This window comes from Papio anubis, chromosome 9 (genome assembly GCF_008728515.1).
Source record: "Papio anubis isolate 15944 chromosome 9, Panubis1.0, whole genome shotgun sequence".
NCBI lineage: Eukaryota > Metazoa > Chordata > Mammalia > Primates > Cercopithecidae > Papio > Papio anubis.
The window spans coordinates 92,531,782-92,675,960 of record NC_044984.1 but is presented as its reverse complement, the minus strand read 5'-3'; the positions used below and the strand labels follow the sequence as shown (position 1 = coordinate 92,675,960).

Below are 144,179 nucleotides of genomic sequence, written 5' to 3'. Positions count from 1 at the left end.
CCTGAGACTTTGCTGAAGTTGTTTATCAGCTTAAGGAGATTTTGGGCTGAGATGATGGAGTTTTCTAAATATACAATCATGTCATCTGCAAACAGGGACAATTTGACTTCCTCTTTTCCTAATTGAATACCCTTTATTTTTTTCTCTTGCCTGATTGCCCTGGCCAGAACTTCCAACACTATGTTGACTAGGACTGGTGAGAGAGGGCATCTCTGTCTTGTGCCAGTTTTCAAAGGGAATGCTTCCACTTTTTGCCCATTCAGTATGATATTGGCTGTGGGTTTGTCATAAATAGCTCTTATTATTTTGAGATACGTTCCATCAATACCTAGTTTATTGAGAGTTTTTAGCGTGAAGGGCTGTTGAAGTTTGTCGAAGGCCTTTTCTGCATCTATGGAGATAATCATGTGGTTTTTGTCATTGATTCTGTTTATGTGATAGATTACGTTTATTGATTTGCATATGTTGAAACATCCTTGCATCCCAGGGATGAAGCCAACTTGATCGTGGTGGATAAGCATTTTGATGTGCTGCTGGATTCAGTTTGCCAGTATTTTATTGAGGATTTTAGCACTGATGTTCATCAGGGATATTGGTCTAAAATTCTCTTTTTTTGTTGTGTCTCTGCCAGGCTTTGGTATCAGGATGATGTGGGCCTCATAAAATGCATTAAGGAGGATTCCCCCTTTTCTATTTATTGGAATAGTTTCAGAAGGAATGGTACTAGCTCCTCTTTGTACCTCTGATAGGATTTGGCTGTGAATCCATCTGGTCCTGGACTTTCTTTGGTGCATAGGCTATTAATTATTGCCTCAATTTCAGAGCCTGTTATTGGTCTATTCAGATTTAGTCCCAAGACTAAACCAGGAAGAAGTGGAATCTCTGAACAGACCAATAACAGGCTCTGAAATTGAATCCTGTGTCCAGGAATTTATCCATTTTTTCTAGATTGTCTAGTTTATTTGCTTAGAGGTATTTATAGGATTCTCTGATGGTAGTTTGTATTTCTGTGGGATTGGTGGTGATATCCCCTTTATCATTTTTTATTGTGTCTATTTGATTCTTCTTTCTTTTCTTCTTTATTAGTTTTGCTAGTAGTCTATCAATTTTGTCGATCTTTCAAAAAACCAGCTCCTAGATTCATTGATTTTTTGAAGGGTTTTTTGTGTCTCTATGTCTTTCAGTTCTGCTCTGATCTTAGTTATTTCTTGCCTTCTGCTAGCTTTTGAATTTGTTTGCTCTTGCTTCTCTAGTTCTTTTAATTGTGATGTTAGGGTGTCGATTTTAGATCTTTCCTGTTTTCTCTTGTGGGCATTTAGTGCTATAAATTTCCCTCCACACACTGCTTTAAATGTGTCCCAGAGATTCTGGTATGTTGTATGTTTGTTCTCATTGGTTTCAAAGAACATCTTTATTTCTGCCTTCATTTCATTATTTACCCAGTAGTCATTCAGGAGCAAGTTGTTCAGTTTCCAAGTAGTTGTGCAGTTTTGAATGAGTTTCTTAATCCTGAGTTCTAATTTGATTGCACTGTGGTCTGAGAGGAAGTTTGTTGTGATTTCTGTTCTTTTACTTTCGTTGAGGAGTGTTTTACTTCCAATTATGTGGTCAATTTTAGAATAAGTGCAATGTGGTGCTGAGAAGAATGTATATTCTGTTGATATAGGGTGGAGAGTTCTGTAGATGTCTATTAGGTCTGCTTGTTGCAGAGCTGAGTTCAAGTCGTGGATATCCTTGTTAACTTTCTGTCTCGTTGATATATCTAATATTGACAGTAGGGGTGTTAAAGTCTCCCATTATTATTGTGTGGGAGTCTAAGTCTCTTTGTAGGTCTCTAAGGACTTGCTTTATGAATCTGGGTGCTCCTGTATTGGGTGCATATATATTGAGGATAGTTAGCTCTTCTTCTTGCATTGATCCCTTTACCAGCATGTAATGGCCTTCTTTGTCTCTTTTGATCTTTATTGGTTTAAAGTTTGTTTTATCAGAGACTAGAATTGCAACCCCTGCTTTTTTTTGCTTCCCATTTGCTTGGTAAATCTTCCTCCATCCCTTTATTTTGAGTCTATGTGCATGTTCGCATGTGAGATGGGTCTCCTGAATACAGCACACTGATGGGTCTTGACTCTTTATCCAATTTTCCAGTTTGTGTCTTTTAATTGGGGCATTTAGTCCATTTACATTTAAGGTTAATATTGTTATGTGTGAATTTGATCCTGTGATTATGATGTTAGCTGGTTATTTTGCTTGTTAATTGATGCAGTTTCTTAATAGCATCGATGGTCTTTACAATTTGGCCTGTTTTTGCAGTGGCTGGTACCAGTTGTTTCTTTCCATGTTTAGTGCTTTCTTTGGGAGCTCTTGTAAGGCAGGCCTGGTGGTGACAAAATCTCTCAGCATTTGCTTGTCTGTAAAGGATTTTATTTCTTCTTCACTTATGAAGCTTAGTTTGGCTGGATATGAAATTCTGTGTTGAAAATTCTTCTCTTTAAGAATATTGAATATTGGCCCCCACTCTCTTCTGGCTTGTAGGGTTTCTGCTGAGAGATCTGCTGTTAGTCTGATGGGCTTCCCTTTGTGGGTAATTCGACCTTGCTCTCTGGCTGCACTTAACACTTTTTCCTTCATTTCAACCTTGGTGAATCTGACAATTGTGTGTCTTGGGGTTGCTCTTCTTGAGGAGTATCTTTGTGGTGTTCTCTGTATTTCCTGAATTTGAATGTTGGCCTGCCTTGCTGTGTTGGGGAAGTTCTCCTGGTTAATATCCTGAAGAGTGTTTTCCAACTTGGTTCCATTCTCCTCATCACTTTCAGGTACACCAATGAAACATAGATTTGGTCTTTTCACATAGTCCCATATTTCTTGGAGGCTTTGTTTGTTTCTTTTTACTCTTTTTTCTCTAACCTTGTTTTCTTACTTTATTTCATTAATTTGAGCTTCAATCACTGATACCCTTTCTTCCACTTGATCGAATAGGCTATTGAAGCTTGTGCATGTGTCACGAAGTTCTTGTGCCATGGTTTTCAGCTCCATCAGGTCATTTAAGGTCTTCTCTACACTGTTTATTCTAGTTAGCCATTTGTCTAATCTTTTTTCAAGGTTTTTAACTTCCTTGCGATGGGTTCGAACATCCTCCTTTAGCTTGGAGATGTTTGTTATTACCAACCTTCTGAAGCCTACTTCTGTCAACTTGTCAAAGTCATTCTCTGTCCAGCTTTGTTCTGTTGCTGGTGAGGAGCTGCGATCCTTTGGAGGAGAAGAGGCGCTCAGATTTTTAGAATTTTCAGCTTTTCTGCTCTGGTTTCTCCACACTTTTGTGGTTTTATCTACCTTTGGTCTTTGATGTTGGTGACCTACAGATGGGATTTTGGTGTAGATGACCTTTTTGTTGATGTTGATGCTATTCCTTTCTGTTTGTTAGTTCTCCTTCTAACAGTCAGGTCCCTCAGCTGCAGGTCTGTTGGAGTTTGCTGGAGGTCCACTCCAGACCCTGTTTGCTTGGGTATCACCAGTGGAGGCTGCAGAACAACAAATGTCACAAAACAGCAAATATTGCTGCCTGATCCTTCCTCTGGAAGCTTTGTCCCAGAGGGGCAGCTGCCTATATGAGGTGTCTGTCGGCCCCTACTGGGAGATGTCTCCCAGTTAGGCTACATGGGGGTCAGGGACCCACTTGAGGAGGCAGGCTGTCCGTTCTCAGAGCTCATACACTGTGCTGGGAGAACCACTGCTCTCTTCAGAGCTGTCAGACAGGGACGTTTAAGTCTGCAGAAGTTTTCTGCTGCCTTTGTTCAGCTATGCCCTGCCCACAGAGATGGAGTCTAGAGGCAGTAGGCCTTGTTGAGCTGTGGTGAGCTCCACCCAGTTTGAGCTTCCTGGCTGCTTTGTTTACCTACTCAAGCCTCAGCAATGGTGGACGCTCCTCCCCCAGCCAGGCTGCCATCTTGCAGTTTGAACTTGGACTGCTGCGCTAGCAGTAAGCAAGGCTCCGTGGGTGTGGTAGCCACCCAGCCAGGCATGGGAGAGAATCTTCTTGTCTGCTGGTTGCTAAGACCTTGGGAAAAGCACAGTATTTGGGTGGGAGTGTCCCATTTTTCCAGGTAGTCTGTCATGGCTTCCCTTGGCTAGGAAAGGCAAATCCCCCAACCCCTTGTGCTTCCCAGGTAAGGTGATGCCCTGCCCTGCTTCAGCTTGCCTTCTGTGGGATGCACCCACTGTCCAACCAGTCCCAATGAGATGAACCAGGTACCTCAGATGGAAATGCAGAAATCACCCATCTTCTGCGTGGATCACGCTGGGAGCTGCAGATTGGAGCTGTTCCTATTTGGCCGTCTTGGCTCTGACTGTGTTTATTTTATTTTGGTAAGTATTACTGCATTATGTAATTTTTCACCTCTTTACTTTCAACATTTTTGGAATTAAATTTTAGGTGTGTCTCTTATGAATAGCATATAATTGGAACGTGTATGTGCCAAAACACCAGTGTAAGACTGGTGAGTTTAGTATGTGCATATTTATTGTGATTGCTGATGTCTCTATTTCTACCATTTCATTTTATAGTTTATAACTACCGCATAGCCCTTGGATTCTTCTCTCACTTTCTCATGTGTGTGTGTATGGGGGAGATGGGGTCTATTAGATTGATTAAGTTTTCTTTATTCCTGTGCAGCTACCCATATAACCTTCTCCTCCAGACACTGCATACTATTCTATCTTTTTAGGTGCTACCTTCCTTTTTTGCATGCATAGTTGACCTAAAAAATCTAAATGTAATCAATATCTCTATTCTTTACATAGAAAAGCAGTAGCTCTTTCCTTTCATGTTATTATTGTATATTATTTAATTCCATCTTTAAAAGCACACATGCACAAGATCAGTCAATACCTTTGGCATTGTTTTATACAGTCAATGCTTCAACTATTTCTTCGCTTTCTTTACTTTCATTTCTTCGTTGTAGGTTTAATTTCTTTCTTCCTAAGAAACATCCTTTAGTATTTTTTTCAAGAAGATCCTGTGTATGGTAACTTTTTCTCAGTATCAGTCATTGTTAATCTGAAATATCTTAGCTTGCTCTCACTATTTTAGAAAATTAAGTTATAATTAAGATATAATAAAATACATAGAGTTCAGTTCAATATGTTCTGACAAACTACTACTGAAGCAAGATATTAAGATGATATTTCTATCATCCTAAGAAATTCCCTTGGGCCTCCTTCCAGTCAGTTTCCTGCCCTGCTCCATTCCAGAGACAACCATGGTTCTCTTTTCTTTTCTTTTTTTCTTTTGAGATGGAGTCTCACTCTGTCACCTAGGTTGGAGTACAGTGGCACAATCTAGGCTTACTGCAACCTCTGCCTCCCAAGTTCAAGTGATTCTCCTGCCTCAGCCTGCTGAGTAGATGGGACTACAGGCACCCACCACCACACCTGGCTAATTTTTGTATTTTTAGTAGAGATGAGGTTTCACTATGTTGGCCAGGCTGGTCTCGGACTCCTGACCCTGTGATCCTTGGCCTCCCAAAGTTCTGGGATTACAGGTGTGAGTCACCGTGCTCAGCCCACTGTTCTGTTTTCTATCACTATTAGATTAGTTTTGTCTCTTACAGAACTTCTTCATATATGTGTACGTTTGAGCATATATGTATATATGCTCTTGTATTTGACTTCTTTTACTCACAATGTTTTTGCAATTCATCCACTTGTTGTGTGTTTAGTACTTAATTAAAGAAAATTATGAGTAGTATTTCATTATGTGACTATAACATTTGTTTATTCTTTCTCCTGTTGACAGACAGTGGGTTCTTCTATAGATCAACCATTTCCTGAGCTAGGTGGGTCTGTTGTTTTGAGAATTTGAACAATCATTCAGGATGCCAAACTGCATTCTCTGTCCCCATCTAATAATACTTGCTATTCATTTCCTGCTATTCATTCCTCTTTTATCTTTCAAATTTCTTACCTTTCCCTGGGATTAAATATAAGAATGCTATCCCCAGTTCCTTCAGTTTTTTTTTTGTCCAGTATCTCAAAATCCAAGACTTTTTCTGGTGTCACAGTTGCTTCCAAATTATTCAGCAACTGTTAGGAGTGGTTGGAGCATGAGATAATGGGATTCTTCGTATATAATAATCAGTTATAATATTTATGAAGAATTTACTATGTGGTAGATGTTTAGTTAAGTACTTAATTTAGATGAGCGCATTTAATCCTCAACACAATTCTAGGATGACTCCCACTTAACGGATAAAGACACTGAAGCTTAGTTACGCTTAGGAAGATGACCCATCAGGTGAATGACGAGTTAGAATTTGAACTCAGCCTATCTCTGTACCTTGCATTCTTAAAAATTATTCAACTTGCTGGGCAGAAACTATACTTTTAGTTTATTGGGGCACCTCCATACATATCACCAGGGTAATTTTTTAGGCTATCTTTTCTTTCTGGAGCCAAGGTACTTGCTTGTTATCTGCAGATCTTTCTTTCTGCTTCATGGTCATGGGATGTTGCACTTTCTCCAGGAAGTGTGGCTCACATTCTAGAGAGTGCCTCCTTTCTATGTGAATTTATTTTGTTCAGAGATCTTGAACCTTTCCTTTCTCCTTAGTGGTAACCAGCTTTCCAGTGAACCAGAAGGAGACCAGAGGGATGAATTAAATCTCTGCCTCTACAGGCAGGCCAAAGTGCTGTTCTCCTGGCTTCTGGAAGACCTTTGGGTTATTTAGTGATTATTTTCACAACCCAGCTGGGCATTCAGTGAGAGAGCCTCTTGGATTAATTAAGCAGTGATAATTAACTGAGTTTCAGGCCTCAGTGGAGTGGTTTTAGGTGGTAATTTCGCAGTTACTAAGACGACAGCTTTAAATCTCTCAGACAATCTTACACATTTTTTTTGTACCTTAAAAGTAGCACAGCTGATTTCCCAGAGAAATTTGGTGCCCTGTGTATGTGAATAGAGATAATAAATATAAATGAGGTAGATAGGCCAATTGGCTACTTGTAATTCAAACTTCCTCAGATTGTCCATGAACTCATGATATAAGAGAAGAAATCCCTAAAATATAGTGAATGGAGATGAAATATGTTGAGGTTTGGTTTCTAGAGCAAATGTGAAATTGAAGGAAAATGCAGTTTTTGAAATAATTCAGGTCAATTGCATATTGGAGAGACTAAACAACAATAACAAAATATCCAAGAGAGAATGGGAAAGGTAAGAAATATGAGACACTGGTTTTGACCCATACAAGATGAAGGGCAATAAAGCACATTAAATTCACATGGAAAGGGGATAGGCCAGGAAGATTCATCTTTGTTTGGAGAGCCATGCCTCTGAATTACTAATGAACAATTTGAAAGATAACACTAGAGTTTGATTTATGCTCACAAAGAAAGACTTGGCTTTCAGACTAAGGAGCCAGCAACAATGGAAAGGCTCAAGGTAGAATTTGAGACTGTTCTCCTGTCCAAACTCCAGATCAGTGGCAAACAGAGAAATGGAATGGTGCACATTTTGGTCTTATAATGTCCACAGAAGATCTCTATCCTCTTTGTAATCTTGAAGAAAACCCCTGTCTGTGTCAAGGCTCAATCACCATGAAGTGTAGGGTGGATACAGACATATGTCTGCTGACTTCCAAATTCTCGCTAACCAGAAAGTTATTTCTCCTCAGCAGCCGTGACCGAGGGGAGAGAGAGAAGGAAAGTATCCTCTTGGGTTGGGAGACCAGGCAAACTCCCCTGGTCCCTTTTGGCTCTGAGGCAGAATGTGGGAGGAAGAGAATGTTCTTTAGCTACTTATTTTCTTTCAAACCTGATTTTCTTTCAAACTTTAGCGTGTGGGCCAGTGTAAAAAGCCCTGAAGGTTACTCAGAGTCCAGCCACAAGATTGGGCTTCACAACCTATACCCGTGAAGGGTTGGATGATGCCTTCATTGAAGGGGTTGGGATCTTGAGCATACAACTCCACCTTTTAGGCCCTATGGGCTGTCCCATGAGGAGAGGAAAGTTTTGACTGCTGGAGAATTGTATTAGTAAGGGTTTTCTAGAGAGTCAGAACCAGTGGTGTACACACACACACACACACACACACACACACGTTCTGTAGAACGATGTTTCAGTCAACAATACGCTGCATATTGATGGTGGTCCTATTATTGGCTTATCATGGAGCTGAAAAATTCCTATCACTTAGTGATGCTGTAGCCATTGTAATGTCAGAGCACAATGCGTTACCCGTATGTTTGTGGTGTTGCTTGTGTAAAGAAACTACTGAGCTGTCAGTCATATAAAAGCATAGCGCTTATGGTTATATACAGTACATAATACTTGATAATGATAATAAAATGACTATGTTACTGATTTATGTACTATTATACTATCTTTCTTTTGTTATTTTAGAGTACTCCTTCTACTTATATAACATAAAAGTTAACTGTAAAACAGCCTCAGGCAAGCCCTTTAGGAGGTATTTCAGGAGAAGGCATTTTTGTCATAGGCGATGACAGCTCCATGAGTGTTACTGCCCCTGAAGACCTTCTGGTGGAATGAGATTTGGAGGTGGAAGAGAAGACTATTGATGACCCTGACCTTGTGTAGGCCTAGGCAAATGTATGTGTTTGTGTCTTAGTTTTTTTTTAAAAATTAAAAAATAAAGAAAAAAATTGAAAATAAGAAAGCATATAGAATAAGGATACAAAAAATGTTGTATAGCTGTACAATGTGTTTGTGTTTCAAGTGTTATTATGAAAGATCAAAAAGTTAAAAAAGTTTATAAAGTAAAAAAGTTACAGTAAACTAATATTAATTTACTATTGAAGAAAGAAAAATTAAAAACATAAATTTAGTGTTGCCTAAGTATACAATGTTTATAAATTCTACAGTGCAGTAGTATACAGTTGTGTCCTAGGCCTTCACATTCACTCACTACTCACTGACTCAACCAGAGCAATTTCTAGGCCTGCAAGCTCCATGCATGGTAAGTGCCCTATACAGGTATACCATTTAAAACAATCTCTATACCATCTTTTTACTGTATCCTTTTCTATGTTTAGATATACAAACACCAATCACTGTGTTACAATGGCTACAGTATTCAGTACAGTCACATGCTGTACAGGTTTGTAGCCTAGGAGTAATAGGTTATACATGTAGCCTCAGAATGTAGTAGGCTGGACCAATCTAGGTTTGTGTAAATATAATACTGTATGATGTTCACACAATGATGAAATTGCCTAACAAAAACACTTCTCATAACGTATTCCTGTCATTAAATGACACATGACTATCTATCTATCTATCTATCTATCTATCTATCTATCTATCTATCTTTGAGTGAGACTGAGAGAGAGAGAGAGAAATAGAGGAGAGAGAGATTTATGTTAAGGAATTGGCTTATCCAACTGTAGGACTGTTCACGGTGAAATTTGTAGGGCAAGCCGGCAGGCTGGACATTCCAGCAAGAGTCCATGTTGCCTATTGCAATCTTAAGGCCATGTGGATGCAGAATTCCTTCCTCTTTGGGGGAACCTCAGTCTTTTTTCTTAATGCCTTGAACTGATTGGATAAAGACTACCCACATTGTGATGGGTAACCTGCTTTACTCAAAAAGGACTGATTTATATGTTAATCACCTTTGAATAATACTGTGTTAGTCCATTCTTGTGTTACTATAAAGAAATACCTGAGGCTGGGTAATTTATAAGAAAAGAAGGTTTATTTTGGCTCATAGTTCTGCAGGCTGTAAGGAAGAATGGTGCTGGCATCTGCTTCTGATAGGGGCCTCAGGAAGCTTCCAATCATGGTGGAAGGTGAAAAGGAGCCAGTGTATCATAAGGCAAGAGAGGGAGCAAAGGCTGGGGGAGGTGACACACTCTTTTAAACAACCAGATCTCTTGTGAACTACCAGAGTGAGAACTCACTCATCACCAAGGGGATGGTTCTGAGCCATTCATGAGGAATCTGCCCCTGTGATCAAAATGCCTCCCACCAGTGCGTTACATTTCAACACGTGATTTGGAGGGGACAAACAACTAAGTGCCATGACCTAGACAACTTGACACATACAATTAACCATAGCAGGAAGGGAGGGAGAAAGGTTGCTTCCTCTCACATGCCCCCTCTTTTCCCTCCTCCTCCTCAGCCACTGGGCAGCATCTGACACCTCAGTGGAGGCAGTGGTGGGTCACAGGTGTTAATGTTCAAAGCTGGGCACTTGTGGTTGCATCAAAGGAATGAGACCAGAAACTGTAGCAGCACAACAGGCAGCCATCCACACCCCATGAGGACGGGAAAAGGATCTGTACACACACTCTCACCATAAAGGGGGCTTGAAATTAGAATAGGGGTGGGTGGGTGGAAGTGGAGTGAGATGAAGTTCCGGAAATACAACTTGGTGGGACCCTCAGAGATCTGGGATTTTATTTTCTCTTTGGTGGGCCTGGCCCCAGGAGACCCAGGTCTTGTGGAAGGCTGGAGGATTTTTGTAAGACTTCTTTAAGGTGCTATAATTAAGAGCTTTTGGATATATCCATGGGCGATGCATTAATACCACTCCAGCACCTTAGCTTCCTTACTTAGCTGCGATATACTGAAACAGAATTCTGAGCTGCAACAATAGGATCAACTGATTTTGTTGTTAAGTAGCTTCTAAGAGCGTTTTGAAGTCTCAAAAATGCCACTGAGGAAAAGCTCTTCTAATCCTCTTCTCCTCTTTGCAGCTGCCCCTCTCTGTTGGCTGCAGAAATAGATTAACATTTGTTAGACCTCCATTGTAAGCAGTCAAGCAAGCAATCGGGCATTTTATCTTTGGTATTTGATTGAAGGTAGAAGGTATTTTTCATTTATATTTTTGCCTGAAGGGAAAGGGGAAGCAGATAAAAAGAAGAAAAGGCATTGCTCTTATGTACTTCTCTTGGATATAAAAGTTGTAATCTAATGTTGTATCCAGCTCTTTTCAATTCAATGAATATTCCTTCATTATCTGACAAAACACCCAGTGCTGGGATATGGGTACCTGACATGTAGGGGAACGTTGCAGAGGTAATAAAATTGTGTCAAACATCTTCTAAAGTGTTTATAAATTTTTTTTGGCCATGCTTTATTTTTACCTTCAATAAAAAAATGAATTTATGTATTTATTTTAGCATCCACTTTGATAATAAACTTGTTACAAGTCAACAATTAAGAGAGATGACAATTAACTTATTCCAGATTAAAGATAAAGGTGCAAATCTTTATTCTTCCAATTATTCCAATACTGCAGACAATAAATAGCAAAGGCACTATGTGGAAGGATGATATTAAAATAAATAGATGTGTGTGTGTGTGCACAAGTAACACTTCTTTCTAGAAAACTCATGTATACTGTGTACAAACTGCAGCATTGGATGTATTGAAATGTAGTAATAATACCTCCTATTTATTCGTAACTTTAGATTTTATAAGTACACTTCTACACTTTGCTCATTTAGGGTAAATTTTTCCAGTTCAGCAATCCTCTCAGCACTTGGGTTTTCAGAGATGGAGAAAACCTCCCTTGTGTACCCTGAGGATTAAATTTTAGACCATGGAAATGAGATAGAAAATGAAAATTAAAGAATTGGCTGTCAAATTTTTTTTTCATTACAGTATTTTTTTTTCTTCAGACAATTTAATGGAAGAAGTCAGAAAAATTTTTCCTTGAATAATTTTCATATTTCCATTTTTTGACATTAACCGGTGGGTATGGGAGGAGTTTAGAGGACACTGGTCAGGTTTGCCTGAAGCACAGTGATTGAGAGGAGACTGTAGTATTTGACTGGAGTAAAGGGAAATATATAATATTATCTAGATTTGAACTAACTGTGTCATTCAATGCCAAACGAGGTTTTTAAGACAAAATGGGAGAGAAACCATAAAGGTAGATTGCCCCGGGTTCTGGGAATGACCAGAAAACTGATAACCAAATGTTTCTGTATTCTGCCTTCTGGTTCTTCTTAGAGTTAAAATAAGAAGAATTTGCAGGAACTATGCAAGGAGAACATATTTATATAGGTTTGTTTATCATGTATACATAATATGTGTATATAAATATACATACAAATTAAACATTAAAAAGTTGTTATTATAAAAGCAATCCATATTTATTATGGTTAAATTAGGAAATACAGCCTAATAAAAAGAAAATAAAATTTCTAAACCCATCCATCCAGAAATAATTTAATTTTTTTCTTCATATGTGTGTATCATCATATACATAACAGGTAAAAATGAATCATTATTTTGAAGCTAGTTGTAGAATTTATTTTAGGGAGAGGGTAATTTTTGTTTAAAAGAATTCTATGATGGACTTGTCAGGCATGAAAGAGGAAGCCCAAGGATTGGGCTTTGTGGAGAACGTTGCCGTGCCCACCAATATTCAGTTTCTTCCTTCTGGATCCCATTGTAATTTGGCAAAGCCACGCCAGTAATTCTGGCCAATGAGCTGTGAATGAAGTGGTGTGTGTGTGTGTGTGTGTGTGTGTGTTGTTTCTAAAACAGAAATCAGGGAGCGAGAGCTCTGTGTGTTTCCTTTTCGCTGGTGTGCTGGATCCAATATGTGTATCTCTTCTCAACTCAGCGTTCAGTGACTTTATGTTGGTAGACTGAAGCTGGTCGTGATGGGAATATTTTTTGATGATGTTTAGTCATCACCGTGATGATCATCAAAACATGATAATGTTTAGTCAAATCTTTGTGCATGTCTTTTGTTTATTTCTTAAGGTAGCTTCCTAGAAGTAAGATTTTGGGATACAAGGTATACAAAGTTTTAAAGTTTTGCTATATTTTGTTCAGTTGCTCACTAGAAAGGTGATTTCATTTTATTTAGTTCACAGCAAAGGCCTATTCTGAATATATTCAGTTTGATAAAAAAGCAATACTGTTAAAATGTTTCATGATTTGTCAGAAGCTTACTGAAAGGTTACTTCTGTGTCGATTCAACATATAGAACAGAAAGGTTTAATTATTTTTAATAACTTGGGGGCTCATCAGGGAAGACTCCTGTGCACAACTGTCTTCAAAATTGATATCCTCTTATACCTATTCCTGCTCAACTGCCACATCCCTCCCCTCACTACTCACTTTCATAGGATGACTTCATAGGCTTGGGATCAGAATCTAGCAAAGATTAAGGGAGGGGAAAGAAGAAAGAGTGGAAGTAGGAAAAGAAGTATATAATGCACTTGTGTCTATATGCGAAAACCATTAAACTAAAAGCATTATTTTGAATTATTTTACCTTATTTAAAAGCATATTCTCTTTTTTCTTTGTCCCTAGTAATAGCTCCATCATGAGAGCTTGGATAAGTCCAAACATTTGGCAATGAACAAGCACACAGAGGTACCACCATTATTAGTATTCCAAAGTTGCCTACAAAGACTGAGTTAGCATGGTACCCGAAGCCCTCCAAAATCCCATCCCTGCCTACAGAGCACTGTAGACTCCCCTCTCACTGAACTGTTTGCAGTTTCCCAATACGTGGTTTTCCTCTTATGTCTTTTTTTTTTTTTTTTTTTTTTTTTTTTTTTTTACATAAGAAAGTGGCAGTCTTTTATTGCAAATATGCATACACTCTCGGACGAGGTTCTCTGGTCCTCAGGTGTGGGGGGCCAGGGAAGTCGCGCCGGCGCTCTCGGGTGATGTTCTCCGGTCCACAAATGCGGGGGCCGAAGAAGTCACACTGGCTCCTGCCAGTGGCAGACTTTTATGCATTGGTACTGGAAGGGGGAGGGCAGTGGGCAGGATAAGGGCGTGATAGGGGCGTCTCCATAGGCGTGGCCGGGTAAGTTTTGATCTCTTCGGATTGACATCACCTGGAGCATGCTCGGTTGATCTGCATCTTCCCGCGCGCGGGAAAGTTGGTGAGGAAGAACCCGGAAGCAACATGGATTATGCCTTCTTGTTCACCTTCCTCCATCTTGTCCTTTCTCCTTCACCCAAACAGTCCAACCTCTTATTGATTATAAGAATTTAGGGCGCCGTGGTCTGTCTGGCTGCTTCCTGCTGTTAAGGGGCGTAGTTAGGGTCTGAGGTTGGCAGTTGCGTGTAGGGATGCAGGAGCATTTGGTTGAAGGTGACTCGGGTGATCTCTTGAACCTTGGCTCGGAGAAATTTTATTAGAATGGGAGCAAGACATAACATAAGGCAGAGGATTAGTATGGGAATCAGGAATGGAAGCATCTGCTGTACTACAGGCGGTAGCCATACCGGTGGTCCGGGGGTTAAGGGGGCGTTAAATTGTTGAAGCTAGGGAAACCCCGATAATTAAGGGAAGAAAAACAGCCCGCTTTTGGATGTTATTGCTGGAGCTGAGCTGGGAAGCTAGTTCAGACAATTCTCCTTTGCTATATAGGGTTAAGCTAGGCACTAAAGATACCGGAACGCAAAGGGACTGGGTGATGGAGGTATGGTTAAGAGTTTTAGATAGAGTTTGGTTACACCAAAAGTAGCCTCCAACAGGGGCCGTCTGGGTCCTGCTGGGAGCTTATGTGCAATTACACCATGAAGAGTTTGGCGTAGAGTAGCAAAAAGGAATCTCTGTCTCACTCTGTCTCTCTTCATCTCTGTCTCTCCTGATCTCTGTCATCTCTGTCTCTCCCCACCTCTGTCTCTCTCTCTGTCTCTCCACCTCCTGCTCACCAAGGCTGCTCCCCTCACCAACTCCCCTACCTCCTGGCTTCTCCCTATCTCTGACTCAACAGGGACTGAGTGCAGCAGAGGCCCTTGGGGAGGTCTGGGCTCTCTACTGCCTTCTGGTTACAGCCTCTCCTTCCCTGTATCTGTCCTTCATCCTGGCCTAATGAGTCCACATTTTATTTAGGGAGAGGGCAGAGTGACAACCCTGGGTGGGGGTTGGGGGGGGACAATCTGCAGTGCCCTGCATGACTGAGTGTATCTGATTGTCTGTAGACCAGGTTTAGAATCTCCATACAAAGTTAGGATTAGTAGGAGTAACTAGGGGAATTAGAGTGAACCATAATAATGCTGACAAAGGTGTAGAGGGTAAGTTCAACATTGCCGAAATCACAAAGGGCACCCTGCCAAGCTAGGTCTTCTATGAGAGTAAAAAGTTGGGAAACCTACTGGTTGGGAGATGGGTCGGGAAGGAGGGTATCTATGGGGTTTATGAAGGAAAAGTCAGTTAAGTTAAGATGAAGAATGGTGAGGAAGCGAGAAAATTTGAGGAGGGTGTTGATCCTTGAGTAGAACCTGGCCACCTGGAGAAAGGGAAGGGGAATAGATGTTTTGAGTTAGGTTAAGATGTTTTATCCCAAGAGGGGGGTGGGACAAGAGGGCATGATGAGGAAAGAGTGGGCAAAGCATGCATAGTCCAGGCAGTAATTTAACACTGGGGTCTGGCGAGGGTTAGACGGTTTACCGTCTACCCCAACTACTGAGATAGTGGATGGCTGGCTAGGACCTCCATAGGTTGGCAAAACAGAATAGGTAGCCTCCGTATTGATGAGAAAAGAAATTGGCTTACCCGCTATCTGTAGAGTTACCCTAGGCTCGGCGAGGGTGACCAGGGTCTCCGAGTGTGGGCACCATCAGTCATCGTCCAGGTGTAGGAGCTGGAAGGAGCCTTCCGGCCTTTGAGGAGAGGCACCACGTTGAGGCGCAATGCCTGCCCTGCTGGCGGGGCAATCAGACTTCCAGTGTCCTTCCTGTTGGCAGGTTGGGCATGGCGTGGTAGGCAGGCGAGGATTTGGACACCTTTTTTCCCAATGCCCAGTTGTGCCACACTTAAAGCATGGACGAGACAGAGTGGCCGGCTTGGCCTGGGGACACTGGTTTGCCCAGTGTCCTGGGTCTCCGCATTTATAGCAGGAGCCCCTGGGAGACTTGCCCTGTGTCTTCCCTGCCGGCAGAGTGGGCAACGCTGGTTGGAGGGCAGCCACTAGAGCTTGCGCCTGAAGCACAGCCCTTCTTTTTTCCTTGTCTAGCTCTGTGGCCTCAGCTGCTGCTTCTCTGGAGTTAAAAACTTTAAAGGCCAATTTTCCTGTATGGGAGTGTGAGGCCCATCTTCAACCTTTTTTTTTTTTTTTTTTTTTTTGCTTTTTTGGAATATGTGAGGCTGACTGGGAGATAAAATAGGAGGCTAGGACAGCTGCTCCGGCTGGGGAGGTGGGGTCTAGCCGAGTAAATTGGGCTAGTGCCTCTGTAAGGCGATTTAGGAAGGAAGCCGGGTTCTCATCTGGGTGCTGGATGATTTCCTTTAGTTTATCAAAATTGACCACTTTGTTAGAGGCTGCCTGCATACCGGCCAAGAGACATTGAACCATAATGTCCTTCCTACGGCGGCCAGGCTGCTGTGGTTGGTAATCTCAATCTGGTTCTATGGACGGGACAGCCATCTCTCCTAACAGGACGGTGGCGTCGATTAAATGCCATTGATTTGCATGTTGCCTGGCGGCTGCGAGAATGCACTCTCTTTCCTCTGGGTTAAGAGTGGAAGTAAGAATGACATGTAAGTCATGCCAGGTAAGGTTATATGTTCTGGCCTAGGTATTGAAACTCTTTGGAATATTAGGTGGGGTTGGCTGAGAAGTCGCCAAGTCGTTCTTCAGTTTTGGAAAGGTCAGCCAAGGAAAAGGGGACGTGGACTCTAACCACGCCTTTGGCTCCAGCAACTTCTTGGGGTGGGGGAGGGGGCAACAAACTAGCAGGGGAGGTTGGAACAGACTGACCAGTAGGGTAGGTTAAGACAGGCTGACTGGTAGAGGGGGTTGAGGCAGGCTGACTGATAGAGGGCTGACTAATGGGGGCCGCTACCGCGGTCTTGGAGCAAGTGTGGATGGAAATGGGAGAGGTAAGAGGAGTGGCTGAGGGAGGAGTGTCGGGCGGGGCAGTTGGAGCTCCATAGGGAGGGGTGAGAGGAGTGGCTGAAGGAGGAGCGTCGGGAGGGGTGGTAGGAAGTCCATAGGGAGGGGGGTTGGAAAGTCGGGAGGGAGGTCGCCTGCCGTCGGCCCCATCTGAAATGGAGGTGGAGTCCTCCACAGTTGCTGAGGTGGGGGCCAAGGGCCGGGTTTAGGGGTTTAGGCTAACAAGACCTGGGCCATTTAACACTGGGCGCACAGGTCTGGGCGAGAGCGCAAGTCCTAAAAGCCTTGGACATAGATAATTTCTGACCACTTTCCGAGCCTCTGGCAGAAATTAGAGAGATCTAATTAAAATGTTACGGTCTAAAGTGCCTTCAGGCGGCCATTGAGACTGGTTGTCAGTCTCAATGTTGAGACTGGCCACGCCACAGTGGAGAGTAAAATCAGTCGCTTTCATTTAAGATCTTGCTGTAATTGTAAAGTTTTGAGATTAGTTAGAAGACACCCTAAAGGGGTGTCTCTAGGTATTTTGGATTGGGGATTTCCCATTGCCTTCTCTCACCTATAGGCGGAAACCGAACTCTACCTGGCTACAAAGCGTCCTTTGGAGCCACTAGAGACCGGGAGGCTCCTGGAGCCGGAATGGAGATTACCTCCAGGCGGACGTCTCCGTCCTGGACGGGTCTCACATGGACTGGAATGGAGTTCCTTTGGGCAGACGTCTCTACCTTTGGGAACTCTCCTGTGGGTCACCTGGTGACCAAAAAACCTTGGGCCTGCGCAGGACTTCTGGCCAAGGAGTATGAGAGGGAGGCAAGAGATACTCACCCCTAGGAGACTTGGAGGTGTGGAAAGCGATGTCTAGGTCCTGGTCTGTCCGCGGCGTGAAGGAGGAGGCTCCTCGGACCTTAGGGGGCCCTGAGGAGGGGTCTCCTCCCGGGTTTTTGGCATGCCACAGTGGAGAGGAAAATTAGCCGCTTTCGTTTTAAATCTTGAGCTAGATGTAAGGCTTCCAAGTTTTGGAGGAGACACCCTAAAGAAGTGTTCGTAGAGATTTTCAATTGTGAGGTTCCCATTGTTTAACCACCAGAAATGGAAACCGACCTCATGCAGTGGCAAAGCGTCCTTTGCCGCTGCTGGGGACCGGGGGCTCCTGGAGCCACTAACGGAGAATTGAGGAACTTCAAGACGGACGTCTCCGGGTTGAAGGCCTCACTGCGCCACAGGGTGGCTACGTCCTTGGGCGTACGTACGACTCTAGGCCAAGGACATGGAAACGGACGGAGATGGTTAACAAAGGGGAGTACTCACCGAAGAAGAAATTCTCAGAGCGGCACCAGTGGAAAGCTGGAACACTTGTTCGGTGTTCGTGGCTGGTTGGGTTGGGAGCTGGTTCGCTGGGGAGGAGGCTCGTTAGACCCTTAGGGGATGTTGAGGAAGGGTCTCCTCCTGGGTCGGGTTTCTGCACCAACTGTTTTAATTTAAATTAATTTGGCACTAACTGTTTTGATTTAATTTAATGTAACTTAATTTGGGAGAGCTAAGTAATTAAACATGAGGCCAAAGTACATAAGAAAGTGGCAGTCTTTTATTGCAAATATGCATACACTCTCGGACGAGGTTCTCTGGTCCTCAGGTGTGGGGGGCCAGGGAAGTCGCGCCGGCGCTCTCGGGTGATGTTCTCCGGTCCACAAATGCGGGGGCCGAAGAAGTCACCTCCTCTTATGTCTTGACCTTGGCAGTATGCTTTTCCCTTTGCCTAGAACCTCCTTCCTCCTCTTTGTTCCACGATGTGCTTACAGTTTCAGTTTAGATATCACCTTTTACTAGAAGCTCTGGCTCCTCCTTTGAATAAGTAGATGCTTCTGTCATGTTCTTTCAACATGTTTGATGTGCATCACACAGTATTGTTCTGTCTGGTTCACTTATTGCCTCTCTTACATTAGACTGAGAGCTACTACAGCATGAAGACTGTGTCTGGTTCACTCTATTCATTTAGCAGAGTAGCCGATATCTGGTGAGCTATCAGCAAATCTAAATGAATGCACAACTAAAAAATGACAAACACAAACATTCTTGTGAGTTTTTGAATCTGTTGTATAAATTCAAATCAGTTAAAAAACACTTTCTAAGACCCTGCTTTGCGCCTGTAACTTTACTAAGTGCTCTGTAAAGATGAATACATTTTAAGACACAAGTCTTAAGAAGCTTACCATCTGGTGAGGGATTTACAATCTGATTCTGATGATAATCCAGTCTCCTGAACAATTGAACAATTGAAGGAGAGGAATTGGCAAAGATTTGAAGGGTTTATTATTTTCTATAAATCTGGCAGCCTAATAAAGGACAGAGACGTATCAAAAGTTTTTAATCTGAAGTTGCAGGTAAAGAAAGATCGAACACTTAAAAATATAATTTCACACAGCTCCGAGTTTACTAACATAAAGGTTATTGTGGGATCTGTCCTTGTGAAGATATCTTGGCTTCTACACTATCATAAAATTAGAATTTTACTTTCCCTACAAAATCTGTTATCAGTTCTGGTTTCGTTAGTTTTCTGTGTGTGCCAAATTCAATAGAAGCTGTCTTAAGTGTTTTCCTCCTTATTAAACAGTTTTCTAAAATCCATAATTCAGTGAGACAGTAAGTAGTCGCCTTTATTTCTATGTAATTCAGCTCTGCAAAGCCAACTGTGAATTCGGTGGGGGCATTCTTGTGCTAGCCACTTTTTGTTATCAGCTACTCCACACGAAAGAAGATTGTACTTCCCCGCTAAAGGAAGAAACTGAAGGGGAGAATAAAGACCCTGAGTATTTTAAAATACTGGTTTAAATTGCAGCTTGAGCTCTAAAGGTAAAGAGCAGTGTAAGTTCTGGAACAGATACATCGTTTACTTATGTGAGACAAAGGGATTTCATTTTTCTTTTGCTTTAAATGAAATTACCCTTTCTATTTATGTACCTAGCCCAAACATTCACATCTTAAAGAAATTTTCATTCCTTAGCACTCTATTCTTTTATCTTCTCGTCTCTCATATCTTAAGTACATAAGGACATAAGCCTGAACTTTAGTTTCAGCATTTCCAAAATATGTTGCTAGGAAGCTCTTTTGTTTCAAGAGAGACCTTAGGATAAAAAGAGATTTTCTATTTCAGAGGGGTCTTCCAATCGCAATATCTCCAATGCGGCTTCTCCAAAGACATTTAGTCCAAAATGTACGATTGTGATCTGAAGCAGCGATAAAACAAATCACAGAGACAATACGATTTTCCGTGAAGTTTTTATGTTTTTGACATTCTTTGACTGTTAGTCTGTAAATGCATTTTGCTAATGGGGCGGTGAAAAACATCTCACAGGTGATTTTATTTCAAGAGACTTTTATTCCCCACTTGTGTTTGATCAGAATACCTTTTTTTTTTTTTGACAAATAGATTATATGTACATATAGGCTATACTTATTGGAAAAACCAAAACAAAGATAGTAAAACCATCCCAGCAAAATCTACTTTACTCCACTTTCATGCTTTGAAAGAATTGATGCAGGCCAAATCCCATTAAAGTGAATAGAGATTTGAGTTCTGTTGGTATTTGTCAAAACAGATTTGACATATCTCTTTAATTAACCAATCTGGTATCAATAGAATTACTCTCTTTTGGTTCAATTGATAGGAAATTAGTTGCAAATGCTTTTTAGCATTTTGGGTGTTTTCCCCTGGGCTAACCATACTCTTTGGAATTTTTCTTTTAATAGCCTTCAAAAATCTCATTTTCAAGTTACATGGCAAATTCAGATACCACCTACATAAGGATCATGAGAAATGCTCCAAGAAGCAGCATCCAGTTATGCTCATTTTCTACATTTCTGCTTTGGGTAAGCTGAGAAGCTGGTAATATGAAAGAAATGACCACTCTAACTTGACTTCTTATGACAAACTCATAACTAATTACATTTTTGCCAGGGGAAACTAGAGGTTATAATGGTTCAGTGTCTTAAGACTTCAAATTTAACTTTTGAAAGGTGGCTTGATATAGGGGGGTTAGCTAGAGCTGGAATCCAATTTTAGTCTTGATGTTAGATGTGCTATCTTGGTTAAGTAAACTCTCTGAGTCTTCGTTTCTTCATCAGCAGAATGGGTATATAACAATATCTACAATACAGAGTTGTCATGAGATTAATTTTGATGACTTATGGAGAGCACCCAACCCCGCAGCTGGCTCATGGTATGTGATCAATCAATGTGTGCTCCCCCTCTTACCAACTCTTCCCTTACCTTGTCCTTCTTTGTTGAGGTAGGACCATGGAGGTTTTCCAAAGTGTAGAATGAGGATCTTGAGATTTAAAGGACTTCCTGTCCCCAAATGCTTGCCTGGCATATTCTCAGAATTTCCTTACTTTAGAAATTAATTTGTGAGAGGAGAGTTAAGGCTCTATATCTGCTAGTCCTCTGCTCAAAATGTTAAAATGTTAGCTGGCATACTTAAATGGGAACATTCATTAGCTACCCAGGTTTACTCAGCATAGTCCTAGTTTTGTCTCGGTCTGATTATTAATAGCAATGCTTTCACTCTCAAAAGTGTCCTGACTTGGCTGACAAATTATGTGATCACCTGTGTTCCATGACAAGAGACCCTTTATTGTTAACTGCTGTATTTATGACATCTAGCATGATACATGGTTGATGCACACCATACATTTGTTGTATAAATGATGCTATATCTATTTTCTTAATAGTGAATGTAATATTTCTGAATATATTTGTAAAATTGGAACATATTACTTATGGAAAATTTGGAAACTTCCAGAAAGTAAAAGAAGAAGATAAAAAATTACAACATAATTACCAATATTACAAGATAGATTGCCTTATTACATAATTTTTTTGAAAACAGAGGACAATATCTTAACAATACTTGTGATAAGGAGAGGTTGGAATATCAAACGTGTTGGTCAAATTGTCTGTCACGCTCATAGCCTCTTCTGAATGAATAGTCTTAAATTGCTATGTTTTGTACTATGTGACCCTGCCCTACTGGCTGGAGCTGGTTGTATAAGGGGTGAGCAATGATCTAAGAATAGTCAGATCAGAGACTGGCCAGCAGCCCATGATCTGGTGCAAAAGGATGAGCAGGGCTGATCATATTCCCTTTTTTGAAGCTGAACTTGAAAATACAGTTAGCAGTGGGATCTGAAACAGAAGGAATCTATAACGAGAAGCTATGAGGTAAGGTAGGACCATGAGGGGTCACAACAGGCTGAAGTAATGAAAAAGTAAAAGCTATGAGAGAGCAGAATCTTTGAAGTTGAGGAAAGCTACACAGAATGGGGGGAAAGAATAAACCAATTGGTATAGAGGGGCAGCACAGCGAGGAGCAGAGACATTGTCAGAGAGAGACTGTGAAGGCTCTGAGCAAGACAGGGAGATAAAGAGCAGCTTGTTCTTAACCTGTCTTGGTTCCTAGACATTTCTCTGGCCTTGAACCCAGTTCATGAGTATCTTTATGATAACTCACTCATTATTAGGATAGATGTTTTCCCTCTCTATTCTTGGAGCTATCCATAGTCCTAGTGCTGACAGTTGGTCTTCTTCCCAGTGTTTCCCCTGAAGTGAGTCTCCTGACCTTTGCAATCCAAAGAATCTGGAACAACTGGCCAAATACAACAATGAGATGTATGCTGACTGTGGGGGACCTTGCAGGATTAGGATTTCCTGGTTAGATTATAAAGACGTAGGAGATCTCAGAGATCCCGAGTGAAGGAATAACCACAAGATCTCTTGAGAACCTGAAAGCTGTCAGACAGCTAATCTGCCCATTTTCCCTTCCTTCTTGGATCACATGGTGTCTCATCTTTGCCACTCTCTGCATATCTTCTTTGTTCTTTCCCATACCAGCTTCTTTCGAAGGCTCTCAGTTTCTGCTCCTTCATGACCCTGGATTGCATGTGACTTTGAGTTGTTGTGGTGTCGACTGGTGCTTAATCTCTGTGGCTTTTGAGATCTAGTGTCCAGCACTACTTGACTAGCTACAATTGGTATATCTTTTATATTAACTTCTCGAGAGAGTGGATCAGATGCATCTCCAGTCAGCTAATGAATTGATTGCATTTGAGTCAGATGTTCTTCTGATCCAATGATCTGTGGCAAAGGTATGTAACTCACATGATCACCCTGCTCCCTCAGTTGGGGCTATGGATATTGATTCTCTGATTACCAGAGAAGGGGAAGGGCAAATTGAGTAACATTGATGTTACACCTTGGTGTCGCCCTGCTATTTAATCCTGATCTTTATTCCTAGTGCAAACTCAGCAGTTGAACTGCTCAGCAAGTTTCAGACCCTAGCTGTGTCATGACTCCTAATATTTAGGGAGAGTTCCTTACTTCTACCATTGCCCTGGCTCACCTTGCAGGTTTTTTCCCCTTCTCTGTTCTTGGAGCTGTCCACAGGCCTAGTGCTGACAGTTTGCCTTCTTCCCAGTTTTGCCCCTGGGGTCAGTTCGTGAACCCACACTTCTGGTAGCCAATCTTCATTCTTCCTCAGAACTGGCAGTGCTATAAATGCTCACTCTGAAGGTGCAGAGAAAAGGCTGTGCTCCACATAGACTGGAATAAAGAAATAGCTGAAAAAATTACACAGTCTTGAATACTGACAGATTCAGCACTACTTGCCTGAGGGCGCCAATTGTGTAAATTCTTCCCATAGCAATGTGACAATCTCTTAGCAACTCTGAGCTTCTCTAGTTTCAGTTTAACAGCAACAGGGCAGCAGACCACAGGGGAACTCATTTCATCCCATAGAGTGTGTTCACCAAAGCCACTTTGGCTTAGCTGTCTGTCTGAATCAGCATATCCTGATGAAGGGCAATTTGGCCTTCTTTTCAAAATGTCTCAGTGGGAGTGACAGAGAGATGTGAGGACTTGCAGCCTTTGGGAATTGTCCACTTGGCCAGCTGAGGCTCTGGGCTACACTCTGTCCACAGAGGCCCCTGTCATTTGTTGCAACTGCTCTTCCAGGTCTGGATCTTGTTCATTCCTTCTCAGGGAGGGAGAACCTCATATTCCTCACCTCTGCGATGCTTTGCACTTGAATTCTATGCCATTTTCATCTGACACCACAGATTCTGTGGCTGTCGTCCTCTCAAGACTGTGTGGCCAGAATAGATTATATCTGACAAGTTGAAAGCCCCATAGAGCCATCTCCATGAAGGAGGAAAAAAAGTCAGACCAAAAATCGAAGGCTTATCGTGTGGGTGTGGGGTCTATTTTGCTTAGAGAACAAAAGGAAAGCAATGAACTTGGAAGAGAGGAAAAATGTGGGGGTGTGTGTACATGAATGTGTTTTTCATTGCTTTGTCTCAAGTGGCTATGCACTTGGTCTTTTGAACAAGTTGTTGACTTGCATACTTTCCCATTCCTCGAGTAGTATTAGAAAATAACTAGCAACCACAGGAATTCTATAATGAGTTTTTGAAGCCAGATCTTCTTAGTACATGGGCTACTGCAAGGGAGTAAGTGAGACACTTTGTGAAACTTTGTAACTCTTTCAAGCAACAGAGGGACCATTTAGTAAATTAGTCCTTGAAATGGTACTCAGAGAAGTTGTTAGCTAGGGTGAAATTACCAAAATCGTTCCCTGGTGACCTGAAAGAACCAGTGAGTTCTTAAAGTATTCTTAGAGTTTCCTACGTGCAAAAACAAATATGACTCCTCTAATATGAATTCTACAGCATGTATTGTGTAGGGGTAAGAGGCAGGCAAGCTTCTTGATCACACGAAGGGCTTTTGATTGTGGAGCATTGCAGCAGCAATGATGATTCTAATGAAGTTCTGAGAGCTATTTCTTTCTACAGAGCTCAGTGAGAATTTTTTTTTAAAGTTTTAAAAAATATTTTTAGACTGAGTCTTGGTCTGTCACCCAGGCTGGAGTGCAGTGGCACAATCTCTGCTCACTGCAACCTCTGCCTCCTGGGTTCAAGTGATTCTTATGCCTCAGCCTCCCGAGTAGCTGGGATTACAGGCATGTGCCACCACGCCCAACTAATTTTTGTAGTTTTATTAGAGACAGATTTCACCATGTTGGCCAGGCTGGTCTCAAACTCCTGACCTCAAGTGATTCACCCACCTCGGCCTCCCAAAGTGCTAGGATTACGGGAATGAGCCACCACACCCAGCCTAGTGAGGAACAATTGAGATTACCTATGCAGTTAGCCAAATAGAGTCATGTTCAGCAAAAGCTGAACTGGGGTACTAGCAGTGTAGACACCAAATCTTTTCCTAAAAAAGAAGATTTCTTTAATAGAAAATAATTTCTTTAAGTCACCACTTGGAGAATTAATAGAAAGATTTTAATTTCTAGGTTCGCGCAAAGGTAACTAGAAAGTCATTAGTGAGCTATGACCATAGCTCATAATTTTTTGATTCCTCTATTGCAGAAATTAAGTATTTATCTGGAGAAGAGACTGCTAGATACCTACTCAATACTGACTATCACCTTTTTTCTTGTATACAATGTTGATTTTATTGGAGAAGTAGTTTGCTTACCTGAAATATACTAGATTTCCCAGGATTCCTAGAAGATGAGAGGTACATTAGACTAAATCCTAGCCAATGAGATGCAAACAGAAGTTATTGGATGTGTCTTCTGGTAATGCTCCTTAAAAATAGGCAATGACTCAGCCAGCATGCTCCTTTTGTTCCTTGTGTTTTCCCTTCTTCCTACCAGGAATGAGAAAATGCTGTTTGGAGTTCTAGTAGCCACTTTGTATGTATGAGGCAGCCTTGAGGAAAGAAGTCACAACTCAAAGATGGCAGAGAAGAGGGATGGAAAGTCTACGATGAGGTTGCGGAGCCCCCGTACCACACCTAGTGTGTTTAAGCCCTATTTTCAGGTCTCTGCTCTTCACAATTGAGCACATTTTCTAACTGATACAATATGCAGGGCTGGAATCCCACATGTTTTACTCTTAAATAGAAGTTATTCTGTTCACACAACAGGAACATCAGTAGGGAATAAGATTCTAAAATCCAGCCAGCCTATCCATATGGATGGGCACCATATGGCCTTTCTTTGCTGCCAAGGCCAGTCTAACAGACACAGGGAAGAATGTCAAGTGCAAAGTCAATAATGACATTCTAGAATGCATGAAATGGAGACATCCTGAATAACCTTGAGATACTATAGAAGTATTGATTCTGAAGTGTTTAAAAGAAAAATACCTTATAGTGTGTACTGACCATATTTTATGAAGTCCATAAAGCAACTATTTTATCTTTAAACCATCATATTGGTCAGCTGCTTTAATTACTGTTGCCTGCATTATTCATCAGATCAACTATGTAGAAGATCACTTTGGTTACATTATGTCCATTTTTATCCTTAATCCATGTTGATTTTACAGGTACATACTTAGAGCTGCATGGGAACTTCAGTACATTCTCTCTCCATTTTCTATCTCCCAACATAACAAAAATCCATCCCAACATGTATTTGCTCTCATATTCTGCTTCCAGCAGGTCCGCGTTGCATAATAGTGGCCCCCACTTATTTGATATAGAAGGCACTGCACTCTATGAGTTGGGTATTGTTATCCTTGTCTCACAGATGAGGAAATTGGGGTTGCGAGAATTTTCAAAATTTACCAAAGATCATGGTAGAGCTGGGATCAAAATCCAGAACTGTGTAACCAAAATCCATTGTTTTAACCACTCTTTATTCATTCAACAGGTATTGAGCTTTCACTGTGTGCTAGATAGTATTTCAGGCCTTAGGGATGAAAAAGTGAACAAAAATTACAAACATTCCCTGCTGTCCTGAAGATGATGTTTCTTTCTCTCTCTCTTTTTAAATGTTAGGCTTGTGACTGTAGTCTTAGCTACTTGGGAACCAAAGGCAGTAGGATGGCTTAAACCCAGGAGATCAAGGCTGTAGTGAGCTATGATTGCACCACTGCACTCCAGCCTGGTTGACAGAGTAAGACCCCATCTCTAAAAAATAATGATAGTAATAATAATAATAATTTAATGGGGAAGATAGGCAATAAACATACTAAGTTATGTGCTGTAAGTAAATTATGTGTGATAGGTAAGAAGACGATGGAGCAGGGTAAGATACAGTGAGCACATGGTGAGGACAGCCAGGGACAAGGTTGTGTATTCAGTAGGGAGGTTAGGGAAGGCCTCTCTGATGAGGTGGCACCTGAGCAAAACTTTGAAGGATGTGATGGTATGAGCCAGGTGGATATTTGCTGAGAGGAGAACATTTGAGGCCAAAGAAACAGCTGGTGCAAAGGCCCTAGGCTGAGAGCACACTAGCATGTTTGAGAGACAGTGAGGAGATTGGAGTGGAGTGAAGGGGTGGGAATGGATAGTAACTGGAAAAGAGATTTGAGAGGAAACAGAAGGCCAGATTATATAGGGTCTTGTAGACAACTGTGAAGACTTCGGTTTTTGGTTTGAGAGAAATAGGGGCCATTTGAGCTGAGAAGTGATGTGATCTGACTTAACGTTTCAGAGGACCACTCCGGCTGATGTGTGGAGAACAGACTGAAGGGAGGTATAGATGCGGGGCGTCCAGTGAGGACTGAACACAGTTAGGCTGCAACTGTGTTCTGCTTCACAGTTGGTTAGAGAACACTGTCAGAAAAGGGACTTCTGTCCTTCTCGTCCTTTTAATGTGTTTTGATTAAGGGGGTAAATAACAAAACGGTAAAGGTAATAGCAGACAATGGCTTCAGCACATGGAAGTGGGTCAGGGCCTGGGGAAGCTGGTGGTGGTGGAGGAGCAGAAATCTCAGCTGCCTCCTCCATTCTTCTTTTCTCTCTTAGGGAAATGTACAGGCAGAGGCAGGCACTGTCAGGATGGACGTCTCCAGAAAGCCTATAAGAGAAACTTTCCCGGGACCAAAGTTTTGAGCATTTATTTTTCTTCATTAATTCAATGAATATTTATGCAGCCATTGTGTAGCTTACATTAGTGGGGGAAACTGACAATAAACATTAGGCGTGATAAATATGCAAATTATACAATGTGTTAGGATGAAACCCGAGTTGTAGAAAAATGTAAGACAAGGTAGGTGGGAGTTCCCTGGGCGGGGAAGGGGTAGGTTGCTGTATAAATGGGGTGGTCAGGGTAGGCTTCATTGAGAAGGTATTCTGGTTTGGTGGCCAACAGGACTTGATAATGTCACACCGTCATTGACTAGAGACACTGTGCCATCACCTTTTCTTTTATATTGTGCCCCCTGCTGGTAAGGAAGGTAAGTCGGCTGACATCTCTTCCTTCTCTCCCGCTGAGTGGAGAGGGCTGCTGCTGCTGAGCTCAGTTTATGTTCTTCCCTGTCAGAGTCTGAATCCTGTTGACTCCTTAGAGCCTTGGAGGACGATAAAGATTAGCTCCTTCTCACAAAATGTGAGCAGCTCCTGCTCTAGCTGAACTGGTTTTCTGGGGAAGCTGTGACTTCTTGTCATTTATAGATATTGTTACAGGATCATTGTGGGGACCCCTGAGATTGGGTTAGCATTGCCTGCGTCTATATGATACAATATGGGTAACGAAAACATTCATCAATTAATTTTTTCTTCTTGCTTTCCCCTCTGTTTATAAATTCCTGATAATGGAGCATTTGAGCACATTGTCAAATAGTTCTTTAAATTTGGTCTCAAGGCGATGAGGGTTGAATCAGCTCTGTGATGGTCTTTACTGCCTAACTAGTCATTTTCTGTTTAAATGAAGCGATTTCATAATTTTGAACAAATTGACAGTGTCAACTCTAGATAATATTTCCAAGAATCACCTGATGTAAGCATTATCTAGAAAAGTCTAATTCAGCACTTTTCAAAGTGTATTCCATGGAACATGTTGGTGTTTGGTGTTCTCAAAAAAAAAAAAAAAAAAAAAAAGATTCAGTGGTCAAATAAGTTTTGGAAGTACTGCATGCAGCAGCTCTGTCCTGGAGATTCTTGATTCACATTGGTTTTTTAATAGCTTTGAGAACTTTTCAATAAATGAACTTACTTTGTTTAATTTGGTGTTTCCCAAACTTATTTGATTATCTATTTGCCATATAACCATCAATTAAATCCTATGGGACTACCAGTTTACAAAATGTGCTCTGAGAAAAGCTAATGTGGCTGAAGTTAAATTTCTTAGAAAAATAAAACAGAATTGCTTATTAATGGGATTCAACCAATGTTTATTGAATGAATGAACACTGAAGTTCATTTAATGCTGACTTGAATGTTAAATGTTGAAATGTGTAACCTGAGGGTGAGTTACACTTTTGAACTTATTTTTGTTCCTGATGTTTATTGTGATTACAGTGCTAAAAGTTTCTATATCGTTTTCTGAATCTGAACATTAGGAATCTCACATTGATTTTATTTTGAATTTGTTATATAGTCATAAAATAGACAGGGTCTCAATAGTCATCAACTTCCTAAAGCTACGTAAGGCAAGGGACTATTGGCATTTAAACAAACCAAAGATATAGCTTCTAATTTGTGACCCTGCTCTAATTGTCCCAAGTAACTGCTGTGATAAAATTTATTTCCTCAAATAAAAACAAAAGAGATCAGGCTTAAATATTGATAATTTGTTCTAGAATTAGAGGGTTTCTTACCGTGGCCCACAACACGACAATATTTTTGAGACTTAAGATGAATATTCTTAGTTTTCTAAACACTTCCAAGATTTTGAGGTACAAATCATAAGGATGCCTGAGATGGCAATTGATTTTCGCAGTGCTCAATTGTCAAAATTAGTTTAAACTTCACTTTTTTAACCTCTGCCTCTTAAGCCAATTCTCCATTGCTTATGCAAAATGAAATTAAAATATATGCTTCTTTTGCTGAAATGCCCTTAGAAGATTTCTCTGGAAAATTTCTTTTTCATAAATGATCATATCTTTAAAGTCTTCTGCTACAGTGGACATTCTATTTCCTCTCATTCCATATTGAGTAGGAAGTCAGGGGACAATTGAGTCTTTGTAATCTTGAACCAAAAATTTTACTTTTTAGTAAAGGATAACATTTTTCATTCTTTGTTACATTGTCTAATGTCTCAACTCAATAAGTTTGACTTATTTGAACAATTTTTTTTGTTAAATGATAATCACTTTTTCCCTTCAACAAAGAAACAGGACCAATTTTGCCCTGGAAAAGAAGTGGTGTATTGCAGTGATTCCTTCATAATTTTTGTGAAAGATGTTGGAGTGCTCACTATGGTGTGTTCTGTGCACCATATATTTTGATGCTTCTCCTTGTGATTCCGTCCCTGTGGGAGGATGATATATTTCTTTCCTGTTGAGCTTAGGCTTGGCCCATGTGACTTGCTTTGACCAATAAAATAAGAACAGAGGTGATATGTGGCACTTCCAACATAAGCTTATAGAGCCATCTCATGGTTTGCCGTATGCTTTTTTCCCTCCCTGCTATGGAAACCTGTTTTGTTCGAGTTAAAGGTTGTTTCATCATTCTAGATCTTACAGTGAAGCTGATGGGCAGCAGATCCACAGCCAAGGAACAATTGATACTTCTACAAGGAAGAGAAAAACCCTTGTTGTTGAGAGATTCAGATTATTTGTTCTTGTTCATAACCCATTCTATCTTGATGAATACAATCACCCTCCTCATCGGAATATTTCTAACTTTCCTTTTTAAAAAACTTGATATAAAAGCAAACAATTCAAACTATCATCTATCAGTTAATCAATATTAAATGAATAGAATAAATTTTCAACAAATTGATACAAAGCTAACTTTCAACATCAACAAACAATAAAATCTTTAACCACTGTAACATAGCTAATAACTGCTATCTCGTTTTAAGTAATGAAGCAAATAAAAATATAGGCAATGCTGCTGTTTAATGGACTGATTACAATGATTCTTGAATGTGAACATGGTATTTTTAATCTAAACCTTTTTTATTCAGACCTTAATAACTGTCTTTGTGAGTTGCAATTTAGTCTCTCAAAAGCACCAAAAGAAAAAGCAAAATTAAATTTTTAGTAACTTGTGTTTACATACAAATGATTATTTGAGGCAGTGGTAGTTAGTGCAATAAGCCCCTAGAATATCATTTTACAGATGCACCTATTTTTCTCAGGTGAGAGTAGACTTCCTTGGTGTTAGGGCAGTGCTGATTCTGACTAATTATTTAATTCATAAATAACTGTCAATAATTATTATTTCTGTAGATTTTCCCCCATGAAAAGTGAAAGGAGCACTTGAGGAAGTTTTTAGATGAATATGAGAGATGCCATTCTTGAGAGCTTTTAGGACTTGCAATTCTTAGGAGAAATATATATATACATGTTTTGAATTTGTAAAGTACATGAAAATACTGAGATTATTTTATTTTGATAAAGAATTTTAGAGTTTGGGTCACTGATAAATATTAATCTTGGAAACTGAATAGCACAATTAATTCTGTTGGAACTGGCTCACAAACAGGTAAGGAGGAAACAGGTTAACTTTCTTCATTTCTGGACATAAGCAATTCTCTTTCAATTTCTTGAAAAATGCTAATCTGTTCCAATGGGAAGAATATGATTTGAAAAATGCCCTTCAAGCAATTGATATTAATCTTGTTTGAGAAGAGTATGATTTTATTGTCAGAAGCTTTAGAAAAAAATAAATCTTAAGTACATTTCCCCATCTATAACCCAACTTGGCTTATTTCCCCTCGATAGTTTTCCTGAAAAAAGGCAAGAAACTTAGAATGCTATAATTTTTCTCGGAAGAAAATGCCATCTTCTATATATTGTTCTCATGTTTTAGCTCTACTGTGTTATTAGATTACCTTTCAAAATTAGTCACTGTGGTTATTATTTTATGGAGCCTCTATTTATTCAGATTTGCAAATAAAAATAGATTTTTTCCCCCACAGTTGCTTCTTGTATCCCACTCCATTGTTGCTTTTCTGCTTTTTGCTCAAATTCAGTTTTTTGTGATTCTTTCATAGTGTGGTAGGGCAGGGGACTTGTCTATAAATCACAAATTTCCTTATTCTTTATATGCCTAAAAATGTCTTTTTTTTTTTTTACTCTCACCTTTTGAATATTAGTTTCACAGGGTAGAGAATTCTAGGTTGACAGTTATTTTACTGAGCACATTTAAAATAATTTTGCTTTGTCTTCTGACAGGTGTTTCTGCTGATTACAAGTCTGCTGTTGGTCTGATTGTAGTTTATTTGTAGGTAAACAGTCATTTCTCCCAGGTAGTTTTAAAAATTGTCTTTACTTTTGTTTCTCTACAGTTTCACTATGATGCATATTTTTAAAAAAAGTTCTGCTAAGAACTCACTATGCCCTTTAAAATCTAACGATTTATGCCTTTATTAATTTCAGGAAACATTTCATTGTCATCTCTTTGAATATTGTCTCTTTCTAAAGACATTATCTCTCTTTACAAAACCCTATTATATGTATGCTAAAGCTTCTTATTCTATCCTTTCTGTTTCTTAACTATTTTCTTCCCCAAATTTTTGGTGATTGCCTTATCTCTTTACCTTCTGGATCACTAATTTCCTTTTCTGTTATGTCTAGTGTATAGTTTAAGTCATCAATAGATTATTTGAATGACCATGGTTTTTGTCGTAATCTGATTGAGCTGCTGTAAGACAATATCATAAACTGGGTGGTTTCTAAACAACAGAAATTTGTTTCTTACACTTCTGGAGACTGAGATGTTTAAGATCAAGCAGGAGGCAGATTTAGTGACTGGTGAGGACTCAATGCCTAGTTCAAAGACTGCTACCTTTTTGCTGTGTCCCCACATGGCCGAAGGGGCAAGGGAGCTTTCTCAGATCTGTTTTATAAGGAACTAATCCCATTCATGGGGGCAGAGCCTCATGACCTAATCACTTCCCAAATGCTCTACCCCTAATACTATCACCTTGGAGGTTGGGATTTCAACGTTGGATTTTGCGGAGACATAGCAGTCTTCATTTCTAAAAATTTTGTTTTGTTTAGCTTTTTCTTTCTCGAATCTGCCTCTTCTTTTTCCAAAGCACCTTGGTCTCGTCTTATTAATACTTTTTCTTTATTTATCTTGTGGGACATTATTAATGTACTTATTTTCAAGATTTCATTTTAGATTGTTCAATTATCTTAATTTTTCCCAGCTATAAATTCCCCCTTTATCATGCTTGCTTTCTCAGGGCTTTGAGTTTCCCTGTGTGTTTTACAATTTTGGATTATGAGCTCATCGTCAGTTGGCTTTGTCTACTTGGGAAGCCTTGTTTGTGCCTTGAATTGAAGAGGCACCTCTATTAGGGACTGTTGCCTAAGTCCTTGCTAGGGCTCTGTGTTTTTCCATGGCTCTGAATCTGTTGTAATGTTAGTTTCTTGGCTACAAATATTCTCATGCCACTTAAGTAATGTTAATTCAGGTCACACATTCAATACTTTTAGTTAAGAAAAATGTGAAAGTAAGCCATAAAGTTGCTCTTGAGAGTGTTTGGCACTAATGAGAACTTTAAAATTTCTATCTGGAAGGAGGGTAGAGCCTGTTAAAGAATCTGTCTTAAAGTTGTACCTGCAATTTGTATAGTAAACATAGTACTTTTACTATATTTGCATGTTTATTTGGAATAGCTTGGAGATAGGCTGATGGAAATATGATATGGTCTTTAAATTGTGGTTAACAGTAATAACAGTGTTTTTACTTAGAATATGTGTTTATTTGGAGTATATTGAGAAGTGCTGACAGAAATAATGGTGGGTGAAAATCATCTCAAGCCTCCTCTTGTGGTTGGAGCTAAATATGCAGTCTGGAATAATATATAAAGGTACTGATCAGCCACAGTGCCTCTCTGAAGAGGCGGGGGAGGGGAACTCTTGATTAATATATCTTTTAACACCTATGCATCTGGATTAAATTTAAAATGTGTTAAATAATGTTTAGGTTTATTTTGAATTACATGACAGTTGACCTAATCAAGTGTGGGATATTGGATTGCTTAAGATTTCAGAAAATAAACTAAAATCAATCAAAACATTTACGTTTCTCAATTTAATTTGATATGACCCTGAGCTTTTGCCTCATATAATACCAAGAAGAGGAAATTTAAATTAAAAACAAAAGAAGATCTTTATTAACTTGGACAGAAAGAGCTTTGATTATAGTCTTTCTTTCTCCAATCAGTGAGATGTCTAACAGCGAACCTTAGGGACTCCAGAGTTGCAACAAATTAAGAGAAGAATGCTGCTGTTCCTGTGACAGTGTTTGGAGAGTGTAAAACAATACTAGGTCCAGGAGGGCTTTGTCTTGAATGTAAGACCTGAAGTTCAAGGAGGTTAAAAATGAAGAAACAATGGGATATCCAGATTGTTGGTTTAATAATTAAATAGCACAAGAATAAAAATAAGTAGCCTGGATTGAGTTTGGGAGAGAGGAGGCACAGTATTTGATCCCACTCTGAAGTTTTTGGAAGTAAGATAGAATAGGTTCTTTTCCTTTTCCTTTTCCTTTTTTCTTTTTTGGTAGAAAGGATATATTACTAGAAGAGGGATGGGAGTGGGGGCAGCATCTCACTTTGGTTATATGTATTTCCAAGGTCTTTGGACATAGACAGCATGACTTCCAGGTTTACTCTGTCAGTTCGAGGTGGGTGATGGTAAGAAGTTGCTTAAATTCTCTATGCATTATTTTCCTTAATTGCAAAATTGGGAAATTTGAGTTGTTATAGGAAGCAAATAGTCTTTGTAGAGTGTTGTGCTGCCTCATAGGAGTCTATGGTGTTCCTAAGGGAAATTGGTGCTGAAAAATAGGGATTTTAAGTTATAAGAGGTTCTCAGGAATGCTTCCCTTACATATAATTGAAATACCTTTTATATGCGTATGTGAATTTATCTAGGGGATTAAAGGAGTGACAGGAGCCATAGCTTTCTTTGGATTTTCAAAATTATTCAAAATCACCAAAAGGGATTTATCCTAAAATTTCTACAAGGGGACAGGACAGTCCTAATTTGTATACAAAATATATTGGAGTTGATGTAGTTCTCATTTCAATAAGGTGAGTATTTGAGCACATTGGAACATCAGTACAGGTGAGAGAGAGATATGTTCCCATGGCAACAAGAGTCCTTATAAGTAGGTTCAGAAATACACACCTATAAGGGCTTTCCTTGCGACCACATTTGAATTAATCTTTAGGAACTTCTGAATTTGTTGGGTGGATTAGATTGTAGCTGTGGTCCTCCTAATTCTTTAGGTATTTAGAGGTTGAACCAAGGAAAGAACTATTGCATCTTATTTCTACTTTGATTTTGCTGTAACTCCATGTCCCTGGTCAAGACATTTAATTATCTACTCCTATGTATATCTTTCACTGAAGCATGTGGTTCTCCATGATTTATTAGCTTTGTTGTATCACAAAGACTTGTAGTTTGATTCACAAGTGTAATGGTTATTTAGGTTATACCAGTTTCTTCTAATCTGCCAATTACTTTTCATTTGTTCTTTGAAAAATTCAAAATTAGTGAGGGACATTCTCTGGGTAATGCTTACATTTTCCAGTCAGACATGAAATGTCAGCTGAGATTTAGAGATTACTTATAAAAAGGTGGTAAAGTACCTTTGAGTGGACCAGCAGAATTCTAGTGCAAGGCAAACACAGGTTCGAGGTGGAGGAGTCAGTGGTCTTAGTTGGGGTGGTTTCATCCTATTCTCCTTAGCCAGATATGTTGCTCTCTGCTTCCTGGCATTGACTCTGTGCACCTGTCAAAATGACTGCTTCACATTCCTCTGCCGATGTGTGCCTATTTCTACCTCTAATTTTGCTCATACTGCATTGTTTTACTTCATGGGATGACTCTTTATGTTTATCTCCTTATTCTACCCATTTTAAAAGTCTTTCCTTAGAAACTTTTCACTGACTAATTCTGCCTCTAGTGATCCCTCACATATTATATGTATAATCCTTCATCTTGTCTTCCTCTTTGAATTATAAGCAACTCAAGGGTGGGATAGTGGCAGAGACTGACTAACTGTTCAAATCCATTCCTCTTTTTGGGCATATAGTCAGACCATGTCCTCAGATTGCTTTGCCTTGCAGTTAGATGTGACCATGAGGCTGAGTTCTAACTGAAGCAATATAAGCAGAGGTGATGAACACTACTTTCAGGTCTGACATAAAATATCCTACACATGGTCCTCTATGTTCTTTTCCTATATACTGGCTGAATGTAGAGGATTGAGGGATTTAGGGGAGGGCAAATCTGGGATGGAAGGGGCTTAGGTCTCTGAAGTATTATAGGAAAATATTCCACCAACAAGGAATAACTACATTATGCTGTTAGAGGATAAGCAACCAACTTACCAACTTACCACGTATTAAGCCTCCAGGGTCTTAGGGCTTCTCAGGGTAGTAGCTAGTGTTACTTTAACAAATATAGAGGTGAATTATATTATATTTGTTTCCTTCACAGTACCTAGAATAATGTAGACAGAGGTTCCATCAATGCTGGCTGCCTCCTCCAAAATGTCAATGTACTGACTGTCACCTTCCAGAGCAAAGAGAAGTAGGATGATGTTCTGCTCAGGTCTGGAGAGTGGGAAGCAGGACAAAGAAGAAATGTTAGCAGTGGATGGCCCAGTGTGAAGGTACATAGGGTAGATAAGGCACATACATTTGGTCTTCTACCCTGGTCAATGGCATCAAATAAACAAACAGTATTGTTATTGATTATTATATTAAGTAAATATCAGGAAAGGTATTGATATTGATTATTACATTAGATAAATGTGCAGAGTAGTGGTGTTATTGATTTTTATATTCAACAAATATAAGGATGGACAAAACTCACACCCCAGCCGACACATCTTAAAATGACTTAAGGTTTTGAGCACAATTCTGGGACAGGGACTTATTTTATGATTAATGTTTTAGAATATCTAAGAACTTTTCTCATCGAATTCCCATTAAGAAGAAAAGCAACTAGGGACACATATGCATCTGTCTATAAAAAGCCTTGGAGCTGGCAGCATCATTGTCGGCAACAAAGACCCATGGGATCTATCAAATACCAAATGTTGAACAGAGCCCCTTTAAGATATGGGGCCAATGAAATAAATCAAACTGAGAGATGGAACACATTTGCAAAAAGCAGGAAAATTTTAATTATGTGTAAAATGTAAACAAGGTGATATAGTTTGACTGTGTCACCACCCAAAATCTCATCTTGAATTGTAGTCCCCATACGTAATACCCATAATCCCCACATATGAAGGGAGAGACCAGGTGAAAGTAATTGAATCATGGGGGCAGTTTCTCCCATGCCGTTCTCATGATAGTGAGTGAATTCTCATGAGATCTGATGGTTTTATGTGCTTGGTAGTTCCTCGAGTTCATTCTCCTTCCTGCGGCCTTGTGAAGAAGATGCCTTGCTTCCCCTTTGCCTTCTGCCATGATTGTAAGTTTCCTGAGGCCTCCCCAGCCATGCAAAACTATAAGTCAATTGAACCTCTTTCCTTTCTAAATTACCCAGTCTCAGGCAGTTCTTTATAGCAGTGTGAGAAGAGACTGATTCACAAGATTTTCTATGATTAGAGGCCCACAGTTTTGTATCTTTGAGGTGGAGAAATGGTAGCTACATAGGGTAGGTGAAGCAATCCCTCATTTACACATGCTGTGGGTAAAGGGCAAAAAAATCAAGTTATCCAGTTCGGGACTGTGGGACAGGAATACGTAGTTGTTACTGAAGCTTGCTTTTTTTTTAAAAAAAAATTCAAGTAATAATAAAATTCTTGATTTTAACCAATATATTCTTCAAAGTTAGATTAAAACAACCTAGAGAAGGATTGATAATAGGATAAGAAAAGGGTTCAAAATAGTCTTTGTGGAAAGGCATTTCCTCCTGGTGGGAAGGATGAAGGAAGAGTTAGAGATGAAGAGTCCATGGAGAGGTGGAATCCCAATGTACACATTCAGAAAAATCTGAGAAATGTGTTATGCAGGGAAGGAGGCGCAAAAGAAAGTTCATATACACAACATATGCAAGCAGTGAAGACACCATTGAGGCTGTTGCTGTTGTCTTGCCTAGACAACTTCCCCTTTTTGATTGACTTGTTTCATTCAGATCTCAGCTTAGATTTTTTGCTGACTACCCCATGTAATGTTGCTCCGTCAGTCATTGTCTTCACCTTGTGATGGTGAATTTTCTTCATAGAATTTACTGTGTTAAAGTTTTCTAAGTCATTCATGTGTTTGCAGTCCATCTTCCATGGCAACAGGGATCTCATCTGGCTTGCTCATCACCGTACTCTGAGCACCCAGACTAGGACCTGGCACAGAGGAGGCATTCAATAAATGTCTTCATCAGTTCAGGCTGCTGTAACAAGTCATCATAGACTGGGTGGCTTAAACAACAGACCTTTATTTCTCACAGTTCTTGGAGTTGGGAAGTTCAAGGTCTAGGTGCTGGAAGATTTGGTGTCTGCTGAGAGCTACTTCCTGGTTCAGAGAGGGCTTCTCATTATATTCTCACATGATGGAAAGATGACAAGCTGGCTCTCTGGAATCACTTTTGTAGGTGCACTCCTCCTATTTATGAGGGCTCCACCCTCATGACCAAGTGACCTCCACAGGCCCCATCTCTGATGCCTTCACATTGGGGGTCAGGATTACAACATATGAATTTTTGGGAATCACAAACATTAAGTTCATTTAAACACATATCTATAGAATGGATGAGCCAGATACCTGTCCTTTGTAGTAGAGAAGTTGCCTCTGAATCAAAATCAGGTGAAGGAGAAGCTTAAGAAATACCTAAAAACTTTCTTTGACTAAGGGAAGGGCTATCAGCACATATTATTTAGTTATCCTGCTTCAAGTGCAAAAACATTGAAGAGAAGTTAAGCTGACAACCTGTTATAAACAACAGCCACGGTCTTCTGACTCTGAAATTCTTGCTTATTTTGCTGCCCATTTTATACATTTCTCTCTTCAGTGTTTGGGAGGAGTAATATTTAGGAGGAAAACAAGTTGTTTGGCCACTTGGATAAAGCCATTGGCCACCTCAGCAAATCCTCTGCTTTGGCTGTGGGCACTCTGACCTGAATGAGTAGCAGGTGGTGAATTAACGGTGTGATTTGCATTTTTGAGGGCATGTGTGTGCAGAGTCTTGCTTATACTTGTCTGGAGCTCTTTATATTAAAATGTGTTTATATTTAAGGAAATAGAAAAGGAATTATTGGCCTGCTTTTGTCATGGTTGTACTATAATCCACCATGAGAAATCATAATATAATTTCATTTTTCCCTTGGTTTAATGCTGTTAAAGAAGCCAGCTCTCAGTCTGAGGAAACAAATCTACTTTTAAGCATACCTGCATGCAAATGGGCTGTGGAGGTGGTTTATCCTTTTACATAATAAGTTAGAGAGTTCTCTTTTTCAGTGGAATAGATGTATAGATTAATAAACCCCGACTAGGCACACGGATACGTGGAATCAATGTAAGCCTGGTTAGAGATGACAAAGAGCTTCACGCTCGAGTGCTTTGCAGCCTAATTCAATAAAACAAAATGAAAGGCAAATGCTTGAGGAGTTGAAGAGAGGATCTTTATGAAAATATTAAAACCTCTGTACAAAGAAAGTCATATTCTTTTTTGAGCTTGCTCCCAATATTGCAATGTAATATATGGGCCTCTTTAGGGGGAAAAATTTAAAGGCGCTTTGTGATTTTCTTTAACAAAGCAACAAAAAGGAACCATTTTGAATGTAGAAGCCTACACTTTGGTCTTTAACTGGAAAGTAAAATGCTGAGATAAAACTAGATTTTTTTCCCCCATCAATTTGCAAAACTTAAGTCTGAATCTAAACTGAAACAGCGACAGCGTGAAAAGCTATTCACGGGTCTGCAGCCATCTCTGATTCTATCAATTTGTTTTCCAGTCTTTGTTGTGATTCCGTGTTTCTCATGGATCTCTAGAGACAGCTTCCGGCTTGAGGAGAGAATATCAATAGCCCGCATGTTCCTCTAGGAGGCTTCCCTGCGACAATCACGATGCTTCCACAGATCAGATCTTCTCTTTCTTTAATGATGGGGTGTTAAAACAACAAAAATTATTCATTTTGGGAAACATGAAAATCAACAAAGCAATAATGTCTGAGTGAGAATATAATTTTGCTTCCTCTTTGTACAATAAGCTCAAAGGCAAAAAGTAAGAATCAATTGGTCTCTTTTCTGGGATTTCATAAATCCATAATTATATCACATGCATTTAAAAATGAAGCAAAGAGCTTAATAAATTTGGACAGAACTTTCACACTGCAATGAAATAAGTACTGGACTTTCTGAGTCTGGAAGGCCTGGTTTTTGGCTGAGTCCCATCAGGTGACAAGTGGGTCATCTCCGATAAAACCCCTAATTCCTCTGAACTCTATATTTCACATCCATAAAATGGAAATAACAATATCTGCTGTTTTAATCTCACAGGACTGATGAAATATAACATGTCATGTATGCAAGTATCTAGAAAACGTTCGAAGCATGTGTGAATACAATATGCTGTCAAATTATTAGAGAAGTTACACTTTTCTTTAATATTCATACCATTCTCTAGGAACTTGTCCTGTCCAGAAAATCCTACAACGTTTAAGAGAAGAATTGCTGCTTTCAGTTGTATATTTTGTATTTTAAAATATATGTGTTTATATATATGTAAATATTTATATTTTTCTGCCTTTTTCCCTCTTCTCCCTCTTCCCAAACCCCTTAGTTCTTCCCGATTATCCTTGAACATTCAATTCAGTGTTATCTCCTTTAAGAAACTTGCCCCGTGCCCGAGGCCGGATTGGTCCATACTACTGTGCTTTAAAAAAAAATTTGAGTTTATCTTCAGGTACCTTTTCAACATATCTTATGTTTATTTTTCTGTCTCCTTTGCTAGATTGTGAGTATCTTGAGAGGGGACTTTCTTTCTTAATCATGTTTGAATTCCCACGGCCTAGACAGTGTTGGCCACATTGTAGGCACTCAGAAAATTTTGTTACATTACTAATCACTGTTCTTATCAAAAAATATAAAAGTGTAAATGTTTCCATTCCAACGTGAGGGGCAGGGACTGGCTAGATTTATGTGTTGCTATAAGAAATTGGGTTTTCCTTTAGAAATTGTGGTAGACAGAATGGTTTCTCCAAGATGTCTTATACTGGAATCTGTGACTGTATTATGTAACATGACAAAAGGAACTCTACAGATGTATTTAAGGTTACAGATCTTAAAATAGAGAGATCATCCTGGATTATCTGGTTGGGCACAACCTAATCACATAAGCCCTCAGAAACAGATCGCTTTCTCTGGCTGGAAGCAGAAGAGATGCGGCAGCAGAAGCACTGAGGTTCAAAGTGTGAGAAGGACTTGATGTGTTGTTGCCAGCCATGAGAAGTAGGGGGCTATGTATGCAGGATGGAGAGGGACCTCAAGGAGCTGAGAGGGGTTCCTGGCTGACAGTTAGTAAGGAAGCAGGAACATCAACCCTACATCTGCCAGGAACCAAATTCTACTAACAATGTGAACAGGCTTGAAAGCAGATTCTTCTCCCGAGGCTCTAAGTAAGCGCTCCAGTTGGCTGACAACTTGACTTCAGCCTTAGGAGACGCATAGCCAAAAAAACAGTCTAGTCAACCTGGACTTCTATCTACAGAACAGTGAGATAATACACTTGGGTTGTTACATACCATTACGTTTATGGTAATTGGTTGCCGCAGCAATAGAATACAGATACATAAATTAATTTACTAGTTCCAAAAGACTAGTTTTTAGAAACTTATAAAAGGTGGAATAGGCTGGGTGCAGTGGCTCACGTCTGTAATTCCAGCACTTTGGGAGGCCAAGGGGCAGATCACTTGAGCCCAGGAGTTCGAAACCAACCTGGCTAGCATGGTGAAACCCCGTTTCTACTAAAAATACAACTAGCCAGGTATGGTGGTGCGCACCTGTAATCCCAGCTACTCTGGGAGGCTGAGACATGAGAATCGCTTGAATCTGGGAGGCGGAGGTTGCAGTGAGCTAAGATCACACCACTGCACTCCAGCTTGGGCAACAGAACAAGACCCTGTCACAAAACAAAACAAAACAAAACAAACAAAACAAAACAAAACAAAAGAACGTGGAATAGCCTGGGTCTGCTACAGACTATGAAAATCCCCAGAAAGGATGCCACCGAAAAGTTACACGGGTTGGATTCCCTGGGATGGTGACAGTGGAGTAGTGGAATTAGGGGATTGGTTGGAGCTGCCATCCTAACGAAGTCAGGGTGGGCAGTTCATTGACGCCCCAGGAATAGGCTTAATTTCATCCTGATTTGAAGCTGAGTACAAGTTAGATTTGGCAGGGCAGGGTCAGGCAGAACAGAGGTTGCAGAAATAAACAGCAAGAGTTAGTCTAGAAATAGTTTTTCTCCAGAATTTTGAAGATATTTCTCTCTGGTCTGCCAACTTCTAGAGTTCCTCTTGAGAAGTCCAGTGTCATTTTGATTTTAAATCCTTTGTACGTTTTTTCTTTTTCTCTCTGAAGTGTTTGGGATCTTCTCTTTAATCCCTGATATTCTGAAAATTTGTAAAAATATACACTGGAGTTGTTTTTGTCATTCTATGCTGGGCACTCAATAGGCCCTTTCTTTTTTTCAGTTCTGTGCAATTTAAAGTATTATTATTATTTTATTTATTTGTTAATTTTTTTTGAGACAGAGTCTCTTTTTGTCACCCAGGCTGGAGGGTAGTGGCAGAATCACGACTCACTGCAACCTGGACCTCCCAGGCTTGTGCAATCCTCCCTCCTTAGCCTCTGGAATAGCTGGGACTACAGGTACATACCACCATACCTGGCTAATTTATTTATTTATTTTTTATTTATTTACTTTTTTTTAGAGACCGAGTCTTACTATGTTGCCTAGGCTGGTCTTAAACTCCTGGGATCCTCCCAAAGTGCTGGGATTATAGGCATGAGCCACAGCACCCACCATCGTGTGTTATTTCTTTGATAATTTCTTTCCTTCCCTTTTCTGTATGGGACTTTTATTAATAAGATATTGGGGTCCTAGATAGATCATATAATTTTCTTATCTTTTCTATCATCTGTTTTTTTATTTTCTAATTTCTTCAACTTTAACTGCTAATTCTCTCATTAGAGTTTTAAATTTGTTTTTTTAAAATTAAAATATTTTTCTCATTACATGTATACTTATTAATTTTAAAATAGCACTCTGCACTTGTTTCTTGGATACGATATCTTATTTCACTGAGGATATACTAGTTTCATTTTAGTTTTTCTTCTCTACAATCATTGTTTCTGTTTTCTCTGAACTTCCTTTTTCCCATTTGCTTAGGTTCTTCTTTTTCACATTAGAGACTTTCTTCAAGCCTATTGTTTCCTTGGCTGTCTGTTCATATTTAATGTTAAGCTTCTACAGAGTTGAGTAAAAGCTCTGGGTGCTTGGTGGGTCTGGCTGACTGGTGGCTTTGGTCAGGCAGGGGCCTATAGATCTTTCCTCAGTGGTTTCCTGACTTCTCTAAAAATGGATAATCTAATTGATTACTTTGGATTGGTGCAACTGAAAGATGGCTTTCTGGAAACCATAAGGCATAAGGGTCCGTTGTTAACAATCAGACTAAAATCAGGCTGGCTGGTTCCAGCGTTGTGCTGCGTCACTTGTGACTCGCTGTGGAACTTGTTTCCTGCCTCGTTAGGATACTAATGGTACCCACGTTATAGGACTATTGTTAAGGTTAAATGAGTTTATACATATAAACTACTTACAATGTGAAATGTCATGAGAGCTCAATAAAGTACATGTTTTACTGTAATCATCGTCGTAATTACTGTTTCAGTCCAGTTCGCCTGCCGTGCCTCATGCCTCCCTCCATTGCCTTAGTGTGGAAGCTTCTCTGGTTCACCGTTTCCAACCTTCTGCCAAAGTGGAGAATGAACAATCTCCTTGTAAGTTGAATTGCGAAGGGGACCTAGGGGACTTCCCAGCTCCTCAGTCTGACTTTTAATCAGTCTTCTAGGTCTTCATCCCCACCTCTCACCCCTTCAGACGTACCTGGTATCGCCAATTCCTATGTCTTTCTGAAGTTCAGAGGTACAAGCAGACTTTCTTGCCAGTGGCCTTTCCTTCTGGAGGCAGTTCCCAGATTTCTGTCTGCTAAGTCTGTGACAGCCACTTGTCCCTCTCTGGTCTGGCATCTATTGTCTCCTCTCCTGTTCTTATACGCTTCAGGATTTATACCTTTCATATCCCTTTACTGATAGTCTAGTTTCATCTGAGGAGGAAATGAAATCACCCTCTGTCTCCAATTAGCCCTGTTAACCACAAGGCCACTGGTCTCATTTCTTTGTCTGTGAAATGAGGGGTTACAGTGGGTAAACTTAAAGGCATTTTCCTCCACTGAAAGTCTTCGCTCCTGTATCTGGTTTAGCTTTAATGTAATTCCCAGCTGATCACAGCTAGATTCTCTATCACTTATCTCATTCTCAGAAGAGCAGTGATTATTTTTACTTTTGTTGTTTTGAACCTCTTTGAGCGAGAGACCTGCGGTGTAGCAAATTATATCTGGTGTACAAATTAGAGTAAACTGAAAAACACAGGTGACTTTTGTTCCCTTCTGCATCACAAAGACCTTTTCAATACACCTGATTGATTGTAAAGGGAACTCCGCAAGCAGATGTGAGCTACTGGGACTCTGCTAATGGTAATTTGGGTGCTGTCATATTTATCATGTTGTGCTATTTGGCAAGCAAGTAGGAAGCCTTTAAACTTTTTGCTGTTTCTGAAAAAATAAAAATTCAGAAAGAAGATGATACCAAAATTTCAATCAGAAAGAAGTTTCCTGTTTATGGGGAATCACAAAGAATGTTCTGATTAGTCAATAAAAGTCCTGCTTTGATCCAATTAGATTGGAGTCTTTGATTCATGAAGTCTGGTGGAAATGGATTGTCTTCCCTGTTGGAACTCCACTATGTGGCTTGGCACTTTATACTTGTAGCCTCAGTGCCTGTCCATGTTTGTTGTAGTCACTGCTGTTAATGACTAGCTCTTAGGAGTTCTCTTTTAATATCCAGAAGAAAAACTTCCAAAAGATAATGACTTCTTCTAAGGTACGACGTTATATAATATTTGAAATGAAAAACAACTTAAAGGCCAGGTGGGGTGGCTTATACCTGTAATATCAGCACTTTGGGAGGCTGAGGCAGGTGGATCACGAGGTCAAGAGATCAAGACCATCCTAGCCAATGTGGTGAAACCCCACCTCTACTAAAAATACAAAAATTAGCCAGGCGTGGTGGCGCCTGCCTGTAGTCCCAGCTACTCTGGAGGCTGAGGCAGGAGAATCGCTTGAACCCAGGAAGCGGAGGTTGCAGTGAGCCGAGATAGTGCCACTGTACTCCAGTCTGGCAACAGAGTGAGACTCCATCTCAAAAAACAAACAAACAAACAAAAACAAAAACAAAAAAGCTTAGAATTTGGTATAATCCATTGTATGTGGTTTTTGTTTGTCTCAGTGCCATTGGTATAAGGCATGGGAATAGATTCCTCTGAAAAGTTTTCAATTAAAACAGAAGTCCTAAATAAAGTAAAGGAGACAGACATTGACAATCTTTAACTCTCTTAAAACTCAATTATTTTGCATGCAGAACATTATTAAAGGCTCATAGTAAAAGAGATGAATGCGTCAATATTTGACATATTTAGGTTATTCGGTGGTTCACTCTGTTTATTTATTTATATTGCTACCTAATAGATATACATATTTTTTGGGATACATGTGATAATTTGATACATTCACGTGAGCAAATAAGGGTAAATGGGATATTCATTATCTTAAATATTTATCTTTTCTTTATGCTAGGAACATTCAAATTATTCTCTTCAGCTATTTTGAAATGTACAATCAAGTAATATTAACTATAGTCACCCTACTGATCTGTTGAACACTAGGTCCCATTTCTTCTATATAACTGTGTATCTGTAACCATCAATCAAACTCTTTTTATATCTTCCTCCCCACTGCCCTTCCTGGCCTGTGGTAACCACCAATCTCTTCTCTATCTTCATGAGATCCACTTTTTCAGTTCCCATATATGAGTGAAGAATGTGGGATATTTATCTTTCTGTGCTTTGCCTGTTTCACTTAACATAATGACCTCTAGTTCCACCCATGTTGCTACAAATGACAGAATTTCATTCTTTTTTATGGCTGAATAATATTCCATTGTGTATATATATCACACTTCCTTTTTTTCTTTTTTGTTTTTTTGAGATGGAGTCTCACTCTGTCACCCAGGCTGGAGTGCAGTGGCACGATCTCAGCTCACTGCAACCTTTGCCTCCTGGGTTCAAGTGATTCTCCTGCCTCAGCCTCCTCAGTAGCTGGGATTACAGGGGCCCGCCACAACACCCGGCTAATTTTTGTATTTTCAGTAGAGACAGGGTTTTGCCATGTTATTCAGGGTGGTCTTGAACTCCTGACCTTAGGTGATCCACCCACCTTGGCCTCCCAAAGTGCTGGGAGAAGAGGCATGAGCCACCACACCTGGCTGTATCACATTTTCTTTATCCTTCACTCGTTGATGGACACAAGTTGATTTCATATTTTGGCCATTGTGAATAGTGCTGCAATAAACATGAGAGTGCAGACACTCTTCAATATACTGATTTCCTTTCTTTGAGGAAGCTCCATATTATTTTCCATAGTGGCTATATTAGTTTACATTCCCACCAACATTGTACTAGGGTTCCCCTTTCTCCATATCCTTGCCAGCATCTGTTTTTCCCTGTCTTTTTGATAAAAGACTTTCTAACTGGGGTAAGATGATATCTGATTGTGGTTTTGACTTGCATTTCTCTAATGATTAGTGATGCTGAACATTTTTTTCATATATCTGTTGGCTGTTGATTTTCTTCTTTTGAGAAGTGTGTATTCAGATCTTTTGCCCATTTAAAAATCAGATTATTATTATTATTATTATTATTTTTCCTATTGAGTTTGAGTTTCTTATATACTTTGGTTATTGATACCTTGTCACATGGATAGTTTGCAAATATTTTCTTCCTTTCTGTATGTTGTCTCTTCACTTTTTTGATTGTTCTCTTTTCTGTGCAGAACCTTTTAACTTGATGTAATCTCGTTAGTCTATTTTTGCTTTTGTTGCCTGTGCTTTTGAAGTCTTACATAAAAACTCTTTGCCCAGACCAATGACTTGGAGCATTTCCCCAGTGTTTTCTTTTAGTATTTTCACAGTTTTAGGTCTTAAAGTCTTTAATCCATTTTGATTTGATTTTTGCATATGGTGAGAGATAGGGGGATGAAGGTACAGTTTCATTCTTCTGAATATGGTTATCCCATTTTCTTAGCACCATTTATTGAAGAAACTCTCCTTTCCCCATTGTATGTTCTTAGCATCTTTATAAAAAATGAGTTTGTTGTGAATGCATGGATATATATCTAGGCCCTCTATTCTGTCTCATTAGTCTGTGTGTCTGTTTTATTCCAAGACCATGCTGATTTGGTACTTTAGGTTTGTAGTATATTTTGAAGTCAGGTAGTCCAGCTTTGTTCTTTTTGCTCAGGATTCCTTTGGCTTTTTGGAGTCTTCTGTGGTTTCATATCAATTTTGGATTTTTTCTATTTCTGTGAAGAATGTTATTGGTATTTTGATAGGGATTGCATTGACTTTGTAAATTGTTTTGGATGATATTGTCATTTTTGACAATATTAATTCCTCTAATCCATAAGCATGGAATATTCTTCAATTTTTTTGTGTCCTCTTCAATTTGTTTCAGTGTTTTCATCATTATTTTATAGTTTTCCTTGAATAGATTTTTCACATCTTTGGTTACATTGATTCCTAGGTATTTAATATTCTTTGTAGCTATCATAAATGTGATTGCTTTCTTGGTTTCTTTTTAGATTGTTCACTACTGATGTATATAAATGTTACCGATTTTTGTATGTTGATTTTATAAGTCAAAACTCTATCATATTTATCAGACCTAATTTTTTTTAAGTGGGGTCTTTAGGTTTGTCTAAATATAAGATCATATTGTCTGTGTACAAGACTTAATTTGACTTCCTCCTTTCCAATTTGGATGGCTTTTATTCTTTCTCTTGCCTAATTGCTCTGGTCAGGACTTCCAGTATTATGTTGAATAAAAGTGGTGGAAATGAGCATACTTGTCTTGTTCCAGATCTTAGAGAAAAGGCTCTGAAGTTTTCCCTATTCATTATGATGTTGACTGTGGCTTTGTCATGTATGGCCCTTATTATTTTGAAGTATGTTCCTTTTACACCCAGTTTGTTGATTTTTTTTTATCATAAAGGGATGTTGAATTTTATCAAGTGCTTTATCAGCTCCTATTAAAATGATCATATGGTTTTTGTTCTTGATTCTGTTAATGTGATATATTATGCTTATTGATTTGTGTATCAATAATCAATATAATTATGTGGGATGAATCCCACATAATCATGGTGAATGATGTTTTAAATATGTTGTTGAATTTGGTTTGCTAACATCTTGTTGAGGATTTTTACATGTATGTTCATCAATGATATTGGTTAGTAGTTTATTTTTTGTGTATGTGTGTGTCCTTGTCTGGTTTTGGTATCAGAGCTTCATAGAATGAGTTTGGAAGTACTTCCTCTTCTTCAATTTTTGAAGAGTTTTGCTAGAATTGGTATTCATTTTTTTTCAGGTGAAATTAATTTTAATAGATATTCATTTAACCCAATATATGCAAAATATTATCATTTAATTTATTTTATTTTTTCCTCAATTTTTAAGTTCAGGGGTACATGTGCAGGATTGCAGATTTGCTACATAGGTAAATGTGTGCTATGGTGGTTTGATATTCATTTTTCTTTAAATGTTTGGTGGAATTCACCAGTAAAGCCATCAGAGCCTGGCTTTTGTTTGATGGGAGACCTTTATTATGGCTTCAATCTTGTTACTCATTATTGGTTTGTTGAGATTTTTTATTTCTTCATAATTCAATTTTGGTAGCTTGTATCTGTCTGGAAATTTATCCATTTCTTGTAGGTTTTCAAATTGGTTGTCATGTAATTGTAATTATCTCTGATTATTTTTTAGATTTCTATGGTCTCAGTTATTACATCTTCTCTTTTCGTTTCATATTTTCTTTGTGTCTTTTCCCCTTTTTTCTTAGTCTAGCTAATGATTTGCCAATTTTATCTTTTCAAAAAACCAACTTTTTGTGTTTTTGATCTGCATTTTTTAGTCTCAATTTTATTTATTTCTGCTCCGATCTTTATTATTTATTTCCTTCTGGTAATTTTGAGTTTGGTCTGTTTTTGTTTTTATAGTTCCTTGAGGTATATTATTAGGTTTTTAAATTTGAAGTCTTTCAACTTTTTTTATATAGGTGTTCATTGCTATAAACTTCTCCCTTAGTACTTCTTTTTCTGTATCCCATAGATTTTGGTATGGCATATTTACATTTTCATTTGTTTCAAGAAATTTTAACGTTTTCTTCTTAATTTCTTAATTGACCAATTGGTCATTCAGGAACATGTTGTTTAATTTCCATTTGTTTGTGTAGTTTCTGAGGTTCCTCTTGTTATCATTGCTAGTTTTATTCCATTGTGGTCAGAAAAGGTACTTTGTATGGTTTTCACTCTTTTGAAATTGTTGAAGCTTGTTTTGTGGCCTAAAGTATGGTCTATTCTGGAGAATGTTCCCTGTACTGATGAAAATAATGTGTATTTTGTAGCAATTGGGTAAAATGTTCTATAAATGTTAGGCCTATTTGATCTGGTGTATAGTTTAACTTTAATGTTTGTTGATTTTCTGTCTAGATGATCTGTCCATTATTGAGAGTGAGGTGTCGAAGTCCTCTACTATTATTTTATTGCAGGCTGTACCTCCCTTTAGATCCATTAATGTTTGCTTTATATATTTGGGAGATCTAGTGTTTGGTGCATATTTATAACTGTTATATCCTTTTGCTGTACTGACCCCTTCATTATTATATAGTGACTTTCTTTGTCTCTTTTTACAGCCTTTGACTTGTAGTCCTTTTCATCGGATAGAACTGTAGCTACTCTGACCCTTTTTTTTTTTTAGTTTCCACTTGAATGGAATAGTTTTTCTATCCTTTCATTTTCACTCTGTGTGTGTCTTTATGGGTGAGGTGGCTTTCCTGTAGGCAGCATATAGTTGGATCTTGTTTCTTTATCCATTCAGCCACTCCATATCTTTAAATTGGAGAATTTAGTACGTTTAAATTCAGTGTTATTATTAACAAGTAAGGACTTACTACTGCCATTTTATTGCTTGTTTTCTGTTTGTTTTATAGGTCTTCTCTCTTCCTTTCTTACTGTCATACTTTGTGGTTAAGTGATTTTCTCTGGTAATATGTTTTACTTTGTTATTCTTATTTTTAGTGTATTTATTATAGGTTTTTTCATTGTGGTTACTGTGAGGCTTACAAAAAGATCTTATAGATACAAGAAGTTACTTTAAAGAGATAATAATTTATTTTAGATCATAAAAAGAGAATAAAAACAAAGAAAAAGTAAAAAAAAGAAACCCAAAAACCACTGAACTCTAACACCTTTTCACATTTTGAGTTTTGGTTGTGTCAATTTACATATTATTATATTGCTTAGCCCTTGACAGGTTGTTACAGCTATTATTGTTTCTGATGAATTTGTCTTTTCAGTTTTATACTAGAGTTATAAGTGGATCGCACACCACTATTATAGTATTGGAGTATTCTGGGGTTTTCTCTGTTCTGAATTTTACCTGTGGGTTTTATAACTTCAAATTGTTTTGTACATTAGTGGATTTTTCTTTCAGATTGAAGAATTGCTCTTAGCATTTCTTGTAAGACAGGTCTGGTGGTGAATTTCTTAGCTTTTGTTTGTCTGGGAAGGACTATCCTTCATACTTGAAGGATAGCTTCATTGAATAAAGTATTCTTTGTTGGTGGTTTTTTCTTTCAGTATTTTGAAAATGTTGTTCCACTCCCTCCTGGTGTGTATGGTTTCCATTGAGAAGTCAGTTGCCAGACAAATTGGAGTGCCTTTATGTGTTATTTGCTCCCTTTTCTTGCTGCTTTTAGTATCCTCTCTTTGTTCTCAACATTTGAGAGTTTGATTATTACATGCTTTGGAGTAGTCTTATTTGGGTTGAATCTGGAGATCTCTGAACTTCTTGAACCTGGATACTTACATCTTTCTCAAAGTTTAGAAAGTTTTCTGTTATTGGCTGGGTGCAGTGGCTCATGCCTGTAATCCCAGCACTTTGGGAGGCCAAGGTGGGCGGATCATGAGGTCAGGAGATCAAGACTATTCTGGATAACATGGTGAAACCCCATCTCTACTAAAAATACAAAAAAGTAGCTGGGCGTGGTGGCAGGTGCCTGTAGTCTCAGTTACTTGGGAGATTGAGGCAGGAGAATGGCGTGAACCCAGGAGGCGGAGCTTGCAGTGAGCAAAGATCACACCACTGTACTCCAGCCTGTGTGACAGAATGAGACTCTGTCTTTAAAAAAAAGTTTTATGTTATTACATCTTCAAATAATCTTTCTAACCATTTGTCTTGTTCTATTCCCTCTTGAACACCAATAATTCTTAGATTTGATCTTTCGAGGTTATTTTCTATATCTTGTAGGCAATCTTTTTTCCTTTTCATTCTTTTTTCTCTTCTGAAAGTATAGTTTCAAATTGCCTGTCTTCAAGTTCACTGATTCTTCCCTCTGCTTCATTCATTCTGTTGTTGAGAGCCTCCAGTGAATTTTCCAAGTCAGTGAATGTATTTCTCAGTTCCAAAATTTCTGTTTGATTTAAAAAATTATTTAAATCTCTTAGTTAAATTTCTCTGATACATTTCTGAATTGATTTTCTGTATTATTTTGGAGATCACTGAGTTTCCTTAAAACTGCTATTTTGAATTCTTTTTTTTTTTTTTAGACAGAGTCTCGCTCTGTCGCCCAGACTGGAGTGCAGTGGCCGTATCTCAGCTCACTGCAAGCTGCACCTCCCGGGTTTACGCCATTCTCCTGCCTCAGCCTCCCGAGTAGCTGGGACTACAGGCGCCCACCACCTCGCCTGGCTAAGTTTTCTTATTTTTTAGTAGAGACGGGGTTTCACCATGTCAGCCAGGATGGTCTCGATCTCCTGACCTCGTGATCCGCCCGTCTCGGCCTCCCAAAGTGCTGGGATTACAGGCTTGAGCCACCGCGCCCGGCCTATTTTGAATTCTTGATCAGAGAGCTCACATATCACCATCTTGTTAGGATCTGTCATTGGTTCCTTGCTTTGCCCATTTGGTGAGGTCATGGTTTCCTGTTGTTTTTTGTGGATGTCTATATCTTTGTATTGAAGAATTAGTTATTTATTATAGTTTTCTCTGTCTGGCTTGTTTTGTTTTTTATTGGTTATGTTGCTTAGAGATTCCTTGTAATTTACCTGTTGAATTTCTTATATATGTTTTTTCTGTTAGGCCACTGTCTTCTTTTTGGTACTAGATGGTGCCTAAAGCTCAGGTTTGTCTTGGCTCTAGCAAATAATTAGAGTGCTGCCTGTTCAGAATGTGGAATGTCCCCAAAAAAGCCTATCCTGACAGTATGGAAAGGCTGGCTAAGGGTTCATTTTCAGGGGACCTATGAAACATACTTCCTACAGCATAGTGCTGCTGAACAGCCACTCTCCTCTGGTGTCTCCTTTGGCTGAGTTATAGAGCAGAGTTTTCAAGGCTAGAGATGGTGGTCCAACTTTGCCCCCTTTTTTTGTTGCCTGTCCTCAGGGATATGTCTCCCTTCAGGTAGTTAGACTGCTTCCTGTGGGTTAAGGCATAGACAGGTCTCCTGCCAAAGAGCCTGAGATGGTGGAGAAACTGGTTGTCTACCTCTATCTTACTTTTTCTAGTGTAGCAACCATAAGTCAAAGGACATTTGCCATGTGTTTGGGGTAGAGCAAATTTGGGGAGGGGAGTGAAGGATATGAGAATCTGATTTTCTATCTGCTCAGAGTTTTGTTTTAAACTTCTCTGTGTCCTCAGGAATGGACTCATCCTTATGTTTGAGTTCTGGGATATCACTGGTGATAATCTCAGTGCTGCATATTGGGTTTTATTTTTCTGTAGGGTGTGAGGATAGGGGTGGAAGCCAGCTTGTGTGTATAGCACCATTTTGGAATCAGAAGTCTCTATACTGCATCTCAGCGGCTCACTCATTTACTTGGAATCAGTACTGTATTCAGAACAATTCTTATCACATTTGGAATGGCTTTTCTTGATGAGATCATAATTATGACATATGCTGTTTGTTGACTACCTAGCAGATACTCATTCCTTTATCTTTGCTAACAGAACCCAGGTTTTGTTCACGAAAAGAGTGGCTAAATTCTTCAGGGGCATTGTGCTCCTCAAGGACTTTGGAGTTTTAGCTCCAAGAACTGAATCCTGATAAGTCTTAGGTTTTGTCTCTTGCCATTGATTGATTTAGGACTGAGCATGTAATGTAATTTTGGCCAGTGAAATGTAAGATGAGGTAAAGTCTACAAAGTGGCTTCTGAGAAAGTTATCTTTGCTCATGATGAAGGACTGGAAACTGGCATTGTTGTATGTGGGTATGACATTTGAAAGAGCTAAAACTATTTGCAGTCAGGAGGGAATATTCTTGAGGACCTCACTGAGGATGGTAGATTAGAAAGACAGGCTGGGCGCACGCCTGTAATCCCAGCACTTTGGGAGGCCGAGGTGGGTGGATAATGAGGTCAGGAGACTCAGGCCATCCTGGCTAACATGGTGAAACCCCGTCTCTACTAAAAATACAAAAAATTACCTGGGTGTGATGGCACATGCCTATAATCCCAGATACTCAGGAGGCTGAGGCAGGAGAATTGCTTGAACCCAGGAGGCAGAGGTTGCAGTGAGCCGAGATTGTGCCACTACACTCCAGCCTGGGTGACAGAGGGAGACTGTATCTCAAAAAAAAAAAAAAAAAAAAAGAAGAAAGACAAAAAGAACCTGGGTATTGAAAATATTACCAACTGCTGATTTGATTAACACTAAAACAACTTAATGTTTAGACTTTGCGTTTTGTGTGATAATAATTCCCTTATCATTTAACCCAATTCAAGTTGTTGCATCAGTTACTCATAGCTGACATAATCCTAACCAATATAAAAGAACTGCAAATATTAAAGAACTCACAGAACGTAAGCACTGAAAACGATGTTAATATACTATTCAAAAAGCACTTGTTTGTTGAGAAAGATAGCACTGTGCTAGATAGTGGGTATAAGAGATAACAAGACAGACACTGTCCCTGATCTTTTAGAACATATCATCTAGTGGGCCTTAGAAAGTATTTGGTCTAATCTTCTTATTTGGACAGGTAGGGATAGCTTTTATCTCTCTCAGTGTTAGTATAATTATTTTAATCACTTAATATAGGAGGGTGGATCCTATTAAAGGAAAGACTATAAGTTTGCCATTCTTTTTGCTTTTGAACACACAGCTAGCTCTTTTGCTCATCTGGTTACTTGAAAGTGTTGGCTATTCAAGGTTAGGCTTGGAACTGAGTTTAGACATAAGGGTTGTAAAGTGCTAAATTTTTGTGCAAAATAGGGTGAGAGGAATGTGCAATGACTTGGACAATCTCTCTCTCTCTCTCTCTCTCTCTCTCTCTCTCTCTCTGTGTGTGTGTGTGAAAGACAGAAGACAGAGAAACGGCAAGTCAAAGACTGAGTGCTAGACTAGAAAGACCAGTGAGAAATCCCCTACGTGATGATGAGTTCCAAGATGAGACATGACTGATATGTAGTTTTAAGTATTTGCTGTATCATGCAGAAATGTAACTTTCTGGCAGTGACCTAGAAAAGTTTTGTAGAAATGTGCAAGTTTTGCTACACATCACAAGCTTTGTTCCCTGGTTGCTTGAGTGAGAAGACAGGAAGATAAAAGATTGACCTCAAGGCATGGAACACAAAACAAGCATTCAGCAGAGGCAGGAAATGGGAGAGAATTCAGCAGAGGCAGGAAAGCATGTCCCATTCCCCTATCTGCCTCTCTGCAGAAATTTTGCAGAGATCTTGAAGAGGGCTCTGGACTTTCCACTAGATACACAATGGTGTTTGACCATTTTAACTGACATCTTAAGGGGACATCTGGATTAGAGTCATACTCTGCTGGTGGCCGCAGCACTCATCATAATAGTAATTATTCAATTATTGGGTCATTGCCTTCCCACTTAGAGAGTAAGCTCTTTGATGACAGGGCCCATGTCCATTTTCATGATAAAGTTCATATTGGGTAGGATTTAAAAATAAGTATTCAATTAATTTTTATTAAATAGTTCCCTTCTGGCAGAGAAAGACTGTAATTCAAATAGTCACAGTATTTCCCTTCCTCTGCTCACAGAGGAGAAGCAGTCTGCCTCCCTCTGACCTCTCCTAGGGAGAGGGCCTTGCCAGGTGGGTTCCAGGGTCAATTGTATATGATTGTGGCTGTTGAAGAGACTTGGAGAAGTTGAGAGAGACCACCCAGGTTTACATGGAAAATATCGGAGAGCTACGGACAGGAGAAAAGTAACAGATACAGACACAGGGAAGACAGGCAGAGAAAAAAGTCTTGTGTGAGTTAAATTTGAGAGATTTGGGGAGCATAGGAGGGAGAGGAGAGGCTTTAGGGGCAGGTGCAGTGGCAAATGAATGCACACACACATGCACAAATAAGATATTAATGTAGAGAGAAAGTGGCAGAGGAATGGTTTCAATACATTTTGCTGTGTGTTATGAGTGCGATCTCTTTGGGTAAATTTCAATAGATTTCAATAAAGATTTAAATTGCTTCTTGGCTATTTTTGACTGTATTTCTTTGAGGCTGACTTCTAGGTGAGAAAAGACCAGACTGGCTTTATGTGGGTTACAACCATATGTAGCAGACTGAGTTTCACACTTTGGTGTCCTACATGATGCCTCCAAGCACTTAGTGGAAACAGCAAATATTTCTTGCACATAACTGAAATAATAATCATCTAAGATCGTGTTCCATCCAATCTTATAGCTTCTAACTATGGAATGAATTAAGACTAAAATGAAGTACATTCTTAGGTTTTGTTCTTTAGTAGGTTTAAAGAATGTGTTAAAACATGCATTGTGGAAAAGGACATTCCATTTTGAACTATTCCAGAAATATGCATAGGAACCATTTGGACTGATCTTATTGTCCATTTGAGTTAATCTGTGGGAAGCAAGGCACTCCCTATTGCTAGCCAGATCCTTCCAAGAATTTTAAGATATTCAAATTGGAATTTCTTTCTTCAAGCCCCCGAGGCTCACAGAAAAATCGCCCACAAGGCCAGAGTCGAAGTTATGCCTCCCAGCTGGGGCTCAGTCAAACAAAGGCATTCCTTCTTGTTGGTAACACATCTCTGTATCAGCTGAATTAACGGGATTTAAATTAAATGGAATCTCAGGTGAAAGGTTTTATTTCAGAGAGGCAACTTTCATTTTGGTGGCAGGTAGAGAAGGCGCTTCTATCATCTGGTGATAGGATGGGGGCTTCAGAAAGAAGCAGGAAGAGCTCTGCGAATATTAGATGGCTCAGTGCTGAGTTCAGGAAGTCACTGTTGTGTTCTTAAAGAGGCTATGCCAGAGGACTTTGGAGACCCAGATGCTTCATTCAATGAACTACAAATGGTGAGTACCTCTGTGTGACATTGAGTTGTCTAGTCCTACTCCTTACCTATTCCATTTTCACCTCCCTTATTCCTGCCCTTCTAGGAGGCTAATGTGGAACTGTGTTTGTGGCCATGTTGAGGTAGAAGAGTGTATCTCTTTATTTTTGTTTTTGGAGGCATTAAAAATCTTAGGCCTGTACGGGAGTACACACTCTGACAGCACTTATAGGTGTCGCTAGGAGGAGGTGTGAATACTTAGTGACCCAACAGGAGATGTGACCCCTTGGGAGGCTTCCAGACCTTGCTTTCCTCACTGGGCTGGCCAAGGTGCTGGGTGTCCAGAAGAGGAGCTGTGGCCTCCAGGGACTGTGTTATGTTACTCATGGCGAAAACCACAGTGAACTGATTGGACTCCTTCCTGTCTGGGAGAAGTTCACTGTTTGAACCAGTCAGTCCCTGCCCTGCGATGTCCTCATGTGCCTAAAAGAAAAGAAATAAAGAGGTTGTAATTCCAAGATAATCACCTAATAAGGGAGGCTGCTTGGGATGATGAGAGAGAGAGAAAAAAGAAACTAAAATGCATGAGAATGCCTTCGGAGAAGTGCTTAGAACACCTGAGTGGGGAAATTGTTGGCAGAAAGGCTAAAGATGTGGCTTGGGTTTGTGTTTTAGGGTGAAGCTGAGGCAAAGCTCAAGGGACCAGTTTGTTACTGTCTCCAGTCTTTGTGCCCGTGGGAATATGGGCTCCTGGGGGCAGCCAGGGCTTGAGGTGTGGGGAAGAGGAGTACCTAAATAAGTGCCTGTCTTCTGAGAGTCAGAAGAAATCCCGTGAAGAATCTGGAGTTGTTTCAGAAGTTACTTCAACCTAGAAGCCTTCCCTGAAACTCAGAATTATTGCGCACGTGTGCACACACACACACACACTTCTCCGGGGGCAATGCCTCTTTATTTTCTTTTATTCTAGAAGGGGAGAGAATAGCATTGAGGTGGGATAACCAAAATGGGATTATTTTAAAATGCACTTTCCCTCCCCATTCTACAGAGGATTGAGAAGGATTATGTGCAGCTTTCATGAAATGCCTTGTGTTCCTCTCTGGGAAAGAAACTGTAAATGTCAAGTTATCAGTCTCTGTGATAACAGCTCACACAGGTACAGGCAGACCCGGGAGGAAGGAAAGAGCATGGCTGGTCCATGCACAAGTGTCACCTGCAGTTACCAAGACCAAGGCCCTCGTAGTCTGGTGTAGCCAACAGATGGAGAAGTGACAACAACTAGAGTCAGGGAAGGGGCTGGGGAGCATGGTGACACCTAAGAGGTACCAACCACCCTGCAGAGGGTTCACAAAGCAGAAGCAGCAGGCTTAGCAGGTGCAGCCCCTCACTTCTCAAACCCAATCTTCAGGTGCCACTTTTATGCTTGGTGTTAACCGAGCTTCTCAGACCCTGATGTGCAAGCAAGCCACCTGGAGATCTTGTTAAAATAAAGTTTCTGATTCAGTAAGCCTGAGGCTAGGGCTCCCCAGGTGATGTTGCTGCTGCTGGCCTGGGTACTATGCTCTGATTAGCAAGGTGTTAAGAGAATCTCAGGTCACAGCTGTATTCTTAGGTTGCACAGCTTCAATAGAAAGGAGAATCAAATTGTGTACAAAGATATACAAACACATTCTGCTGTCACTTAAGCTTATTAGTGTCAGGGAGAAATTGTCCAGATAGCTCCCAATCTTTTGAATTTGGATTTGGAATGCCTTATATGAGTAAACACTTGCTTTCTATGGCTGACAGCTGATGCTGGGGTGTTCAGGCCTATATTAAGATGGTTTAGTAACTTTTTTTTTTGAGAAGGATTCTCACTCTGTCACCCAGGCTGGAGTGCAGTGGTGTGATCTCGGCTCACTGCAACCTCTGCCTCCCGGGTTCAAGCGATTCTTGTGTCTCAGCATCCTGAGTGGCTGGAATTACAGGCATGTGCTACCATGTCTGGCTAATTTTTGTATTTTTAGTAGAGATAGGGTTTTTCCATGTTGGCCAGGCTGGTCTTGAACTCCTGGCCTGAAGTGATCTGCCCACCTCGGCCTCCCAGACTGCTGGGATTACAGGCATAAGCCACTGCGCCTGGCCCTAAGATGGCTTAGTACTTATTGAGTACACACCAGCTCAGGGGAGGGGCATGCTGAGTGGCACGGGAGGTGAGCTTGCCGTGTTCCTTGGCCAAGGACCACCTATGAAGTGTACAGCTTACCTGTGCATAGTTGGGAGCTGGCTTTGCCCTGGATATGTCTCCTCTGGTTGGGCTAGAGAGGGGAAGATAACGCTGTGCTCTTAAGGTCTCCCTTTTCTCCCAAGGAAGAAAATTGAGTAGGTAGAAAGAAACAGAACACAACGGCAAGAGAATGAATGTCAAGATATTGTTTGGGATTCTATTTTTTATCTTTGGGAGGAGAGAAAAATGAATTCCACAGGAAGAAGAACAAATCAAGGGGAACAACATTAGAAAAAGAAGAAACAAAAGAGATGAGTGATGAAGAGAGGAAGGAAATCTCCTCAGTAGATAAAACAGATTTGCCAAATATATTACATTCATTAAGATTTTTCTCTGCTTATAATGTGTGCTTTTCGGAGGCTTTTCTTAGCATTAACGGACGCTCTGGGAGAGGAGAAAGTTGGCAGAGAGAAGCCTAGCAAATATATAAATAAGCTTTGGAGGTTTCAGAAGTTTCATTTCCCACAATAGAATGTTCTCCAGGCTGGGCAAACTTTTTCTTACTTAAACAAATGCTTTGAAAGACAAAGATTTCATATCGTCAGTGGAACATTCAGACTAATAATTGCCTCTGTTCCTCCTGCCTTGAAGTCTCAACAGCCAGCAGATTTATGATTCACTTTCAGCAATAAGCTCCTTCAAATAAATATCACTTTACCTGGCTGCAAATTGAGTTTTCGCAAACACACAGAGATAGACTTCACTAACAGGAACTAAGTTTTCTTCGTGTGTGTATGTATACATGATGGTGAAACAATGTGTTTGCTTTCTTCTCCCCATCTTCTTGGGGGAAGATTGATTTGAAAACTTTATTAAAAATAGCTACTTTTAAACAGCTGATTTGCTACCAGAAAGACTTTTTAGAAACTTCATGTTTTGGGAGCAAGGGGTGGAGGTGAGAAAGTAACAGAAGGAAATTTGACTTTTCCCTTAGGTTTGTGAACCTCAGAAATCTTATGCAGTCTAAGGTCGAGGAGTTGAAACCTATTTGCTTGGTAACTGTGGGGGAGATAATTTCAAAATTCTTAAAGCAAAATAAATGACACAAGCTCATGTAGACATCAGCATTAAATTGATGGCTGAAGAACCTGTGTTGGGATTGAGACTCTTTTATGTCAACACGTCTTCTATCCGTGCTGTTCAAGTGTCCAGGCCAAGTCCATGAACATTATTGAGTTCCTTAAATACGCCTGGCAGTGTGGAAGCCAAGGATGTGAGGCATGACACTGACGCCCAGATAGATACATTTAAGTTGAGAACAACATGGAGGAAACACAGCTGTGGGAGTGCAGAGGATGCCCAATCTGGGGTAGGGGGCAGGATATCAGGTCGTCGAAGCATTCTGCCTTGCTCTGGGAGGTGGCAGTCCCTACACGTACTTGTCCACAAGCATTAAGTGGAGTAGAAGACAATCAGGCCACTTTCAATAGACCCAGGACACTATTTCTTTGGCTGGATCTCATGACACTGGTCTACGTTCTATCTGGATTCCATTCTCGGTCCCTGCCTCAGTTTGCCCTTTTTGTAGTGACTGCCTTGATGATAATGACTCTTCGTGGAGCACTTGGTGGGTGTCAGGCGTCAGGCTGCTAACCATTTTTTAAAGTGTATTCTTTTCTTGATACAGGTATTATTGTCACATTATAGATGAGGAAGCTGATGTTTACAAAATGTAATGTAACAAACTTTCCCAAGGTCACACAAACTAGTAAGTGGTAGAACTTGGATTTAAATTCAAGTCTGTCTGATTCCATAGCCTGCAATTTACATCATTAGTAACAACAACAGTCGTTAACGTTTATTGAACACTTACCTGTGTGTACATAATTCCTATTATTTATTTTGTTTGACCCTCACATACATCCCTCACATAAGCCTCATGTGAGGGTAGCAGTGGTTTTTATCCCATTTTACAAATGAGGAAATTGAGGCTCAGAGATGTGACTAAGTGTCCAAGGTCACCCAGCTGGTAAGGGGGAGGGTCTAGATCCAAGCTCAGGTAGGCTGGCTCTGGAGCCCTGCTCTTAACCAGCCTCATCACCTGGATGCTGAGACCCTGCGTTGGTTTATGCTCTACTTTAGGTTCTGGACACAGACTTTGGCATTTCTAGAGCCATCGTCACATCCAATCTTTTAGTCTATTTCCTTTTCTATTCCTTCACTGTTCCCCAAACATTTTCTAAGGACCTGTGGGTCCCAGGTGCTGTACTGGGCGACTGGGAGGTACAAGTAGATAACCAGAAGCATTTATTTAGAGAAATAATGAACTCTACTCTGAGCCAGTCACAATCAAGTGGCAAGACAAGTCTGCAAAGTGTTCTAGCGCCACGCAACAGGCCCTAAAAAGGAGGTATGTGTGAGTCCGCAGGTCACCTTTGAGAGGGTAGGAGCTGGCCCTGTGGAAGGTGAGGACACTCCTTGGAAGAGGCATTGTTTGGAAAAGAATCTTGAAAAGACAAGATCCACAAGGAGTTCACAAGATAAAGGAGGGAGGAAAGGCATTTAATCTACCAAGAAAAACAGACCTCAATTGAAGTCAAGGTTTTCACCTTCTCACGTGAAGGGTTGGAAGAAGTTAGTGGCTTGTTTGTGCCTCAGGAATCAACCATTCATAAAAGGTTGCATAAAAATAATAGCCGACGTTTATTGAATGCCTTCAATGGGCCAGGCAAATTTCTGAGTTGTTGCGTGTGTTATCTAGTCTAATCCTCACGCTCGTACTAGGACATACATGTCGTTATTATTTCCGGGTTCCACGTAAGTATCATGGGGAGCCTCACGGAGGGGATGTTTCCTTTTGCATCTAGTTTGTTTTGCTTCAAAGACAGGGATAGAGATGTTTCTAAAGTGTCCACAGATCACCTCCATCTGAACTACCAGGGGGCTTGTTTAAAATATAGATGTCAGGTCTAATGCAATAGAATCTGAATGATTTCTAAAACTCATTCTGAGATGCCACAGGTGACTCTGCAGCACCCCAAATGTGGAAGTACCCCTCTCCCTGTTGGTGAGCACTGAGCATGTGGGGCAAATTTGTTCCCGGTTCATGAAGTTTTCTATGATCTCAATGGCCACTTGCTAGCAGAGCCAGACCAGGCATTTCTAGAGGGGCCTACATTTCTCCAGGAGGTGGAGTGTTTCTTTCCTCTTTAGCCCCACATGCATATTCTAAGAAGTTATTTATTTTTTTGGTAAGATTCTAAGCCTTGAAACAATAATTTTCAGGAATTAGGCCTCCTCTTTCAACAAGTGCTAAGGATGTGTTGATCTCTTAAGAAGAGAGCCGGCTGATGGAATAATCTGGTCATGATTTTTCTCTTCAGCACACATTTGGTCCTGGTGGCTGTATCCAGAGGATTTTATTCTTCATGGTTGATTGGAATGTTCTAGCACAAAGGCTATTTTTTGTTCACTCCCCTCTCCTGTGTTGGGCAGACTGTAGAGCAGAGATTATGGAAGAAGAGAAAGTGTGGCTGTCCACCAGGGAGACAGGCACTGTTCCTCTCAAACATAATCTCTTACCTTAAATGGCATAGAGGTGAAGGTAAGAAAATCTCTTACCTTAAATGGCATAGAGGTGAAGGTAAGAAAATCTCTTACCTTAAATGGCATAGAGGTGAAGGATTTGGTGATTCTACAGCAGCAAGGTGGGTCAAATGAATGTACAGTCCAGTGGCTTTATGTACACTCACATTGTTGCCACAATAATAAAAAGTAAAAAAAAAAAAAAAAGGAGTAAATGAATCGAATCTCCATTTTCTCTTAGTTCATGGTAGCTGAGTCCTTGACAATGCTAAACTCTTAGAATTATGAATGTTCAGTGCAAGTGAAGAGTTGGAATGTGATATAAAGGCACAAGGGATTGTTAAATTCCCTGTATCTCCCCCTTTTCCAAAGCACCATGAAGAAACAGGTGCATGACATGGGCTCTTTGATGACTATGTAAGTGCAATTTTCACTCCTGTATTCAGGTTTCCAATAATCATTTACAGCAGAACGGGATCTTAATTCCTAACAGGTTTGCATGTATTCCAAGACTGACTTTGAATGTAATTTATACAGGTTGGAGAGATTTGGAGGAACAGAGAATCTGATGCCAAATGTAAGAATAAGCTTTATTTGTAAATGTTCATCCATCTGTTTAGTACTGACTATAAAACCACAATGAGATTAAACAATAAGAAATGAAAAAAAGCACCTTGTATTCACAAGCATTTTGTCTAGCATGTGATCAAATAAGCATAATCTAGTTTGCGGATTGTTGTCAGGTTAAAATGCAGTACCGAGTGTGGGAGGGCTTTGAAAAGTGTAGGTGGGCAGTTTGCTATCAGGGCTAGAGAGAGACTCTAAAGAAAATGTTCCACAAAGATAAGGTATTCATTCAACAACCACTTATTTAATGGGTTTCCACTGTGTACCAATAGACTGTGCTAAAACATGAAATAATATGGGGAGCCAGGTAGGCACAGTTTTAATTGTATTGGAATATGCAATCCTCAAGAGAAAGGAAATTAATCCAAGGATTTTAATAAGGTGTAATGACTTCTATGATGGGAAAAAGTATTCTTGCTGTGTAATAAGTCAGCCCCAGATTTAAAGGCTTGAAACAGCGATTATTTGTAATTTCTCAGGTATCTGCAGGTTGGGTGGCCGAGGCCAAGGAACTTTGCAGATCTTCTCTGGACTCACTTATGTGTCCATGGTCATCTGTGGAATAGCTGATCTGGTCTAGGCTTGGCTGATGAGGCTTGCCTGGATGGTTCTACTCCAGATGATTTTATATTCCTTCTGGGATCAGCAGGTTAGCCCAGGTATGTTCTCACGGCTATGGCAGAATCAAAGAAGGCAAGCGGAAATACATGAGACCTCTGAAGACTTAGGCTCAGAACTGGGACATTACTTCTGCCTCAGTCTATTGGCTAAAGAAAGTCATGGGGCTGAACTGAAATGTAAAGTCTGGGGAAATATTCTCTAACCCACTACTGGAAGAAATTTCAAAGTCATCCAAAAAAAGTATGTGAATACAGTGAAGTATGACGAATTGGGGTGAGCAATGTGACCTCACTACATAGAGGGTGTGCATTTGGGGAGACCTAAAGGATGAATAGGATTCATCCATCTGAAAGGGAGTGGCTGGGATAGTCAGGGGAGAAGTATTCTAAGCAGGAGAAACAGTAAGTGGGTAGCTCTAGAGGAGTGGCAGGTTTGAGGGACTGAAAGTAGGTCAGGGTGGATGGATAGAAAGAAAACAATGGTAGAAATTGATGAGGAGGGAGAGCTTTACTGCATTAATAACCGACTTTGGAGTTTCTCTTAAGGGCCTTAGGAGCCACTGAAATATGGTTATTTGCTAGTCATCATTGGTTCCATGGTCTAGATTTAAGAGAGAATGTCCTTGCTCCAGTTTGCAATTGCATAAGCAACACAGTGCACTTTTCTCAATATTTTGATTAGAGCTTTACACTATTTGTCCAATGTATTCCTATTCTTTTGGGCCCCCTGATTAATGTTTCTGCACAATCCCATTTTGACCTTTAGTAATTAGTGCAAATATTTTAAGTTCAGCATATTAATTCCTCTTGCAGGAAAAGCATTTTCTTTGAGAATCATCATAAATCATTTAAAAAATTAATTGGCCAGTTAGAGAAGAGGCCATGTTAGAGCAAATCCTGGCAGTCTTGCCTTGTTATGGGCTAAAGCTCTAGATGTTGACAACAGTTTCTGACCTGCTCAGACCTTTGACCCATTCAAAGCAAAGACATGTCTTTTTTCTCTCATTCCTCAGGGTCTTTCATCCTCTAGTATGTTTTAAGGAGTTATGGCAGAGCTGGAAGAACCAGATTTTACTCCCAACACTGCCACTGATTGCTTGGGTGACCTTGGGCAACTGACTTTTTCCTACCGGGCTTCAAAGTTGTTGTCAAAAAGTGGTGTAAATGCGCCCCCATATTCTTCCCAGTTCTAAATTTCTTTGATTTTTGAATTCCTCTCTGAATATAATGGTAGGTCCACAGTAGAGACTTGTAGTTTGCAGTTCTGGACACTGCCTGGAGTTTCCTTCACTATCATAGGAAGTTGAAAGTTGGGAAGGTTCATTAAAGATGAAGCAAAAGTCAGGGAAAGGACACTGCATGCATGCAGGCAATAAATGAACTTATTATGAGTTAAGACATCTGCCAAGAGGCATTAGTGAGAACGCCAGTGGCTGCTTGATCACCTGTGTGCTGGAGTAAGGGCAGTGTTATATAATGTGCTGTGAGCTCGAATTACACTAAGGATCCTGTGGTTCTTATTTATTTAGTTGTTTTACTTTTTTTGTAAGTATCTTGTACCTTAACTCTTGAGATTTATTGCTATACGAGTATATCAGAATATTTTCTAGGTCCAACGATTCTTTGCACAGCAAGGGAAGCACCCCACCTTCAGCTTGTTGATGGCCAAGAGCTGTGAATGTAGGAAACTGTCATGAATCAAATTCAATTTCAGAATTTAAATTTACTTTGAGGTTGAACTTATTTGGCCTTCTGGATAGCAGCTGAATCAGGGAGTCTCAGCCCAGTATTTGATGTATCTGTAGTTGCTGTTTACTTACCATCTCTTCGGCATAGGAATTTTCTCAGAACTGAGTGTGAAAGGGAAGTGAAGCCCTACTTCTCTGTTGTCTTTCCAAAACTCCCCAGTCCACTGATGGAGGCATCTACAACTCAGTTAGAATTTCCCAGAACAACACAAGCACTCAATCCCAAAGATAAATCTCGAGCATTCTAAAGGTATCCCAGCACTTTAAAAGCCAAGTTAGTGATTTCCCAGGAAGGGTTTGACTGGTGGTGATTATAGAAATAAATCTGCACTTCATTTTTAGCCCAGTGGCCCATTACAGCTCGCTTCAGAGTCAAAGCTCCCAAGAATAACGAGAGTTATTTTATGGGAATGAGAGATTATAAATCACTGACTTTGTCAGTTCAGTGTTTTCCTCCAGCGTTCTTTTCTCGGAGAGTTGTGCATTCAGCAACCCTGGAGACCACCCCTTTGAGAAGCCTCACCTGTTCTTTGTTTGGTTTTGATGGAAGCCTCTATTTGGTCCTGGCTGCTTCCCAGGGCCACCTGTTAGTCCCACATAGAGAGGTGATTGAGAGAAAGCATTCGTTTTTTAATGCGAATGTAGTTTAAGAAGGTTTGACTTATGTTTCCTAAGTGTTGCTTCTATGCTCACCAAAAACAGAATATTGCTTTGAAATACAAACCCCCTGGTAAACAAAGGATTACAAAAAGATGCGTTGCAGGGTCTGTAGCACTCTGACTGAGGAGGAGTGTGTCCAAAGGTCTCCTTCACAAGACACCGTCACAAGGATGTCGCCTGAAGTGGCAAACTGAACCACCCCGGATCTGGGAGACACTCATGAAAGTGAGTGGCTCATAAGAGTCTGTGTTCTCCAAGCTGGGTGCTTGTGAAAAAAAAAAAAAAATTTCTATTTCTACTTTTTTTTTTTTTTTTTTTTTTTGAGATGGAATCTCTCTTTGTCGCCCAGGCTGGAGTGCAGTGGTGCGATCTCCGTTCACTGGAACTTCCGCTTCCTGGGTTCAAACGATTTTCCTGCCTTAGCCTCCCGAGTAGCTGGGGACTACAGGCACGTGCCACCACGCCTGGCTAAGTTTTTGTATTTTTAGTACAGATGGGGTTTCACCGTGTTAGCCAGGATGGTCTCAATCTCCTGACCTTGTGGTCCACCCACCTTGGCTTCCCAAAGTGCTGGGATTACAGGCTCTATTCCCACTTTTATCTCCTTTTGGTATCTGTTTAAATGTACACCATGTTTTAGGACAGTCCTATATATATGAAATGTATTTATATATATAGTGTGTGCTTTAATTTTTATTTATTTATTTATTTTTTGCCCATAGGATGCATAATCAGAAAATTTTGGAAACAACTAATTAGTGCTGGGTCGTCTTTCTTCATGAGAATTAGTTTACAAGATTCACTCTTAATGCAACTCCTCATTTTAGCCATTTGTTTTTTATCTTTAGTCCTAAATATTATTTTACCAGCTAAACAGACTGAAAGCTTTGAGGGATAGAAGGGAGGGTGAGGCTGGGACATGAGGGAGGGAGGTAGAGAGAGTGGAAAGAGAAGTGGAGGAGACTGTGGGCAGGCAGCACGGAGCCCATGATGCCTACGTTCCCTTTCAGCCTTGTGGTTCAGTGACCCCAGGTTTTATCTCCTTTGCCAGCCATCACTGGGTGCAGGTGCCAAAAGTGTGAAGTGGCTGAAAGGGCCGGGCATGGCATGGCTCACGCCTGCAATCCCAGCACTTTGGGAGGTGGAGGCCAGCAGATCACTTGAGGTCAGGAGTTTGAGACCAGCCTGGCCTACATGGCGAAGCCCTGTCTCTACTAAAAATACAAAATTAACAGGGCATGGTGGCGCATGCCTGTAATCCCAGCTACTTGGGGGGGTGCTGAGGCAGGAGAATGGCTTGAACCCGGGAGGCGGAGGTTGCAGTGAGCTGAGATTGCGCCATTGCACTCCAGCCTGGGCAACAAGAGCGAAACTCCATCTCAAAAAATAAAGGCCGAAAGGTATTACACACTCTTCAAAGGCTCTGGACAGGGTTAAGCTCCAAACCACCATTAGCTCCCCCAAAATAGAGAGTTGGCTGTAAAAAATAAGGTAAGGATGACAATTATTAGTGAGTAACCACTTAGTACGAGGCAGATGCTAAAGTTATAAACACACCAATTAGGCTGTTTTAAAAACAGTTCACTGGGAGGCTGAGTCGGGGGTGGATCACCTGAGGTCAGGAGTTCAAGAACAGCCTGGCCAACATGGCAAAACCCCATCTCTACTAAAAATACAAAAATTAGCTGAGCGTGGTGGTGGGTACCTGTAATCCCAGCTACTTGAGAGGCTGGGGCAGGAGAATCGCTTGAACCCAGGAGGCAGAGGTTGCAGTGAGCCGAGATCATGTCATTGCACTCCAGCCTGGGCAACAGGAACGAAACTCTGTCTCAAAATAAAAACAAAAACAATAGCAACAACAACAACAACAACAACAACAACAAGAAAACAATTCACAGGCACATTCATCAGCCTGAACAGTTCCGCCTGCCTCGATTCCCTTCGCTGTTGTGTTGGTGCCTGTGTTAGAACAGGGTAGATGCTGATGCCTACCTTTTCTTGGACTTACTGAAATATAAACCATGTAAGTATTTTTCATCTAGATTTGTCTGGGCATATCCAAAAGGCATAATTAGTTGAAATTATTATTACTTTTTGGTTCCTCTATTCTTCTGACAATTTGCATACCAAACAAATTATACTGGGTGTTGAGAGGTGAAATTAGCATTCTTCTGTGGTTACCAATAGGAGGCAAATGTTAGATCCCTCATTTTAAAGATTTGACTGGTGCCGAAATGAACATGTATTAATATGGAAAGAATAGAGGATAAGTGTATTATGCCATTGGGACGGCATGACAATTCATTTATCACCATTTATGAGCTATGGGTGCATACACTGTCACAAATGAAGATGGATGTATTATCTCTTGAGGTCCCCTGATGCACAGAAGTAATGTGTGTGGGCATATGTGATTTTAATATATATTAACTTGCAAATAACTCTGTGATGCATGCAAGCCATTGCATGTGACAGGAGAGGGTGCTTATTAGTCAATACATGGCTTAGATGTAAGAGACCCAGCTGGAATTATATGCTGGCTGATCAAGGCTGTGCTCATCAACCTGTTACCTTCATTATTTTAAAAACATTATTTTATCAGGGATTTCTATTTAGATAAGGAAACTAAAATAAAGAAACACTGTGTAAGTAAGACAAAACCTTGTGGCTCAAGAAACCTGAGTAGTGATCCTAGCCCTAGAAATGCCACAATTCCATGTATTGTGATTGTGTTTGAAGAGCAAGATGATCTTTGCTGAGAAGAATTACCAGAGAGAGGCCTTTTGCTAAAGCTCATAGTTGAATAAATTCCAACTATGCTGTCCCTGATCTATTTGAGGGCTTGGTTGTTTGGACCAGTACTTATTATTTGGAATTCCCAATCAGAGCTGACTTGTTGAGATAGCATTCTGTAAGGAGGTTACTTCCATGTTTCTACCCACTGTGGGTCCCCAGTGATGACTCTACCATTTAGACAGTGTCAACTTATTTTAATTTCTTTATCAATTCCTGGAAAGGTCCTGGAACTAGGAGCTTTATGGAGGATATGAATGCATTTATTAAGAATGACCAAGCTACCTTCAGTAGTGAGAATGATTGCATGGCTGAATGTGTCTTATGTTTTAAGACACTAGAATTATTTATTTATCAAAATAACACTTTGCTATGGTAAAAATATTGAGCATCCATTGTGTTCTAGGCCTTCTGGTAAATGCTTGTGCTTTTATCTCATGTATACCACAATAATCCTGTGAGGAAGCTAAAATCATTATTCCCATGTAATAGATGAAAGTCGCTTGGCCCAAGTATCACAGCAGAGGTAGGGTTCTAACTCAGTGAGACTCTGACTACAGAAAAGAGAATGTTCTGATGTCCACCACTGTTCTTCTCACTAAGTGACCAGTGATAACCCTCAACATGTGTAGCTAAGCAAATAACCCTAGTGCTGGCCTGATATGGAGTATCTTCTAGGAAGCTCCTCCTGTCATAATCCCGTGAAACTGGTACTGCTCAGGTGCTTTCTTGCTTCAGTACATTGCTGACTCTGTCCTGGTCTCTTCTTTGTTTTTATGCTTTCCTCACATGCAGTGTTAGGGTGTCACCAGGCTTGTTAGCTGAGACATACCTGGACAGTGCTTGTATTTGTGGTATTTCGGAGGGACCTGTATCAAGCTCTCATGGGCACCTTCTCTTTCTGAGTGTTGTTTATGTGGAAGGAACCTTCCAGCTTCTTTGCCAGGCTGTGGCTCTTCTTGCATAAAATCTTAACAGAAATCAGATCTTCCCATCATTGTAAACACCCTTGTCTTCCAAAATAAGCTAATTGTAGCTCAAGGACATTAATGTTTAATCACTTATACTCAATGTTATGTGAATTTCACTTATATCATGATTGTGTTTCAGGTTCCTTTATTTATTAGGTAGATAGTTATCTTTTTTATGTCTGTAAAACGTAAATAGTCTCTCTACCTACAACTCTTTTCCAAATGAAAAACTGGAATGTTACCTGGCCTGATTTAAATGTAGAACAGAATATCCGAAATTATGACTAGCTAGGAAATGTGAGGGTTGTATAGTCATACAAATAGAAGAGGAGTACTGGACCTGGGAGGGGATCCTGTTTCCAATCTTCATTGTATCACTAGCTCATTCTAAGATCTCAGCTGGGTCACTTAATGTCCCTGACCTTCATTCTTTATTCTGTGAAATGAGGATAATCCATGTTTGAACTATTCCCCCAGGTTGTGGTGGTGCAAATGACAATATGCACTCAGTTGTGAATTTGTCAGCCTTTTATTGAGCATCTTTTATGTGTTGAACACTGTGCTGGACTCTGGAGATACAAGATGAATAAGATACATTCCCATTCCCTGACCTGAAAAGTAGTTCCAGTTCTTCCTCATAAGATGTTCGCAGTCTTGGGCACATAAAATTGCATATCATAGAAAAGCACTTTGTAAAATCTAAAGTTCTTGATCAAGATGATCTGTGAAGAAAGCTTTCTGTGGTCAAATAAGTTTGGGAAATGCTGTGCACACTATCTTCAGAAACATCCTTGGAAATTCACAATGAACATTAGATATAAAAAGCTCTGTTAAGTCTTACAGCACAGAAGCACGTTTAACTCTTTAGCCTAATCTGTTCAGGGCTTAAAGAAACATTTTGTTTTTTTTTAATTGCGCATCACCTGCTAATACCTGAAGTAAAACCTCACTTGAGAAACTCTCTGTTAGTGAATATTAAGTGAATATTTAGTTGTCCCCATAACACCTTGTACACACTTCCATTATTGTACTCATCCATTGGATTATGTTGCTTGCTTACATGTCAGTATGTTCCTGACTAATCCGTGGGCACCTCGGATAGTATCTGTGCCTATTCACATTTGTACCTGCAGGACTTGGGTGGAAGGGGTGTTCCTGGCCATTAGTAGGCATTCAACAAATGCTTGTTGAATGAACGTATAGAATTATACAGTCATACTGTACAAATGGGAGTGATTTGCCTGAAATGTGAAGATCCCAGAAGGCATTGATTAAACATCCTTAAACTACTTTGTACAATGTCCAACTTAACTTATTTTTATGACCTTAATTTTTTTTTAATTTTAAGGATAGGGGCTTAAAAACTATGTCTTAATTTGGAAATAGAGTAACTTTCAATGAGAAAACAATTATTTCCTGTGTTTAAAAACTGTTTATTGAGTTCCAACATTTTGAACAAATTTACCAGAGAAGAAAAAAGACATTATCTGTTTAAGAGCCCCAAATGGATACAGCTAAGAGGTAATATAGGTTTGCCCTGGAAATAGGAGCCCAAGGTTATGGAAAAATTGTAACCAGTAGATTAAGCATTTATTGGAATGGAAATCAGGCTAGATGGATGAATGTTTCCATGGCAGGATATTTCTGATAGGGAACCATTGACAGGGAAGAAAAGGACATGGGGGCTCCATTTTGGTTGAATTTTAGCCTCAGCCAGGGAGTTAATATAGAGGGGTTGATACTGCTGCAACAGTTGGGAGGCAAAATGAAATGCTAAGTATAGCAACTTGGATGATAAAGGCTTTTCACACTTAGTGGCCAGCTACCAGTAAGTCTCTTCCCTAGGGCTCTTGGTGGGGCCAGCAGGTAAAATGGCAGGCTGTGGCTTCCCTCCTATGTTCCATCAGTGAGGAAGTAGGGTACAATAAACCCAGATTGAGTAACGGAACAATTGAGCACAGTTGCAGCAGTGAAGCTAGTGCTTGGAAAGTTCTGTCTTTCCAGTCTTAAAAACACGGCTCTCATCCTTACGTGTTCACTGTAAACACTCTAGGTAAAATAATTACAATCACATTAAAGAGAGTTCCCATTTGGAAGTAAATATTTTTTGATAGCTATTTTGCATATATTTGCATATGTACACATAATACTATTTTTAATAATCCTATTTTTCAGTTTAACAGTATAGACATGTTTCTGAATCATTCGATATTTGGATAGTTTTAATGCAGCCTAGTGTTCTATTTCATGTATGCATCATAATTTATTTAACCAGTTCCTGTTATTGAATATCTATGTTATTTTTAATTTTTACTATTATAAACAATACTGGAATGGACTTTCTTCTACTTAACTCCTCTTGCATTTTCATGATTATTTACTTTGGATTAATTTCAGAAAATGGAAGTTTTGGTTCAAAGGTAATGATTTTGATACATTTGGTCAAATTGACCTTTAGAAATGTTGAACCAATTTTTATAACTGCTTCCTAGAAAAAAGTCAATATTATTTATCATTGAAAACATTTGCCAGCTTGATAGACAAAATGGTATTTCCTTGTCTTAATTTGCATTCATTGATTTTCATTGAGGTTGATTTTTTAAATGTTGAAAAAAATCATTTATAACATGTTTATTATTGGCCACTTATATTTCTATTGATTTTGTGTCCTTTGCCCACTTTTCTTTTGGGGTGTTCATCTTTTTTATTGACTTGTAAGAGCTCTTTATATAGTATCACTGTCACATTCTAAATAATTCTTTGGAAGATCTTAAATAATATCGCATCAATACTTATTTTGTAATTTCAGTTTATCTTAATAGGAAGAGTGGCAATGTGGTTTTGGTTTTTAACCTTTAGCTTTTTTGTGTTGAGGTCAGCAACCTGAATATCTGGCATGGTGAGGAAGCTGCTTCATTTGCTTTGCAGCAGCCTGAACTAGCAGAAAGCTTAGGTTCCTCAGAGGTAACTGACAGTGATTAGATGGTATGCTCTTCTGGTTGCCAAATCATTTAACCTTATCCTGGGACAGTGCTTTTCCAATGTATCAAATTCTTCCTTTGTTCATATTTTCTGATAAGGACAAGTTTTAGAGTTCAGACTATCCTTAGGAACTGACATGTTGTCTTCTTTCAGAATAAAAGCCAGGACAAATATAAACTTTTCAACTCTGCAGGTTGGCTGATTCTATTCAGCACAGATTCTTGCTAGAAGTAAAAATATTTTATATAAGCAATAGACAGGCCCTACTGGTTCTCCCAATATTAAAGGTTTTAAACATGCTAGTCAGGCAGTTCCAACAGTGTAATTGAGGCACCCAGTTTTCCACAGTTGTTTCTTTTCCCAGAATTTTGATGATTATAAACATTTTGCCAACTTTGTTTTATCCAACTTCTTTACCTTATACAAAGTAAATGGCTGACACCATTTTATCTCACCTGTAGATACTTTAGTGTGCATCTTTAACTGATAGGAACCTTTCAAAATGTAACCAGCAAATATTATACCTAACACACATAATAACTTTATATCATTTAAATCTGTTATATCCATTTTTTTTTCAGTTTTCTCAAAGATGTTGTTTTACATTTGATTTATTCAACTCAGATTTCATAAAAGACCCACTCATTGTATTGCCTGTTGTGTCTCTTACAGCTTTTTTTATTCTAAAGCAGCTCCCCTCCCTGGTTTCTTTTCATGCTATTGATTTTTTTGGGAAACTGGGTCATTTGTCTTTGGAATGTCCCAATTTTTAGATTGTGATATTTAACTTCCTCCTCTATTCCTTGTAGCTAGAACTAGAGGGTTGATTAGATTTAGGTTCAATATTTTTAGGCAAGACTATTTCTTAGGTGATGTGTGCACTTCTCTTTGCATTACATAATGAGACGCCTCATGTCTGATTGTCCCATCTTTAATGTTATTGTGATTGATTAGTGAGTTCAGGAGTTGTCAACATAATCCCTCCATCATTAAGTTCCCCACAGTCTTTTCATCTAATTGTTTTGGCACTCCTTGATATATGTTGTCGAAATTCATTACTTCATTAAGTGTTGCAAAACAGTGATTTTTTAATCCTATTATTTCGTATGCAATTATTAGATGAAATTATTTTTAAAGAACTTATCAGCTATTTGGTTATGTAGGAATACAGTTCATGCAGGAAAGGCAAAATATATGCTTCTTTCTTTCTCATTATTTGTCAATTTTCAGTAATGAGTTGATGGCTTTAGCAACCTCTAGTAGTGGCCAGTGAGTCTTTCTTTTTTAGTACCAGTATGAACTCACGGATTTTTATGTATTTGATATGTTTAAGTTCATTGCTATCATTATTCTTTTTGATGTTCACATTGTCCCACCTCAGGCCAGAAGGGGCGGTTCAAGTCGGTTCTCATATCCTTCTCACATGACCCCATTAGTTTTTGATGTCCTGTATATTTTTAATATAACAACCTCAAGTTAACATCACCATTACTCCCTAATGTAAGAACTGAAGCTATTCTATGTCACTGAATCTGGACACTTTGGAAGGGTGCTAAGCTTCACTTTCCTTAGAATTTAATTCTTCTCAGACTCAAATGTAACACTGAAAAATGAATTCAGGTACCAAGCAGGCACTCAATCAATGTGTATAGTTGAATTAAATTGTGCTTTGTAGAGCCATGTGTTTCACATGCTAATGTAAACAATATATGAACCCAGGGTAATTTAGCTCATTTCCATGAACTTCTCCAAACCCACACATATTGTATCTTTAGAAAGGAGCTTAAACACACACCTAGCAAGTTTAAAAAATATCTTTGTGCAATTGTTTCTGTCATTTGGTATATTAGCATTCTTCTCACAGTGCTTTGCTTATATAAATTTAACAAGATGAAAGGCTGATGCTGAGAGAAGTCTTTGGACAGATTCGTTACCTTAGCAACCTTGCCCCAGACTTCAACGGCCCTGACCCAGCTACAAAGTCCTTCACTGGTTAACGAGACACTCTTAATGACAGCTGGCTGAAGCTCAGGCCTGCTGATAAAATGACTTGTTATCTGGACAGTAACCTTTGGGAGAATATTATCTCTATCAAATTTCTAAAAGAATCCAAACACTGAGTGAGGTTCCACTAATAACTATATTCATAAGGCCATCATGCTTAAGTGCTTCTGGGAAAGCATTAGTAACAGGAAATTAAGTGTTACAGAATAATTGCTAACCTCACTGCATAAAATAGAAGCTGGCCACCCAGTGATTTTGTGTTGGTAGCAGTCATTAGATGCTACTGTCCTGTATAATTGAAAAATTGTTTGTATAAGAAAATATTGTCTCTGCCTCATTAGCCCCAACATTTAGTTGTATTGGGAAAATCTGAATGCCCTTTTGAGGTTCAAATTACATCTATAACTTTGTTGTCTATGTGGTTCAATGGTTAAAAAAAGAAATCAATTTCTACCTGAGCAAAGACTTTAAATTCTGATAGGAATGCTCTTATAGCTGTTACTTCTAGAAAGCTCTGTATGAATAAAATCACAATTATTTATTTATTTATTCCCTGTCTACTATTTATCAGGGGCAGTACTAGGCAGTAGAAGTGATACCTAATGACTAAAAGTCAGTTTTTGCCTTTAACCCAGTTTCTGCCTTATAGCATGGCAGGGAGTGTTCAGTTCAATGTCATCCAACAAATAGCTATTGAGCGCTTTGGGTTTTAAACCCATTGGTAACCCACAGGTATTTCCTGACGCATACCCAGATGATCATAGCACTTGTTTATAGCTGGTATCCATTCTGATTAGCTGGTGTCCATGTTGTGTAATTAACAAAGGTATGGAAATAGATTATTTTATACTGGTTTAGTGATTGGGCTATATTTCTAAGACATTTAGATGCTTTTACGTTGACTCAGCAAATCTTACTTTGTAAATGAACCAAAGATCCACCATTAAAAATAAAAATCTGTGAATGTGGGAAGACTGCTGTTGCCTTAGTGCAGAATAAGAAAACATTTCTACATATCTAGAAATGAAATTGTAGATATAATAAGCTCCGTTTGATGTGTATTAGCAAAGATATCTACTTAAAAGACTTTTGGTGTTTTAGGTTTTATTGATAGTTCAAGTTAGATCCTATTGTGAATTGCATGTTTGTGTTCTCCAAATTCATATGGTGAAGCCCTAAAACACCCGATGTGTTAGGGGTGAGGCCTTTGAAAGGTAGTTAGGTGTAGAGGAGGTCATGATGGTGGAGCCCCCGTGATGGGATTAGTGCCCTTTATAAAAAGAAGAAGAGACACCAGACCCTCCTCTCCCCACCATGTGAGGATACACCAAGTGGGCAGCCATCTACCAGTCAGAAAGTGTGCCCTCACCAAGAATGGAATCTGCTGACACCTTGATCTTGCACCTTCCTGGTCCCCAGAACTGTGAGAACTAAGCTACCCAATCTATGGTATTTTGTTATAACAGCCTGAACTAAGACAGATCCCTACAGTTTATATAGCTGGAGTTTATTAGTATAGGTTAGCAACCCCTCTTCATCAAAGTAATTCCACTGTATCACTTACTGTTGATAAAACTTAACACATTTGGGAAGCGCTTATATGTGCCACTGTGCTGGGAACTTGGTTTCTGTCATAAGTTACAGACCCTATTCTAGCAGAAAACAAGAGAAAAGATGGTTTTATAAACATAGCAAAGATGGATGACACTATTAAGATTTAAGATTTTATTAAAAGTTGAAGCAAGAAAAAAGTTATAAAACTTTTACCTTTATTTTTTGAATAAAAGGAAGCATTTCCATTATAGGAAACATGGTGTTTTATAATGAGCGGTATCCATGGAATAAGGGCAAAAATAATGTATTTCTTTGATTTTTTAAATTGGCGTCTGGAAGAACTGGCATATATTGCTTTTTTTTTCCAAAAAAGCTGTGAGTCACATAATTTATTTATATTAATATTTCTCATTTCTTTTGAGTGCCAAACAGCCCAGAGATAAAAATCAAAGCTCAATGTCTGATTTACAGTTAGGAACCTAAGTAAGTCTTGCACTAATTGCAAACCTCATATGTCCCCCTGGAACAGCCCTTTGTCTTTATCAATTTGGGCTGCTGTAACAGATTACCATAGGCTTGGTAGTTTAAACAACAAACATTTATTTCTCACAGTTCTGGAGGCTAGAAGCCTCCAGAGATCAGGGTGCCAGCATGGTTAGGTTATTGGTGAGGACCCTCTTCCTGGTTTACAGACGGTTGTTTTCTTGCTGTCTCTTCACATGGCAGATGACACTAAACTCATTATGGGTCTTCACCTTCATGACCTCATATTAACCTAATTATCTCCCAAAGGCCCACCCTCCTGATACCATCCCAATGGAGTGGGAGGTTAGAGTTTCAACATATTAAATTTTGGGAGGACATACCCATGCATCTCATAATTACACTTCCCTGTCCAGAAAGAGGTTCAGAAATGCAGAACCACAAACGGGGTCCTTAAAAATTACCAGCAATAGGCCTTTCTGGGTACCTTCTTGGATTCCAATAAATTTTCCTGATTTCTTACTAGACTGCATTTACCTTCTTTTCTTTCTACCAAGCTCACCACATCTGCTTAGGAGATTTAAAGCACTATGTTATATTCTTTTAAACTCTGTCTCATCAGAGTCTCTCATTTGTTCTAAAATTAATAGTGGCTTCTAAGAGCCCACCTTATCCTGCATATCTGGCCAAGCATCTCAAAATAATTAGGCCCTAAATTCTTGGTGTAAATATTTTGCACAAAAATTCCTGCATGCAGCAGGTATAAATCCCAGTCCACCGTTCAGGTGGGCAAGAAAGAGAACTGTTTTTATTTCCCTAGAACAACTTAATTATAGTGCAAGTTCCCACGGACAAGGTGGTAGAAACACGGTGTCAGTGAATACATCATCACTGCCTGGATTCTGGGGTGTTTCACATAACAGCACCATATCTAGTGAGTCTTTGGTCTTTTAATTTTATCTGTAGACAAAAGAGCCCACTTGGATGTCTGTTGTTGGTTGAAGACATGGTCCATTCCTTTGCTGCTGAGATGTCCCTTGTTTCTGTCCATCTGACTCTTTCAGGCTGCTTGCTCTGTTAGCTAGAACCTTGTCTGGACACAACAGTCATTTTTCTGCTGCTGGGCCATATTAGATTTGGGAATTCCTGGAAGCTGCTCATGGCCCTGTCTGCCTATATTTGCTCTGCAGCCATTAACTTCCATTAAAAAGATCAGCAAAGGAGCCTGCTGGTAACATCTCCTAAGGTCTCACAACTTCCTTCAGGAAGCCTTTCTTTCTTCAGGAAGTTGGTTTTTTCTAACTTAACCAACCCCACCTCCTCTCTTTAATTCAGGTTTGTTTATTTAGTTTTCATTTTCTAAGAAAACAGTGCCAGCCTACACCACTTATTTGTGGCTGCGTTTTCAGAGGTTTTTCCTTTATATTATGCCTGCAAAAGTTATTTTCCTTTTAAAAGTTTGCTAACATTGCTAAATAGTCAATTAAATGAATTCATGAATAACATGAATCATGATTTGAACACTTTTGCCCATGCTTAAACAAATTCCTAATTCCAGAACTCTTTATAAGATTTGGAAATATTAATATGAGTTTTGTGAGAATTAAAGAAATAAAAATGGTTTGCTTCTACTTTTCTGGAGTTTTAGTGTAATTTTGTTTACTGGAACTGCTTAATCTTATTTGTTTTATTAGATCATTTGTTACTGCTCTATGAGATTCCAATAAACTCTTTAATAAACATCAAAACTTGAGAGCTCATCATTCCCAGTTATCTCTCCATAAACACTTGTTAACCCCATCCTGCTATCACTTTTGTGCAAAGCAGATTACCTAGACATTAGTTCTTGATTTCTTTTTTTTTAAAAATGTAGTAATAGGCTTTATTTGAAGAAACCAATTATAATGCAATTCAATACAATACCACTAATCAAATTACCTCTTCCAAGGATAGCAGTTGGGAATATTTACTATGGAAATATCTGTGTTTAGAATGATTTCTAAAATCAAAGTGCCATAAACATAACTGAGAATTATAAAGACTGTCTCTGTCAGGAACACCTCTTGAGGTAGGAAAAGACAAGGTTCCAAGTAAGAGAATTCTCACCTTTTCTTAGGGTTAAATCATACCTTAATTGTGTGAGTGCAGTATTTTTTCTGGTCAAAAATTATGCTTGATGAATGCATGACTGGTTAAGTTAGGCAGAATTTTGCCAGTCCCAAATAATTATAAATTTAGCTTGGGAATCTGCTCTAAGGCATCTAAGTTTATTACAATAGTTTCCCTTGAGTTAGAAAAAGGATGTGGAACTTGGGAATACACAAAATAAAAATGTACATCTTTGATTTCTTTCTCTGCTCTGCTCCTTATAAATCCAAGTGACTACCAAGTCCTACCTATGTTGCCTCCTCAATGCTGTTTCCCTTTCTCTTCATTACCTCATTGGAGCCCATTGTCAATTCTTGCCTGGCTAACAGCAATGTAGCTCCCCAGCTGGCCACACTACTTTAGGTTCGTCCCTCTCAAAGCCTGTATCTTACAGGCTTTATAGCTTATAGAATGACCAGCTCCCCCATGTCTTTTGTGTAAAGTCTGAGATCCATTTCATGTGCTACAAAGACTTCAAGAAAGTGTCCTAGCAGAGCACTTCGTGGGTCATATCTCTGATCCAGACTTTACGCTCCAGCAGCCATTCCCTACTCACCTCAATATTTTACTCACTTCCATTCATTTATCTTGACGTATAAAATTGTGCTCACTTCATGTGTGTTGGGTGCTTGGAAACTCCAAACAGAGGAAAGTTAACATTCTACAGTCCTGAACCCAAGGAGCAGAATGGTGAAGCAGACAGAACACTGTGCTTTGCTGCTGGGTTCTACCCAAGTCCAAATCCCGTCTCTTCTTCTTACAGCCATATGATTTTTTGGGGGGGGCTATGGTGCTGGGTACTCAGGTCCAAATCTCATCTCTTTTTCTTATAGCCATATGATTTTTTGGGGGTCTCTGCTGCCGGGTTATACCCAGGTCCAAATCTCTTCTCTTTTTCTTATAACCATATGAGTTTTGGAGGGTGGTCTCTGCTGATGGGTTTTACCCAGGTCCAAATCTCTTCTCTTTTTCTTATAACCATATGAGTTTTGGAGGGTGGTCTCTGCTGATGGGTTTTACCCAGGTCCAAATCTCATCTCTTTTTCTTATAGCCATATGATTTTTTTCCAGCATGGGCAAGTATACTACCTTTTCATTGGTTAAAATGAGGGTAAAATCTAATTTTCTCCTGGCATGTAGCAAAAACTTGAGAAATGTTAGTTTCCTTTCTTTTTAAAAAATGCCATCAAATTCCTTCAAATTCTAGCATTTAAGAGAGCAGCCAACTCTACTTACAAGTGCCTCAACTCACAGTTTCAGCTGATGACTTTGCTGGGGCTGTCCCACGTGCCTATATTAGCAACAGAACACAGAAACATAAATCTTGAAACTCATTCCATAGAGGATGAAATACTAAATGTTTATTGTCTATGAGTAACATTTTGCTAGAATTTTTCTACCAGATTTCTCCTAGAAATGACGCAATGGAAAAAAGGACACTGGACATGGACTTCCTGAAGGATGGGAGTAAAGGGAGAAAATTGCAAAGTCCAATGTGTGGGGGGTACCCCTGCAGAAGGGTGACAAAAGCGAATGAGAAAGCACTGAAAGTGTGTATGGCAGCACTCATATATATCTGACCTACTTTACAAATTTGCCTAGGGCCAGCTTTTTCAGAGACATTCAGGAAGGATGACTAACTTGGTGTCAGCAGCTCAGAAATGAAAAATCGGTGAAGTCCGGCCTGATGAAGTAACTGCTTGAGTTAGTGCTTGGCCACTGTCCCTAACTAGAGCCAGTCCTCGTGATGAGAAAGTAAAGAGGAAAAGAAGCAGATGGGAGAATCAGGAGCAGATGTAAGTTATTTAAAAGTAATACAATAATTCAGCCGAATGGAGTGGAGATTCAGGAACTTATTGGGTATGACATTTGGATAAATTAAACTGAACAGAACATCTAGGAAATACCAGATAGGAAAAGGAAAATGAGGGTGAAAGTTGGCAGGCGAGGGAAGGAAAAGTAAATGAAAAAAATAGTTTAGGGCAAAGGGAAAGCCGTTCAATTTACTATGTATGCTTAACATCCAGATTTTCATTTTTTAAATAAAAAATTCAATCCTACATATATGTAAATAACTAGAAATTTAGGACCGGGTAGTTAAAACACTGTCTGATTTACTGGTTTTCTTCCTTTTTACCTTTTTGTGGCACATGTACAAATATAGACACAAAGGCATACATTCACACAGAGACACGCACGCTTATGAACACACACACATGCATACATGGACACACATACACACAACTGCCTTGCTTTTCCTCATCATGATTTTGTGAGATAAATTTTCAGATTTAGTTTGGTTCACTGCAAAGGCAACAAAAACTTTATAAAATGTAGGTGTTCCCATTCAAGAGAGATCGTTTCTTCTTTTAATTGTTCATTCTTGATCTGTGGCTGCTCTAGAAGTTCTGAGGTAGTCGGGGTAGCATTATAGATGAATGCAAGAGGCAGGCACTGCCTGTGGGAAGACAGGCAGGTGAAAGATAAATTAAATGAGTATGAGCTCCAGGGAAAGAGTGTGAGTAAGCGGCTGGATCTGAAACACAAAAATGCCTATTAAATAGAGATGCGAACAACTATTTGTCAAAATTTCTAATATTGATTGTTGATCTTCCTGCCTGAGAATCATACTGTGACCACTTTTACTGATTTATCGAAGAGGTATCTTGCTTTAGAGATCTTTAAGGAGTTTGGGCTTGCTTCATCTAAATCAACATTAACAAACTTCAGGTGCAATTCTGGAGTTCACTTACTAGTGAGCTGGTTTCGAGATAGAGACAGAGTTAATTTGTCAAGTTTGGCTTCCTACAGGGTGATGCTCTCACTCATGCCTTCAGAGTAAATTTGACTCGGTCTATTGGACATTGAACCTAGATTCTAATTAAAGGAACCTATTTTCTTGGCATTTCTATGTTCACCAAGACACATTTTTATATATGTTCCTGTGTAAATGTCATTATTTTTCATCTTCAAAGGTATTACACTTTGGAGACCAGAAAGAAAAAAAAAAAATCAGGACCTGATCCAGCCTTTTTTTTTTTTTTCCAGATGTACTCTTCTTTGGCACCTGTCTGCCACTTCCATGGAAGTGTGGCTGCAGTACGTTCCCTTTTCATTTCCTTGCTGCTAGGTCAGGCTGAAAAATAAAGACTAAGATGACAATAAAAGCTCCAGTGGAAATAAAACAAAAGGGAGACAACATGAAAAGGACTTAAAAATAAAAGGATACAAAAACACAGTGCATAAAGGATGAACGAGTTGAAAGGATTATGGAATTAAGGAAAATGTGATAATGTAACCCTAGAAAAAGAAATGTTTTCAATAAAAAGTCAGAGGGAAGTAGATTACAAAGGAAAAAAATTGTTGGCGAGGAAAGGAGGATTTTTGTAAAAGCAAGTTTCATCACCTGAGAAGAATTTTCAGGCAAACCTATTACATTTTACTATAATTATGAGACAAAGTTTATAACTAAACCAGGACACTATAAAATAAACAATAGAGAAGGCAAAACACATTTTCTCTTTTCTCTTCATAAACTGTGAATTTGGAACTAGCTCCCAACTAAGCTTTAGCGGATGCTGTAACATTAATGGACGCTGACCATTTAGTGAAGAAGTGAATCTACTGTCTATTCCACAGAACAAAGCTGTCTTCCCAGAGCAATGTAAATGATCGACCATGAATGTGTTTTATAACAACCATGTGGGTTATGGAAAGTGAACAGAACTTAGCACTGAAGTCGTATAAACTTTAGCAGGTTTTTAATCTGTGATCAGAGATATTGACATTTTCTCGAAATCTCCATGTATGAACCATACTGTGCTTATAATAGAAAGTGATTAGCTATAAAGAACCAGACATATGTAAGGTGGTATGCATAAGTCCACTGGTAATTCCAATTTCCGGACACTGAATAGTAGAATTTATGGTTAGGAAAGTCTGATGGAATTTGCTTGTGAGATGATAATATCAGAACTGCTTGGAATGTTGAAATTTATCAGTCATTGGAATTTTCCTCCCTTGAATTAGGGAAACACGTATATGGTTCAAAATTCAACATATGCAAAAGGATAATTAGTAAAATGTTCATGAGCTGATTTCCCCACCACCCTTTTTCTTTTTTTTTAAGATGGAGTTTCACTCCATCACCCAGGCTGGAGTGCAGTGGCGTGATCTCGGCTCACTGCAACCTCCGCCTCCTGGGCTCAAGCAATTCTCCTGCCTTAGCCTTCCAAGTAGGTGGGATTACAGGTGCCTGCCACAATGCTTGGCTAAGATTTTTGTGTTTTTAGTAGAGATGGGGTTTCATCATGTTGGCCAGGCTGGTGTCAAACTTCTGACCTCAAGTGATCCACCTGCCTTGGCCTCCCAAAGGACTGGGATTACTAGTGTGAGCCACCATGCCTTGCCAATTTTCCCCTTTTTGATTGATTGATTGAGTCATTTGACACATTTATTTATTGCATCTACCATGTGTATGGCAACTCATCTGGTGTTAGGGGCACTGCAGTCCTTACTCTGGAAGGTTTCATTTCCCAGAAGCAACTGTTGATACCTGTTTCTTGTGTATCATTCTAGATATTGCATATATCTGCCCATACACAAACACATACATCCTCTAAAAAATGTTATGCACTGAATGCTTGTGTCTCTCCCAAATTTATATGTTGAAATCCTAACCTCCAATGTGATGATATTAGGAGGCAGGGCCTTTAGAAGGCAATTAGGTCATGCAGGTGGGGCCCTCAAGAATGGAATTAGTGCCCTTATAACGAGACACATGAGAGCTTGCACTCTGTCTCTCTGCTTTGCCATGGAAGCATGTAACCAGAAGACGGCCATCTGTAAACCAGGAAGTGGGCCCTGGTTAACAAGATACTGGATCTGCCTGCACCTTGCCCTTGAACTTCTTAGCCTCTAGACTGCGAGAAATAAATGTTTGTTGTTGAAGCCACCCAGTCTGTGGTAATTTGTTATAGTAGCCAGAACTAAACAAAACATTTTACATATAGTATATTTAGCAAGTGCTATGATAGTCGACATTTAGTATCCAGTGGGATTTTTTCTACTCAGAAAAAAATCAGTGTTGCACTCAGAGCCTCCCCTAACAGTTGTGGTGCTTAGGGCAAGAGTAGAAATGGAGCCCCCACACAAGGTGTCTGAGCTATGAATCAAGCTCAAAGTTAGGAATCAAGCTCACAAACTGGAAACTAAAATATGTCCTATCCCTTTACATTGACAAATATATTTGTCAAAATGGAAATGAAAAAATGTGCATAGAGCTATAATTTTACACAACTGAACATTGTCAAAATATAGACGACTAAGCTTAATTGTTACTGTAGATGTCTGGGTATTCTGGCAATGAACTACCAATATTTGGATTAACAATAAAGCGTGTAATTAACAATTTATTATATATTCTATAAAACTTCTCAACTTAATTTTAAGAAAATTATTACATTATTATAGTCGAGATTTTAATATACTTGTGTTCTATTGACAATAATGATTTTTGGATAAAAAATGTAATTGAGGCCCACACAGTGGCTCAGTTCTGTAATCTCAGCACTTTGGGAGGCTGAGGCAGGAAAACTGCTTGGGCCCAGGAGTTCAAGACCAGCCTGGACAGCATAGGGGGACCTCATCTCTACCAAAAAAAAAAAAAAAAAAAAAAAGTTAGCTGAGTGTGCTGATGTGCACCTGTGGTCCCAGTTGCTCAGGAGGCTGAGGTGGGAGAATTGCTTGAGCCTGAGAGGTTGAGGCTGTGGTGAACCATGGTAGTGCCACTGTACTCCAGCTTGGGTGACAGAGCAAGATCCTGTTTCCAGAAAAAAAAAATAGTGTACAAAATTTGTATACATTGTCATCAAAATGTAAATATTAAATAATGTAAACATTGATTAAAATTAATCTTTGTATGTCTTCAAAGAGTTATTTTTCTTTTACAATAACCATCTAAATAAAAACTTTTAATTTTAAAAAGGAAAATTTTAGGCTGGGCTCGGTGGCTCACATCTGTAATCCCAGCACTTTGAAAGGCCAAGACAGGTGGACCACTTGAGGTCAGGAGTTCAAGACCAGCCTGGCCAGTATGGTGAAACCCCGTCTCTACCAAAAATACAAAAATTAGCCGGGCGTGGTGGCAGGTGCCTGTAATCCCAGCTACTCAGGAGGCTGAGGCAGGAGAATGGCTTGAACCTGGGAGGCAGAGGTTGCAGTGAGCCGAGACTATGCCACTGCACTCCAGCGTGGGTGACAGAGTGAGAGTCCATCTCAAAAAAAAAAAAAAGAAAAAAGAAAATTTTAATGATGAAGTATAAAAAATAAAAATTTAAATTAGTTGAATGCCTTAGATATTTATTTTTAAAATGTAATTAAATCTAATTTAATATTTTAGTTAAAATATTAATATTACATTACTAAAATGTTTTAATTTAAATAAAATCTCATTTAGTGTAAAAATAAAACTGTTTAGTTCTGGTGTTCAATGTTCATTCAGTGGCCCAGTTGTAAAGAATCCACATCATGTTACAATTAGAAGTAATAAGTAACATTCACTGTTTACGTTGGAAAATGTTCCTCAACCAATTGTTACTCAGCAGCTGCTGTGGATACTATCGTAATTTGAAGAAAACCTCAAGAACAGAAAGCAAGAAAATGTGTGATCAGCTGTAAAGAAAGAATGCAAGACTCTATTGCAGGCCGGGTGCGGTGGCTCACACCTGTAATCCCAGCACTTTGGGAGACTGAGGTGGGTGGATCAGCTGAGGTCAGGAGTTTGAGACCAGCCTGGCCAGTATGGTGAAACCCCGTCTCTACTGAAAATACAAAAATTAGCCAGGCGTGGCAGTGCGTGCCTATAATTCCAGCTACTTGGGAGGCTGAGGCAGGAGAATCACTTGAACCCTGGAGGCGGAAGTTGCAGTGAGCCAAGATTGCACCACTGCGCTCCAGGCTAGGCGACAGAGTGAGACTCCATCTCAAGTTGGGGCGCAGAAAAATCTATTGCGTTCCTGCTGAGAAGGTTGGACAAGTTAATTAATTTGTCTTTGCTCTTGCCTGAATGTTTCCATAGCTTACATTTTTCCTGCTCTTCAAAGCAGTGGTTATTTCTTCCCTGTAGTGGCGAAACCCACAAATTTCCATAGTATTTGTACACAGTTACCTTTTATTTTGAGGATATAGTGCAAAAAATGTGGAGAAGTTTTTCCTTGGGACCTGAATGGTGTTTAGCGTGTGAATAGATGTTTAGGATTACAATTTGTGCCATGTTGTGCTAAGTGCCAGATCTTGTGTTGATAAAGGTGCCTTGTGCTCTTTAATTGACTTACTGTGTGTGTGATAAATAGGGCCTTCTCAAACAGTCCAAAAGGACACTTTTTGCCCCTGTCAAAGGGATGGTACTGTGGTGAATATCTCTGAACATACAGCATTTAATGTATGGTGGTTGCAGGATCGATTTCTTAAAAATCCAATTGTGTTAAACTGTATAGATATTTTAAGTGCTGATAGATATTACCAGATTGTTCGCCTTAGTGGTTGTGGCAATTTACAATTTCATTAGAAATGTTAGAGAATGGCTATTTCCCCACATCCTTGTTAAGAGTGCTTTGTCAAACATTACAGATCTTTGCCCATCTGTTAGGTGAAAAATAATATAGAGCTGCAGTTTGAATTTACATTTCTCTTATCATGGATAAGGTGAGCAGTTTTTCATGTATTTACGTTGCTATTTATATTTTGTCTAGTAAATTGTTCATATTTTTTGCTAATTGTTTTCTATTGGATTATTCATCATTTACTTATTTATTTGTAGATGCTCTTCATATATTAGAAAAATCCTTTTGTTATGAGTTGCAAAAATTTTTCTCAGGTTGGTTTCATAACTTGTTTTTTGTTCTGTATGGAGACTTTAAATCTTCTTATGTAGTCAAATGTATTAATAACTTTTGGGTTTTTAAAATAATCCTTAGAAATGCCTTTCTGCACTTGAAGATAATAAAAAATAAAAATAAAATGCCTCTTCATTGTTTCTTATAATTCTTTTAAGGTTTCATTTTCACCTTCAAATCTTTTATCAGTTTGGGAGGTACTTTTGTGGAAATTGTGAAGTAGGTATCCAATGTAATGTTTTTCTCTGATGGATATTTTGTTGTCCCATTAGTATTGGGAAGTGAAACCATCCCCAGGTTTCACTTATCCTTAATCTTTACCACTGATTCAAAAATATCTTTAGTATATATACATTTCAATCTGCTTTTGAGTGTTTCTCAGGTCTTTTCTAGTCTTTTATTTATCTGCGTATTTGTTTTATGTTTTTGTGCCATATTACTTATTGTAGCTTTATTTTACATTTTAAAATTTGTTAGGGCTAATCTTACATCATAAGTCTCCTTTTCCCCCCCAGAATCTTCTACTATTCTTCCTTCTTTCTCCCTTATAAACTTTTTATCAGTTATTTTATTTCCAAAAAATCCCCTTGGTAGATGTTTGGGTTTGTGTAAACTACTAAGCGGAATGAGAATTAACATCTTTATGATGGTAAGAGTTTCTTTTAAGAATGTGGTATGCCTTTCCATTAGTTTAAATCATTTTTGTTTGGGCCTTTTTAAAGACTTTTTTTTTTTTAAAGGAGTCTCGCTCTGTTGCCCATGCTGGAGTACAGTGGTGCTATCTTGGCTCATTGCAACCTCTGCCTCCTGGGTTCAAGCAATTCTCCCTGCCTAATCCTCCTGAGTAGTTGGGATTACAGGTGCCCGCCACTACACCCGGCTAATTTTTGTATATTTAGTAGAGATGGAGTTTTGCCATGTTGGCCAGGCTGGTCTCGAACTCCTGACTTCGGGTGATCTACCCGCCTCGGCCTCCCAAAGTGCTGGGATTACAGGCGTGAGCCACCATGCCCACCCTTAAAGACATTTTAACACTATTTTATATAGCTCCTGCACATTTGTTATAAAGTTTACTCATAAGTATATTACATATATTTTTGCTTTTGTAAAATAAGGGTCTTTCCCATTATTTCTTCTAATGGTTATGTGTATACATGAAGGCTATTGATTTTTATATATTAATTTTTTTAGCAGTACCATACTGAATTCTCTTAGTGTTTATAATAATTCCTCAGTTTATTTTCTTGGGTTTCTAGGCAATCATTTTCTTTGCAAATCATTTTTTTTCTGTCATTTATTTCATTTACCTAATTTCATTGCCTAGGTAGATGCTCCAGGGTAATATGAAATACTATGGCACAAGTGAACTTGTTCCAGATTTAGTGGGAATCTTCTAGTATTTCTCTATTAATTGTGATATTAACTTTTGTGTTAATATATATGTTTACATATTTATCATATTAATGGGGTGTCTATTAATATTTTATCAGTTTTTTTAAAGAATAGAGATTATATTTTATCACATGAGCTTTTAGTACCCATGGCGATGGTAATATGTTTCTCCTCTCATCTGTTTAAGCAATTTTTAATTTTTAAATTTGAATTTTATAAATAGATTTCCTAATATTTAACCCTAGCCTTCCTTCAATTCTGGAGTAAACTCCCTTTGGTTATGATATTTTATCCTTTTATAATGCTTTCTGAATTCTGTTTCTCCATGTGTTATAGTATTTTTACATTAATATTTATAAGAAGGATTGGTCTTTTGTTTGAATTTTTAAAAATCGGGACATAAATGTTATGTTAGATCTTGAAGCTCTTTTTTTCTATGTTCTGGAAGAATTGTCATTCTTTGTCTTGTCTGGTGTTCTTTGCCCTGGCCATGATTGGATTTTTGATTATTTAGGGTATGATATTTTGGGGTCAATACATGTTTAATTACTGATTTGCCTAGAGTGAATCACTCAGCCAAATATTTGGCCATACAGCATTTTTAGCCGCTTGAAACTACAATGTCATATCTCGGCACAGCCATGCTTGCTCTATCCTCCTAAGCCAAAATGGACCACGTATTGACAAATCCCTACCAGTCCTCCAAGGTCCTGTTCAAATGACACCTTCAGGAAGCCTTCCCTGTTCTTCCAACTCTAAGGTGGTCTCTTTCTTTGAGGATAATTGTCTGATTTTCTTTATAATTTTTTTATGACACATCCCATTTTTGACATATTTTTCAACAGATTCATTAGACATCTGTAGACATTAGACAAAATGCTCCCATAATGCTATACTACTTAATCCTTCCCGCAGTCCTAAGATTTGAACGCCTTCCAGATAAAGGAATGTCAACCTAGAGAGAGTCAATAATTTTTTTTTTTTTTTTAGGTTACAAAACTGATAGGCTTCAAAGCAGGAATGTAGCCCAATTCTGTCTGATTCCAAACCATATACTGTTTTCACTAGATCATGTTGTTAAAATAGAAGATCATCTTTATGATCATTTTGGGCATGCTTCTTTCTCCTCTATGAGATTCCAAGCCCCTGGGTCTGGACTGTGTCTCATTTCTTTTGGAATTCCCTATGTCTTCTTGCACATGGGAGGAAGAAAACAAAAGCTGATCAAATTGCTAGAAGTGAACAGAGTGAGTATCTCAAATTTTGTTCCAATAAAACTTCAGAATGAATTATGGAATTTTGCTCGTGCATTTAATCCCTATTTATAGTCCATTAATCCACACATTTATAAGTTCTTGGTGAAAGCCTTTTCAGAAGGATTTTTGAAGCTATGGAATATGGGGTTTGCTTTCATTGCCATCCAACTGTGGAGCATTCTGGTGGATATTCTCTGGGGCTACGTCGGGGGGCAGAATTTCCAGTGTTAATTGTCTGCGTCCTATCTTGATGCTGGAAAACTGCAAGGTGTTGCTTGTCCATCACCTCTGGGGTGCCTGATTGCTTTCCAGGCAAGTCAGAGCCTCATCATATTTTCATCTATAAGCGACAGCTTCCTCTTTTCAGTCCTCATAGAACTCTATCTGCACCTCCCCTTTCACCATCTCTCACTTCCTACCTGGCATTACAATCATGTATGTGCCTCTCTTATTTTCCTGATATGTGGTAAGCATCTTAAGGTCATGGACCATGTCTGATTCATCTTCATGTTTCCCACTGTGCTCACTGGGTGCTTGGCACATAGTAGGAGCTCAATACAGTTTAAAAAAGTGATTAAAGTAGGTTCTAAATTCAGCAAATATTGCTCCTCCTATTTTACTAGCACCATTTCAGCACTTTTGCTGCTGCCCACTATTCATGTGGGTGGTATGAGCTGAAATTGCTGAAGAGAGATGTAATTTCCCTTGTTAATATAATTACTACCATATATTATCACAGCACTAAAGTCATAACATTCTCATTTTCAGTGGCCTATACACATCACCAGAATTATCTCTGGAGGAGAAATTTATCATGTTTGTTTTCAGTCTCAGAGTGAAATGCTGCCAAGTTTGGTGAATATGTACTCAGCCCCGTTTGAGTGACAAGTGAGTGAATAAATGGGGACATTTTACCTCTCATGAAAAAAAAAACCTGTAAGGCTCTTATATGCATGCAGATAATTTATTAACTGCTTGGATTCCTAATTCAGGGCAGGGGGAGGGTAGTGAGCATGCTTTTCTCTGCGGGTCTTTCATAGTTTGGGAAAATAATAAACGAGGAGCTGAAGAATCTGGAGAGGAAGGGGGAGGGGAAAGAATATTTACATTTTGCTCATTATGAGGGCAGCAGGCCCATCTGGGGTAGGCTAATGGCCTTGTCAGCTGAACTGAGGGTGGACAAGGACAAGATTTTCAACTGTGAGTGTGTGATCAGCCTGTAGTAGTCAATAACTCTGTCTAATACATGTTTATTTTTCATTTTGGGGAAAGAGATTGTGCTTCTAGCAGTCTTATCTCAACCTGGGACTTAAAGGGGTCTTTACCTGAAACAAGACCAATCTGGTCCTTGTCATGTTTTTGGGTGGATAGAAGTGGGCCATCTAGGCTGGGTGTGGTAGCTCATGCCTGTAATCCTAGCATGCTGGAAGGTCGAGGTGGGAGGGTCACTTGAGCCCAGAAGTTTGAGACCAGCCTGGGCAGCATAGTGAGACCCCATTTCTACAGAAAATTGAAAAATTGGTTGAGCATAGTGACATGCACCTATATTCCTATCTACTCAGAAAGCTGAGATAGGAGGATTACTTGAGTCTAAGTTAATGTTACAGTGAGCCATGGTCACACCACTCTACTGCAGCCTGGGTGACAGAGCAAGACCCTGTCTAAAAAAAAGAAAAAAAGGCAGGACATCTATTCTGTACTTTGGTATTGCTACTGGAAGGTCAGCCATGAGGTGCAGGCCTGGCTTCTGTGGCCATCCACAGCCTCTACCCAGGACTAGCTAAAGACAGCACCAGTGACAAGTTGGGTCCCTGCAGGGAGTCAGGGCCTCTCATCAGGGAATCCAGGCAGCAAGAAAGTGGCAGAGGCAAGCTCAGAGTCCAGGAGCTGGGGTATGGCTAGGATTTTAATAAGCCAAGAGAGGGCTCCTACAAAGAGACAGAATCTAAAATGAAGGATTCCTGAGGAACAGACTCCAAACTTGGGCACTAGAACTTTTAACTACTTCACGTCTCCTTCAGAAACATCCATTTCCTAGTTGTATCATCTCCAAAGTCCTTGGCCTTGACCCTTCCTAGCCATTCTTCAACTGCAGCTTCTTTCAACCCTGCTGTGAGTTAGGGTTGCACTGCTGTGCATTACGCTAGGGAACCTATAAAAGACAGATGTCCTGTCTTCTTCCCTGGACATGTATGTGTTCATATATATATGTATGTAGACACAGATACATATTTTATAAATATAATGCAGACGCACACAGGTATGTATTTACCCCTAGGAGATTTGAATGCATAGTCAGGTCAAGAACTGCTGACTATTGGATGTTGCAAGAGGAGGAATTAGAAGTTTGAGCATCCCCTGGAGGCCAACAGGAACATTACCAGAACAGAAGCGCTCATGGCAAGTTCATAGCTTACAGCTACTATTTATGAAATACTGACTCTGTGCCAAACACTTTCTTTATGAACTCATCTGATTTCATATGACCCTACAAAGTAGATTTTACTAATGCTATTTTAGAGATGAGAACGCTAAAGACCAAGGTCCCACAGTCGAACTGGACCTTGAACCCAAGTTAGGATGGGACCATTGCTTCCTTGATCTGCCTGATTAATACGGTTATTGTAATGATTTCAACCTGAGTTATAGGTTATTATAGTTTTAAGTTTAAGAGTTTGGGCTCTAGAATCAGACTTAAATATATTCAAATTCTGGCTTTGCAATTTAAAGCTAGGTGATCGGGACAAATTACTTCTCTGACTGCATTAGTCTGTTTTCATGCTGCTGATAGACACATACCTGAGACTGGCTAATTTATAAAGAAAAAGAGGTTTAATGGGCTCACAGTTCCACATGTCTGGGGAGGCCTCACAATCACAGTGGAAGGTGGAAGGTGAAAGGCACATTTTCCATGGCAGCAGACAAGAAAGAAGTGAGAACCAAGTAAAAGGGTTTCCCCTTATAAAACCAACAGTTCTCATGAGACTTATTGACTACCATGAGAACAGTATGGGGGAAACCTACCCCATGATTCAATTATCTCCTACTGGGTCCCTCCCACAACACCTGGGAATTATGGGAGCTACAATTCAAGATGAGATTTGGGTGGGGTCAGAGCCAAACCATATCACTGACCCTCAGTTTTCTCACCTGTACAATGAGAAAAGAATGGCTGGGACGCTTAAATGAGATCATTCTTGTGAAGCTCGTAGGATACTGGCTGGTTCAAACTAAGTAACTAGTAAGCATTTCCTGTTAGCATTAGTACTGTCTCAGGAACCAGAAGCAGGATAGGAAATGCAGGTGTCGAGCTTAGAAACCCAGCTGTGACGAACTGGAAAAGATATTTCAGAAAGATGTATGGGGGATGCTGGTGCAGGCTTGTATGAAGTTTCTATGCCAGTCTCAATAGGTTAGGACATGGGAAAAATGAGGAAACCTGCAAATAAAGTTAATCAATGAGGCTCTTATGTGCCTCCTTTCCCAAATTCCTCCTTCTTGAAACCCCTCCCTCCATTGCTCCCCGATCCTTTCTGTCTAGTATGCTGTCTGCCAGCTATGATTGAATGCTTGGGTCCGATCTCAGGTGATAATGGCTTAAGAAGGTACCTGTCCTAGGAGTATTTGACCTTTTTTAAGAGATTCAATTAACCTTCAAGACCTGAAAGAATTAATCTGTAATGATATAATTTAAGGCCCTGTGAGGGATAATGGAAAAATAGCATTGGGCGGAGGCGTTTTCCTTTGGTCATTTGAAATGGAATTGCTGCCTTACCTGCTCAAGGGACTGCCACCAGATGGTCATCTGCATGGCAGGGACCACCTCCAATTTATCATAGAATCCTCCCAAGTCTTGTGTTTGGCCATGGGGACACAGTAAATTCTCAAAAGTGTTTTATTGAGCAAAATTTACAGAACATATTTAGTTGTCATCTTAATGTTGCTTCTGTTTAGATATTCCTGAATGCTTAATAAACTTCACTGCAAGGTTTTGAAATGTTAAAACAATTAGTGAAGTAAGTGATTAAATTTTATACCCTTAATCATTTTAACTTTTTTACTCTGTGTTCATTTTTTTTACATGTGTTCATTCAGCAAATGTATATGGAGTATCAATTCTGTGCCAGTTGCTGGAGGAAACATTTTGGGTTGAGGATCTTCTTTCCAGAATCTTTGGGCTGGTTTTCTTCCTAGTCTTCTTGAAGTTGGGCCATCTCTTTTTTAGCCCTTTCTTCACCATGTAAATGCCTAGTTTTTTGGATCTAGCTGTTCAGGCATCCCCTTTCTTAAGCTCCTGACTCTTTCCTAGTCTCACTGTAAGTGTACCTTGGAAGGGTGTTTATATTCTATGTATTCAAAAAAGGAAGTCATTAAAAAATAAAATAATCCACCAACCGTCAGGTAACAGTTAAATCTGATGGAGATTTCACCAAATGAATTATGGAGTCCATCTCTTTTATTATTTAGAACCTAGTATTGCCGTGACTCCTGGTGAACTTGCAGCTCTGATGTTAATAAATAACTCATCCTCGGTCACTTAGGTGGCTTCCAAAGGAGATTGTGTGCAGAATGTCCGCCCCCCGCCAACAACTGTGTTAGTGCGTGTTGAGGCCAGCACTACATTTGGAGTAAAGAATGAAGAAAATGTTAGTCACTGAATTTTCAGTGATAGTAGACCAGAGAACAATAACTTTGCATTTTGACCATTTTCACACATGTAGTTTTCACTTTCAGTTGCATTCATTTTAGTTTATTGTTTCAATTTTTCATGTTGGACAATTTTGACAGTTTGAGAAGGCATTGACTCTGGGGACCAGCTGTGTGAGCTTTAAAATATGAAAAGGGGGAAGGGATGAATGCATGATAACAGAGAGCAGAATGAGAGTAGTGGGGCCAATGTGGGAGGATGCAGGAGGAGACAGAAAGGCAGAGGAGAGGACAGCATGGGGAAAAATGCCAAGTATGAAAATAGATGTCACTTCTTCCAGGGCCTGGCCGAAGCTCCTATGATACTTGTTATAGCCTTTCTGCAGCAACAGTGCTCATTCAACATTTATTTATGGTGTTTGGGTTTACATAGCCCTGGTCACATACTCCAGAAAAGCAGATCACATGGAGCGTGGGTAGGGGAGAAAAATGTTTTAAGGAGCAATTCCTCTCTTGGCTATTTCCTGATTCTGTCTTGGGACTGCTTTGTGAAGTGAGGTGGCAGAGGTAGCCTTTTTGTGCTGAGTGGTAGTAGGTGGAATGGGAGATGCATAGACTTTGGAGCCAAGCAGACCCAGGTTGGAGTTCCATTTCTGCCACTCACTGGCTGTGCCACTTAGGCCAAGTGGCTTCACTTCCCTGACTCTTCAGTTCAAAATCTGTAAAATGGAGGTAATAATAAACATCTTGTAGGACTGTCAGTGAATATTAGCATTGACTTATTGCTGTGGCGGTTAATTTTATGTGTCGACTTCACTGAACCACAGGGTGCCCAGATATTTGATTAAACCTTACTCTGGGTGTTTCCAGAAGAGATTAGCATTGGACTTGGTAGACTGAGTAAAGTGGGTGGTCTTCCCCAATGTGGGTGGGCATCGTTGAATCTGTTGAGGGCCTCAAGAGAACAAAAAGGCAGAGGAAGGGAGAATTTGCTTTTTTCTGCCTGACTGCTAGAGATGGGGCATCAGTCATCTCCCTGCCTGGGACCAGGATTTATGCCATTAGTGCTCCTGGTTCTCAGGCCTTCAGACTCATACTGGAACTACATCACTGGCTTTTCTGGGTCTCTAGTTTGCAGATGGCTGATTGTGGGGCTTTTCATCCTCCGTAATGGAGGATGAACTCTTCATAAAGGAATTGAGCATGAACCAATTCCTTACAATAAATCCCTTTAAACACACACGTGCGCACACACATTCTGATGGTTCTGTTTCTCTGGAGGACCTTGATTAAAACACTTACTAATCTATGTAAATGGCAAATAATCAGTAAACAGCAGCCATTTTTAAGATAAGGAGACCTATAAAATAGAAGCAAAGGTAATTTAGTTTTACCTGAGGTGACTCTAATTATGGGTGTATGTGAGTTGACAAAATTTATGATCACCTATTTTTACGTATCCTTGTGTTGGTGTATTTTGATGGCAAATTCCTTTCAACAAGGATCTATAGAGTACCTACATTGTTACAAGCACAGTGCATATAAACATGGGTAAAACACAGGCTCTTGCATTCTAACAGCCACAAATAAGCAAAGGAAGCAGATTTGCATCTAACCAACTGACCCAACCAACTGACTATCCAACCAACCAACCAACCAACCAACCAAGTAGCCAACAATAAGACAAATGTTAAATTGGTTGGTTTGAATAAAAGACTAGGCAAGCTTGAAAATGGAGGTGATTAACTTTGTCTGTGGAAGTCGGGAGGACATGAAGAGTAAAAATTTACTAGGGTTGAAGGAGGGTGGGTTATCTATTCAGAGATTCCAGGTTCAGTTAAGACTTGGAGGACTAACTTGATGTAATTTACATGGAGGAGTGGCCAGTAGACTGGTGTGGTGGGATTGCTGGACACTTGGGAAGGAGTAGCGGGAGGTAAGGTTAGAGAGACAAATTGGGCCAGAGTCTGAAGAGAAAGATAATGGATTACAAATGTGGTGAATGGATGCAGAGTTGGAAAATATCCCCCAAAGGACAGGACTGCTGGAGAGAATTAGAGGAAGATTTAATAGTATTCAAATTCATGAGACTAGTTGTTCTTCATCTTAGTACAGCATAGAAGGAGAGGAAAAGTTCAGCCTGAGAAAGTATATAACACTAGGAATTATATCCTGACTGTGAGGCTGGCATCCCAGTGTTTTCTGGAGAAGAGTGGGTAGAGGATACCCTGAGAGCAAGCTTCTGAAATACAAGGGGCCCAAAGTTTCCCAGGTATGTTGCCATCCCTGAAGCACCTTAGACAGGTTTAACTACACTTGTTTTGCTGGGACTTCAGTGGCATGGATCAGGAAGAAAGGGGAAGTAGCTGAACCCAGTATGACAGGGGCTGCAGAAATGCTCTGATCATTGGCGGTCCGGAGCACATGAACTGGGCCACCATGAAGGCATTTAGAGGAAGGGGACTGCCCAGTGAATGAGCCCCCAGCTTATACCAGGTGCGTCATCCCCAGAGGCTAAGGCAGTTTGTTCAATTTCAGACAGTCCCCTGACTGGGAAGTCAGTGTCCCTAATGATTTCCTTCTTTCGGTCTGGAATGATTCAGAACTGGGTTAGATTGAGCCTTTCTTTTTGGCAGACAGTCAGCAGTCATCTTCTTTCCCCTTTTTAAAATGCCTGTAGAATAGGAACACTGTTATGGAAATTAGTTAGCAGCTGCTGTACATGAATGTTTAGAAAATTAATATTACTCACATTATACAGTACGGAAGCAGAATTTTAATGAAGCACAGAAACTACAGGCACATTGACCCTTTCCCCTTATCAGAGAAATCTCAGAATGCCTCACTTTCCTTGAGAAAACTTCTCATTTCCACTAGGCTTCTATAGGCTTATTAGTGACAAAAATAGCACATTCACAACCCAAAGGAGCAAATATTTCAGAACATATTGTACTAAAATATGACAGTGTCAGCTAAACCATTATCTATACTTATTTCTCATTATTAATTCTTAACAATTAGCTGTTCTTTGTTGCATGGTAACCAGATTTGCCGTACTATAAAAAATGCTTTAAAGTCATAAGTGTCAGACTTTGTTCGCGCTGATTCTGTTAGAGATGATTGTTATTTGCACTACAGACTGCTGGGGATGTGCCCTGCATTGAGTAAGAATATGGGATAGGAGGGAACTGGGGTGAAGATGGGATGTCATAGGGAAGGAGAAAATAACCCAAGAGTCAACTCAGAAAAGCCTGTCTTTGCAAAGTCGAACCTAGAATCACCTAGCAAGGTCAATACACATGGCTTTAGTCAATACTGAAAGACTGAAAGTCAATACTGAAAGGGATTTAGGTAATGGTGTCAGGAATGTGATCTGAGGTGTGTGAGACCCCTGAAGAAAGGCTGCAGAGGGAAATCTGAGTGAAGAATGCAGAGAACATTTAGGGTTGAGGGATAAAAGGAATCAGGCTTTCAGGGGGTCCTCAGCTGGCATGATGAAAAGGAACAGGCAGCATGAGTCAGGGGCAGCCCTGGGACATGTTCCAAAGGTGAAAGAACATCTCAATCAAAGGAAGCTCAAAAAAGAAAAAGAACGGCTAACTTCTCCAACAGGTTGTCTGCTTTCTAAGTGATTTATGACTTCAACCCATGCAAAAATATGATGTTCTCTGGTGCCAGGGAACAACAAGGCTGTTCTTGCCAAAGAAAAACATTGTTAATGTGCAAGGAAGTGTAGAAGTGGTGAGCGGAAAAAAAAAAAAAGAAAAAAAAAGAACCAGAGCAGTGGATCAAGAACTGGGATTTACACGGAGAAAGAGGTTTATTTGCTTTTTTGTGGAGAAGTTTGCTTTACACAAATGTGCCATACATAGTGTCCTGTATTCATTATTCAAATATACTACTATCCACCTTGGGAAGAAAGGGTGAGTGTGTGTGTGTGTGTGTGTGTGCGTGTATGCATGTGCCCAGATATCTGATGCTGGGTGTGGGTAGGAGGCGGCCAATCTTTGTCCTCACCACCACTGAAATTTACTGAGCATTCACTGGGTATAGACACCGGATGTTGATCCTGAATCTGGTGCTTGTTACTTGTTACAAGTGATACTTGTTAACTACAGTATGACACTAAAAAATCCACAGTGGTGTGCTGGAGCCAGCTCATACCAGCTTGCAACCTGACATCAGGCTGGTAGGTTGAAATCTGCCATGGTAGGAATGTTAATGCCACAGAAATTGGCAAATGTTGCAAACAAGGCTTTCCTCATCTCTGCACCTCTATCCAAAGAGCTGTGTGGTAAACATTTACCAGCACATCACTGGATTTTTGCCTTTCAGATGCAGAGGAAATAGTGAGAGGAATTACCTTCCTTTAGAGACAAGTATAGCTACTCCCAACTCCTTGTCTGTTCTTCCACATTAATCCACTGGTCGAGGGTGGCAGTTGGTTCACCGTGGAAAGAATATGAGCACTGCCATCAAATAGACCTGCACTGGAATCCCCACGCAGCCATGTGTTTGTGTTACTGCCTTAGCAGAGTTATTCAGTCTGTCTGCATCTCCGTTTCCTCCTCTGTAAAATGGGGAGATAGTATCCACCTTGCAATGCTGTCAGGTTTAGAAACTGTATCTCCATAATGGCTGCATTTGCTAAATGTCTGCAATTTACTTTGAAATGCGTTAAAAACGATGGCTTGGTAAATGGATAGTGAGATGGATAGAGGGATAGATGCATGAAAAGGAAGTATTGCAAAATGGTAGAATCCAGGTGGTGAGTAGATGGGTGTTCACTGTAAAAAATTGTTAACTTTTCTGTAATGTTCATAAGAAAATGCTAAAACAAACGAAGGCTATTAAATAGTAATATTGACAAAAATAACAACAGTAAATCCTAACAATAGTAGATATGACTCATCCTGTCACTTTCCCTCTCCTTCACTCTGCTCCAGCCCCAGTGACCTTACTGGTTTGGAATATTCCAGTCCCTTCTGCACTTGTTTCCTCCCACCTAGACTAATGCTCTTCCTTCCCAGATCGCTCCTCAACCCCTTCAAGTCTTTGTTCACATTTTACCCTCTTGTTTGGGCCTTCACTGGCTACCTATTTACAATTGCACACTTCACCCACTGGCATTCCCTATCTAGCCTGGCTTTATTTTCCTCTACTTATCAAAATCTGCCTTACAATATATTTTACATAGTTTATTGTCTCCTTGCATGAGAATGTAAACTCCATGAAGTCAAAGATTTTTGTTTAGTTGGTCACTGCTGGATTTCTAATGACAAGAACAATGCTTGGAATGTCATGAGTGCTTGAAAAATATTCCCTGAAAAAGGAATGAATAACAGCCGTGGCTGACTTACGGCTAAGCCCCAAATGAAGGCAGGTGTCTTAGTTTGGGTTCTCTTTGAAGCAGATTCTGATAAAAGGGTTCAAATGTGTAGGGAAGAAAAATGATTTTTTTCCTCAACCTTCATAATTTCTTGGTTGGAACAGACCCCTGTAACAGATAAGAGAAAAACAAACGGTTTATTAACATACGTATTTTATGTAGATGGGAGGCACTCAGGAAATGGGTAGTTCTCAAAGAGGTGGCTTTGAATTCCAGCTTAGGTAACATCTTCAACAAAGCACGGTACCTTTTTAGAGAAGGAACAACACAAAGGAAAGGATTTTGAGTTTCTGGGAGGCAGCAACTTGGGGAAGGCAAATAACTGGCAGATAAAGTCTTGTTAATAAAGCTGGTTAATGTAGATTCCTCTGGTACTATCTCTAGGCTGATAAGGGTCTAAAGTTCTTCAGTGGCCAACCTTTGTTCTCCCTGGTAGAAACAGGGGCCAGGACATCTTTTGTCTTTGTAAATCTGTGTCCTGCTTTTATGCAAATAGAGGAGAATAGAGAGCTTTCCTGTATTTGTTTCTTCTAATGGTCTCAGATCGTAATCCTTACACCAGAAGAGGCATATTTTGGAGTGGCATATTTCTGGGCTCCTGGAAATACAAGTAGATTACTTGGAAGGTGATCCCAGGGTACACTGGTTAGAGAGTAGAGAATTGAGACACAGCTAATAAAGAATATATTGTCAGGCAAGTTACCACTGTGAGAACCTAGAACATCCCTGGGCCACGGTAGAAGCCAGTATAAGACACGCACCTCAGAGTCATCCTGTGGGGTTTTGGAGCTGGGGTATTTATGTACTAATTCCTATCAATCCTTAGTTGAGGGCTGCTCCCAGAGGTGTAAATTTCCTGACACTTCTGTGTGCTTGGGGAGAAAAGGTTTAGAAAGCCAAAGAAAATTCTCAGGCAGGGGATGCAGATGCCAGCCTTTAGAAATTGAGCTGGTATTTAAGGGAAAGATATGGCGTGGAAGGATATGGGTGGAGCATCCACAGAATCTGCCTTGTCACCCAACATTTTAATGCAGTGAGGTCTCCAAATCAGCATTATGAGTTCGCACTTAATGTTAGCATGACTGATCCTAGAAAAATTCTACAGAAATCTGTGCATTTCCTCCTTAAAACATTCCAACTTAATTTTGCCACTTAGATCCTAGATGTTTTACCAGTTAATTAAAAAAATCAGAGCTTATTCAGTGTATGGAGGAGAAATTATTGTTTTTTTTTGTTTTTTTTTTTTTACCTATTAAGATAGTGTGTTCTTTTTTGGCAGTGCCCTAATATTAATCTCACACATTAAATAGGAGCTTCCAGAACAAAATAATATTCATAGACCCAAAAGCAAATGTGCTGGCATTTAAAAAATTTCCCAAAATGCCAACAAGTTCCAAACTGGAATTAACTATCTCATTAAAAAACCTCATGTTTCACTGATTGCTGCTTATGACTAAAACTAATAAGGTGGGCCAAAGGGAGAGATACAGATTCTCACAGCACAAACAAACAAACCAAATTACCACTCCTAGAGGCAAAAGGTTATTTGGAACTTAATAAAAGGTCACAAAGCTTGAAAGAAACATAAAGACTTATGACCTTATCTGTCGTTTTACCTAGGACCACACTTAATTTTTATGTATATAAAGTTAAAGCACTATTCAATTGAGTGACCTTCATCTGAATAGTTTGCATTGTGGAAATCTAAAAGAGGATAGAGTGACTGGGCTCGGTGGCTGACACCTGTAATCCCAGCACCTCGGAGTCCGGGGTGGGTGGATCATGAGGTCAGGAATTCAAGTCCAGCCTGACCAACTTGGTGAAAACCCGTCTTTACTTAAAAAATACAAAAATTAGATGGGCGTGGTGGTGCGCACCTGTAATCCCAGCTACTCAGGAGGCTGAGGCAGGAGAATCTCTTGAACCCAGGAGGGGAGGTTGCAGTGAGCTGAGATCATGCCACTGCACTCCAGCCTGGGCGACAGAGCAAGACTCCGTCTAAAGATTAAAAAAAAAAAAAAAAAAAAAAAAAAAAAAAAAGGGATACAGCAAGATGTTGAGCGGATATGTAGCTTTTGACTGGTTGGGTTCTGTTAAGAGGAGCAGTAGGGAAAAGATCTCCTTTTTAGCAGGTTGGCAGACTTGCATTCAACTTCCTTTCCTTCCCTTCATTCAGTCTGCTGCATGCTAGAATGTGACCTTGGTGAGTTATTAATCTTCTGGTTTTTCAGTTTTCTTCAGCATGAGAATGGGAACTATAGTACCTCGCTCCCCACCCTATCACCTGCCTTTCCTACTCTTCCTACCATGGATGAAATGAGATCATATATGCAAAGTACTTAGTTGAGTGCTTATAAGAATATCTATGCTTAATAAATCCTTGCTAATTTTATCATGTCTTTTTTTTTTTTTTTTTTTTTTTTTTTTTTTTTTAGACAGAGTCTTACTCTATTGCCCAGGCTGGAGTGCAGTGGCATAATCATGGCTCACTGCAACCTCCTCTTCCTGGGCTCAAGAAATTCTCCCATCTCAGCCTGTTGAGTAGGTGGGACTACAGGCATGTATCACCACATCTGGCTAAATTTTTGTATTTTTTTTTATTTGTTTTTTGTAGAGATGGGGTTTTACCACATTGCCCAGGTTGGTCTTGAACTACTGGGCTCAAGGGATCCGCCTCCCTCAGCCTCCCAAAGTGCTGAGATTACAGGCAGGAGCCACTGCATCTGGCCCTTAGCAAATATTTATTGAGTGCCTACTATGTGCCATGTATTGTTCAATGTTCTTGGGATACATCAGTGAGCAAAAGGTCACAAAGATCCCTGCTCTTATGTGTTTATTTTTTAGTGGAGAGAGGGGATATAGCCAATAGGCAACTGATATAGAAGATAAGTAAATGATGCAGTGGATTAAAGAGAGCAAGTGCTATGGGAGAAGGAAAAAAGGAAGGCAAATGGGATCAGGAGCGTCAGGAGGATGACATGTTGTAATTTTGCATATGGTGATCAAGGTGGGCCTTACTGAGAAGGTGGTACTTGAAAAAGATTTGAAGGAGGTGAGGAAATGGGCTGTGGGTATCTGGGGAAGAGTGTTCCAGGCAGAGGGAATGGCCTCTGAGGACTCTGCATGACTGAGGAATAACAGGAAAGCCAGCTGGGTGAAAGCAGAGTGAGCATGGGGTGGGATGGGGGAGCAGGTAGAGGAATATGAAGTCATAGAGGTAATTGTTGACTCAGGAAGAGTGAGTTGATCATATAAGGCCTTGTACACCATTGTGAAGACTTTGGTTTTTAAAGCTAAGTAAAATTGGAAGTCACAAGATCACTTTTGTTGCTGTATTGAGAATAGTCCTTTTGGAGAAAAGGTAGACTGTTGAAGGCAATTGCAGTCATTTAGGTGAGAGATGGTGGTGGCTTGAATCACAGTGGTAGCATAGACGGTAGTGATAAGTAGTTGGATTCTGGTCCTAGTATTTTAGAAGTAGCCCAATAATATTTCCTAATAGGTTGGATGTGGGGTACTAAAGAAATGAGGGCATCATGGACAACTAACCAAAGGTTTTGCTTGAGTAACTGGAAGTATGGAATCAGCATCAGCTGAGAAGAGACGAGCTGAAGTGGAGAGCATCTGGATGGGGATTGCATCTGTACATGTTTTTGAACATGCTGAGATTAAGATGTCAATTGAACATCCAAGGCAAGTTGAGAGTTTGAGTCAGAAGTTCAGGAGAGAGACCTGGGCTGGTGGTACGCACTTGGGAGCTGAGGGCATATATGTGGCATGTCAAGACTTTAAGATGGACTGGGATCGCCAGGGAAGTGAGTGCAGTGAGAGAAGAGGTCTGAGAACTGCATTTCAGGGCACTCCAATCTCAAACAGTTAGAAGAAGAGGAACCAGCAAGGGAAACAGAAGGAGCAAGCAGTGAGGTAAGAGAGGAGCTCAGAAGGTGTGGGGTCCTAGTTGCCAAGTGAACACAGTGAGTAGAGCAGGAAGGGTGATGGCTGGGTCAGACCTTGACAGGTCAAATGAGAGGAGGACCGAGAACTGCCCAGCAGGCCAACAGAGGTGTTGAGAGAGCAGACATGGAAGAGTATGAACTGAAATCTGGGTCAGAGTGGGCTTTAGGGAGGAATCAAAGATAGTAGTGAATAGAAACAGAAGGTTCAAGTAGTTTGCTTCTGAGGAAAATAAAGAGAGTAAGAGAACAGGCAGTGGGGAAAGTGGGGTTAGGAGAATGTTTGTTTGCTTATTACATGGAAGGAAAAGCAGCATTTTCATCTGTTGAAAGTAATCCAGTAGAGAGAGAATCTTTGATGATGTGACAGAATTGCTGGAGCAAGCCTGGTTCTGAATACTCGGCATCAGGAGCCCATTCCCTCCTTCTAACACCTCTGTGTGGAGGGTGATGTTATGACCCCCTCAATTTCCAGACAGAAATCTAAGTGCCACTCTGCAGCATGCTTTCTTCCGCTTACAATATAGCATGAAGAATTTACCATGTCAGTGCATTGAGAAGCTCATTCTTTGTTAGAGGCTGCATAAAACACAATTTTACAGATATATCAATGTTTTTAATAATTCTTCTTTTAATGGAAATTAAGGTTATTTAGAATTTTAAAATATGTTTGATGTTACAAGTAATGCTGCTGCAATGGACAGTCTTTTGTGCCCATGTATAAATAAATATACCCATAGGAGAAGGGTTCTAGAAGTAGAATCACGGAGTTGAAAGGGGTATGCATTTGAAATCTTGATGGATTTGGCCAATCGGCCTCTCAGTGCTGGTACCAATATACCTGCCCAGCAAAAGGGCATGACAGTGAGCAGATGTCTCTGTGGACACCAAGTACATTATGGTTCTAGGTGGTTTTGACTCTAGCTAATCTTCTCTCTTGTGTGGTAAGTTATGATAGAATTATTTAAAAAATTGCTGCTGGCAAAGTCGCCTGGTATGTCTGCGTCTTTTACACTCGTCTAGATTTGTTATTAGATACTGAACATTAGCAAACTTTGGAGACAGTTCTAAAATGAAATATTTAGGTAGCATTTCTTTTAGAGAGAAGGCTGATGACATTCTAGTGACAAAGCTGAGGAGTGTTAACAGCGTTATTTAAAGGTCACCAGATGTAGGATTAAATTGTCACTAATCTATTTTTTATGCCAATGTGAAATTGATGATTCAAGGAAAGCAGGTATCTTTATCAGTTAATGTCATAGTATTCAATAATTATTGTATTTATTATTTCCCCATCCAAAATTAAAATCCTGATTGGCGAGGAAGCACTTTATGAGTCTGGGGAGATCTTCTGACATTTAGTACAATTTCCCAGTCAGTCACATGGGCAGTTGTTTTGATGAAAGTTGTGGACAAAGTGCTATTAAACCAAATGCAAGGAAGACATTATCTTGTAAAAAAACTATGGTGATTAAAGCTTTGTTTCACATTAAAAATGTGTTACTCGATCCAGCATTGCTTCTTACTAACACTGTTCAGCAGAGATGCCTCAGTTCAAAGAAGCAAAGAGAAAGAAAAGACATACATGTAGAGGAGGACCTAAATAGAACCAGAAATCTCATAGATACCTTATAAAAGGTTCAACTAAGTCTGCTTTCAGGTCCTTTAGGAGTGCCCTTGTGCCCTTAGCTATCATGGGCTTCTAGAACTTTCTAGTGGAATCTGCTCTATGGGCTGAATATTTATGTAAATGCCATTTTATCATTGCCCCCTGTCCATGGGCCGATCAGGTCTTATTGACCAAGTGTGAAGTTTAAAAACTTGAGGTGGTCTCATTTAGGCAACATTCGACTTCTGGCAAGCCTCCAGCCTCCCGTGGTGTCAGCTATTGCTCATACAATTAGCGATGGCTGCCTGGGAGGGGCTCCCTGCAGCAGCCACTCTCTCCAGTCCATCCATTTCCTCTTGCTCAGCATGCTGGCCCCTGGCTCATTTCAGCTTTCATTAGCCTCCGCAGCTCCTGGGTGTGAAGGTGCAGCTCACCTAATCTCAACCATTCTGGAGTGCAAAATAGAACACCTCTGCTCTTGCCACTCGAGTATTTAACTGGAGGTGGAAAAATCTTGGTTTCTAGATGCAGGTCAATCCCAGCAGGAGGTAATAATCAATCACGTGATGTTCTCTGTGCTGAAGTTTCTCTCTGTGGAAGAAGATGGGATCCACCTGACCCCACCTCCACATACTTAAGGATAGTTAATGAAGAAATAGGCAACAGCTTGTTTTAGGGTCAGTTTGGACTGATCACATGAGTGTATGACCAACAAATCTGATGGTGAAGACAGTGGCAGTAACTGGTCTGGGCCAAGGTGTTGGGTTGTTATGGAAGTCACCGCTCTTTAACTGATTTAAATCACTGCTTCAGTGACTATTGTGAATGAGTGTCTCCTAGGTCAGATATTGGCTTATGTAAAAATCAATTGGTTTATGTAATTTAAAAGTCCAATTTCTGGCACAGATGGCTCCAGAAGTGCACACAAGGTGTTTAGGAATCTTTCTCTCCCAGCTCCAGGTCTGCTTTCTGCAGGCAGGGTCTTTCGGCATGTTGGCAAAGTGGCCACACAGCAACACGCAGCTTGTTGCCATCCTGTGCAGAAAAAGAATCTCTTCTCTGGTCATTTCAGCTAGTGGGCTGGGACTGCATTGCCACCATTCTGGCTCCAATTGCATGCCCATGCTGGGACAATTACAGGGGGTAGGAAGATGTGGCACCATTCTGATTGGCCAGACTTAAGGCCCATATTCACCTCTGACACCATAGAAGGCTTTGTTCCACCCAGTGTGCATGGCCTGAGAGAGGTGGTTTCTGAAGGAAAATTGTGGCATTGTTTCCAAAAACAGGGGAATGGATGCCAACTAGGAAAAAATAAGATATCCACTCGAATGTATAACTAAGTCAGGCCCCTAGCACCTAAGAGCATTGGAGTAGCCCTGCAATGCATGCCTTCAAATTTAGAGAAGGTTTATCACACAGTGTAAGGTACATGGATATGCTTTGGTCAAGGATAGGCCGAGGCAGACATCCGGGCCAGAGTGACTCAGTGAGTTTAGGGCACAGACACATACTCCACTTGTTATATAATCTGTTTGTGTGAGCTCATACTTGGCTCTATGCCACTATTGTCTGTAGAAGGTATAACTGCCCTGCTGACACTGTGCACAGGGCTCTTGGGCATGGCTTGGCTCGGTTCAGCATAGCATGAGTTGGCATGGCTCTTGTGCAGGTGCTGGCACACAGAGAGAACGGAGCTACTGACCCCTGTAAGGGAGAGTGACCGACTGGCAGACATACAGTGGGGAGCCAGGAACTGGCTCGTGCACAGAGAGGGGAAGAGTTAAGCTGCTAACACTATGGCCAGCCGTGCAGCGGTGTGTGGGAGCTGGCTGCTGAGACAGAGGCAGACAGTGAGAAAGCTGCTAATGAGAGAGCTGCTGATGAGAGAGCTGCTGAATAAAACCACATTTCACCTGCCTGCAGCCCCCTGAGTGTTCTTTCAGCTATCGTCCATCCACCCACTCCCCTGGGACCGCAGCATGGGCTCAAACCCGACCCTGAGCATGACATTTGGTGTAGTCACGAACCTAACACACAGCACATTTTATAGGAGCGAAAACTGAGTTCATCGGTGGCAGGACAAACTGAAATAAGGTCTGGCGCATAGTAAATGCACAATAAATGGTTGAGATTTTTTGTGGTTTATCATCGTCCAGATGTTTTTTCATATATGCACATTTAATCACATGCATTGTACTTCTGATAAAATAGTAAAAAATTTTAACACATGATCTTACTCTGGAAACAAATTTCATAGTTGCAGTTTTGTGTCCCAGGGCAGATAATTCCACTAAAATGGGAAACAAGAGGGATGGATTGGAGGCCCATGTCTCCAAGGGAAGAAATCTAATGGACTTGAAGGAGGAGGCTGGAATTGAATCAAGGGTTACAGTCAAAGGGAAATACAATTTTTTTTTTCTTACAGAAAGATGTCTGTTGTGCAAGAAATGCTCCTGGGGGACAGAGAATAAAACCCCACAGGAGCATAGGGCTGACTGACTCTTCCTGGAAATCATTCAAGGGAGCAGGCGGAAGCAGGGTTTATAAATTAATAAATGGGAAGCTGAGCCCTGGGACCTGTTTCTTTCAGTTCCCTGGTTAGCCTTATATGTAAGGGCAGCAGATGTTTCTGGCTGAATTTGAGTTTTGCAATTAATTCTGAAAACCAATAACTCCATGAAACTTGGAGGAAGAACTTTTCGCAGGTAAGATAAACCTGAACTGCTGTTTAGATTTTCAAAAATAGCTACTTTTGGCATTGACTTTTGATAAAGCAGATTCCTAAGATTTTTCTGGTCTCAGAATCTTCCCATGAGTACCGAGGCTGGCAAAGGTTGCAGTCTTGTCTGTGGGTCCAGGGCTGGAAGTTTGGATAAGAGAACAGCTGGGGGATTCTATGCTTCCTTCATTCACTTATTCATGTCATTTTGATGAAGCATCTGTTCTAAGCAAAGTCAGGACTAGGCAAGGCAGGCGAGGCTCCTGGGGAACAAGATTTAAGGAAATGCTTACTCTCAGGGTTATGAAAGTATCAAGTCGGTGCCTGAGAGTGATTGCCTCCCTCGATTTTATGCCTAGGGAGCCTCACTTGTCTTACCCTCGTTTGGGGCCTGCTTTTATGGGCCAAGTTCTATGTAAGGTGTCAGAGGTCTAAAGATAAATGAGACATCATCTCTGCCTCTAGTAACTTCCCTGCCTGGGAAGTCCATGAAAGGTCACAGTAAGCGTTGGGAAGTATTAGGTCTGACTGAAGCTCACAGAAATGTTTAAAAAAAAAAAAAAAAAAAAGGGAAACTTGAAGTTCAAGGCCCCCAGATTGGGACTGAAGTTGGTAGAGAGAAGCATGAATGGCTAAAATGTACTGAGGTGCCACTTTCTGATACTTGCTTTGAAATTGTCCTGGCCAGTCATTGTTTCTAAAGTAAAAAACTAGATATGATGATCCTATTGTTATTATTAGTGTTGGTAATATTATCATCTAATAGAACAAAGCATGATAACAATGGTAAGAATACACATATAATAATGATAAATATGGCTCTTATTTGCTCAATGTATCCTAAATGCATTATTCTTTTATTTATTTATTATTTTTGAGACAGTCTCGCTCTGTTCCCCAGGCTGGAGTGCAGTGGTGTGTTCTCAGCTCACTGTAACCTCTGCCTCCTGGGTTCAAATGATTCTCCTGCCTCAGCCTCCTGAGTAGCTGGGATAATAGGTGTGTACCACCACACATACGTTTTGTATTTTTAGTAGAAACGGGGTTTTACCATGTCAGCCAGGCTGGTCTTGAACTTCTGACCTCAAGTGATCCACCCACCTCAGCCTCCCAAAGTGCTGGGATTACAGACATGAGCCACTGCACCCAGCCATAAATGCATTATTCTGTTTACCCTCCACAGAAACTGTTTGAGGGAGGTAGTATTATTCTTTCTATTTTGTAGAGGAAGAAACTGAAGTTCAGAGATACCAAGTCATTGGCCCAAGGTCAGACAGCCTCAGGTACCAAAGCCAGGATTTCACACTCATGCCTCTGTACCGCAAAGCTTCATGAGGGGTCAATGGAAGCCAGTATTGGTGGGAGTTTTACTGGTAACTTCTTTAAACTCCTGACCCTGAATGAACGAACTCTTAAAAATTTTTTCTTTCTTTCTTTTTTCTTTTCTTTCTTTCTTTCTTTCTTTTTTTTTAAAAAAAGAAAAAAACTAAAGGCAAACCAGATTTCTTTCAATGAAGGTTTTTGGTTTTCCGAGATGAAGACTAAGAGGAGAATCACAGCCGTCTGCACTCTGCAACCCTTCATCCACTTCGCCACAGCTCGCCTCTCACGCTGTCTTCCTCCTCTGCTGCAGCACAGCAGAACCAACCTGGGAGGGGAAATAGAAAGACAGTGGGAATCGCTGTCACCTCTCCACTGCCCTCAGAGACCAAGAAAGTGGTTATGCCACGCTGGGTCAGAGAGACAGGCCCTGGATTTCTGTTCTTCTATGTTAATTAGAAAGCAGAATCTTAAGAGCCAATTTTGACTAAGAACTCTGTGTCCAATTTTCTCCTGGCCCTGATTGTGAAGGGCCTGATCAATATTAAATCTAATTTACAATGATGGCCCCTGTGAAGCTGGCAAATGTTATGTCAACACACCGTAATGACTTGGGCTTCCTGAGCACACTTGTTAGCCGGGGCCGCATCTGCCGCCACCACTCTCATACCCGCTCCTGCCTCTCATGCCACATCTGTGATAACGCCCCCCAAGTTCTCCTGCCTCCGGTCCTGTCAATCCTTGTTGCCTTATTGCTGTCTGATGAACTCCAGAAAAGAAGGAGAACACAATTAATTTTTCTCCCACAACTGATGAACCAAAGAAAGAAATAATTGCTACTCAGTTTTAATAATGGCAAATTTTATGAAATTTCCATGAAGACAATTTGAAAAGGAGTGCGGGGGAAATTATTTCTCTGCGGGGGGCCCAACTGGTTTGCATTGTTTCCTAATGTTTATGTTATTACAATTCCATGTCACTTGCATTTGCATCCCCTTGTCTGCAGGGCAAGTTCTTGCAACTAATTTGTGAGGCAATGAGTAAAAGACTCATAATGGAGTGAGATCCCATCCCGAAAGCTTCCAGTCTTTCCTTGTCTGGGGGGGGGGGGGCATCTCTATTGAATAGAGGTGCTAAGGTTCTAGAGATGTTTCTGAAAGCCAGGAGACAGATACCTTTCATGTCACTCTCCTGCTTGAAACATTTCTTGTCAGCTACTCAGGAGACTGAGGCGGGAGAATCACTTGAACCCGGGAGGCAGAGGTTGCAGTGAGCTGAGATTGTGCCACTGCACTCCAGCCTGGGTGACAGAGTAAGACTCTGTCTCAAAAACAAAAACAAAAACAAAAAAACCCACTTCTCGGGCTCGCATTGTTTGTGAGAAAAAGTCAAAACTCCTTAGCTCTAGTTTTGCAGCTCCTCAGGACGTGCACTCCCACTGTCTGCTCCAGCTGATGGACCTCCCTTGGGCTATTCTATATGCCAATCTTCCTCCGGCACAGGGATTTGACATGTACCATTCCCTCAGTCTGGAAGAGTGTTCTGTCTCCTTCCCTAGGTAAGGCTTCCTCACTTTTTCTTTTTCTTTTTTAAATTATACTTTAAGTTCTGGGATACATATGCAGAACATGCAGGTTTGTTACATAAGTATACATGTGCCATGTTGGTTTGCTGCATCCATCAACCCATCTACATTAGGTATTTCTCCTAAAGTTATCCTTCCCCTAGCCTCCCACCCCCTGACAGGCCCTGATGTGTGATGTTCCCCTCCCTGTGTCCCTGTGTTCTCATTGTTCACCTCCCACTTATGAGTGAGAACATGCGGTTTTGGTTTTCTGTTCCTGAGTTAGTTTGCTGAGAATGATGGTTTCCAGCTTCATCCATGTCCCTGCAAAGGACATCAACTCATCCTTTTTTATGGCTGCGTAGTATTCCATGGTGTATATGTGCCACATTTTCTTTATCCAGTCTATCATTGATGGGCATTTGGGTTGGTTACAAGTCTTTGCTATTGTGAACAGTGCTGCAATAAACATATGTGTGCATGTGTCTTTATAGTAGAATGATTTATAATCCTTTGGGTATATACCAAATAATGGGATTGCTGGGTCAAATGGTATTTCTGGTTCTAGATCCTTGAGGAATTGCCACACTGTCTTCCACAATGGTTGAACTCATTTACACTCCCACCAACAGTGTAAAAGCGTTGCTATTTCTCCACATCTTCTCCAGCATCTGTTGTTTCCTGACTTTTTAATGATCACCATTCTAACTGGTGTGAGATGGTATCTCATTGTGGTTTTAATTTGCATTTCTCTAATGACCAGTGATGATGAGCTCTTTTTCATGTTTGTTGGCTGCATAAATATCTTCTTTTGAGAAGTATCTGATATCCTTTGCCCACTTTTTGATGGGGTTGTTTTGTGTATGTGTGTGTGTGTATGTGTGTGTGTGTGTGTGTGTGAATAAGTTCCTTGTGGATTCTGGATATTAGCCCTTTGACAGATGGATAGATTGCAGCAATTTTTCTCCCATTCTATAGGTTGCCTGTTCACTCTGATGATAGTTTCTTTTGCTGTGCGGAAGCTCTTTAGTTTAATTAGATCCCATTTGTCAAGCTTTGCTTTTATTGCCATTGCTGTTGGTGTTTTAGTCATGAAGTCTTTCCCCATGCCTATGTCCTGAATGGTATTGCCTAGGTTTTCTTCTAGGGTTTTTATAGTTTTAGGTCTTATGTTTAAGTCTTTAATCCATCTTGAGTTAAGTTTTGTATAAGATGTAAGGAAGGGGTCCAGTTTCAGTTTTCTGCATATGGCTAGCCAGTTTTCCCAACATCATTTATTAAACAGGGAATCCTTTCCCCATTGCTTGTTTTTGTCAGGTTTGTCAAAGATCAGATGGTTGTAGATGTGTACCATTATTTCTGAGGCCTCTGTTCTGTTCCATTTGTCTGTATATCTGTTTTGGTATCAGTACCATGCTGTTTTGGTTACTGTAACCTTGTAGCATAGTTTGAAGTCAGATAGCATGATGCCTCCAACTTTGTTCTTTTTGCTTAGAATTGTCTTGGCTATACAAGCGCTTTTTAAGTTCCATATGAAATTTAAAGTAGTTTTTTCTAATTCTGTGAAGAAAGCCAGTGGTAGCTTTATGGGTATAACATTGAATCTATAAATTACTTTGGGCAGTATGGCCATTTTCACAATATTGATTCTTCCTATCCATGAGCATGGAATGTATCCATTTGGTTGTGTCCTTTCTTATCTCCTTGAGCAGTGGTTTGTAGTTCTTGAAGAGGTCCTTCACGTCCCTTGTAAGTCAGATTCCTAGGTATTTTATTCTTTTGTAGCAATTGTGACTGGGACTTTACTCATGATTTGGCTCTTTGTTTGTCTATTATTGGTGTATAGGAATGCTTGTAATTTTTACACACTGACTTTGTATCCTGAGACTTTGCTGAAGTTGCTTATTAGCTTAAGGAGATTTTGGGCTGAGATGCTGGAGTTTTCTAAATATACAATCCTGTCATCTGTAAACACAGACAATTTGACTTCCTGTCTTCCTATTTGAATATGCTTTATTTCTTTCTTTTGCCTGATTGCCCTGGCCAGAACTTCCAGTACTATGATGAATAGGAGTAGTGAGAGAGGGCATCCTTGTCTTGTGCCGGTTTTCAAAGGGAGTGCTTCCAGCTTTTGCCCATTCAGTATGATACTGGTTTTGGGTTTGTCATAAATAGCTCTTATTATTTTGAGATATGTTCCATCAATACCTAGTTTATTGAGTTTTTAGTGTGAAGGAGTGTTGAATTTTATCAAACACCTTTTCTGCATCTATTGAGATAATCGTGTGTTTTTTGTCATTGGTTCTGTTTATATGATGGATTATGTTTATTGATTTGTGTATGTTGAACCATCCTTGCATCACAGGGCTGAAGCTGACTTGATCGTGGTGGATAAGCTTTTTGATGTGCTGCTGGATTCGGTTTGCCAGTATTTTATTGAGGATTTTCGCATCAATGTTAATCAGGGATATTGGCCTGAAATTTTATATTTTTGTTGTATCTCTGCCAGGTTTTGATATCAGGATGATGCTGGCTTCTTAAAATGAGTTAGGGAGAAGTCCCTCTTTTTCTATTGTTCGGAATAGTTTCAGAAGGAATGATATCAGCTCCTCTTTGTACCTCTGGAAGAATTTGGCTGTGAATCCGTCTGGTCCTGGGCTTTTTTTGGTTGGTAGGCTATTAATGCTTCAATTTCACACTTGTTATTGGTCTGTTCAGGGATTTGACTTCTTCCTGGTTTAGACTTGGGAGGGTGTATGTGTCTCGGAATTTTATCCATTTCTTCTAGATTTTCTAGTTTATTTGTGTAGAGGTGTTTATAGTATTCTCTGATGGTAGCTTGTATTTCTGTGGGATGAGTGGTGATATCCCCTTTATCATTTTTCATTGTGTTTATTTGATTCTTTTCTCTTCTTTATTAGTCTGGCTAGTGGTCTATTTTGTTAATCTTTTCAAACAGCCAGCTCCTGGACTCACTGATTTTTTGAAGGGTTTTTTTGTATCTCTGTCTCCTTCAGTTCTGCTCTGATCTTAGTTATTTCTTGTCTTCTGCTAGCTTTTGAGTTTGTTTGCTCTTGCTTCTCTAGTTCTTTTAATTGTGATCTTAGGGTATTGATTTTAGATCTTTCCCGTTTTCTCCTGTGGGCAACTTAGTGCTATAAATTTCCCTCTAAACATTGCTTTAGCTGTGTCCCAGGGATTCTGGTACATTGTATCTTTGTTTTCATTGGTTTCAAAGAACTTTTTATTTCTGCTTTAATTTTGTTATTTACCCAGTAGTCATTCAGGAGCAGGTTGTTCAGTTTCCACGTAGTTGTGCAGTTTTGAGTGAGTTTCTTAATCCTGAGTTCTAATTTGATTGCACTGTGGTCTGAGAGACTGTTATAATTTCTGTTCTTTTCCATTTGCCTAGGAGTTTTTACTTCTAATTATGTGGTCGATTTTAGAATAAGTGTGATGTGGTGCTGAGCAGAATGTATATTATGTTGATTTGGGGTGGAAAGTTCTGTAGATGTCTATTAGGTCTGCTTGGTTTAGAGCTGAGTTCAAGCCCTGAATATCCTTATTAATTTTCTGTCTCATTGATCTGTCTCATATGGACAATGGGGTGTTAAAGTCTCCCACTATTACTGTGTGGGAGTCTAAGTCTCTTTGTAGGTCTCTAAGGACTTGCTTTATGAATCTGGGTGTTCCTGTATTGGGTGCATGTATATTTAGGATAGTTAGCTCTTCTTGTTGCATTGTAATGCTCTTCTTTGTCTTTTTTGATCTTTGTTGGTTTAAAGTTTGTTTTATCAGAGACTAGGATTGCAACCCCTACTTTTTTTTTTTTTTTTTTTTTTTTTTTTGCTTTCCATTTGCTTGGTAAATCTTCCTCCATCCCTTTATTTTGAGCCTATGTATGTCTTTGCATGTGAGATTGGTCTCCTGAATACAGCACACTGATGGGTCTTGACTCTTTTATCCAATTTTGCCAGTCTGTGTCTTTTAATTGGGGCATTTAGCCTATTTACATTTAAGGTTGATATTATGTGTGAATTTGATCCTGTCATTATGATGCTAGCTCGTTATTTTGCCTGTTAGTTGATGCAGTTTCTTCATAGTGTTGATGGTCTTTACAATTTGGTATGTTTTTGCAGTGGCTGATATTGGTTTTTCCTTTTCATATTTAGTGCTTCCTTCGGGAGCTCTTATAAGGCAGGCCTAGTGGTGACAAAAATCTCTCAGCATTTCCTTGTCTGTAAAGAATTTTATTCCTCCTTCACTTATGAAGCTTAGTTTGGCTGGATACGAAATTCTGGGTTGAAAATTCTTTTCTTTAAGAATGTTGAATATTGGTCCCCACTCTCTTCTGGCTTGTGGGGCTTCTGCTGAGAGATCCACTGTTAGTCTGATGGAGTGCCCTTTGTGGGTAACCCGACCTTTCTCTCTGGATGCCCTTAACATTTTTTCCTTCATTTCAACCTTGGTGAATCTGATGATTATGTGTCTTGGGTTTGCTCTCCTCGAGGAGTATCTTTGTGGTGTTTTCTGTATTTCCTGTATTTGAATGTTGGCCTGTCTTGCTAGACTGGGGAAGTTCTCTTGGATAATATTCTGAAGAGTGTTTTCCAATTTGGTTCCATTCTCCCCATCACTTTCAGGTACACCAATCAAACGTAGGTTTGGTCTTTTCACATAGTCCCATAATTCTTGGAGGCTTTGTTCATTTCTTTTCATTCTTTTTTCTCTCATCTGGTGTTCATGCTTTATTTCATTAAGTTGATCTTCAGTCTCCGATATTCTTTCTTCCACTTGATCGATTTGGCTATTGATACTTGTGCTTGCTTCACGAAGTTCTCATGCTGTGTTATTCAGATCCATCAGGTCATTTATGTTCTTTTCTAAACTGGTTTTTCTGGTTAGCAATTCCTCTAACTTTTTTCCAAGGTTCTTAGCTTCCTTGCATTGGGTTAGAACATGCTCCTTCAGCTTAGAGGAGTTTGTTATTACCCATCTTCTGAAGCCTACTTCTGTCAATTTGTCAAACTCATTCTCCATCCAATTTTGTTCCCTTGGTGGCGAGGAGTTGTGATCCTTTGGAGGAGAAGAGGTGTTCTGGTTTTTGGAATTTTCAGCCTTTTTGCACTGGTTTTTCCTCATCTTCATGGATTTATCTACTTTGTTCTTTGATGTTGGTGACCTTTGGACAAAGTTTCTATGTGGACGTCCTTTGTTTTTTTCTTTTTTTTTTTTTTTTTATCTTGATGCTATTCATTGCTGTTTGTTAGTTTTCTTTCTAACAGTCAGGCCCCTCTGATGCAGGTCTGTTGGAGTTTGATGGAGGTACACTTCAGACCCTGTTTGCCTGGGTATCAGCAGCAGAGGCTGCAGAATAGCAAAGATTACTGCCTGTTCCTTCCTCTGAAAGCTTCATCCCAGTGGGGCACCTGCCAGATGCCAGCCAGAGCTCTCTTTTATGAGGTGTCTGTCAGCCACTGCTGGGGGGTGTCTCCCAGTAAGAGGGTACGGGGGTCAGGGACCCACTTGAGGAGGCAGTCTGTCCCTTAGCAGAGCTCGAGCACTGTGCTGGGAGATCCACTGCTTTCTTCAGAGTCAGCAGGCAGGAATGTTTAAGTCTGCTGAAGCTGAGCCCACAGCCGCCCCTTCCCCTAGGCACTCTGCCCCAGGGAGATGGGAGTTTTATCTATAAGCCCCTGACTGGGTCTGCTGCCATTCTTTCAGAGATGCTCTGCCCAGAAGGAGGAATCTAGAGAGGCAGTCTGGCTATGGTGGCTTTGTGGCACTGCAGTGGGCTCTGCCCAGTCCGAACTTCCCAGCGGCTTTGTTTATACTGTGAGGAGAAAACTGCCTACTGAAGCCTCAGTAATGGTGGACACCCCTCCCCACACCAAGCTCAAGTGTTCCAGGTTGACTTCAGACTGCTGTGCTGGCAGCGAGAATTTCAAGCCAGTGGATCATAGCTTGCTGGGCTCTGTAGGGGTGGGATCCCCTGAGCTAGACCACTTGGCTCCCTGGCTTCAGCCCCCTTCCTGGGAGAGTGAATGGTTCTGTCTCGCTAGTGTTCCAGGTGCCACTGAGGTATGAAAAAATCCTCCTGCAGCTAGTTAGGTGTCTGCCCAAATGGCCACCCAGTTTTGTGCTTGAAACCCAGGGTCCTGGTATTATAGGCACCCGAGGGAATCTCCTGGTCTGCAGATTGCGAAGACCATGGGAAAAGCATAGTATCTGAGCTGGAATGTACCATTCCTCACGGCACAGTCCCTGAGGGCTTCCCTTGGCTAGGGGAGGGAGTTCCCCGACCCCTTGCACTTCCCGGGTGAGGCGACGCCCTACCCTGCTTCTGGTTGCCCTCTGTGGGCTGTCACCTACTGTTTAACCAGTCCTAGTGAGATGAGCGGGGTACCTCAGTTGGAAATGCAGAAATCATCTGCCTTCTGCATTGATCTCTCTGGGAGCTGCAGACTGGAGCTGTTCTTATTTGGCCATCTTGCCAGTCACCACTGTTAGAGAATATCTTACTGGAATGATGGTGTTTGAGTAAAGACCTGGAGAGAGAGAGAGTGAGCCATGTGGTTACCTGGGGGGAAAGAGTGTCTAGCAAGTGCAAAGGCCCTGTGGTAAAATCATGTCTGGCTTGTGCAGGAACAGCAGAGAGGCCATTGTGGCTATAGTGGAGTGATCAATGGGAAGATGGGGGAGCGGAAGTAAGAGAGGTTATGCAAGGTTGTGTAGGGCTTTGGAGGTCTTCTTCGGGACTTTGGCTTGTTGCTTTGCTCTTCTTACTCATGACTTGCACCTTGCAGTCTAAGATGGTTGCCCTAGCTCCTGGCATTCTATCCAGCAGCAAAGGAGAAGAAGAGAGGGTGGGTATGAGCCTTTCCTTCAAGGCACAAGCTGGAAGTTGAATCCATCATTGCCTCTCCCATCACCTCAGAAGGAATTAGTCACACAGTCATGCCTAGCTGCAAGGAGGCTTGGCAGTTTGTCTCATTATTGGGGACCAAGAGTACAGATAAAAATCAGAGATTCTAGTATTTATGAAAGAAAGGGAGAGGGATCTTGAAGGACAGTAACAGCATCTGCCAACAAACCTGTTCTTTGAAAAAAAAAAAACCTTGAAATTAGAAATCTGATTATCCTTTAATAATGGAATCAGCTTTCAGTGAAAGGAAGCCACAATGCCAATCTTTTAGCCATGAAAGTACTTTAGTTTTGGGAAACGTGCTGAAAATCTTTTCTTGTTCCATTGTGGAAGCTCTGTTTATGATCCAATGAACTAAACAAAAAGCCTTATTGGACTGACCCATGAACCAAAGAGAAAAATCCAGATAGAATTAAGTTTAATCATTTCTTTACTCTATCATAAGTAATAATTTTCTTTTATAATATATCTATTTCTATGTAATGTAAAATAGGCGAGTTTTTTTGTTAAGCTGTTTTATGATAGTCTGTCTTTACCCATCTGAGGAATTTGTATAGATAACAAGTTTTGTGAGGCATGTCTGACTCTGATAATGATAAAAAGGCATAAAACAAGGCTAATGCAGAAAACAGTTATAGTCATAAATTGAACTTATTGTCAATCACACCAGAAATAAATAAATGAAGAATGAACTCACTAGGCTTTTATACTCTGGCCATTCAGAGAAAAGTCCTTTTATTCTCTAACACTGTACAAATCATAGTTTAATTTCTGGTGTTTGAGACAGAGACCATCTACAGTGGTTCGAAAAAAAAAGTGTTTTTGACATCTCCAAACCAAACCACCCCTTGGAGTCATGTATTTTTTGATAGTTAAGATTGAATGAATGAATGAATCCTGAGAGGTTGCCTTTTTCTACACATTAGAAACTCAGAGTTAGAAAGAAGCATAAGGATTGGGTGGTCAGTTCTCAATCCTTCTAGAGCGTCTAGTCTAGCTTGAACACCTTGAATGATGGAGGACTCATCTTCCACAACAATCTGTTCCTTTGTCTTTTAGCACAGATGATTAGAACTTTCTTGTTTTCTTAAGCCAATTTCTGTTTTCCTTCGATAGATCCAAGTTGTCCTCAGTATGACCAATACAAGGTAAGTTTTGTTACTCTTTCTCATGACAACTTTTCTCCTGAGAAAGGGAAAGGAGACCCAGAGTTTGCCCTTGAAAAATCCATGTTGTGCCACAGTGATCAGAGGGTTCCAAGACTGAGAGCTTCCTAGTTGGGCAACAGATCAACACTACTGGATCAGTTCTGAAAATGAACCAGGGAAAGTTGGTGGCTTAGAATTTTATCTGCTTGCTCTCTGTGTTTGCGCAAGTCACCTAATAATAACTGCTAATCATTGCTACTGATTAAAACATAGAGTATTTAGTATGATAGAAAACGTGTTCAGCTATTTGCTTTTACACTGTTGGTGGGAGTGTAAATTAGTTCAACCATTGTGGAAGACAGTGTGGCAATTCCTCAAGGATCTAGAACTAGAATTACCATTTGATCCAGCAATCCCATTACTGGGTATATACCCAAAGGATTATAAATCATACTACAATAATGTCACATGCACGTGTATGTTTATTATGACACTATTCACAATAGTAAAGACTTGGAACCAACCCAAACGTCCACCAATGATAGACTGGATTAAGAAAATGTGGCACATATACACAATGGAATACTATGCAGCCATGAAAAAGGATGAGTTGATGTCCTTTGCAGGGACATGGATGAAGCTGGAAACCATCATTCTCAGCAAACTATCACAAGGACAGAAAACCAAACACCACATGTTCTCACTCATAGGTGGGAATTGAACAATGAGATCACTTGGACACAGGGCAGGAAACATCACACACCAGGGCCTGCTGGTGGCTGGGGGGCTGGGGGAGGGAATAGCATTAGGAGAAATACTTGGAGTAAATGATGAGTTGATGGGTGCAGCAAACCAACATGGCACATATATACCTATGTATCAAACCTACACGTTGTGCACATGCACCCTAGAACTTAAAGTATAATAATAACAATGAAAAAGAAAATGTGTTCAACTATTTACATATTCTTATTCTCCTATAATGCTAATGGTAGTTACTACCGTTATACTCATTTTACAGATGAAACTAAAGTTCAAAGAAATAATAGCCTACCCAAACATGACCCCATTCTTGTGAATTATATCTGTGCTTTTGATCCCCTATACTGAGGCCACCCTACCTCAGCTAACTCATGAGACAATGAGTAAGCCTTATAAACAAGGCTGCCCAAGGTGAGATGGCCGGTGTGGATTCTGGAAATCCAACAGCACAAAGCCAAGGATGGGGCTGTGGTGACCCATCAGTAGGAGGCAGGGGAAAGCCAAGCAGGAGGGCAGCAAAGGCTGTGAGGTCAAGATGTGGCTAACGGTGAGTGCCCCAAGAGGTTAGTAACTGGGGATGTTGTGAAAATTTGGCAACAGGCAAAAGACAGAGGGTAAGACTTAAGGGGTGTTCTTAAGAGGTCATACGTGCTGCAGAGATTATAATACGCCAGTCATGTCAATTTAAAATCAAGAGAAAACATCAAAAATAAGTTTAAAAAAGTTCAATGAAGTTCTTCTTTCTCCATGCCTAGAAATACTCAGCAGAACATCTGACAGCTAATGGATATTCAGCAGAGATGAAGTGCATTTACTGACTTGCAGGAACCCCAGAACAAACAGGTGGGGGTAGGGGAACATTGCCAGAGGAAACAAGATATGACAAGAATTTAGGACTGTAAGCCACCCTAATGGGGTGTTGAAATGGCCTGTGTTTGCTGAGATTTTGGAGGATGGAGGGAGCTGGATTGGGCACAGAGTCCAGCTGTCAGATTGAATTTACAGAGTCGAGTGACTTTCTCATAGGATTGTGGAAGGCATAAACATCCTCGGAGATAAGCAGACTTTTGGGTGTTGATCCAGATGGCTCTGAGGTTAGTCAGAAGAAGATATGCCTTCAGCCATTTTAAGATGACAGATTATAAGGCACTCCTTGATTTAATAGCAGCCTTTTAGGAAAGAAAGAAATACTGTAATCAATGATCATGTTCATTTTTAAGTACTTCAAGAATTCAGAAATGTTGAAATATGAAAAGAAAAAAGTATAGTAGATATTGTAGTAAATAGAATTTTAACCCAGCTCCATAGTGAATGATTAAGACGAGAACTTTAAAAACAAAAGTGGGGCGAGGAGAGGCCCGTTTATTGAATATTGTGGAAAAAATAAGCAGCTGGCACCAACTCACCCCTTTCATTGTTCCACTTCCGTCTCCAGCCAGGACATTCTTCTTTCTGGGGCAGATGTCTGATGGACAAGGTGGTAGAATTGAGCACTGAGCTTCACAGCCTTGGGTCCTGGGTTGGGTCTTCAGACATATCACCTGAGCCAGATGGATGTGGTCAAGTTTAGAGGTCTTAAGGAGAAGAACAGCCCCCCCCCCGCCCCCAGTTCTGAGCTCTATTCAGAAGTGGGGTTATCTCCTCAGCCCTACTCAGGAAATTGGAGGGTATAGTCACTGCAGGCTCAGTCACTTTAGGTGCTTATGATGACAAAACTGGGCTAATGCTAGCAAGGTATCTGGATTTTCAACTCATTGTAGCAACTCTGAAGGTCTCCCAAAAGCTTGTAGCTCACTGAGTAGAAGTCAATGACACAAATTCTCCATTTCTGAGGGTTCCAAAGAGGAGAGGCAGAGAAAGTGACATGAAGACAGGAGACTAAAATGAAAAAGTCAAGCTTTCCCAAGAGGGCATGGCCATTACCACCACTTCCATTTTATCGTGAACCTAAAATAAACATTCTAATCAAATGGAAAAAATGTGTCAGTGGAAATACCACTCTTTGGCACCATCCTGTTGCTAAGGTTACTTCAGAGATAGAAAAATTTCAGGCAAATTAGTGGTATGTGTCCCTGAGGACCATAAACTACAAACAGAAAACTTAACCATTAGGATAGTACTGTGTTACATTGTCATTTTACAGAGTTTAATTTTCTTAATAATCAATGGCATAAATCTCAATTATCTTAAAAGTAGTGTTTGAGTGGGCAGGAAACATATCTCTTTGCAAGAAAATGTTGGTGCAATGCTTGCTAACATGAAGGAGGGTTTCAAGCTCTTCTGTGTCACTCCAAGTTACCTTCCTTTCAGAGATGTAAATGCTGAGTGGATTTTCTTATTAAACCTTATCGGCTGGGTGCGGTGGCTCACGCCTGTAATCCCAGCACTTTGGGAGGCTGAGGTGGGTGGATCACCTGAGGTCAGGAGCTCAAGACAAGCCTGGCCAACATGGTGAAACCCTGTCTCTACTAAAAATACAAAGCTTAGCTGGGTGTGGTGGTGGGCGCTTGTAATCCCAGCTACTTGGGAGGCTGAGGCAGGAGAATTGCTTGAACCTGGGAGGCAGCGGTTGCAGTGAGCCAAGATCACTCCACTGCACTCCAGCCTGGCTGACAAGAGCGAAACTCTGTCTCAAAAAGCAAACAAGCAAACAAACAAACAAACAAACAAAACTTATTAAAGGCCAGGCATGATGGCTGATGCCTGTAATGCCAGCATTTAGGGAGGCCAAGGGGGGGATGGATGACCTGAGGTCAGGAGTTCAAAACCAGCCTGACTAACATGGTGAAACCCAATCACTGCTAATTACAAAAAATTAGCCAGGCCTGGTGGTGGGCTCCTGTAATCCCAGCTACTTGGAGGCTGAGACTGAGGTGGGAGAATGGCTTGAACCCAGGAGGTGGAGGTTGCAGTGAGCCGAGATTGCGCCACTGCATTCCAGCCTACATGACACTCCATCTCAAACAAAAACAAAAAACAAAACCAATTAATCTTATTAAAATAGGGAAACTAAACTTAAGCTCATGTCATGGTTGAGACACTAGACATGGGTGAGGGGCGCCTGGTCACTTTTTTAATGTGGAGGAGCCAGAGACTTGTTTGATGAAGTTGAGCATTCTAGTTTATTTTTAGTGTTTTGAGAAGCATTCTTATCAAAAGGGTCTCCATGTATCTGCAGCAAAGTTTTTCTCAAAACCAGGATGATGAGGTTAAGACCTGGGATTATTGAGAGTGTTCTTTGAGGTCCTGGCATTGTAGTGGCCACAAAAGAATGAGAAAAATGGGTCAGACGCAATGGCTCATGCCTGTAATCCCAGCACTTTGGGAGGCCAAAGTGGGTGGATCATGAGGTCAGGAGTTTGAGACCAGCCTGACCAATGTAGTGAAACCCTGTCTCTACTAAAAATACAAAATATTAGCTGGGCGTGGGGGCAGGTGCCTGTAATCCTAGCTACTCAGGAGGCTGAGGCAGGATAATTGCTTGAACCCAGGAGGCAGCAGTTGCAGTGAGCCAAGATCATGCCACTGCACTCCAACCCAGGCGACAGTGCAAGATTCCGTCTCAAAAAAAAAAAAAAAGAATGAGCAAGACTTTCAGCATCAATCCAATAACTTTCTGGAACTTTGAACTTTTTAATTAAGAGGGAGAAATAAAGGAGAAAAGGGGACAGAAGGGAGAAGAGAGAATGGAAAGAATACAGACGATATGCAGAAGTTGAGTTCAGATAAAGAACAGTTATTAGGTCTTCCTACCTTTACCTTAGGAGCAAAATCGACGAAACCACAAAATCTCTCTTGTTCTTTTTGAAAATGCTATCAGATGTCTGTTTTTGCCGATCAACATCACAAGCATCTTGTATTTCACAAGGTCCCTAAAAGTCTTCCTTAATTCAAGGTAAGATGTGAGACACACAGAAGGTATTCTCCATAGGGATTCAAAAAACCTGTGTACTCATTCAAAACACAATGAGCTGAGGCAGAACATCATCCTACAATATCAATTATCCTCACTGAATAGCATTTCTGCCCCCTTTTTGTACGTCTCTTTGGAATAGAATGTACGTTGCCCTTATTAATCCTATGGAATTACTTTTTTCCTGATCCTTAGGAAATCTAGCAAATGCAGACAGTTTCAGCGAGTTAACAAAAAAAAAAAAAAAAAAAAAAAAATCTAATTTCCACTTGAGCAGCTCTGAGGTTGATGAATATTTTATAAGCTCTACCATCTAATAAAAGATGTATTTAAAAACGGACAGGATGCTGGTTAAGAAAATGTACTATTATTTAATCATCATGTAGATGAAAGTTGAGTTTAGGGTATAATGAAAGAATGAAACAGCCCACAGACAAGCTCAATTTCGGGTCTTTGGACGCTTTTTGTTCTGTTCACCATAGATCTTCTATCATGGCTCCAACTGCTGACTTATACAATCAATGAGGCAACGGGGTGATTACAGAGCTTGACCCATGTGGAGATTATTTAGTAGCCTCAATGGACAAGAGAAATCTTTTAAAAGCTTCTAATTAGCACACCCAGTCAATGAAATTGCAAACCTCATTATTTGAGTCAGGGCCAGGAAAGTACAGGCCCACGGGACCCCCAGATGACATGCTAGCAGTATGTGGAGCTTATTACCCACAGAGTTCAGAATTACACTCAGCGTGATCTATAATACAAATAATAACGATGCTGATGATGACAACAGCAACCTTCTGCAGAGCGGCAATCATTTATTGTGCACTTACTATGTGCCAGGCATGGTGCTAAGTGCTCTACATGCATCATTCTTGTCCTCACAATAACTCCATGAGATAGGTACTAGTGTCATGTATATAGCTAAGGAAAATGAAGCTCAAAAGTCTCATGGCTAGCAAGTGATTGAGTTGACTCCAAGACTGTCTGACTTCAAGGCCAACAGGCTTTTCTTGAAGAGAGGCCCACACAACCCCACTCCATGTCTCTTTCTAGTAAAACCATAGTTTTTTGATGTGTCTTGTGGAAAGAAGAGAAATGCTCATAAAAGAAATTAACATACTAATTTGGCCATCAACTCATATGCCTCAGACCTCTAAGAGATGCCATACACAGATCTTTCTAGTTAGCTCTATAGGAGGGGTGGTAGAAAGAATATTGGGGTAGAAGTTAGGTGTCTGGAGTCTTAGCCCTAGCTCCATCCCTAACAAATTGTGTGACTTCATCAAATCACTTTACCTCTCTCAATCTTAGTGACTTATTCTTGAAAGTGATGATTGTAATATTTGCGCTCTCTCCTTGCAGGGTTTTGCTGAAGAACAAGTGTGATAATGTACCTGAAAGCTCTTGGAGGAGCTTCAAGTGTTATGTAAATGAAAGGTGGTAATTAAAAACCTCTAGAGAAGGGCAGCCTATCTCAGTCGTCAATTATCATGTTTTCTTCCTTGTCAGGAAACCTATATTTTTCGTGCTTCTTGAGGGTACAGATAGTTCTGTACAAAATTTTTGTCTGGGAAATGTGTGAGAAAAGGATCATCCTGACAGTTGAAAGCCTATTTAGGATAAGAAATAACCACATATAAATTGATGGAACCAAAGGCAGATGCATTCTTATGTGAAATTGTGGAAATTCATACCTCCATTTACTGGTTTTTATATCTAGTTATAAGAAGATGGAATATTTAACTGGCATAACACATACAAAGCCCAACTCTTGAAATAAGAAAGTGGTATAGAAATTGGCTTGTTGCCGGGCGCGGTGGCTCACGCCTGTAATCCCAGCACTGTGGGAGGCTGAGGTGGGCGGATCACAAGGTCAGGAGATCGAGACAATCCTGGCTAACATGGTGAAACCCCGTCTCCACTAAAAATACAAAAAATCAGCCGGGCGCGGTGGCGGGTGCCTGTAGTCCCAGCTACACGGGAGGCTGAGGCAGGAGAATGGCGTGAACCCAGGAGGCGGAGCTTGCAGTGAGCCGAGATCGCGCCACTGCACTCCAGCCTGGGCGACAGAGCCAGACTCCGTCTCAACAAAAAAAAAAAAAAAAAAAAAAAAAAAAAAAAAAAAAAAAAAAAAAAAGAAATTGGCTTGTTACCTAGAAAAACAGAAAAAGACTGGGGGAAAGACAATGAAAAACTATGAACACCACACTGCTTGGTATGTTCTTAAACTTTGGGAACTTGGGTGTAGGGACACACCTGGGCAGTTTGAACCCACTCTTTGCTCACATTCTCTTTTTTATGAAATCTATTTATATTCCTGAGTGAAAGCCAAAACAGAATTAGGAAGGAGCATTACTTCCCAGATGGTGGAATGTCCTAAAGAAACATCCCAGACTTTAGCTTCAAGAAAACCTGGGATAGAATTCTAACTCTGCTGCTTACCAGGTGCTAATTAACCTCTCTGAGCTTCTATTTCTTTGAAGCTCCTGCTCATAAACCACCCACTGTCCTAGGTATGATATTACTAGACGGACCAACAATATAATCTGAGTAATAAAGACCTAGTTAAGGTGACATTCATGGAAGTTCTACATTTTCCCTCACCTAACCTGCTTTCAGCACAGATAAATAGGGACATGTATCGTTTAAGCATTATCTCTTTATGTTTTTCTTGCTTTTTCCTGCCAAAGGTGCTCAGGGAAAGCAAATTGGACTGATACAGTTATTGAGAAGTCGATGTTGGATAAAGGCAAGATAGCACCTGGATGATCACGATTTGACAGTGAAGGAAATCTAGAGTTCACAACTGAAGCATGTTGAGGACTACTGAGTTACAGTCTAAAATGGCTGGGGAGGTTAGATCTGTCAGAGATAGCATGGCACGGAAGTTAAAGCATGTGGATGTTCTTAATCACCTACAAGGAATCCACGTGTGCCAGGAAAGTGTCAGGGAGTGGAACCTTTGACTCACAGCTGCCTAAAACTTACCAAAAGCTTGACTTAAGAAATAATGTTTGTGATAATTGACTGAGAGTTCCAGTTCTACAGTTTATTCTCTGATTTAAACTGCACCATTAGAAAGCCTGAATATAGACCAATTGGCTTGCTCATAGCATTTGCTTTTAGTTATCTAGGCTGTTTCTTGTCATCACCCTCTGCTGGGGAATGCTAATAGACATGGTCCCATGAAGCACATTGTTATATCTGTGGTAGGGACCCTGTCCTTCCCAGAGGTCTGCCTGACTGTGTTTTTGCGACTATCACATCTTTGCTCTATACTGTGAACAGAGAGATTTTTCAAATAACTAAGTATAATTATGCTGTTTCTCTACACAGCAATCTTAACTGGCTTTAGATTAGCTGCAGAGCCAAATTCAAGTTTTTTCAAGGCATTCAAGGTCCTTCTTGAGGCAGCCTCATGTCACCTGCCTAGCTTTACGTCTTCCTTTTAGCCTTCCAAACCTCTGCTTTCGCAACACTAGATATACACATGCTGCTCCCTAAGCTTACCATGCCCTTCCTGTATTTGTCTTCGGGAATCACTTATTCTTGAAGCTTCATCTCAAATATTACTCTTCTGTAAGATTTTGACTCCCCTAAACTGACTTTAGAGATTCTTCATTTGTTTAAGTCCCAATGCAAACAATGCTTTCATGGTTTTATAATAGCTCTTTTGTTTTGGGTCATTTGTTGTTCTGTCTCCTCTAAACTGCAAGCCCCCCTGGAGGGCAGAGTTGGTTTCCCATTCACATCTGTAACTTCAGTGCCCACTCTAGTGCCTGGGCCGTTGTTACAGTACTTTTCTCTCTGTTGCATGCATGCTGCCACCTTCCCCACTTTCTTTTTTCTACTTGTCCTCATCTTAAGAATGGCTTGTTAAAACAACCTGAGTCAAGTGCTGGGAAGACTTGGAAGATCAGCTTCGACACATCTTAACCTCTTTTTTTGAAGATGGTACAGTCCTGTGATAGAAGTACTTGTCCAAAAATTCACCTCCATTCTGATTTTGTGTGACATTTTCCATCATGTAGAACATGATTAGCTGTCTTTTCAAGTGCTTCTTTAGGCCAAGTCTATTAATGAGATTTTGTTTAGTCCAGTGTGAGTCAGAGCCAAGCATATTTGCTCATAGATGTGCATTAGTGGAACAGAGTTTGACTGGTAAGTGGCAGTCCAATCTTTAGAGCCGAGGTAATTTTCCAAAGCCGATTTTCTTAGTGTTCAGCAAAGTGGAATGTAATTTTAATTTGCAAGAAGAACTTTGGCTTCCATGAAACATAACTATCAGCTTTTTCTGAAAGCATTTCTTCACAATGATGCCAGGGAGGTCAGAATGAAATAGTTAGAGATACAAACAAATTTAATAAAAGGGAGACTCAAAACAAAAAGTCTGTCTTGGAATTTTATTTTACAAAAGGGGGGTAAAAAAATTCAGTAAGTTGTTCCTGTTTAATGATGTCCAAATATTCATTTAGTACAAATGCAAGAGCAAAACATCACAGGAAAGTATATTTAAAGATATTACACAGCCAATTTGAATAAAGTCTTAGCTCACCAAGCATTTAAAGGCATCAAAGACATTTATCTTCTTGCAGAAGATACTCTATGCAGAGGACCCAAATTGGCAAAACTTTTTAATTGGTTCACTTCTGCAGTGCAACACATAAAAAGTTTATAGTGGCAACAATTCATTAGATATTGCGGCATCAGACCAGAGCATCAACTGTTTATAATTCAGCCTGCCATTCAGACATGCAGCCACATCAGAATGGAATATGAAAATTCACCAAGTGGGTAGATTCTCATTAACCATTCATTTCTTTTTGTAAAGTTGAGGGCCATACAAACAATTCTTTCACCTTGGTCTTCCTATGTAAGGTAGTAAATATGAGTACGTATACTAGGTAGGTGCCCAATGTGATAGAAAGATGGGTGTCACCAATGCAAATAAATGTATGAAATGATAAATTCATGGATGACATGATTTTCCATTGCCTGCCCTATTTTCTCTTCTTCCTCCAATCCTACCATTCCTCTGAAATGTCAGGAGTACAGCTCGTGCAAGGGAAGAAGACAGCACATTGCTTTCATTTATAATTCTTCTCTGAAGTATTAGTTTGCAAGTACAGAGTTGGAAGGAACAGTTTAGAAATATTTACCTACATACACAAATAGAAGTGAGGGTCATATTTTCTGATGGCCTATGGAAACGAGGGCTTTCTTGACACTCTGCAAATGGTAGCAGAACCCAGATATAAGGAGACACTGTTTGGCTAAAGAGTAGCCTTGGGAGCATAGATTGTTGACTTTTTTTTTAACAGAAGAAACAAAGTAAGAGCAAAATATGAAAAGCTAGGCATTATCAAAAAATCAGCAAACACTCACTAGAACTTAGAAGCAGTGTTCCTTTTATTTAACAGACAGGACTACCTGATGATAGCTACTGTTCTTTTTCACCTTATAGAGACAATGGTCTGGAAGCTGGGACAAAGGTGACTGGTACAATTAGAGCTGGTGTTACCACTGGCCTAAGAGGATTGTATCTTTGCTGGAGGATTAGAGAAGAGAGTTTTACCTTTAAGGATAATAGAAATCAGAGTCAGTTTCTCCCTTAGATAATGTCAACATCCGTGGCCCACAGACTTCATCACACGACATTTCTGTTTTGGATGTAACAAGGGATTCTGATGAGTTAAGATGGAGACAGAAAGAGAAAGAGAGAGAGATGGAATTGTTTCTCTGTTGCACGACCTGCTGTGGTAACTTGTGTAAGTCATGCAGTGGGTAAGAGGGTAGCCAGATTTCAGACCCACATCTGGCATCTTCCTGCCAAATCCCAGCACCATAGCACTTGCTCACCATTGCTGCCATATTCCTTTGGCCCTCTTGGATGTCATCAGCATAAAATTCCTTTACTTACTGATGGCTTTTGCCTTGCTCTGCCCTCAGGTGTTCTCTGGCTACTGAGCCCCCCAAGAGAGTAACTCGCAGCCACTGAAGTTGGAAAGGGAAAAACTAACACCTCATTTCTTCGTATTTCAACAATTCTGAGGTGTTGTCTACTCAGCCTCTCAGAGGGCCCCCAGTGGGACAGAGCTGCAGTTGCCCACTGTGTAGTCGCTTACTAATCCACCCTATACTGGTCTTCCTTCCTTCCCTCTTGCTCTCCCCATTTGCTCTTGGTGTTTCTGAGATCACCTCACAAATACTACCTTCACCCAAGAGCTTGTGTTAGGCTCTGGAGAACTCAAGGACGACCACATACCTTTTGGGACAACTTCCTTATGTTAACTGATGACAGAATTATGTGGAATTTAGAATGAACAACTAAGACAGATAAGAAAGCATCATTGCGTATGTCTGAATACTCTGGGAACTCTGAAATTCATGTGCTGCTTTTATGCACAGACCTTTCCCCACTTTTAGTACAGTGGCTGTGTGGGAAAAAATATCTTCCCAAGTGTTTACACATGTCTCAGCCAACACATTTCAGAATCGGGCCTTTACGTTGACTGATGATGTCAGAGTAGCTTAGGAGTAATAAAATAAAGTTTAAGCATGACTGTGTGCCACACAAATGCTCCCCCAAATGAACGAGACTGAATTAGTAATGATATGAAGAAAAATAAGCTTGCTACATCTCATTACGGAACGTCCTGTTAGATTTGCATTTTTGTTTAATACTTAGATGCTGCCACATTAGAGCTGAGTCATGACTTCCACTTCCTTTGACATATTAAAATGAGATTGGGTAAACAGACATCGAGAATGCCAGGCAGACATTAAGGAGAGTCTGAAAATGGTCTAAGTGATCAGCTAGGCCTCGTCTGTGAAGCTGAGAGCCTGTGAGCATCCAGTTTCCTTTGGATTATTTGAATTTATGGTTATTATTAAATAGAGTAAATTCAAGTGGTATTTCATTAGTTGAGATAAATGTGTGTATCTATAGTGAAGAAAAATTGGTTAAAAAAAAAAAGACCGCAGGTATGTAAAAATGATACCAGGGTCCTGCTGATAATGAAGAAAAGATATAATTTCTTCAGTGACTCCTAGTTTCCTATCATTATCAGGGAAGAAACGTTGCCAGCCTTCAGCATCGTAGTTAGTCTTCTAAATAGGCCTTCTTCTCTACTGATGAGATAATAGTTCATTTACACCCAAGATTATAAACGCAGTTTAGCATCATTCTTTCCCCTTCAATTTGCTTCCCTCTCCCAATAGCATCAGATTCACAGTTAGTTATAAAGGAGATTTATGGTTTTAAAATATCATGTTATTTTCTTCCTTTCTAATGAGTCTTATAAAATAAGTATGATTTTCTTAATATTCATTTTGAGTGTCAGAAATATACAATTTAGCAAGGAGCATCAAAGCACTATTAATGCTGCAATTTAGTGACAAAACATCTCTCAGTTTTCAAGTGCCTCTTGCTATATTTCTTCATTTCAAAGGATTTATTGTATTACTTCCTTGGCTCTAATGGTTGGGTCCTAGTGTAATAGGCTTATTTTGATATTTTCTCCACAGTGTAAGTTATTTCAGTAATGGCTAACTCTACCTTTGAATGATGTCCAACAAACAGGAAAACAGTGGGTGTTCCATTTTAGCTTTTCCTTCTCAGCACCTTCAAGGGATCATTTCATCCTTGACAGGTGTGTGTGTTATCTGAATACTGACTTGGATAAGAGTCCTTTCTCTCCTCTCTGAGGAAATCCATGGCTCTCTGGTCATCCACCTAGTTTTTAAAAGTTTTAAAAATAATCCCTACCACAAAAGCTTGAGCTTCTAAAATGAACATGTCAGTGATGACATGGATTGAAACAAGTTATGGACAAATATGCCTACCCTTTGGGATAAGGCAGGTACTCGAAGTCTCGTGGTTTCTCTGTTAACTACTAACTAAATTGGAATTTGGGTACAAGGGAAGGAGAAACACTGTTTGCTCAAGTTCTTACTTTTTCATAGTCTTCCAAATACCCTAGTGTTGGCCCTGTGAGTCTGTTAGAATTTTACTAGTGTATGATAATAGTTATAGGCAGAGATAAAATAAACTTGATTCAGCCATTTGTAATTGGCAAACAGGTGCAGTGTATCCACACAGGAACATCTTTTCTGGGCTTCCTTGAGGAGTGGGGTAGAGAAATGATCCCAAGAGGCATTAAAGATGATGTTTATACTATCTGGCTTTATGGGCTCCATGCTTATGAACTGGGGAGTTTCAGTGGTAGAAGTGAACTGTGTATGTCTATCTCTGGGTGGCTAAGTGTAAATCATTCAGCCCCTGTTGCTGTTGGCAGATTCCTAAGGATCATTTATATTTTCATGCATCCAAAATTTAGAGAAGTCACAATTCTGTAGGCAATAAAACTAGGTATTTAAGAATCCTTTACATAAATTGGACATCTGCGGAATTTCTTTTTATTGTAAACATAATGTTAAGACCATATGCAAGAAAGTTTTAACAAAGAGAAAAATTTGAATATTGTGATACAGGTCATTTCTCCATATTCAATTTGTTTTTGGAATCAGTCACTGGTTGGAAAGAGTGATATTCTCAGAACCGATGGTAATACCTTTGCCTGGCCTGGTGGCTCAGACATATTCTTTAGGGGAGCCAAGCGTCATTTGGCTATAACAGGAAAATCTTCAACCCGAGAATTTTCTCTTTGTGGTCAGTGGCGGTAGACTCACTAATGGTTGTGCTGCTTCTGCTCTTGACCGAACACAACAGCCAGACTTATCCTTCGAATAAGGTCCAATCATGTCACTTTGCTTCTTAACATCTCCAGTGGCAGCCCATGTTATTTGGAGTAAAAGCCTGCAGGCATGGGAGCTGTTATTGCAGGGACACTTTTACCAAAAGTGTTGTGGATACAGATCCCATGTCTCCAGCTTTCCAGCTCAAGTTATTAATTTCTCTTCTACCTACAACCCAACTGTAAATCAATAATATATTTTAAGTTTTTATACGATGGCATTCAACTTGTATATTGGTTAAGGTAGTAGTAGTTGCTATAAGATAAACATAAAATCTCTGTGACCTAAAACAGTACAAGTTTACTTCTTGTTGCCATGGTCCCTTGAACCTGTTTGTGGTTGGACAGCATTCCATGTGGTCAACAGGAACCCAGGCTCCTTCACTCTGGGAAATTTAGATTCCTCCCTCATCTAAATTTCTGGGGACTCCCCATTCAGCCAGGAAGTAGAGGAAATAAAGAGGGAGAATTGTACTACAAGATTTGTCTGCCTACATTCCACTGGCCAAAACTCAGTCACTTGATCACACTTGACAATAAGGAGTGCTGGGAAATGCAGTCTGTATGCTGAGGAGGAAAGAAAATAGTTTGTTGATCAGCTAGTAGGCACTGCAGTACCTATTTGTCATTAATTCCCTTAGTTATTAGACCATGTGTCCTGTTACATGATTTCTCATTTCCCAGTTGTTTATCTCTTGTTCCTAAATAGCCATCATAGTTTGAGGTTATGATACATTCTTCTTGGATGGGCAGCAGAAGGGAAGGGGCGAATCTCTTGGAATAAGACACACTTGGGTTTATATCATAACTGGGGCATGTACCCCTCACGTGCCTTTGAGTGAGTTATTTAACCCCTCAGACCATCAGCTTCTTTGTCTGTCAAAGCAGGTATAAAATACCTGCCTCATGAAACGACTTAAAGAGAAATGTATCAGACAGAGGTGAAGAGCATGGATCCTGGAGCCAGGCTGCTTGGGTTTGAATACTGGTTGTGTCTCCTGTTGCTAATGATCTTGAATGAGCTTCTGTTTTCTTATCTGTAAAATGGGCATCCTAATATTACCTACATCAGAGAGGTTTTGCGGGGAAATTAAATGAGTTGGTATATCTAAGGCACTTAGAATAGTGCCAGAAACATAGAACAAATGATATACAAGTGTCAGCGCTAATCCCAGAGTATCTGGTACATATTTAGGCTCTTGATAAGTGGTATTTTCTCCGGATCATTGATTGGTATGATTTAAAACATTATTCTTTTCAGTATCCTTGTAGACTGAATCCCCCCTTGCCCACAAAAGATCTCCCCAAAGGACTCTTCAGGGATGAGATTTCAAGCATCTTAATGGGATGTCAAGGAGCTGTTTGTTTAGAGAGCCCTTTCAAATGACTACTTGTTTTGATTACTTCAATGTTGGTTCTGGGTCCTGGTGGTAATTGCCCCAGAGAGGACATTTACCCAGGGCCTTCTGGAGTGGTTCTTACAGTTGTGTGATGTGAGGTTAAATAGCACTCATTAACAAGTTAGGGTGCACAATGGAGAGGGGAGGTTATTCAGGGTATTAGGCTCATCTGAGTAGAAGATTACAGTTTGAAAATTGTTTAAAGAGAAATATAATTAGAATAATGGGACAACATAATGGGAAATCAATGCTATTAATGTAACCGCTAATTACTGCATTAGAACATTTGTCCAAATCCCTTCTCCTTAAAACTAAGAACATGAAATTAAGTCACCACAGTAGACAATTCACATAGAGGGATACAGGGATCTCGGCCTGCTCTGGAAAATTTGCCCAGAACAATTTGCTGTTGTACCAAGCATCAAGCCGGACCCTCTTCATTTCAGGGAGAGAGTCCATACAATACAAGAGAGGACTTATATTTTTATTCAATTCATATTGGTCATTTTAGGTCTCATGGATTCTGGGCATTAAGAATGTCCTAACACTGTCTGAAAAAGACTTTTGGCTCCTGTCCTTGACAGATAGACCAATGATTTCATAATAAGTAGAAAGGAATGTGACAACCTGAATGCTCTGAGGACTGGGATCAAAGGCCAAGTGTTCAGATTTGAGGTATCTAGGTATAGTAAAGACCCCGATCTTCTTGGTGTCAGTGTGAGTTTAGGTTGCAGCTCAGGGAACACCATTTGAGGTGATGAGAGGAGTCCAAAAATAAGGTGCAGAGCTAGGAACTGGAGCAGGAGGCTTGGGACACCTAGCTAAATGGTAGAGATGGAGGTTTTCATTTTTTTAAATTGTGGAAAAGTACATGTAACATAAAATTTGCCATTTTAACAATTTTTAAGTGTACAAGTCAGTGGCATTAATTACATTCATGATGCTGCACAACCACCATCACTATCTACTTCTAAAACTTTTTCATCACCTCAAACAGAAACTTGGTAACCATTAAGACATCACTCTTCATTCTCTTCTCCCATTAGCCCTTGATGATCTCTCATCTACTCGCTGTCTCTGTGAGTTCACCTCTTTTGATGATTTAATGTAAGTGATGGGGGTTCATATACCTGATTGTTCTTTATCACCTTCCCTGGGATCTTCACTTCTCTGTTTGTAGAACCTGCACTGACTCACATGGAAGTGGCCTTTGGAATTTCCCTCTTAGGGAAAGAGAAGAGGGGTTGGACCTTTACCAGGAAAGCCAAGTAAATGCCAAGGTGAAGTCATCTGTTCAGTTAGGCAAGGAGTCAAGATGCTATTTCTTTAAACACATGAAAAAAAAATAGCTGTATTTTGTGAAGACAGTAAAAAAAGGACAAGGAACCTGACTGCCTGATTTCAAACTCTGGCTCCACCACTTTCTGTGTGTCCTGGGGCAAGTTCCTTGACTCTTTATACCTCATTTCCTCATCTGTACAGTGAGTTAAATAATAGCAGTCCACATCATAAAATACTTTGTGTGGACTAAGTGAGTTATAAGAAGCTTAGATTAGTGCTTTTTTAAGTATAGGGAGCAATGTATTAGCCATAAGTATGACTTACCAGACACTCCATATACACTGCTTATCTAATCTGCAATTCTCATATTAGCAGATATTACCTATTTTACAGATACGGATACTATTAGTTTACAGATGGGGAAACTGAGGCTTACAAAAGTTATAAGCAGCTTGCCTAACATCACAACTAGTGAGTGAGTTGCAGTGTTAGGATTAGAACCCACATGTGTCTACTGCTAAAACTCATCCTCCTTTAATGGCTGCCTCTCTAGGATTATCTTCAGATGTTAGCCAAAGATGGGGAAGGAGGGAGCTAAGGCTTATGGAGAGCCTACTGTTGACCAGGCACTTAGTTCTCTTGCTCCCATTGGCCGTAGCCAGCCAAAACATGTACCAATGTTGGAATCAGCTTCTGCAGGGCACTGTCGGAGGTGAAGAATGAGAACCTCTATGGGCCGTGTCTGTGTCTCCTGTGTCTGAGGTCCCTTGTCCTATCTCCACATACCAAACCTGCTTTCACGCTCTCACTGCCTTTCTCTTCCTTCCACATTAGGGACTTTTGTGGGAGAGTATTGAATACTGTGCTTGTCTTCTGGGCACATGTCCAAACAAGATAAGCTACTATTATGCTCAGCTGGGGTCCTTTCTCAGTGAAAAGGAAACTGGAGAACAGAAAGGTTGATCAGCCCTAGGGCAGAGCCTCAAAATGACAAGGATTCTTTCTGGTGTTTTGCAAGGGAAAACCACAGCTTAGCTTTACTGCCCAGTAAAAGAGTTTAAGAGGGTAACTGTGATCATCTAGGGTGACTTTCTCTTCTTTTCCTCACACACTCCCACAAGTGTCAATTCCTCTAGATCATTAATTCTTAAAATGTGGTTCTTTTACCAGTCAATTCCTCCAGATCATTAATTTTTAAAATATTGTTCTTTTATCAGAGTCACCTGAGAACGGCTTTAGACCAGTGGTTCTCAAACTTGAATTTATATCAGAATCATCTGGAAGGCTTGTTGAACCACAGATTGTTGAAACCCATCCCTGGAGCTGATAGTTTGGTAAGTCTGGGGTAGCATCTCAAGATTTGGACTTCTAATATTTTCTCACATGTGGCCTGTGGACCTGCATTTGGCTTCACTTGGGTGCTGGTTATAACTGCAACATCTCAGGGCCTGCCCCAAGAGCACTTGCTTGTGCCGCTCTAACTTAAACGTGCACGGGACTGGAACCCAGGCATCTAGTTAATATGCATATTCTGAGTGGATTGTTCTGAGAGTCCACATTGCTTATGTGCTCCCAGGTGATGCCAAGCCTTTTAGTCCCTGGATCCACAGTTGGAAGAGTGAGTTGTAAAGCTTTCTGCATATTGGAATCACCTGTTTTTCATTCTTCTTTTTCTTCTCTCTCCCTCTTTTTTTTTTTTTTTTTTTTTTTTTTTTTTTTTTGAGATGAAGTCTTGCTCTATCCCCCAGGCTGGAGCGCAGTGGTGTGATCTTGGCTCGCTGCAACCTCTGCCTCCTGGGTTCAAGCAATTCTCCTGCCTCAGCCTCCCAAGTAGCTGGGACTACAGGTGTGCACCACCACACCTGGCTAATTTTTGTCTTTTTAGCAGAGATGGGGTTTTGCCATATTGGCCAAGCTGGTCTCAAACTCCTGACCTCAAGTGATCCGCCTGCCTTAGCCTCCCAAAGTGCCATTACAGGTATGAGGCACCGTGCCCGGCCTCAACTGTTTTTCAAATATCCTAATCCCTTGCCCCCTATCCCCCAAAAGCTTCTGATTTAACTGGTCTGGGGTGGGCGCTGGGATTCAGTATTTGAATGAAGGTGTCCTCAGGATTCTAACACGCAGCCAGGGTTGAGAATTTCTACTCTGGGTTTGCACATTCCCATACCCCTTGCATGTATGTCCTCCTACCTTCCTTTCTGCTTTCTTTCCAAACTCTTCTGTTTAAATTTCAGTTAGACTCCCAACTGATGGCTCTCTCTGGCTCCTGTTTATCATTCAAATTGCCTCAAGATTAATCTTTCTAAGGCAAGTTCTGTAGGGACTGCTTTCTTACAAAAACCTTCAGTGACTCCTCATGTACTCCAGGAGTTAAAAAAAGGACCTTGCACTTCACCCTTTGTCCTCTTTGGGGTTGCTCCAACCTACTTTTCCAGCCGTATCGCCCTCTTGACTGAGCCCTGTATCTTAGAAAAACTAAAAGACTAGATGTACCATATGACCCAGCCATCCCATTACTGGGTATATACCCAAAGGATTATAAATCATGCTGCTATAAAGACACATGCACACGTATGTTTATTGCGGCACTATTCACAATAGCAAAGACTTGGAATCAACCCAAATGTCCATCAGTGACAGACTGGATTAAGAAAATGTGGCACATATACACCATGGAATACTATGCAGCCATAAAAAAGGATGAGTTTGTGTCCTTTGTAGGGACATGGATGCAGCTGGAAACCATCATTCTTAGCAAACTATCACAAGAACACAAAACCAAACACCGCATGTTCTCACTCATAGGTGGGAACTGAACAATGAGATCACTTGGACTCGGGAAGGGGAACATCACACACCGGGGCCTATCATGGGGAGGGGGGAGGGGGGAGGGATTGCACTGGGAGTTATACCTGATGTAAATGACGAGTTGATGGGTGCAGCACACCAACATGGCACAAATATACATATGTAACAAACCTTCACGTTATGCACATGTACCCTAGAACTCAAAGTATAATAATAAAAAAAAAAAAAAAAAAAGAAAAACTAAAAGAATCTCTCGTCTCTGAATGCACCTTGGGTTTTTCTATCTCTCTCCTTTTGCTTGGGTTGACCCTCTGACTGGTCGATATTTTCTACGTCTGCCAGTCGAAGGCGATCCCTGCTTTACTTACTCTGTGAGAGCCTCCCCCATCCCTGCAGCTGTTGTAATCCTCTTCCCTCTGGTGTTTTATTTGTTGTGTTCTTACAGCACTTAGATTTGTTTTCTTGTATTTCTGGAATTTCCATTATTCTCTTACCCTCCTTTCCACATTATAAACTTTTGGGGGCATAGACACTCTTTTTGCTTATTTTTTGCATCCCTTGCAGGGGCTACTACAGTGCCTGACACACAGTAGGTGTCCATAAAGATTTGTTAAATTGTATCGAATCGAGTAACAAGTCTCCATGTTATTAATTCCATTTTGACCTCTCTGCCATATGCTGACATTTTAATTTTGCTGCCTGACATTTAGCAAATCTGTAGGGATTCTATCTAAATAAATGCTTTTCGGAAAGCTCCAAATGTTCTTCATAAACATATGGTGTAGCTTCCATGGTGTCTTCAAAAGTTCATAATGTTTTAATTGTTTGTTCTTTGTACGAGTTTGTTGGCATTTTGGCTTCCTCGTGTCTCAAGACAGTGTGGGATCCAGTAGGAAGTCAGAGGCCAGATTCATCTCACTTTCAAAAACTCATTATGTTCCTAAAAACTTCGGAGTGCAGTGGTAATGAGCCATGATTTTGGGAAGCCAGTCCAGCTTCGATGACTCCTCACTGTTCGGGTAGGACCTTTGTGGTAGTGAAGTAGGTGATGGAACTTGGGAGGGAACGTCGTTTCCAGCAATTAAATCAGGCCCACAGCAGTCGCTTGCAATCCTATAGGAACAATTATAAGGAATCCCCTCTCATTTGGCACAATGAGATACGAACATTTTCTAACGGGCTAATTAGTGTAGTTATCATATTTTAGCCAAAAATGTCAATGTGTAGGATTTAATTAGTCTGCCCTAGGATTATAAGATATCTTCTTAGTTTAGTCAGTCTGTCAGCATTTTTAGGATTTGGAAAGATGCCAGGAACTATCACCTACATACTTGCATCAACTTTTAAGCCCTTTTAGAAAAATTACTATACAGAGCAAGGGAAGTTTCCAGAAGTAAAAATCTTTTGAGTTAGATAGGTGGATGTATTGTGACCAAAGGAATATGTAGTCAGCGGAAAGTGGAAAAACAGGCCCTGACATCCTGTTGTTCTTACCTGTACATTTCAGGATGTAGGGAGTTCAAATGTTGTAGTCTCTGATTTAGATTTCTTTAGTTTCTAGTAGTGGTACCTGATTCCAACTGGTTAAGCTACATGGGAATTTATTAGCAGGACATCAGATAATGCACAGAATTGAAGAAAATTCTTAGCTAAGCCATGCAAAGTCGGGGACCAGAAGTTTTTCTGGTGGAATGAATGTGTTGCAAATAGTTTCAGTTCTTTTGGTTTTCAGAAGAGATTTGAGTTGGTCTATGTTGGGTCATTAAATGGGTTGAAAAGTGTCCCACTAAAATTCATGTCCACCCGGAACCTCAGAATGTGACCTTAATTAGAATAGGGTCTTTGTAGATGTCATTAGGTGGTGATGAGACCATATTGGATTAGGGGAGGCCCTACATATGATGAGAGTGTCCTTATAAGTGACAAAGAGAAGACACAGAGACACAGAAAAGAAGATGTTGTAGAACAGAGGCAGATATTGGAGTGATTTGTCTACAAATCACAAGGAACACTACAAGGAACACTAAGGATTGCCAGCAATCACCATAAATTGGAAGAGAGGCATGGGATGGTTTCTCCCTGAGAGCCTCTAGAAAGAACCAACCCTACCAAAAGCTTAATTTTGGGCTTATGTCCATCTGAACTGTGAGAGGATAAGTTTTTGTTATCATAAACCACTAAGGTTGTGGTGATTTGTTTCAGTGCCCCTAGGAAACTAATACAGGTCAGGTCCATTCTTGGTTCAGGAGAGGCAGCGTACCTTAACTGACAACTTCACTGTAACAGAATGCAGTAGGGTAGAGGGACTGCTCAAAAGAAAATACAGTGGTTGTCATCAAAGACTGTGGGCAGAAACCACAGGAATGCCTACTACCTATTGAGACTCATACAGTTTTCATTGCATTCATTTATTTTTCTGGGATGCTGGGAGATGAGGATAGGACATGGGCTGTGTCTTGCACTTGCCTCAGTGACATTTGAAGCCCATCCTCAGATTTCCCAAGTTATAACTAGTAATACTACAAGTCTTTTGGGGAAGAGTTGGTGGTGTAGTGGTTGGCAAAAGATACCAGAAGACAATGTACAGGACAAAGACCTTGTTCATATGGGTCTGGAAGCAAGACTCTGAAATGAATGAAAACTTACTATTGTAAATTGTTGTACTAATTAAAAGCAGCTGGGAATCATGAGCCCAACCTCATACCTGACTGAGACATTGTGACAAATGTAGGTTGCACATCACCAAAAGAGGTAGCCCACATGTAGAGAGATCATGACAGGGTAAGTGGAAATTGTAGATCTCGTCTGGGTGAGTCCCCTTAAGTTCTTAGGTATTTGGTGGCCAGAGTGGTATATGTGTATTTATTTCCATTGTAAATCTAATGGCAACAACAACAACAACAACTAATATTTATTGAGGGCTTCCTATGAACAAACAACTGTGCTAATGTGTTACGCATAAACCACCTTATTTAATCCATAAACAACTCAATGTTGTTGATATTGTTAGTGGCTATGATTCTGGGGTGAGGAAATGGAGATTTAGGCTGGCTAAGCAACTTGCATAGGGCCACATAACTAAGTGGTGGTGCCAGGATTTGAACCCTGAGTCTTGACCCCAGAATCTAAATTCTTGACTAATTGTTTAGCTGGTATATGCTTTATTGTGAATATGTATATAATTTCATTAAAGAATTATCACCTGTCTTTGTCATTGTTATGATCTTTTCTTCCAAAGCTCAGAAGCTGTGCTCATGTGTTATATCTTCCTTGGAAACTTTCAAATGCCAATGGAGTGACCAGAACTTTCTTTGTGCCATGACATGTACTGTCTGCTAAGCTAATCTCTTTCCTACTGGGGAATATGTATAACGAGAACTGGTTATAGCTAGACTGAAAATCAATCACCAAGGTCACTGATGATGCTTAAAAAAAAAAAATCAGAAGCAGTTAGCATACAAATGAAAGTGATTCCCTATAACTCTATGTGGGACAAATTTCCTGAACCACACCAATAAATCAAGACTGTTGAGGCTCAGTTATAAAGGAAGATAGATTGAACAATTTTCCTGTTACAAACAAGCTGTTTTGTACTATGTATCTATCAGCCAGTTATTCAGGTCTAATTTAGGAATGTGCAAGTAAACATGGCTAAATGTATTTAAATACACTGGCATTAAAAGTTGCCAAGTAGTGCTCTGCATCAATACAACCAGATTATTTCTGGAAGCTTTTAAGTGTCTTTTTCATAACTGTAATGAGGAATTCTTTGCTATAAAAACATAGTCTACAAGGATACCCCCATCTTTTCTTCCCCCCATTCTCTTAGGTTAATGTTTTTTGCTGTTGTTGGTTAATGGAAGACTTTTTGAATTCATCGGTCGCACTGTTGAAGGATTTCCTCCCAGTGTGTTAAGTGACTTCCTGAGATTTTAGAGATACGGATGAAACCAGACACGTAAAGCTGCTTTTGGCTTCCAGTATCCTAAGAAGTTGGCTGACTACTTGGCCTATGTACTCTGTCAGGTGCTCAGGTAATTTCTATCAGGACTTTGGGGCTGTAAATGAATACAGAGAATGGTTTTTTATTTATTTTTTGTTTATTATTATTATTATTTTTTTACTAGCTCTAGGTTCTTCTAACACACTGTTTTTGTGTGTTTGCATTGCTCTAAGGGAATACTGCAGGCTGGGTAATTTATAAAGAAAAGAGGTTTATTTGGCTCACGGTTCTACAGACTATACAAGAAGCATGGTGCCAACATCTGCTTCTGGTGAGGGCTTCAGGCTGCTTCCTCTCATGGTGGAAGGCTAAGGGAAGCCAGCATGTCACATAGCAAGAAAGGAAGCAAGAGATAGAGAGTGGGGAGGGGCCAGGCTCTTTTTAACAATCAATTCTTGAGGGAACTAATAGAGCAAGAACTCACTCATTGCCACATGGACAGCAGCAAGCCATTCATGAGCTATCTGTTCCTATGACCCAAACATCAGGCCTTACCCCCAACACTGGGGATCAAACTTCAACATGAGATTTAGAGGGGACAAACATCCAAACTGTATCACTCACTCTGAGTTGGACCAAGACACACTAGTATCCTGGGCACGGCAATAAAGGGCAGGAAAATTTGGGGGCATAGCTTCCCACTGGTAATAAAATTTTTGTTCAACGTTTATTTAGAGCTATGGGAACTCTGGAAATGCAAGACCACAGGCAGCAGCTCTGATCCTCACCTGTACTGTTCTAAGTGACAGAACTCTGACCCCAAACATGGATGCCACACTCTGCATGGGATGGCATCACTGGTTAGATATAAGAGCAGGGACTCCAGCAATTCTGCTCGCTGGCTTCAGATCTTGGTTCTTTCACGCACTGGCTTGTGACCTTGGACAAGTTCCTTAATTTCTGTTGTAGGGGAGGAACAACTTTACCTCCACCCTCTTAGGGCCTCCGGCGGGGCCTGAGAATTCAATTGACACAAAATAGATCAACAGGAGAAAAGCATACAGATTTTTATGTTGTGCCTGGGAGCCTTTGTAAAAAAAGAAAGACTCAAATAAGTGGCAAAACCTAACTGCTTATGTAGTAGGTTGAACTAAGAGTGGCAATTGTGGAGAAGTGACTGAAATGTGAAGGAAGTGAAAGGAAGATAAGAGTTATTTTAACAATTTCTGTTTGTACAGACTTTTCTCAGCCTCCACTTTCCATATTTGGTGAAAAGAGTGTTTCTTTTCTCCTGATACATGGAGGGCAGAGTGTTACTTTTGTATCTCTTGTCTTCCAAGTGCCTCTAGCTTAAAATAATCCTTATGCCAAAGTAGCATATTTCTGGGCTGGCATATTCTACCACTCTTCACTGTATATCTCAGATACGTCATCCATATGCATGAAATAATAGTATCTAACTTATAGGGTTGTTTTGACATGTAGGTGAGATAATCCATATAAAGCCATTAGGATGCTTTCTGGCATATAGGTACCCTACAAAAGATATTGTCTATTATTATGCACCAAACAAAAGTCCTGTCATTAGTGAATATTGGTCCCACCTGTCCAGCATAATTCCCCTTCTTACAAATGTATGCCTTTCCTTTCCTTTGGGGAAGCATCCATTGCCCAAGCTTTGTCCATGTCATTTGGGTAGATGGCTTTTCTGCTCCTCTTCTTCAAAATCCAGAAGTGGCCTTGTAATCCAGGTTTGACAAAGCAGCCTATTCCAATCCCTCTTGACTGCAGTGACTGGGTCAAGGATGAGCTTGTGGTTGGATCAATGAAATAACTGTCCTGACACTTTGGTAGAGTGTTGGGAAGAAACAAGGTGGCTAGGATACAAGAAGTAAGCCTGGAGGGGATAGGGACCATCACGTGGGCCAAGCCTGCCTGAAAAAGAAGCCAGAATAGGGGAAAGCAGAGCAGGGAGATGGAGTGAGAGAGATGAATCTTGGAGATATCACTAGTTCCCAGCATCCTTCAAGCCAGACACACCTCTAGACTTTTCAAACATTGGTACCAATGGATGGTGCTTTTTGTTTGATCCAATTTAATTTGATTTCCAGCACTTAAAGCTTGTGAGGTGACTCCTCATTTGTTTGGGACTGTTCTAGTTTACACCTATTGTCTTAGCATAGTTATTAATAAAGTCCTATTTCACGCTCAGAAGTGTCTGATTGAGAGGATAAATTGTATGACCATCTTATTTAAAACCAAAAAGTCCAGACTAATAGAGCAATACTAGAGCAAGACCTTTGTGGAGATGCATTTCCCAACAGCCTCACAAATCGTTCAGCACATGCTATGTTCTCACTGATGAGAGTTCTAGTAAATACACTTGTCTCCACTTCTTTTCATATCTAGTGATGGTTTAGGGACCCTTTAGATTGGCAGCTGCTGCAACGATTCTCTCATTTCAGCTCTGATCAGGCCTTAACAGTACTTAGGACCCTTTCTTATCCTGGTATGTCCTAAGTTAAGCTTAACGTTTCTAGTTAAGCAATTAGCTTCCTCTGTCTGCTTCACACACACACACACACACACACACACACACACACACACACACCCCTCTCATCCCATGACTACTCAC

At 40.1% G+C, this 144,179-nt stretch overlaps 3 long non-coding RNA genes across 5 annotated transcripts; all 3 read left to right on the top strand.

The window, feature by feature from the left end:
- The first annotated feature begins 16,405 nt into the window (after positions 1 to 16,405).
- On the top strand, positions 16,406 to 17,621 carry LOC116268920. Its single transcript, XR_004176172.1, has 2 exons — positions 16,406 to 16,494; positions 17,401 to 17,621. It is a non-coding gene; the product is annotated as an uncharacterized LOC116268920 (long non-coding RNA).
- An 11,122-nt stretch (positions 17,622 to 28,743) lies between these two features.
- LOC103876000 lies at positions 28,744 to 141,887 on the top strand. 3 transcript variants are annotated; one of them, XR_004176171.1, is made up of 4 exons: positions 28,744 to 36,432; positions 56,322 to 56,499; positions 136,008 to 136,124; positions 141,431 to 141,887. It is a non-coding gene; the product is annotated as an uncharacterized LOC103876000 (long non-coding RNA). The 3 variants fall into 3 exon arrangements; XR_001892915.3 differs by lacking the exon at positions 28,744 to 36,432 and adding an exon at positions 53,773 to 55,433; XR_001892914.3 differs by lacking the exon at positions 28,744 to 36,432 and having other exon boundaries at positions 53,773 to 56,499.
- LOC116268921 lies at positions 58,520 to 82,365 on the top strand. Its single transcript, XR_004176173.1, has 2 exons — positions 58,520 to 60,307; positions 81,904 to 82,365. It is a non-coding gene; the product is annotated as an uncharacterized LOC116268921 (long non-coding RNA).
- Positions 141,888 to 144,179: the final 2,292 nt, after the last annotated feature.